This window comes from Malus sylvestris, chromosome 16, assembly GCF_916048215.2.
Source record: "Malus sylvestris chromosome 16, drMalSylv7.2, whole genome shotgun sequence".
NCBI lineage: Eukaryota > Viridiplantae > Streptophyta > Magnoliopsida > Rosales > Rosaceae > Malus > Malus sylvestris.
Window position 1 is genome coordinate 28,585,777 of NC_062275.1, and position 144,179 is coordinate 28,729,955.

The following is a 144,179-nucleotide window of genomic DNA, read 5'->3' on the forward strand; positions in this document are numbered from 1 at the left end:
TGAAGATGATGTTTCCTACTTGAACACGGTTTCCTAGTCGAAGTAGGAAAGTGCCTAAGTGAAGATGGAATCCTAGTTGAATTAGGATTCCTAGTCAAAATGGGTTTCCTAGTTGAATTAGGATTCCTTGAAAATGAAGATTCCTACTCAAACAAGGTTTCCTACTTGAAGTAGGAAAGTTAAATCCAAATGGCATCAAGTTTCAGCAACAAAGAAGTTTTCCAAGTCCAAGAAGAAAAAGGAATCCAAGATGAAGAAGGAGAAGAATTCCAAGTCAAGGGAGGATTGAGACATGTTTTCCTAATGCTAGAAGGACTCCTAAGTGTTGTAGGACACAAATGAGAAGTTTCTAGAAAGTTTACATCCTTGCCGTGGGTTTCATGCAATTCCTATCAGTTTTGGGGCTTTCTAGAAGCCCTATCCTTAAATCCCTACATTGGTGCCGCACCCTAGCTTCTAGATGCCTAGTTCCTTGCCTTGCAAGGCATCCTAGAAACCTTATCACCTTATCCTATCCCTGCTGCACCTAGGACCCCTTTTCCCTTGCAAAATCTGATTGTTTAGACCTATTTCCTTGTGGATTTGGGTTATCTAAGTCCATATCTGATTACCCTAGGGTTTTAAGTGCCTATATATACTCCTATTAACCTTCTCCACACTCTTGCCGCACCCACCAAACACCATTCCCCCTAGTTCTAAGTCTTGCCGCACCATCCCCATCCCCTAAACACTACTACATCCATCCATAACCATGCATCCATACACTTAAAGTCCCAACCTGTCCCTAGAGTCCTTTGCCGCACCAAGGAGGAGGAGAAGGAAGCTCGGAAGTTCATGCAATTCAAGTTGTTTCTTTTCCTTTGATTTCAATGTTTAAATTCAATTCTCTTTGTTTTGTGCGTATGAGGAACTAAACCCCCCTTGGCTAGGGGGGATTCGAAATACATGATTATGCTTGCAATATGATTTGATTACTTCTAATTGCGTTTCATAAGCACGCTTAATTATCATGCAGAAATTGAATGCTAGGATATAAGGAAATTTCACCTAATCGTTATGGAATTATATTCACAAGTAGTAAAGGTTGATGATCTCAATCGCGTTAAGTAAATTCTTGGCATAAGTTTCATGCAATCATAGTAACAAGTGCTTCGTCAATGCTTATGGTTTTCATAGAACTTAATGATTCTTGCTTGTATCTCTATTATGCAATCATGTAGGGGACTTGTGGGGAATGCTTTGGGTTGTCATATGCAATCATCCAATTCAATAACGTTAGGAAAATCTGAAGGTTAATTTAAGCGGACCTAATTAACTTGGGGCATTGAGAATTCATGGGTTATTGAAAAACAATTGGAAATCGTTTTGTATGCAAGTATAACATGTGTGGAGATGAACCCCTTAGCTAGCCTTCCATTCAACCATTTAAATCAAATTCGTTTTTACAATCTGTTCTAATTTACAAAGTTTGTTTTGTTTTTAAATTCGTCCAAAACCAATCCCGCTTTGTTTTAAAGTGTCAAATTAGTTAGTAAGTGTTTTACTTTGTGTTTTTAAGTGTTTTGATTCAAGTTAAAACCCAAATTCGTCCAATTTGGTGCTTAGTGTCCAAAACTGCCCAGATTGTGTTTTTAAGGCAGTTTTGAGTGTTTTGGTGCTGTTTTGAGTCTTTTGGTTTGTTTTGGTGTTTTAAAGTTTAGTTTTGCATTCTTTGAGTCTATTTTAGTGTTTTAAACTTGTTTTTACGTTTTTGAGTCAATTCTAAGTGATTTTGCAATCCCTCCTAATCCCCGGTCTAGAACGATCCCTACTTACATACATTGCTACAATTGATAAAAAGAGGGTTTAATTTGAGTGCTAGTTAATTTTCACATCAAATTTTGGCGCCGTTGCCGGGGATTAGCAACTTTGCTAATCCCTTGGATTAGCAACTTATGTTATTTTGTTTCTTGTTTTAGGTACTTGTTTATGACTCGGAGTTCTAATCCGGTTCAAGAACATATTTTAGACTTTGACGACGATTTTGAGTGTGAGTTGAGACGAAAGAGGAAGAACCCGGAACCTAGTGAATCAAGTGCAAGTTCCGAGTCCGTTTCTGAAGTTGAAGAGGAAGTGGAAGACATGGCAGCGGACAACCGAACGATCAAGGAGCTTTCCGCTTCGGGATTGGATAATGCCGCACCTCTATCTATCCAGTACCCTAGGGCGGCTCAAGACAAAACTGCCGAGTTCGAATTGAAGACAAGTTTGTTACATCACATTCCGAAGTACCATGGGCTGTCCATGGAAGATCCAAACAAGCACTTGAAGGAGTTTGAAGTCGTTTGCTCAAGCATGACTCCGGTAAACGTGGACGGGAGTATATTGAAGATGAAGGCTTTCCCCTTTTCTCTTATGGAAAAGGCGAAAGATTGGTTATATGAATTAGCTCCCGGAACAGTCACATCTTGGGAGAGCATGAAACGGGCTTTCTTAGAGAAGTTTTTTCCAACCTCTCGAGTCATTCTCCTACGAAAAAGGATAAGTGGAATTCAACAAGAAGAAGGTGAGTCTTTTCCTACATATTATGAACGTTTTAAATCTCTTGTTGCTTCTTGTCCACAACATCAAATGAAGGAGGAGCTTCTTCTACAATACTTCTACGAGGGACTTCTACCAATCGAACGACAAATGCTAGATGCCTCGGCGGGAGGAGCATTGGTGGACAAGACCCCCACGGCAGCAAAGACCTTGATTCCAAATCGAGCGTTGAACGCTCAACAATACGAAGGTGTTGGACAAAGAGGCACCACACGGCAACACCAAGTGAATGAGGTAAGTGCCATAACCGAACTTCAAAATCAAATGGCTAACCTTACTACTTTGCTTTCTCAGGTTGTGGAAGGGCCAAAAGTTCAAAATGTAAGTGCGTGTGGCGTATGTTCCATGCAAGGACACCCTACGGACAAGTGCCCACAACTGATTGAGAACGGAGGGTGGGAGACCCTAAATGCCGTGGGTTTTGGGCAGCAATACCAACAAAGGAATGATCCCTTTTCTAACACCTACAATCCCGGTTGGCGTGATCATCCAAATTTCAAATGGCGAGAACCCCAACAAAGCACATTTAGGCAACAACCCCCGGGTTTCTATCAAAAGCCATTTGCACCAACTCAACCCCAAGCACAATGATGTGAAAATTAACTAGCACTCAAATTAAACCCTCTTTTTATCAATTGTAGCACTGTATGTAAGTAGGGATCGTTCTAGACCGGGGATTAGGAGGGATTGTAAAATCACTTGGAATTGACTCAAAAACGTAAAAACAAGTTTAAAACACTAAAATAAACTCAAAGAATGCAAAACTAAACTTTAAAACACCAAAACAAACCAAAAGACTCAAAACAGCACCAAAACACTCAAAACTGCCTTAAAAACACAATCTGGGCAGTTTTGGACACTAAGCACCAAATTGGACGAATTTGGGTTTTAACTTGACCTAAGACACTTAAAAACACAAACTAAACACTTGCTAACTAATTTTGACACTTTAAAACAAAGGGGGATTGGTTTTGGACGAATTTAAAAACAAAACAAACTTTGTAAATTAGAACAGATTGTAAAAACGAATTTGATTTAAATGGGTGAATGGAAGGCTAGCTAAGGGGTTCATCTCCACACATGTTATACTTGCATACAAAACGATTTCCAATTGCTTTTCAATAAATCATGAATTCTCAATGCCCCAAGTTAATTAGGTCTGCTTAAATTAACCCTCAGATTTTCCTAACGTTATTGAATTGGATGATTGCATACGACAACCCAAACATTCCCCACAAGTCCCCTACATGATTGCATAATAGAGATACAAGCAAGAATCATTAAGTTCTATGAAAACCATAAGCATTGACGAAGCACTTGTTACTATGATTGCATGAAACTTATGCCAAGAATTTACTTAACGCGATTGAGATCATCAACCTTTACTACTTGCGAATATAAGTCCATAACGAGTAGGTGAAATTTCCTTATATCCTAGCATTCAATTTATGCATGATAATTAAGCGTGCACTCTCAACCAACACACACAAATCAATGTAATTCACATAGATAAGTAAATTGAATTCACGACTTATGAAACGCAATTAGAAGTAATCAAATCATATCGCAAGAATAAACATGTATTTCGAATCCCCCCCTAGCCAAGGGGGGGTTTAGTTCCTCATACGCACAAAACAAAGAGAATTGAATTTAAACATTGAAATCAAAGGAAAAGAAACACCTAGAAATTCCAGCGACGCGAACTTGAATTGCATGAATCTTCCGAGCTTCCTTCTCCCCCTCCTTGGTGCGGCAAGGACTTTGGACAGGTTCTTTGGGGTTATGGATGGTGTAGAATGGATGGAGGATGTGTGATGGTGTTTAGGGTTGATGGGTGGTGCGGCTAGGGTTGTTTTTGGGCAGAAATTATGGCATATGGTGGTGGAAGGGTGCGGCAAAGAGCAAGGAATGATTTCTGGCGTGAATTGTGAATTGTGGTGAATGGTGATCTGATTTAGGGGTTAATAGGAGTATATATAGGCACTTAAAACCCTAGGGTAATCAGATATGGACTTGGATAACCCAAATCCACAAGGAAATAGGTCTAAACAATCAGATTTTGCAAGGGAAAAGGGTCCTAGGTGCGGCAGGTTTGTAGGATATGGATAGGCCTTCTAGAATGCCTTGCAAGGCAAGGAACTAGGGCATCTAGAAGCTAGGGTGCGGCACCAATGTAGGGATTAGGGATAGGGCTTCTAGAAAGCCCCAAAACTGATAGGAAATGTAGAAACTCACGGCAAGGAGGGGAATTCTTCTAGAAACTTCTCATTTGTGTCCTACAACACTTAGGAGTCCTTCTAGCATTAGGAAAACATGTCTCAATCCTCCCTTGACTTGGAATTCTTCTCCTACTTCATCTTGGAAACCTTTCCTTCTTGGACTTGGAAATCTTCTTTGTTGCTGAAACTTGATGCCATTTGGATTTAACTTTCCTACTTCGAGTAGGAAACCTTGTTTGAGTAGGAATCTTCATCTTCAAGGAATCCTAATTCAACTAGGAAACCCATTTTGACTAGGAATCCTAATTCAACTAGGATTCCATCTTCACTTAGGCGCTTTCCTACTTCGACTAGGAAACCTTGTTCAAGTAGGAAACATCATCTTCAAATCTTCAATTTCGTCCATCCTCTTGGCTCCAAGCATATGACATCCATTCCAAGCTCAACTTTGCTCCAAAAGGCTCCAAAATGCATCCTTTTTCATATTTTGCCCTTATGATGCGAAATAGATAAGCACACAAATTAAACCCTCTTTTGTCAAATTGTAGTAGAGATGTAAGTAGGGATCGTTCTAGACCGGGGATTAGGAGGGATTGCTAAACACTTGGAAACTGACTTTACTCAAAAACAAAGTTTAAACCACTAAACTAGACTCAAAGAATGCAAAACTAAAGGTTAAAACACTTAAACAAACCTAAAACTCAAAACAGCAACCTAATGACTCAAAACTGCCTAAAAACCACCTTCTGGGCAGTTTTGAGAACCTAACAAGAACTTGGACGAATTTGAGTGAAAACTTGAATCAAAACACTTAGAAACACAAATCAAAACACTTTCTAACTAATCTAAGACTTCAAAATAAAGGGGGATTTGTTTTGGACGAAAATTGAAAACAAAACAGAAACTTAAAACTAAACAAATTGTAAAACGTTTTTGGATGAAAAGGATGGATAAAAGGCTAGTTAGGAGGTTCTTCTCCACACATGTCACACTTGCAAACAAAACGATTTTCAGTTGTTCTTCCAATAAATTATAAATACTCAACGCCCCAAATTAACCGTGAATTGCACTAATTAACCCTCAGTTTTTCCACAAGTTATTTAAGTTGGATGATTGCATGCGACAACCCAAAACATTCCCTACAAGTTCCCTACATGAATTGCATAATAGAGATACAAGCAAGAATCATTAAGTTTTATGAAAAACATAAGCATTGACGAAGCATTCGTTACTATGAATTGCATGAAACTTATGCTAAGAATTCATTCAACGCGATCGTTTTCAAGCGACCTTCACTACTTGTGATTATAAGATTGTAACTATTAGGTGAAACTCCCTCATAATCTAGCATCATATTCATGCATGAAAACTAAGCGTGCACTCTCAATCAACATACACAAATAAGTTATCAATCAAATAGATGAATGAGTTGAATCCACAACTTATGAAATAACAACTGAATGTAATCAAATCATATTGCAAGCATGAACATGGTTTCGAATTACCCCCCAACTAAGGGGGTTTAGTTCCTCATACTCACAACACAAAGTTTATTGAATTGAAACATCGAAGACATAAGAAAGATTACACCTAAAACGCCCAACAATTCCACTTTGAATTTCTGCACGTCAAGCTCCTCTTTTCTTCTTCTCCTTGCTGCGGCAGAGAGGGTTTAGGGGATTTTTGGATGTGATTTTGGTTTAGGAAGGGAGTTAGGATGGTATGGTGGTGCGGCAAGGGGTATGGGTGGTGTATGGAGGTGTAGAATGGTGGCTGGAGTTGTAGAATTGCTGCGGCACAGAGTGGGAAGTGGCTGGTTATGAATGAAAGCTGCGGCAAGGTGGGGAAGTAGGGTTGGACGAATTTCTGAATTATGGAGAGGGTCATATATGCGGCTAGGTGTAGAAATATATATATAAGCACTTAAAAACCCTAGCAAATCAGATTAGGGTTTCTAGAAACCCAAATCCACCAGAAAAATAGGTTAAACAATCAGAAATTTGGTGAGAAAAGGGCCTAGGGTGCGGCAATTAAGTGGGCTAGGGTTAGGGCTTCTAGAAAGCCTTGCAAGGCAAGGAAATATGTGTTCTAGAAGGGGAAAGGTGCGGCTGGTTAGTGGGAATGTGGATAGGGCTTCTAAAAAGCCCAAAACCAAGAGAAATTAAGCCCTAACCCACGGCAAGGATGAGAAAATATTCTAACACCTTTCTTTGTGTCTTCAAACGCTTCGGAACCTTCTAATGTTGCTCAAACGCAAGGCTATTCCGGTTTAGGAAAGATCAACCCAAAATGGAAACTTTTAGGCTTAGCTTTCCTACTCCAAGTAGGAAACCTCAAATCTTCAACTCTTCAATTTCATCCCAACCTTGTGTTCCAAGCATGTCCTTTTCATTCCAAGCTCACTTTTTGCTCCAAAAGCTCCAAATTGCATCATTTCATGTAATATGTCCTTTAAACCTGAAAACACATGAAAGTAGCTTAAAAGACTACTTTAACAAAGAAAACATAACGAAAATGCATAAGAACCAGCTAACTAAGGCGCATAAATATGCTCCTATCAAATTCCCCCACACTTAGCTTTTGCTAGTCCTCGAGCAAAACAAACAAAAGAAAGAAAACAAAACAAAACAAACTAACCAAAACAAAACCTAAACCTTCCAACGTTGCCTCAGGGATTTCCAATGAACATGACATATTAAAAATCATCATTCCCACAGATTTTAGCCATCTTTACACTTAAGCACATACTTAATTATAGTCACCACGTACTAGTTCGCATTTAACCAATTAAAACATGATTTTGAATATAGTAACATGCTTTAGAGAATTTGCTCAATTCCTCACTAGATATGCACTCAATTTTCACTCAGATTTTCTGACTACACACCCTATACTAGTTATATGTGAGAAGATTGATGTAAATATGAAAACGAATGCTCACATATGTTATAACAAGGAAAGCTTTTTCTGAATTTAATAAGCATGTATATGATCCCATGAAAGGAATGCTACTACTTAGACGCGAGAACCGGTGACACCATATGCTCATACCAATCCCAAACTCCACAAATTGAAATACACAACACTCAAGATAGAAGTTAAGGGTTGTAACGGGGCTTGGGGTATTGGCTAACAAAGAAAGGTGAAGGGTAAAGAAACGTTCTTAAAACAATAGTAAGCAAAGCAATGAAATTGACACTTAGAATTCACTTTTGAATGCAAAAATCAACTTTTAAACTCAAAGGGGAAATTCATGCAACACTTAGGGTCAAATTCACTGTTTTGGACCCCTTGTTCAACAACCAACACCTTAGAGCTCATTTTCATGCTCTTTCAACTCTTTTTCACACTTTTCACATTTTTTTCTTTTTGTTTTTTTCTTCTTTTTTCTACGAATTTTTTTCTTTTCTTTTTCTTTTCTACCCCATGCCCCATTTAAGACTTTGGCACACAATACACAAGGCTCACTTTCCCCCACACTTGTTTTCTGCACACCCTTGATCAAAAGGAATTCATTTTAAGTCATGCTTACTATGCTTTAAGAACAAGGGTATGGATGGTCCTAATCTAGGCTAGTGATAGGAGCATATTTATACGCCTTAGTTAGCTAGTTCTTATGCATTTTAGTTATGTTTTCTTAGTTTAAAGTAGTCTTTTAAGTTAGTTTCATGTGTTTTCAGGTTTTAAGAGCATATTACATAGAATGATGCCATTTGGAGCATTTGAGAGCAAAATTGAGCTGGAATGGAGTGTATGCTTATGGAGCACAAGGAATGGACGAGTTTGAAGGTTGAGGGAGCTTAAGAAATGAAGAAATGAAAGTAAAGAACAAAGAAGTCGGAATTGGCAACTAAAGTTTCTAAAGTTGGAAGTTTCTATTCTTGGAGGTTTCCATTTTCGAGAGTTTCTATTCTTGGCTTTGGGCTTTTGGATGACCCATCTTTGCCTCTTGGACCTATGCCGCACCTAACCCTAACCCTAGCCCACTTAATCAGCCGCACCTAGGCCTTGTTCACATGAAAAAAATCTGATTACTTACCCTAAGCCCATGCCGCACCTAATGTTCTAGAAACCCTAGTTTTTGGTGGATTTCTTAACCCTAGCCGCACCTAAACCCTAGCCCATTTGTCTAACCTGATTTCTTTAGGGTTTGGCTGCCTATATATATGTGTTTTACCTCCCTTGGCCGAATACAATCACCTCCCATATTCATTCTACACGCCAAAACCCTAGTTCTAGTTCTTGCCGCAGCCTTCCATCCCCAAACTCCCAACTTTCTGCCCAAATTCAACCTTGCCGCAACCCTAATCACCATTCTACATCACAAAACCCCATCCTACATCCATACACATCTCTGCCGCACCTTTTGGAGAAGAAGGAGAGCCTTGTCGTGCATTCCATTGATGAATGAGGGCCTTGTGCGCAAGTCATCTGCATCTAAGGGAGTTTTAAGAGCTTTTTCTTCTCTTGTTTCTGTTTTCATGTTTAATTTAAATTGTTGTTCAATTATGTTAGACATGTGGAACTAATTTCTTTTTAGTTAGAGGTGAATTTGAAGCCATGGACATATGTTTTATATGATTTGATTTCTTCCAATTATGATTTCAGAAATTGTGAATGTGATTTACTTATCTATTTGATTGATAACTTGTTTATGTATGTGGGTTGAGGGTCGACACTTAATTTGCATGCCTAAACTTGATGCTAGGATATAAGGGAATTTCACCTAATCGTTATTAACTTGTATTCATAAGTAGTGAAAGTCGCTAGTCACGATTGCGTTAAGTAAATCCTAGGCAAGAGTAACATGCGTATCCCATAGTTATGAATGCCTCGTCAATGCTTATGATGTCCATTGAACTTAATGATCTTTGATATGTGTCTCTATCATGCGTATTCCATAGTTAGGGTCCTTGATAAGAATAATTTGGTTGTAATGCGTATTCCATTCAATTCAATGAATCTAGGGAAATCTGAGAATTAATTGGTGCAATCTAGTTAATGTGGGGCATTGTCATTCATGGTTTGTTGAAAGAGTAATTGGAGATCGAGTTGTATGCATATGTTCATGTGTGGATAAGGAACCCTCTAACTAGCTTCTCACCATTCTATTTAATCACAATCTGTTTTGCTTTACATTTGTTTTTAAAGTTTTAATTTCGTCAAAATCATTCCCCCATCTATTTTAAAGTGTTAGATTAGTTAGAAATCCATTTAGTTGTGTTTCTAAGTGTTTTGAGTCAAGTCATAGTCCAAATTCGTCCAAAGTAGTGTAGGTGCTCAAAACTGCCCAGAAAGTGGTTTTTAGGCAGTTTTGAGCCTTCTAGTTGCTGTTTTGAGTTTTTAGTTTGTTTAGGTGTTTTAAACCCTAGTTTTGCATTAATTGAGTCTAGTTTAGTGTTCTACATTATATTTTTATGTTCTTGAGTCAGTTTTACATTGATTAGCATCCCTAGTTAATCCCCGGTTAGAACGATCCCTATTTGCTCATATACTACAATTGTCATCCATAGGGTTTAATTTGTGTGTCAAGTTAATTTTCACATCAGCTAGGTAAGGATAATGTGGGTTAACAAACAATATAGGCTAAATAAGGCTCAACGGGGTTAAACCTACAAAAACAAATGTATGGAATGAAGGCTTTTTGGATATGGTGGCAACTACTAAACAACTTCTTCTTGAATAAGTGTTATGAAATTCAATAACATGTTTTGAATGAAATTGGCATGAGTTCTAGCATTTGGAACTAAAGTGATAAAACGCATTCTAAGTAACAACCAAGCAAAGAATAATGAGATCATGCAACGACTTTAGACAACAAAGAATGCACAGATTTTAACTCTCCAAATAAACGTTTAGGCTCAAGTCTCACACGGTTGTAGCGTTAGTTTGAGTTCCTTCCTTCAAGCATGTTACAAAAACTGATTTTTTTTTTCTTTTATGATTGCATGTGAATTCATAAGTTATAACCACAACTAAGCATAACAAAGAGTAAATCAAACTTTCATCCATGTTAATCACTCTCTTTAACAGCCATGTAATTACAAACCGAATCCTCATCATTGTGTTGGAAGGTACCCTAAGACACAAACAAACACACAAAAACAACTCTTTTTGGGTTTTTAAAACAAATTTTTCAAATTTTTATGTGATTTTCGGATTTTTACTTCAAAACACACTAAAACACACCAAAACTGCTCAAAAACACTTAAAAACAGCAAGGAACAAGTCTCCAAGTTAAGGGTGATAAAATCCCACGAATTTGCATTTAAAACACTTAGTTACCCCCCCACACTTAAATCAAACATTGTCCTCAATGTTTCAAGCATAAAATCACACTAAACAAAAAGAAACACACAAACAGCAACTAAAACAACTAAATAGGCATATTCGAAATAAACAACAAAGTGAAGAGTTTAGGAACGCAAATCTGGAATTGGAGTAATTCCTTGGTCTTCCTTTGTTGAATTGCATGGGTTGCCTCCCAAGTAGAGCTTTCTTTTACGTCGTACAGCCGGACGAAAAGCCCATTCATTCTCCATTTGTGCCCACGGCACCCAAAGAAATATCATCCACGGTTTGTTCAACAAAGCTCTCATAATATGGCTTCAAACGGTGTCCGTTCACTTGGAATTCATGACCTGTTTTGAGACTTTGAATCTGGATGGCACCATAAGAAGATATGTTAGTAATAACAAACGGTCCAATCCACTTAGAACGTAACTTACCGGGAAACAAACGTAAACGGGAATTGAACAATAGCACTTTCTGCCCAATTGAGAATGATTTCCCACGGATCATGTTGTCATGGAAAGCTTTGGTCTTTTGCTTGTAAATGCTTGCATTATCGTACGCCTCGTGCCGTATCTCATCAAGCTCATTCAATTGCAATCACCTTTGACTTCCTGCTTCCTCGAGGTTCATGTTAAACTTCTTGATGGCCCAAAGTGCTTTGTGCTCCAATTCAACAGGAAGATGGCACGCCTTGCCATAGACAAGTCGGAAGGGGGACATCCCAATGGGTGTTTTGTACGCCGTACGATACGCCCAAAGTGCATCATCTAACCGTAAGCTCCAATCCTTCCTCGTTGGCCCAACGGTCTTCTCTAAGATTTGCTTGATCTCACGGTTGGAAACATCGGCTTACCCATTAGTTTGAGGATGGTAAGGTGTAGAAACCTTATGGGTGACACTGTATTTCCTCAATAATGCTTCAATGGTCCGATTGCAAAAGTGTGACCCTCCGTCACTAATGATCACTCGTGGCATTCCGAACCTTGCAAAAATGTTAGTTCTAATAAAATCTGCAACCCCTTTAGAATCATTAGTCCGGGTGGCCTTGGCTTCCACCCATTTCGACACATAATCAACCGCAAGCAAAATATATGTAAACCCATACGAAGAAGGAAAAGGACCCATAAAATCAATACCCCAAACATAAAAAATTTCAACATTTAGGATAGAAACCTGCGGCATTTGGTCCCTAGCACTAATACCAACCATTCGTTGGCATTTATCACATGTTAAGAAAAAAGTTTTAGCATCTTTGAAAATACTAGGCCAATAAAATCCACATTGTAACACCTTAAGGGCTGTGCGTTGTGTGCCAAAGTGCCCTCCACATGCATATGTGTGACAAAAACTCAAAATTGAATGATGATGCGAAATAGATTAAGCACACAAATTAAACCCTCTTTTTGTCAAATTGTAGCAAAGATGTAAGTAGGGATTGTTCTAGACCGGGGATTAGGAGGGATTGCTAAACGCTTGGAAACTGACTTAAACACTCAAAAACAAAGTTAAAAACACTAAACTAGACTCAAAGAATGCAAAACTAAAAGTTAAAACACTTAAACAAACCTAAAACTTAAAACAGCAACTAGAAGGCTCAAAACTGCCTAAAAACCACTTTCTGGGCAGTTTTGAGCACCTACACTAATTTGGACGAAATTTGATGAAAACTTGAATCAAAATACTTAGAAACACAAATCAAAACACTTTCTAACTAATCTAAGACTTCAAATTAAAGGGGGATTTGTTTTGGACGAAAATTTAACACAAAACAGAAACTTGAAACTAAACAGATTGTAAAAACGATTTTGGTGAAATAGATGGATAAAAGGCTAGTTAGGAGGTTCTTCTCCACACATGTCACACTTGCAAACAAAACGATTTTCAGTTGTTCTTCCAATAAACTATGAATACTCAACGCCCCAAGTTAACCGTGAATTGCACTAATTAACCCTCAGTTTTTCCAGAATTTATCAAGTTGGATGATTGCATACGACAACTCAAAACATTCCCTACAAGTTCCCTACATGAATTGCATAATAGAGATACAAGCAAGAATCATTACGTTCTATGAAAAACATAAGCATTGACGAAGCATTTGTTACTATGAATTGCATGAAACTTATGCTAAGAATTCATTCAACGCGATCGTTTTCAAGCGATCTTCACTACTTGTGATTATAAGATTGTAACTATTAGGTGAAACTCCCTCATAATCTAGCATCATATTCATGCATGAAAATTAAGCGTGCACTCTCAATCAACATACACAAATAAGTTATCAATCAAATAGATGAACGAATTGAATCCATAACTCATGAAATAACAACTGAATGTAATCGAATCAAATTGCAAGCATGTACATGGTTTCGAATCACCCCCCAACTAAGGGGGTTTAGTTCCTCATACTCACAACACAAAGTTTATTGAATTGAAACATCGAAGACATAAGAAAGATTACACCTAAAATGCCAAAGAAGTCCACTTTGAATTCTGCACAGAAAGCTCCTCTTTCTTCTTCTCCTTGCTGCGGCAGAGTTGGTTTAGGGGGTTTTTGGATGGTTTTGGATGACTTTGGATGAGGGAGAATGGTGGAAAACTATCTAGGATAGGTGTAGGGCACGGCTAGGAAGGTTTGGGGTCAGAGAATATGGATTTGGGTGTAGGTTGGGCTCGGCAAAGGTGAGGGACAGGTTCTGGCGTGAATGGAGTTTCTGGATGTGTTTTTGGTTTTTTAGAAGGGAGTTAGGATGGTAGGGTGGTGCGGCAAGGTGTGGGAAAGAGTTATGGAGGTGTGGAATGGTGTCTAAAGGTGGAGGATGGTGGCTGGAATGGATGAATGGCTGCGGCAAGGAAGGAATTTGGGTGATGGTGGCTGCGGCAAGGTGGGGAAAGGGATATGGTTTTCTGATTTTTATGGAGAGGGAAGAAGATGTGCGGCTAGGGTGGTAAAACACAAATATATAAGCACCTAAAACCCTAATGAAATCAGATTAGACCACAATGGGCTAGGGTTTGTGCGGCACTTAAGTGAACATGGGCTAGGGTTTAACATGGCAGATTTTAGATGATTAGGCCCTAGGGTTCGGCATGGGTTGAAGGTCCACAAGCAAATTTTGGGTTTAGGTCATCTAAAAGCCCAACGCCAAGAATAGAAACTCTCGAAAATAGAAACCTCCAAGAATAGAAACTTCCAACTTTTAGAAACTTTGGTTGCCAATTCCGATTTAGGAAAGATCGACCCAAAATGGAAACTTTTAGGCTTAGCTTTCCTACTTCAAGTAGGAAACCTCAAATCTTCAATTCTTCAATTCCATCCCAACCTTGCGTTCCAAGCATGTCCTTTTCAATTCAAGCTCACTTTTTGCTCCAAAAGCTCCCAATTGCATCATTTCATGTAATACGTCCGCTAAACCTGAAAACACAAGAAAGTAGCTTAAAAGACTATTTTAACAAAGAAAACATACAAAAGTGCATAAGAACTAGCTAACTAAGGCGCATAAATATGCTCCTATCAAATTCCCCCACACTTAGCTTTTGCTAGTCCTCGAGCAAAACAAACAAAAGAAAGGAAACAGAACGAAACCAACTAACCAAAACAAAACCTAAACCTTCCAACGTTTGCCTCAGGGATTTCCAATGCACATGACATGTTAAAGATTGTTATCCCCACAGATTTGAGTCATCTTTACACAAGCACATACTTAATTAAAGCCACCACTTACTAATTCACAAGTAATCAATCAAAACAATGCTTTGAATGTAGTAACATGCCTTAGAGAATTCCCTCAATTCCTTACAAGATATACACTCTATTTTCACTCAGATTTTCTAACTCCACACCCTACACTAGTCATATGTGAGAAGATTGATGTAGAAATGAAACGAATGCTCACATATATGTATCACAAAGAACGCAATTTCTAGAGTTAAGAAGCATGTTTAGATATGATCTCATGAATGGAATGCTACTACTTAGATGCGAGAACCAGTGACACCATATGCTCATACCAAATTCAAACTCCACAAATTGAAACACATAACATTCAAGATAGAAGTTAAGGGTTGTAATGGGGCTTGGGGTGTTGGTTAACAAGGAAAGGATAAGGAAAACAAACGTTCTTCAAGCAATAGTAAGCAAAGCAATGAAATTGAGACTTAGAATTCACTTAGAGTGCAGAAATTAACTTTAAAACACAAGGGGAAGATTTAAACAACTCCTTAGGGCCGAATTCATTGTTTTGGACCCTTACTTCAACAAACAATACTTTGGAACTCTTTTTCTCACTTTTCATATTTTTTTTTTTCTTCATTTTTTCTTTTTCCACGAATTTTTTTTCTTTTCTCTTTTTTTTTTTTCTTTTCTTTCCACACGTGCCTATGGCACACAAAATCACAAAAGAAATACTTCCCCCACACTAGTTTTCTGCCAACATAAATCAAAAGGAATTCAATTTGAATCATGCTTTACTATGCTTTAAGAACAAGGGTTTGGATGGTCCTAAACTAGGCTAGGTGAGGAAAACATGGGTTAACAAATAACGAAGGCTAACAAGGCTCAATGGGGTTAAAACCTACAAATCACAATGACATAGGGCACACGGCTTTTTGGCTAAGGTGGTGGTCACTACACAACTTCATCTTGAATATGTGTTATGCAAATCAATAACATGCTTTGAATGAAATGGGCATGAGTTCTAGCATTTGGAACTAAATGATGAAACGCCTTCTAAGTAGCAACCAAGCAAGGAATAATGAGATCATGCAACGACTTAGAAAACAAAGAATGCACAGATTTTAACTCTCCAAATAAGCGTTTAGGCTCAAGTCTCACAAGGTTGTAGCGTTAGTTTGAGTTCCTTCCTTCAAGCATGTTACAAAAACTGATTTTTTCTTTTATGATTGCATGTGAATTCATAAGTTATAACCACAACTAAACATAACAAAGAGTAAATCACACTTTCATCCATGTTAGTCACTTTCTTTAACAGTCATGCACTTAAAAACCAAATCCTCATCATTGTGTTGGAAGGTACCCTAAGACACAAACAAACACAAAAACAACTCTTTTTGGGTTTTTAAAACAAATTTTTCAAATTTTTATGTAATTTTCGGATTTTTACTTCAAAACACACTAAAACACATCAAAACTGCTCAAAAACACTTAAAAACAGCAAGGAACAAGTCTTCAAGTTTAGGGTGATAAAATCCCACGAATTTGTATCTAAAACACTTAGTTACCCCCCCCACACTTAAATCAAACATTGTCCTCAATGTTTCAAGCATAAAACCACACTAAACAAAAAGAAACATAAAACAGCAAGTAAAACAACTAAATAGGCAGATTCAAAATAAACAACAAAGAGAAGGGTTTAGGAACGCAAATCTGGAATTGAAGTAATTCCTTGGTCTTCCTTTGTTGAATTGCATGGGTTGCCTCCCAAGTAGCGCTTTCTTTTACGTCGTACAGCCGGACGAAAAGCCCTTTTATTCTCCATTTGTGCCCACGGCACCCAAAGAAATATCCTCCACAGTTTGTTCAACAAAGTTCTCATAATATGGCTTCAAACGGTGTCCGTTCACTTGGAATTCATGACCTGTTTTGAGACTTTGAATCTGGATGGCACCATAAGAAGATATGTTAGTAATAACAAACGGTCCAATCCACTTAGAACGTAACTTACCGGGAAACAAACGTAAACGGGAATTGAACAATAGCACTTTCTGCCCAATTGAGAATGATTTCCCACGGATCATGTTGTCATGGAAAGCTTTGGTCTTTTGCTTGTAAATGCTTGCATTATCGTACGCCTCAAGCCGTATCTCATCAAGCTCATTCAATTGCAATCTCCTTTGACTTCCTGCTTCCTCGAGGTTCATGTTAAACTTCTTAATGGCCCAAAGTGCTTTGTGCTCCAATTCAACAGGAAGATGGCACGCCTTGCCATAGACAAGTCGGAAGGGGGACATCCCAATGGGGGTTTTGTACGCCGTACGATACGCCCAAAGTGCATCATCTAACCGTAAGCTCCAATCCTTCCTTGTTGGCCCAACGGTCTTCTCTAGGATTTGCTTGATCTCACGGTTAGAAACCTCGGCTTGCCCATTAGTTTGAGGATGGTAAGGTGTAGAAACCTTATGGGTGACACTGTATTTCCTCAATAACGCTTCAATAGTCCGATTGCAAAAGTGTGACCCTCCGTCACTAATGATCACTCGTGGCATTCCGAACCTTGCAAAAATGTTAGTTCTAATAAAATCTGCAACCACTTTAGAATCATTAGTTCGGGTGGCCTTTGCTTCCACCCACTTCGACACATAATCAACCGCAAGCAAAATATATGTAAAACCATACGAAGAAGGAAAAGGACCCATAAAATCAATACCCCAAACATCAAAAATTTCAACATTTAGGATAGAAACCTGCGGCATTTGGTCCCTAGCACTAATACCACCCATTCGTTGGCATTTATCACATGTTAAGCAAAAAGTTTTAGCATCTTTAAAAATACTAGGCCAATAAAATCCACATTGTAACACCTTAAGGGCTGTGCGTTGTGTACCAAAGTGCCCTCCACATGCATATGTGTGACAAAAACTCAAAATTGAATGACATTCAGAATCGTGCACACAACGACGTATAATCTGATCGGGGCAAAATTTCCATAAGTACGGATCATCCCACACATAAAACCGTGCATCATGCCTAAGTTTATCACGTTGGTGCCTAGTGAACTCACTTGGAATACGTTTTGACACCAAAAAATTAACAATATCGGCATACCAAGGTGCACTAACCTTAATGGACAGCAATTGTTCATCGGGGAATGTCTCCAAAATCGGCACCAACTCCTCATTATGCACCATTCGGCTTAGGTGGTCAGCCACCACGTTCTCACTTCCCTTCTTGTCCCGAATCTCTATGTCGAACTCTTGAAGTAATAATATCCATCGAATTAGCCGTGGCTTGGCTTCCTTTTTGGTGAGCAAGTACTTCAGAGCTGCATGATCAGTGAAAACAATTACTTTAGTTCCAATTAAATATGATCGAAATTTATCTAAAGCAAAGACAACGGCAAGAAGTTCTTTTTCCGTAGTGGAGTAGTTCAATTGTGCATCGTTCAACGTTCGTGAGGCGTAGTAAATGACATGCGGCCTCTTGTCCTTTCTTTGTCCTAAAACAGCTCCTAGAGCATAGTCGGACGCATCACACATGAGCTCGAAAGGTAGACTCCAATCCGGTGGAACAATGATGGGTGCCGTGGTCAACAACTCCTTGAGTTGGTTGAATGATGCCATGCACTCCTTGGTGAATTCAAACGCCACTTCTTTTTGTAGGAGTCGGCAAAGAGGTTGTGCTATCTTCGAGAAATCTTTAATAAACCTACGATAAAATCCTGCATGGCCAAGAAACGAACGAACCTCTCTAACCGAAGTCGGAGAGGGTAAGTGACGTACAAGATCTATTTTCGCCTTATCAACCTCAATACCCTTTTCAGAGATTATATGACCTAAAACGATACCTTGTTTAACCATAAAATGACACTTTTCCCAATTAAGTACAAGGTTAGTTTCCACACAACGTTTTAGGATCACACTTAGATTATGCAAACAACTATCAAACGAATCACCAAATACGCTAAAATCATCCATAAACACTTCAATTATCTTTTCTACATGATCAGAAAATATGCTCATCATACATCTTTGAAATGTAGCAGGTGCATTACATAAACCAAAAGGCATGCGACGATATGCAAACGTACCAAACGGGCATGTAAAAGTGGTTTTTTCTTGGTCCTCGGGTGAAATGACAATTTGATTATAACCAGAATAACCATCAAGAAAACAATAAAAAGCATAACCCGCTAACCTCTCGAGCATTTGGTCAATGAACGGCAATGGGAAGTGGTCCTTCCTCGTTGTGGTGTTTAGCTTCCTATAGTCAATGCACACCCTCCAACCGGTTTGAATCCGTTGAGGGACAAGCTCATTCTCAGCATTAGCTACCACCGTCACTCCTGATTTCTTTGGTACGCATTGAACCGGCGAAACCCACCTACTATCCGAGATTGGATAGATAACCCCACAATCTAGAAGCTTTATGATCTCCTTTTTCACTACTTCCATCATCGGAGGGTTGAGACGGCGTTGAGCCTCTCTAGTTGGTTTGGCCCCCTCCTCAAGAAATATGTGATGCATACAAGTCGTAGGGCTTATACCTTTGATGTCGGCCAATGTCCAACCTAGAGCAGATTTGAACTCCTTCAAAACGCGAAGCAACTTCTCCTCCTCTTGTGCCGTGAGGGAAGAGGAAATGATGGCAGGTAGTGTTTCCTTTTCTCCCAAGAAAATGTACTTCAGATGGCTTGGCAAAGGCTTGAGTTCAAGGATAGGTGCCTGAATTATAGATGGAAGCAATTTGTTAGTCGAAATGGGAATGGACTCACGGTTAGTATACTTACCATCAAGCTTAGGTAAGGACTCAAGGGCAGCCACAACTTCAAGTAATTCCTCACTAGGGGGCACGGCATGGGATGAACCATGTATGCCGTGAGCATGCATGCAATCAGCCCCCTTTGTTTTGAGTTCCATGCCTCGTGTAATGACTTTTTCAAGCGCATCGTCATTTAAATCGTCGAGATATCCCTGCGCCAAAGAGTCAATTATATCAATAGAAAAGCATGAATGGTCCTCACTAGGGTATTTAATGGAATCAGAAAGATTAAAATTAACAACTTCCCCATCGAATTCCATAGACAAAGTTCCACTATACACGTCAATCTTCGTCCTGGCCGTCTTCATGAATGGTCTTCCAAGTAAAATGGGCAGTGAAGGAGCATGGTCCGATTCATCCATTTCGAGGACATAGAAATCCGCTGGGAAAACTAAATGATTAACCTGCACAAGTACATCTTCCAAAACTCCCTTTGGATAGGCGTTAGATCTATCGGCCAATTGTATTATTACCATATCATTTTTCAATGCTCCTATGTTCATAGATGCATAAATGGAATATGGCATAACATTTATAGAAGCACCTAAGTCAAGCATGGCAGACTCAAATCTAGTATTCCCAATAACACAAGGAATGGTAAAGCTACCTGGATCTTTACATTTGGGAGGTAATTTGCGTTGCAAGATGGCGGACACATTCTCACCTACCTTGACCACTTCCTTGGTCGCCATCCTCTTCCTCGTGGTACACAACTCCTTCAAGAACTTAGCATACCTCGGAACTTGCTTGATTGCATCTAACAAAGGTATGTTAACTTGAACTTTCCTAAAGGTTTCAAGGATATCCTTTTCGGCCTCTTCTTTCTTCGTTTGCATGAACCTACTAGGAAAAGGCACATTTGAAGGGAAAACATTAGTATGAACTGAATTGGACACATTCTTACCTTTGTGGGACGAATTGGGCAGATTTAGGACATTAGGGACTTGCGGCAAAGGTGGAACCACCTTTGCCGTGGGCTGCTTTGATGCCTCCTCTTCCATTTCCAAAAGTTCATCCTCATTATGACCTGTTTTTGGTGTAGGACCTGCCCCAACTTCCTTACCACTTCTTAAGGTGATAGCTTTGGCACTTTCGAAACCTCCCTTCGGATTTGGAATGGTGGAACTAGGGAGTTGTCCGGGATCTCGAAACTTACCTACAAACTCGGCAATCTGCCCAATTTGTTTCTCAAGTTGATCCACCCTTTTATCTTGGTTTTGCATAGCCTTTGCTTGATCTTCCTGCCCATTAGACAACTTAGTTAGTATCTTAAGAAGTGCATCATTGTCAAGAGACGTACCTGAGGCACTTGGGCCGGATTGGGCTTGATTTTGGGGTGGGCCGTAGGTTTTGGGAAAGAATCCCGGGGATTGTTGCCTAAAGCCTCCTTGGTTCTGAGGTTGCTGAGGCTCCCTCCACTTGAAATTTGGGTGATCTCTCCAACCGGGATTATATGTGTTTGAATATGGATCGTTCCTTGGTTGGTTTTGCCCTTGAAACCCAATTGCATGAGCGCTTTCCCATCCACCATTTTCAATCAACTGTGGACATTTTTCAGAGACATGTCCTTGGATGGAACATACGCCACATACAATTGGTCCTTGCATTTTCATGCCCTCGGCCATCTGAGACACAGGAGAAGTAAGATTAGCCAATTGTGAATGAAGATCAGGAGTCAAACTTACCTCATGTACTTGGTGCCGTGGGGGTCCTCTTTGGCCTACACCTTCGTACTGTTGAGCGTTCAACGCTCTATTAGCAATCAAGACCTTGGCAGCCATGGGTGTCTTGTCCACCAATGCTCCCCCCGCCGAAGCATCAAGCATTTGACGTTCTAGAGGTAGGAGACCCTCGTAGAAGTATTGCAACAGTAACTCCTCCTTCATCTGATGCTGTGGACAAGAAGCAACAAGTGATTTAAATCGTTCATAATATGTAGGAAAAGACTCACCTTCTTCTTGCTGAATTCCGCTTATCTTTTTGCGGAGGAGGATGATGCGAGAAGTTGGAAAGAACTTCTCCAAGAACGCTCTCTTCATACTTTCCCACGATGTGACAGTTCCGGGAGCTAACTCATATAACCAATCCTTGGCTTTATCCATCAAAGAGAATGGAAAAGCCTTCATCTTCAAGATATTTCCGTCAACATTGACGGGAGTCATACTAGAGCAAACTACTTCAAATTCTTTCAAATGTTTGTTAGGATCTTTGATAGGAGCATATTTATGCTACTTAGTTAGCTTGTTTTCTTGCATTTAATTAGCTAAAACTATGTTAATTATAGTGTTTAAAGTTATTTTCGTGCAATTTCAGGTTTTAGTGTCAAAGTATGCAAAAAGAAGCAATTTGGAGCATTCTAGAGCATTTTTGGGCCAAGATTGGATAGTGCAAGCATGGAGGCATGAAGATGGACGAATTTGAAAGGCTTGAATTCAGTTAGAGAGCTGCAAGGAGGGCTAAAAATCTGATTTCTAGAAGGCTACATTAATCCCACATGTTTTTAGACTTTGTTCTTCTAGAAGCCAGTCATTTAAGACCCACATGTTTCACACATGGTGCCTAATTTCTACCTAATTTCTGGTACAAAACCTCTTGTTTTCAACTAAGTTCTAAACCCTTCCTAGCCCTATAAATAAGGCAGCTGCAAGCATCACAAAGGCATTCAGAAATTTCACAAACCCTTCACATCACTCATTCATCATCAAAATTCGTCCATTCTATTCCAGCCGCATCCATTGATCCCAAAACACCATTCTTCAACCTAGAGACACAATCAGCCATTCCACCACTTCCCAATCATCAAACACTCATCCACACCCATCCTACATCCCTTGCCGTGTCTCTAAACATCCCACAAACCGTTCTACATCATCAAAACGTCCCAGAATTCATCCCCATCCAATCTGCCGCAAGCAAGAGGAAGGAGACAGATGCGCAAAATTGTTTGGCTCTTCATTCTGAGTTGTTGAACGATTTTAGGTGTATTCTCTCTTATATTTCAATGTCTAATTCATGTAATCTTTGTTTTGCTCTGAGTATGATTGGCTAAATTCGTTTTTGGCTAAGGGTGTATTCGAAACCATGGATATATATGTGAAATAAGTTGATTACTCCAGTTATCGTTGCATAAGTCATGAATACAATCTGTTTAACTATGTGATTTAGAACTTATTCTTGTATGTTGATTGAGAGTGCACACTTAATTTGCATGCTTGAATCTGGTGCTAGGATATGAATTTGTTTCACCTAATCGTTATGAGTTTATATCCACAAGTAGTGAAGGTCACTAGTCATGATCGTGTTGAGTAGATTCCTGGCGAAAGTATCATGCTTTTCATAGTTACAATTGCCTTGTCGATGCTTATGATTTCTAATGAATGTAATGATTCTAACTTGTATCTTTATCATGCTGTTCATATAGAGAACTTGTTAGGAATAATTTGGTTGCAATGCATATTCATTCAATTCAATGATCTTAGGGAAATCTGAAGGTTAATTTAAGCGGACCTAATTAACTTGGAGTGTCGAGGTTCATAATTTGTCGAATTGATAACTGGAAGTTGATTTAAGTTGCATATATTTCATGTGTGGAGAAGAATCCCTTAGCCATTCCATTATCCATTGGTTTACATCAATTTGCTTTACAATCTGTTTTCTTTACAATCTGTCCATTTAATTGAATTTCGTCCAAACACAAATCCCCCCATATTTTGTTAAGTCTTAGGCTTAGAATCTGTCTTATCTTGTGTTTGAAGCATTTTGAGTCATAAGAAAGTCCAATTTCGCCCAAATCTGCCTAGTTTAGTTTCTGTTTGTTTTTAGTCTAAATTCGTCCAAACCAAAACCCCTCTTTTACTTTCTTGTCTTAGAGTGTTTTAAATCTGTTTAGTTTGTATTTTTAAGTGTTTTGAGTCAAACCCAAACCTAATTTTCGTCCAAAGTTGAGTTTAGTGTCAAAACTGCCCAGTTTGTGTTTTTAGGCAGTTTTGAGAGTTTTTAGCTTGTTTTGAGTCTTGTGAATCTGTTTTGAGTCCCTTGAGTCTTTTCAAACGTTTTTAAGTTTATTTTTGTGTTTCTAAGTCAGTTTAGAGGTTTTAGCACCCCTAGTTAATCCCCGGTTAGAACGATCCCTACTTACTTCATTACTACAATTGTCACAAATAGGGTTTAATTTGTGTGTCAAGTAAAATTCTCACACCAATCTTCCATGGACAAGCCATGGTATTTAGGAATATGATGAAGTAAACTTGACTTTAATTCAAACTCATCTGTCTTACCTTGGGCAGCCATGGGGTATTGAATGCACAAGGGCGCGGCATTATCCAAACCCGAGGCGGAAAGCTCCTTGAGTGTACGATTGTCCATGGCCATGCCGGGGATTAGGAGGGATTGCTAAACGCTTGGAAACTGACTTAAACACTCAAAAACAAAGTTAAAAACACTAAACTAGACTCAAAGAATGCAAAACTAAAAGTTAAAACACTTAAACAAACCTAAAACTTAAAACAGCAACTAGAAGGCTCAAAACTGCCTAAAAACCACTTTCTGGGCAGTTTTGAGCACCTACACTAATTTGGACGAAATTTGATGAAAACTTGAATCAAAATACTTAGAAACACAAATCAAAACACTTTCTAACTAATCTAAGACTTCAAATTAAAGGGGGATTTGTTTTGGACGAAAATTTAACACAAAACAGAAACTTGAAACTAAACAGATTGTAAAAACGATTTTGGTGAAATAGATGGATAAAAGGCTAGTTAGGAGGTTCTTCTCCACACATGTCACACTTGCAAACAAAACGATTTTCAGTTGTTCTTCCAATAAACTATGAATACTCAACGCCCCAAGTTAACCGTGAATTGCACTAATTAACCCTCAGTTTTTCCAGAATTTATCAAGTTGGATGATTGCATACGACAACTCAAAACATTCCCTACAAGTTCCCTACATGAATTGCATAATAGAGATACAAGCAAGAATCATTACGTTCTATGAAAAACATAAGCATTGACGAAGCATTTGTTACTATGAATTGCATGAAACTTATGCTAAGAATTCATTCAACGCGATCGTTTTCAAGCGATCTTCACTACTTGTGATTATAAGATTGTAACTATTAGGTGAAACTCCCTCATAATCTAGCATCATATTCATGCATGAAAATTAAGCGTGCACTCTCAATCAACATACACAAATAAGTTATCAATCAAATAGATGAACGAATTGAATCCATAACTCATGAAATAACAACTGAATGTAATCGAATCAAATTGCAAGCATGTACATGGTTTCGAATCACCCCCCAACTAAGGGGGTTTAGTTCCTCATACTCACAACACAAAGTTTATTGAATTGAAACATCGAAGACATAAGAAAGATTACACCTAAAATGCCAAAGAAGTCCACTTTGAATTCTGCACAGAAAGCTCCTCTTTCTTCTTCTCCTTGCTGCGGCAGAGTTGGTTTAGGGGGTTTTTGGATGGTTTTGGATGACTTTGGATGAGGGAGAATGGTGGAAAACTATCTAGGATAGGTGTAGGGCACGGCTAGGAAGGTTTGGGGTCAGAGAATATGGATTTGGGTGTAGGTTGGGCTCGGCAAAGGTGAGGGACAGGTTCTGGCGTGAATGGAGTTTCTGGATGTGTTTTTGGTTTTTTAGAAGGGAGTTAGGATGGTAGGGTGGTGCGGCAAGGTGTGGGAAAGAGTTATGGAGGTGTGGAATGGTGTCTAAAGGTGGAGGATGGTGGCTGGAATGGATGAATGGCTGCGGCAAGGAAGGAATTTGGGTGATGGTGGCTGCGGCAAGGTGGGGAAAGGGATATGGTTTTCTGATTTTTATGGAGAGGGAAGAAGATGTGCGGCTAGGGTGGTAAAACACAAATATATAAGCACCTAAAACCCTAATGAAATCAGATTAGACCACAATGGGCTAGGGTTTGTGCGGCACTTAAGTGAACATGGGCTAGGGTTTAACATGGCAGATTTTAGATGATTAGGCCCTAGGGTTCGGCATGGGTTGAAGGTCCACAAGCAAATTTTGGGTTTAGGTCATCTAAAAGCCCAACGCCAAGAATAGAAACTCTCGAAAATAGAAACCTCCAAGAATAGAAACTTCCAACTTTTAGAAACTTTGGTTGCCAATTCCGATTTAGGAAAGATCGACCCAAAATGGAAACTTTTAGGCTTAGCTTTCCTACTTCAAGTAGGAAACCTCAAATCTTCAATTCTTCAATTCCATCCCAACCTTGCGTTCCAAGCATGTCCTTTTCAATTCAAGCTCACTTTTTGCTCCAAAAGCTCCCAATTGCATCATTTCATGTAATACGTCCGCTAAACCTGCAAACACAAGAAAGTAGCTTAAAAGACTATTTTAACAAAGAAAACATACAAAAGTGCATAAGAACTAGCTAACTAAGGCGCATAAATATGCTCCTATCAAATGACATTCAGAATCGTGCACACAACGACGTATAATCTGATCGGGGCAAAATTTGCATAAGTACGGATCATCCCACACATAAAACCATGCATCATGCCTAAGTTTATCACGTTGGTGCCTAGTGAACTCACTTGGAATACGTTTTGACACCAAAAAGTTAACAATATCGGCATACCAAGGTGCACTAACCTTAATGGACAGCAATTGTTCATCGGGGAATGTCTCCAAAATCGGCAAAGACTCCTCATTATGCACCATTCGGCTTAGGTGGTCAGCCACCACGTTTTCACTTCCCTTCTTGTCCCGAATCTCTATGTCGAACTCTTGAAGTAGCAATATCCATCGAATAAGCCGTGGCTTGGCCTCCTTTTTGGTGAGCAAGTACTTCAGAGCTGCATGATCAGTGAAAACAATTACTTTAGTTCCAATTAGATATGATCGAAATTTATCTAAAGCAAAGACAACGGCAAGGAGTTCTTTTTCCGTAGTGGAGTAGTTCAATTGTGCATCGTTCAACGTCCGGGAGGCGTAGTAAATGACATGCGGCCTCTTGTCCTTTCTTTGTCCTAAAACAGCTCCTAAAGCATAGTCGGACGCATCACACATGAGCTCGAAAGGTAGACTCCAATCCGGTGGAACAATGATGGGTGCCGTGGTCAACAACTCCTTGAGTTGGTTGAATGATGCTGTGCACTCCTTGGTGAATTCAAACGCCACTTCTTTTTGTAGGAGTCGGCAAAGAGGTTGTGCTATCTTCGAGAAATCTTTGATAAACCTACGATAAAATCCTGCATGGCCAAGAAACGAACGAACCTCTCTAACCGAAGTCGGAGAGGGTAAGTGACGTACAAGATCTATTTTCGACTTATCAACCTCAATACCCTTTTCAGAGATTATATGACCTAAAACGATGCCTTGTTTAACCATAAAATGACACTTTTCCCAATTAAGAACAAGGTTAGTTTCAACGCAACGTTTTAAGATCAAACTTAGATTATGCAAGCAGCTATCAAACGAATCACCAAATACGCTAAAATCATCCATAAACACTTCAATTATCTTTTCTACGTGATCAGAAAATATGCTCATCATGCATCTTTGAAATGTAGCAGGTGCATTACATAAACCAAAAGGCATGCGACGATATGCAAATGTACCAAACGGGCATGTAAAAGTGGTTTTTTCTTGGTCCTCGGGTGAAATGACAATTTGATTATAACCAGAATAACCGTCAACAAAACAATAGAAAGCATAACCCGCTAACCTCTCAAGCATTTGGTCAATGAACGGCAATGGGAAGTGGTCCTTCCTCGTGGTGGTGTTTAGCTTCCTATAGTCAATGCACACCCTCCAACCGGTTTGAATACGTTGAGGGACAAGCTCATTCTCGGCATTAGCTACCACCGTCACTCCGGATTTCTTTGGTACGCATTGAACGGGCGAAACCCACCTACTATCCGAGATTGGATAGATAACCCCACAATCTAGAAGCTTTATGATCTCTTTTTTCACAACTTCCATCATAGGAGGGTTGAGACGGCGTTGAGCCTCTCGAGTTGGTTTGGCCCCCTCCTCAAGAAATATGTGATGCATACAAGTCGTAGGGCTTATACCTTTGATGTCGGCCAATGTCCAACCTAAGGCAGATTTGAACTCCTTCAAAACTCGAAGCAATTTCTCCTCCTCTTGTGCCGTGAGGGAGGAGGAAATGATGGCAGGTAGTGTTTCATTTTCTCCCAAGAAAATGTACTTCAAATGGCTTGGCAAAGGCTTGAGTTCAAGGATAGGTGCCTGAATTATGGATGGAAGTAATTTGTAAGTCGAAATGGGAATGGACTCACGGGTAGTATACTTACCATCAAGCTTAGGTGAGGACTCAAGGGCAGCCACAACTTCAATTAGATCCTCACTAGGGGGCACGGCATGGCCTAGTCCATGTATGCCGTGGGTTACACTATAATCTGCCCCCTTGGTTTTGAATTCCATGCCTCGTGTAATGACTTTTTCAAGCGCATCGTCATTCAAATCGTCGAGATATACCTGCGCCAAAGAGTTAATTATATCAATAGAAAAGCATGAATGGTCCTCACCGGGGTATTTAATGGAATCAGAAAGATTAAAATTAACAACTTCCCCATCGAATTCCATGGACAAAGTTCCACTATACACGTCGATCTTCGTCTGGGCCGTCTTCATGAATGGCCTTCCAAGTAGAATGGGCAGTGAAGAAACATGGTCCGATTCATCCATTTCGAGGACATAGAAATCCGCTGGGAAGACTAAATGATTAACCTGCACAAGCACATCTTCCAAAACTCCCTTTGGATAGGCGTTAGATCTATCGGCCAATTGTATTATTACCCCATCATTTTTCAATGCTCCTAAGTTCATAGATGCATAAATGGAATATGGCATAACATTTATAGAAGCACCTAAATCAAGCATGGCAGATTCAAATCTAGTATTCCCAATGACACAAGGAATGGTAAAGCTACCTGGATCTTTGCATTTGGGAGGTAGTTTGCGTTGCAAGATGGCGGACACATTCTCACCTACCTTTACCACTTCCTTAGTTGACATCCTCTTCCTAGTGGTACACAACTCCTTCAAGAACTTAGCATACCTCGGAACTTGCTTGATTGCATCTAACAAAGGTATGTTCACTTGAACTTTCCTAAAGGTTTTAAGGATATCCTTTTCTGCCTCTTCTTTCTTCGTTTGCATGAACCTACTAGGAAAAGGCACATTTGAAGGGAAAACATTAGTATGAACCGAATTTGACACATTCTTACCTTTGTGGGACAAATTGGGCAGATTTGGGGCCTTAGGGACTTGCGGCAAAGGTGGAACCACCTTTGCCGTGGGCAACCTTGATTCCTCCTCTTCCATTTGCAAAATTTCATCCTCGTTATGACCTGTTTTTGATGAAGAACCTGCCCCAACCTCCTTACCACTTCTTAGGGTGATTGCTTTTGCACTTTCGAAACCTCCCTTCGGATTTGGAATGGTGGAACTAGGAAGTTGTCCGGGATCTCGAAACTTACCTACAAACTCGGCAATCAGCCCAATTTGTTTCTCAAGTTGATCCACCCTTTTATCTTGGTTTTGCATAGCCTTAGCTTGATCTTCCTGCCCATTAGACAACTTAGTTAGTATCTTAAGAAGTGCATCATTGTCAAGAGACGTACCTGAGGCACTTGGGCAGGATTGGGCTTGATTTTGGGCTGGGCCGTAGGTTTTGGGAAAGAACCCCGGGGGTTGTTGCCTAAAGCCTCCTTGGTTTTGAGGTTGTTGGGGATCCCTCCACTTGAAATTTGGGTGGTCTCGCCACCCCGGATTATACGTGTTGGAGTATGGATCATGTCTTGACTGATTTTGGCTTTGAAACCCAATGGCATTCGCACTCTCCTATCCGCCATTCTCGATGAGTTGAGGACATTTTTCGGAGACATGTCCTTGGATAGAACATACGCCACATACCACAGGTCCTTGCATCTTCATTCCCTCGGCCATCTGTGAAACAATAGAAGTAAGATTAGTCAATTGTGAATGAATATCGGAAGTTGAACTTACCTCATGTACTTGGTGCCGTGAGGGTCCTCTTTGGCCTACACCCTCGTACTGTTGAGCGTTCAACGCTCTATTAGCAATCAAGACCTTGGCAGCCATGGGTGTTTTGTCCACCAATGCTCCCCCCGCCGAAGCATCAAGCATTTGACGTTCTAGAGGTAGGAGGCCCTCGTAGAAATATTGCAAGAGCAATTCCTCCTTCATCTGATGCTGTGGACAAGAAGCAACAAGTGATTTAAATCGTTCATAATATGTAGGAAAAGACTCACCTTCTTCTTGCTGAATTCCGCTTATCTTTTTGCGTAGGAGGATGATGCGAGAAGTTGGAAAGAACTTCTCGAAGTACGCTCTCTTCATACTCTCCCAAGAAGTGACAGTGCCGGGAGCTAACTCGTATAACCAATCCTTGGCTTTATCCATCAAAGAGAATGGAAAAGCCTTCATCTTCAAGATATTTCCGTCAACATTGACGGGAGTCATACTAGAGCAAACTACTTCAAATTCTTTCAAATGTTTGTTAGGATCTTCCATGGACAAGCCATGGTATTTAGGAATATGATGAAGCAAACTTGACTTTAATTCAAACTCGTCCGTCTTACCTTGGGCAGCCATGGGGTATTGGATGCACAAGGGTGCGACATTATCCAAACCTGAGGCGGAAATTGATGCGAAATAGATAAGCACACAAATTAAACCCTCTTTTTGTCAAATCGTAGTAAAGATGTAAGTAGGGATCGTTCTAGACCGGGGATTAGGAGGGATTGCTAAACACTTGAAAACTGACTTCAAAACATAAACACAAAGTTTAAAACACTAAGCTAGACTCAAAGAATGCAAAACTAAAGTTTAAAACGCTTAAACAAACCTAAAACTCAAAACAGCAACTAGAAGGCTCAAAACTGCCTAAAAACCACTTTCTGGGCAGTTTTGAGCACCTACACTAATTTGGACGAAATTTGATGAAATCTTGAATCAAAATACTTAGAAACACAAATCAAAACACTTTCTAACTAATCTAAGACTTCAAATTAAAGGGGGATTTGTTTTGGACGAAAATTTAACACAAAACAGAAACTTTAACTAGCACAGATTGTAAAAACGATTTTGGTGAAATAGATGGATAAAAGGCTAGTTAGGAGGTTCTTCTCCACACATGTCACACTTGCAAACAAAACGATTTTCAGTTGTTCTTCCTATAAATTATAAATACTCAACGCCCCAGATTAACCGTGAATTGCACTAATTAACCCTCAGTTTTTCCACAAGTTATTAAGTTGGATGATTGCATACGACAACCCAAAACATTCCCTACAAGTTCCCAACATGAATTGCATAATAGAGATACAAGCAAGAATCATTACGTTCTATGAAAAACATAAGCATTGACGAAGCATTTGTTACTATGAATTGCATGAAACTTATGCTAAGAATTCATTCAACGCGATCGTTTTCAAGCGATCTTCACTACTTGTGATTATAAGATTGTAACTATTAGGTGAAACTCCCTCATAATCTAGCATCATATTCATGCATGAAAACTAAGCGTGCACTCTCAATCAACATACACAAATAAATTATCAATCAAATAGATGAACGAATTGAATCCACAACTTATGAAATAACAACTGAATGTAATCGAATCAAATTGCAAGCATGTACATGGTTTCGAATTACCCCCCAACTATGGGGGTTTAGTTCCTCATACTCACAACATAAAGTTTATTGAATTGAAACATCGAAGACATAAGAAAGATTACACCTAAAACGCCCAAGAATTCTACTTTGAATTTCTGACTTCAAGCTCCTCTTTCTTCTTCTCCTTGCTGCGGCAGAGATGGTTTTGGGGGTTTTTGGATGTGATTTTGGTTTTAGAAGGGAGTTAGGATGGTATGGTGGTGCGGCAAGGGGTATGGGTGGTGTATGGAAGTGTAGAATGGTGTATGGAGGTGGATGGTGGCTGCGGCAAGGATGGGGAGTGGCTGGTTTGTATGGAGGAGTGGCGGCTAGGGGTTCTCAGGGTGATGGTGGCTGCGGCAAGGTGGGGAAATAAGGTTGGATGAATTTCTGATTTTTTTAGAATGGGAGAGGGTGATATTCGGCCAAAGGATGTAAAACACATATATATAGGCACCTAAAACCCTAAAGAAATCAGGTTAGACAATGGGCTAGGGTTTAGGTGCGGCTAGGGTTAGAAAATCCACAAGGAATTAGGGTTTACAATCAGATTTTTGCATGGGAAAAGGCCTAGGGTGCGGCTTGGGCTTAGGGTAGATAGATTAGGGTTTAACTTGGCAGAATTTAAATGATTAGGCCCTAGGGTGTGGCTGATTAAATGGGCTAGGATTAGGGTTAAGGTGCGGCATAGGTCCAAGAAGTGAGGATGGGTCATCCAAAAGCCCAAAGCCGAGAATAGAAACTCACGAAAATGGAAACCTCCAAGAATAGAAACTTCCAACTTTAGAAACTTTGGTTGCCAATTCCGATTTAGGAAAGATCAACCCAAAATGGAAACTTTTAGGCTTAGCTTTCCTACTTCAAGTAGGAAACCTCAAATCTCGAACTCTTCAATTTCATCCCAACCTTGTGTTCCAAGCATGTCCTTTTCATTCCAAGCTCACTTTTTGCTCCAAAAGCTCCAACTTGCATCATTTCATGTAATATGTCCTTTAAACCTGAAAACACATGAAAGTAGCTTAAAAGACTACTTTAACGAAGAAAACATAACAAAGATGCATAAGAACTAGCTAACTAAGGCGCATAAATATGCTCCTATCAAATTCCCCCACACTTAGCTTTTGCTAGTCCTCGAGCAAAACAAACAAAAGAAAGTAAACAAAACGAAACCTACTAACCAAAACAAAACCTAAACCCTCCAACGTTTGCCTCAGGGATTTCCAATGCACATGACATGTTAAAGATTGTTATCCCCACAGATTTGAGTCATCTTTACACAAGCACATACTTAATTAAAGCCACTACTTCCTAATTCACAAGTAATCAATTAAAACAATGCTTTGAATGTAGTAACATGCCTTAGAGAATTCCCTCAATTCCTTACAAGATATACACTCTATTTTCACTCAGATTTTCTAACTCCACACCCTACACTAGTCATATGTGAGAAGATTGATGTAGATATGACAACGAATGCTCACATATATGTATCGCAAAGAACGCAATTTCTAGAGTTAAGAAGCATGTTTAGATATGATCTCATGAATGGAATGCTACTACTTAGATGCGAGAACCAGTGACACCATATGCTCATACCAAATTCAAACTCCACAAATTGAAACACATAACACTCAAGGTAGAAGTTAAGGGTTGTAATGGGGCTTAGGTTGTTGGTTAACAAGGAAAGGATAGGGAAAACAAACGTTCTTCAAGCAATAGTAAGCAAAGCAATGAAATTGAGACTTAGAATTCACTTAGATTGCAGAAATTAACTTTAAAACACAAGGGGAAGACTTAAACAACTCCTTAGGGCCGAATTCATTGTTTTGGACCCTTACTACAACAAACAATACTTTGGAACTCTTTTTTTTTTTTTTTTTTTCAAACTGTTTTTTTTTTTCATACTTTTCACACTTTTTTCTTCATTTTTTCTTTTTCCACGAATTTTTTTTTTCTTTTCTTTGCCGTGCCTATGGCACACAATTCCTCATGAAAAATACTTCCCCCACACTTGGTTTCTGCCAACATAGATCAAAAGGAATTCAATTTGAATCATGCTTTACTATGCTTTAAGAACAAGGTATGGATGGTCCTAATCTAGGCTAGGTGAGGAGAATATGGGTTAACAACAACATAGGCTAAACAAGGCTCAACGGGGTTAAAACCTACAAAACATAATGACATAGGGGATTCATGGCTTTTTGGCTAAGGTGGTGGTCACTACACAACTTCATCTTGAATATGTGTTATGCCAATCAATAACATGCTTTGAATGAAATGGGCATGAGTTCTAGCATTTGGAACTAAATGATGAAACGCCTTCTAAGTAGCAACCAAGCAAGGAATAATGAGATCATGCAACGAATTAGAAAACAAAGAATGCACAGATTTTAACTCTCCAAATAAGCGTTTAGGCTCAAGTCTCACAAAGTTGTAGCGTTAGTTTGAGTTCCTTCCTTCAAGCATGTTACAAAAACTGATTTTTTTCTTTTATGATTGCATGTGAATTCATAAGTTATAACCACAACTAAGCATAACAAAGAGTAAATCAAACTTTCATCCATGTTAGTCACTTTCTTTAACAGTCATGCACTTAAAAACCAAATCCTCATCATTGTGTTGGAAGGTACCCTAAGACACAAACAAACACACAAAAACAACTCTTTTTGGGTTTTTAAAACAAATTTTTCAAATTTTTATGTAATTTTCGGATTTTTACTTCAAAACACACTAAAACAAATCAAAACTGCTCAAAAACACTTAAAAACAGCAAGGAACAAGTCTTCAAGTTTAGGGTGATAAAATCCCACGAATTTGCATCTAAAACACTTAGTTACCCCCCCACACTTAAATCAAACATTGTCCTCAATGTTTCAAGCATAAAATCACACTAAACAAAAAGAAACACACATACAGCAACTAAAACAACTAAATAGGCAGATTCGAAATAAACAACAAAGTGAAGAGTTTAGGAACGCAAATCTGGAATTGGAGTGATTCCTTGGTCTTCCTTTGTTGAATTGCATGGGTTGCCTCCCAAGTAGCGCTTTCTTTAACGTCGTACAGCCGGACGAAAAGCCCAATCATTCTCCATTTGTGCCCACGCCTCCCAAAGAAATATCATCCACGGTTTGTTCAACAAAGTTCTCATAATACGGCTTCAAACGGTGTCCGTTCACTTGGAATTCATGACCTGTTTTGAGACTTTGAATCTAGATGGCACCATAAGAAGATATGTTAGTAATAACAAACGGTCCAATCCACTTAGAACGTAACTTACCGGGAAACAAACGTAAACGGGAATTGAACAATAGCACTTTCTGCCCAATTGAGAATGATTTCCCACGGATCATGTTGTCATGGAAAGCTTTGGTCTTTTGCTTGTAAATGCTTGCATTATCGTACGCCTCGTGCCGTATCTCATCAAGCTCATTCAATTGCAATCTCCTTTGACTTCCTGCTTCCTCGAGGTTCATGTTAAACTTCTTGATGGCCCAAAGTGCTTTGTGCTCCAATTCAACAGGAAGATGGCACGCCTTGCCATAGACAAGTCGGAAGGGGGACATCCCAATGGGGGTTTTGTACGCCGTACGATACGCCCAAAGTGCATCATCTAACCGTAAGCTCCAATCCTTCCTTGTTGGCCCAACGGTCTTCTCTAGGATTTGCTTGATCTCACGGTTGGAAACCTCGGCTTGCCCATTAGTTTGAGGATGGGAAGGTGTAGAAACCTTATGGGTGACACTGTATTTCCTCAATAACGCTTCAATAGTCCGATTGCAAAAGTGTGACCCTCCGTCACTAATGATCACTCGTGGCATTCCGAACCTTGCAAAAATGTTAGTTCTAATAAAATTTGCAACCACTTTAGAATCATTAGTTCGGGTGGCCTTTGCTTCCACCCACTTCGACACATAATCAACCGCAAGCAAAATATATGTAAAACCATATGAAGAAGGAAAAGGACCCATAAAATCAATACCCCAAACATCAAAAATTTCAACATTTAGGATAGAAACCTGCGGCATTTGGTCCCTAGCACTAATACCACCCATTCGTTGGCATTTATCACATGTTAAGCAAAAAGTTTTAGCATCTTTAAAAATACTAGGCCAATAAAATCCACATTGTAACACCTTAAGGGCTGTGCGTTGTGTACCAAAGTGCCCTCCACATGCATATGTGTGACAAAAACTCAAAATTGAATGACATTCAAAATCGTGCACACAACGACGTATAATCTGATCAGGGCAAAATTTCCATAAGTACGGATCATCCCACACATAAAACCGTGCATCATGCCTAAGTTTATCACGTTGGTGCCTAGTGAACTCACTTGGAATACGTTTTGACACCACAAAATTAACAATATCGGCATACCAAGGTGCACTAACCTTAATGGACAGCAATTGTTCATCGGGGAATGTCTCCAAAATCGGCACCAACTCCTCATTATGCACCATTCGGCTTAGGTGGTCAGCCACCACGTTCTCTGATGTGAAAATTAACTTGACACACAAATTAAACCCTCTTGTTGACAATTGTAGTATGGATAAGTAGGGATCGTTCTTAAACCGGGGATTAGGAGGGATTGCTAAAACACTCTAAACTGACTCAAATATGTAAAACTAGGTTTAAAACACTCAACTAGACTCAAAGAAACTAAACTCTAAAACACTAAAACAAATCAAAAGACTCAAAGCAGCACCAAAAACACTCAAAACTGCCTTAAAACACTTTCTGGGCAGTTTTGGGACTCTAATGCGAACTTGGACGAATTTTGGTTTTCTAATGACCTAAAACACTTAAAAACATAATCTAAGACAAGTTCTAACTAATATAACTCAAAGAAATAAAGTGGGGTTGATTTTTGACGAATTTAAATTAAATGGCAGATTGTAAAGAAAACAGTAGACAAAATTGTGATGAATTAATGAATGACGGAAGAGCTAAGGGGTTCTTCTCCACACATGAAATATATGCAACGTAAATCAATTTCCAGTTATCAATTCAATAAGTTGTGAACCTCGACACTCCAAGTTAATTAGGTCCGCTTAAATTAACCTTCAGATTTCCCTAGAATCATTGAATTGGATGAATATGCATCGCAAACAAATTATTCCTAACAAGTTCTCTATATGAACAGCATGATAAAGATACAAGTTAGAATCATTACGTTCTTTGGAAATCATAAGCATCGACAAGGCATTCGTAACTATGAAAAGCATGATACTCTTGCCAGGAATCTACTTAACACGATCGTGACTAGCGACCTTCACTACTTGCGAATATAAATTCATAACGATTAGGTGAAATAAACTTATATCCTAGCACCAAATTCAAGCATGCAAATTAAGCGTGCACTCTCAATCAACATACAAGAATAAGTTTTGAATTAAACGGTTAAGCAAATTGTATTCACGACTTATGCAACGATAACTGGAAGTAATCAACTTATTTCACATAAATAAACATGGTTTCGAATACACCCTTAGCCAAAACGAATTTAGCCAATCATACTCAATGAAAAACAAAGATTACAAGAAGTAGACATTGAAATATAAGATAGAATACACCTAAAATTGTTCAACAACTCAGATTGAAGAGCCAAACAATTTTCATGAACTGTCTCCTTCTCTTCTCCTTGCGGCAGATTGGGTGAGGATGATTTCTGGGGGGTTTGTGTGATGTAGAATGGATTATGGATGGTGTAGGGGCACGGCAAGGCTTGGGGTAGTGTATGGGTGTTGTGTGGAAGGTGTGGAGATGAAGAATGGTGGTGGAAATCGGCAGAGATGGAGGAGGAATGGTTTCTGAGGTTGTGGATGGGGTTTGACGAATTTGGGAGAGTGTGTGGCTGAATGGTCATGTTTGTGGCTGCACAAACCTGTTTATTTAAAGGGATTAGGAAATTAAAAACCCTAGGCTAATTAGCTAATCAGGAATTAAGTTTAAAGCTTCTAGAATTAAGGAAACAAATCAGCAAATTAAAAGGAAAGGTCAAGGAAATTCGGCCAGGGTTTAAAGCATAAAAAGGAAGGTGTTTTAATGCTCCAAAACAGGAAAGAGCCCTCTCCCTTGCACGGCAAGGAAGAGGAAAGGGCAAGGGAGTGTGGCAAGGGGTCCATAAGGGTTCTAGGCTTTTGTTTTGTGTCCTAGAATGCTTAGAAAATCTTCATAATTGCTGGAACTTTTAGGGACAATTAGGAAAAATCAAACCAAAGTAGGAAACCTTGGCTTAACTTTCCTACTTCAAGTAGGAATCCTCATGTGATTAGGAATCCATCTTCAATTAGGAATCCTTCGTCAATTAGGAATCCTTCGTTGATTAGGAATCCCCCTTCATGTAAGCACTTTCCTACTTCAACTAGGAAACCTTGTTCAAGTAGGAATCATCATCTTCAAGCCTTCAAATTCGTCCAAACCTTGGCTCCAAATATGTGACATGCATTCCAAACTCCATTTTGCTTCTTTTTGCACACTTTAACCTTAGAACCTGAAAACACACAAAAGTGACTTTAAACACTAAAATAGCTAAGTAAACACAACCTAAATGCATGAGAACAAGCCAATTAAGTAGCATAAATATGCTCCTATCATTCTCACTTCCCTTCTTGTCCCGAATCTCTATGTCGAACTCTTGAAGTAACAATATCCATCGAATTAGCCGTGGCTTGGCCTCCTTTTTGGTGAGTAAGTACTTCAGAGCTGCATGATCAGTGAAAACAATTACTTTAGTTACAATAAGATATGATCGAAATTTATCTAAAGCAAAGACAACGGCAAGAAGTTCTTTTTCCGTAGTGGAGTAGTTCAATTGTGCGTCGTTCAACGTCCGGGAGGCGTAGTAAATGACATGCGGCCTCTTGTCCTTTCTTTGTCCTAAAACAGCTCCTAAAGCATAGTCCGACGCATCACACATGAGCTCGAAAGGTAGACTCCAATCCGGTGGAACAATGATGGGTGCCGTGGTCAACAACTCCTTGAGTTGGTTGAATGATTCCGTGCACTCCTTAGTGAATTCAAACGCCACTTCTTTTTGTAGGAGTCGGCAAAGAGGTTGTGCTGTCTTCGAGAAATCTTTGATAAACCTACGATAAAATCCTGCATGGCCAAGAAACGAACGAACCTCTCTAACCGAAGTCGGAGAGGCTAAGTGACGTACAAGATCTATTTTCAACTTATCAACCTCAATACCCTTTTCAGAGATTATATGACCTAAAACGATGCCTTGTTTAACCATAAAATGACACTTTTCCCAATTAAGCACAAGGTTAGTTTGAACACAACGTTTTAGGATCACACTTAGATTATGCAAGCAACTATCAAACGAATCACCAAATACGCTAAAATCATCCATAAACACTTCAATTATCTTCTCTACATAATCAGAAAATATACTCATCATGCATCTTTGAAATGTAGCAGGTGCATTACATAAACCAAAAGGCATGCGACGATATGCAAACGTACCAAACGGGCATGTAAAAGTGGTTTTTTCTTGGTCCTCGGGTGAAATGACAATTTGATTATAACCAGAATAACCATCAAGAAAACAATAAAAAGCATAACCCGCTAACCTCTCAAGCATTTGGTCAATGAACGGCAATGGGAAGTGGTCCTTCCTCGTGGTGGTGTTTAGCTTCCTATAGTCAATGCACACCCTCCAACCTGTTTGAATACGTTGAGGGACAAGCTCATTCTCGGCATTAGCTACCACCGTCACTCCGGATTTCTTTGGCACGCATTGAACGGGCGAAACCCACTTACTATCCGAGATTGGATAGATAACCCCACAATCTAGAAGCTTTATGATCTCCTTTTTCACTACTTCCATCATAGGAGGGTTAAGACGGCGTTGAGCCTCTCTAGTTGGTTTGGCCCCCTCCTCAAGAAATATGTGATGCATACAAGTTGTAGGGCTTATACCTTTAATATCGGCCAATGTCCAACCTAGGGCAGATTTGAACTCCTTCAAAACTCGAAGCAACTTCTCCTCCTCTTGTGCCGTGAGGGCGGAGGAAATGATGGCAGGTAGTGTTTCATTTTCTCCCAAGAAAATGTACTTCAGATGGCTTGGCAAAGGCTTGAGTTCAAGGATAGGTGCCTGAATTATAGATGGAAGCAATTTGTTAGTCGAAATGGGAATGGACTCACGGTTAGTATACTTACCATCAAGCTTAGGTGAGGACTCAAGGGCAGCCACAATTTCAAGTAATTCCTTTCTAGGGGGCACGGCATGGGATAACTCATGTATGCCGTGGGCATGCATGCAATCAGCCCCCTTTGTTTTGAGTTCCATGCCTTGTGTAATGACTTTTTCAAGCGCATCTTCATTTAAATCGTCGAGATATCCCTGCGCCAAAGAGTCAATTATATCAATAGAAAAGCATGAATGGTCCTCACTAGGGTATTTAATGGAATCAGAAAGATTAAAATTAACAACTTCCCCATCGAATTCCATAGACAAAGTTCCACTATACACGTCAATCTTCGTCCGGGCCGTCTTCATGAATGGCCTTCCAAGTAGAATGGGCAGCGAAGGAGCATGGTCCGATTCATCCATTTCGAGGACATAGAAATCCGCTGGGAAGACTAAATGATTAACCTGCACAAGAACATCTTCCAGAACTCCCTTTGGGTAGGCGTTAGATCTATCGGCCAATTGTATTATTACCCCATCATTTTTCAATGCTCCTAAGTTCATAGATGCATAAATGGAATATGGCATAACATTTATAGAAGCACCTAAATCAAGCATGGCAGATTCAAATCTAGTATTCCCAATGACACAAGGAATGGTAAAGCTACCTGGATCTTTGCATTTGGGAGGTAGTTTGCGTTGCAAGATGGCGGACACATTCTCACCTACCTTTACCACTTCCTTGGTCGCCATCCTCTTCCTCGTGGTACACAACTCCTTCAAGAACTTAGCATACCTCGGAACTTGCTTGATTGCATCTAATAGAGGTATGTTAACTTGAACTTTCCTAAAGGTTTCAAGGATATCCTTTTCTGCCTCTTCTTTCTTCGTTTGCATGAACCTACTAGGAAAAGGCACATTTGAAGGGAAAACATTAGTATGAACTGAATTGGACACATTCTTACCTTTGTGGGACGAATTGGGCAGATTTGGGATGCTAGAAGCTTGCGGCAAAGGTGGAACCACCTTTGCCGTAGGCAACCTTGATTCCTCCTCTTCCATTTGCAAAATTTCATCCTCGTTGTGACCTGTTTTTGATGAAGGACTTGCCCCAACTTCCTTACCACTTCTTAGGGTGATTGCTTTTGCACTTTCGAAACCTCCCTTCGGATTTGGAATGGTGGAACTAGGAAGTTGTCCGGGATCTCGAAATTTACCTACAAACTCGGCAATCTGCCCAATTTGTTTCTCAAGTTGATCCACCCTCTTATCTTGGTTTTGCATAGCCTTCGCTTGATCTTCCTGCCCATTAGACAACTTAGTTAGTATCTTAAGAAGTGCATCATTGTCAAGAGACGTACCTGAGGCACTTGGGCCGGATTGGGCTTGATTTTGGGGTGGGCCGTAGGTTTTGGGAAAGAACCCCGGGGGTTGTTGCCTAAAGCCTCCTTGGTTTTGAGGTTGTTGGGGATCCCTCCACTTGAAATTTGGGTGGTCTCGCCACCCCGGATTATACGTGTTGGAGTATGGATCGTGCCTTGACTGATTTTGGCCTTGAAACCCAATGGCATTCGCACTCTCCCAACCGCCATTCTCGATGAGTTGAGGACATTTTTCAGAGACATGTCCTTGGATAGAACATACGCCACATACCACAGGTCCTTGCATCTTCATTCCCTCGGCCATCTGTGAAACAATAGAAGTAATATTAGCCAATTGTGAATGAAGATCGGAAGTCGCACTTACCTCATGTACTTGGTGCCGTGAGGGTCCTCTTTGGCCTACACCTTCGTACTGTTGAGCGTTCAACGCTCTATTAGCAATCAAGACCTTGGCAGCCATGGGTGTTTTATCCACCAATGCTCCCCCCGCCGAAGCATCAAGCATTTGACGTTCTAGAGGTAGGAGACCCTCGTAGAAGTATTGCAATAGTAACTCCTCCTTCATCTGATGCTGTGGACAAGAAGCAACAAGTGATTTAAATCGTTCATAATATGTAGGAAAAGACTCACCTTCTTCTTGCTGAATTCCGCTTATCTTTTTGCGGAGGAGGATGATGCGAGAAGTTGGAAAGAACTTCTCCAAGAACGCTCTCTTCATACTTTCCCACGATGTGACAGTTCCGGGAGCTAACTCATATAACCAATCCTTGGCTTTATCCATCAAAGAGAATGGAAAAGCCTTCATCTTCAAAATATTTCCGTCAACATTGACGGGAGTCATACTAGAGCAAACTACTTCAAATTCTTTCAAATGTTTGTTAGGATCTTCCATGGACAAGCCATGGTATTTAGGAATATGATGAAGCAAACTTGACTTTAATTCAAACTCATCCGTCTTACCTTGGGCAGCCCTGGGATATTGAATGCACAAGGGTGTGGCATTATCCAAACCTGTGGCGGAAAGCTCCTTGAGTGTACGGTTGTCCACCGCCATGCCTTGGACTTCTTCAAATATCCCTGCCGTGGCCTCCTCCTCCTCTTCTTGTACGTTTTCTTCAAGGTCAGATTCGGAGTTGGGTGGATGGTGTTCTTGTTGGTTCCTAGCTCTTCTCAACTTCCTCTCAAAATCGTCGTCAAACTCCAAGATGTTCGCACGAATCGTTTGAGAGCTTCTAGTCATACATTAGTACCTAAGAAACAAGAAACAAAATTAGGTCAGAACTTAAACAAAATCAGAAACAAAGTGAAATAAAAGAAACAAAAACAATCCAAGGAATTAACAAAATTGCTAATCCCCGGCAACGGCGCCAAAAATTTGATGCGAAATATATTAAGCACACAAATTAAACCCTCTTTTTGTCAAATTGTAGCAAAGATGTAAGTAGGGATTGTTCTAAACCGGGGATTAGGAGGGATTGCTAAACACTTGGAAACTGACTTAAAAACTCAAAAAGAAAGTTTAAAACACTAAACTAGACTCAAAGAATGCAAAAGTAAAGTTAAAACACTTAAACAAACCTAAAACTCAAAACAGCAACTAGAAGGCTCAAAACTGCCTAAAAACCACTTTCTGGGCAGTTTTGAGCACCTACACTAATTTGGACGAAATTTGATGAAAACTTGAATGAAAATACTTAGAAACACAAATCAAAACACTTTCTAACTAATCTAAGACTTCAAATTAAAGGGGGATTTGTTTTGGACGAAAATTTAACACCAAACAGAAACTTGAAACTAAACAGATTGTAAAAACGATTTTGGTGAAATAGATGGATAAAAGGCTAGTTAGGAGGTTCTTCTCCACACATGTCACACTTGCAAACAAAACGATTGTCAGTTGTTCTTCCAATAAATTATAAAGACTCAATGCCCCGAATTAACCGTGAATTGCACTAATTAACCCTCAGTTTTTCCAGAATTTATCAAGTTGGATGATTGCATACGACAACCCAAAACATTCCCTACAAGTTCCCTACATGAATTGCATAATAGAGATACAAGCAAGAATCATTACGTTCTATGAAAAACATAAGCATTGACGAAGCATTTGTTACTATGAATTGCATGAAACTTATGCTAAGAATTCATTCAACGCGATCGATTTCAAGCGATCTTCACTACTTGTGATTATAAGGTTGTAACTAGTAGGTGAAACTCCCTCATAATCTAGCATCATATTCATGCATGAAAACTAAGCGTGCACTCTCAATCAACATACATAAATAAGTATCAATCAAATAGATGAACGAATCGAATCCACAACTTATGAAATAACAACTGAATGTAATCGAATCAAATTGCAAACATGTACATGGTTTCGAATTACCCCCCAACTAAGGGGGTTTAGTTCCTCATACTCACAACACAAAGTTTATTGAATTGAAACATCAAAGACATAAGAAAGATTACACCTAAAATGCCAAAGAAGTCCACTTTGAAATCTGCACAGAAAGCTCCTCTTTCTTCTTCTCCTTGCTGCGGCAGTGAGGGTTTAGGGGCTGTTTGGATGTGATTTCGGTTTAGGGATGGATTTGGGATGATATGGTGGTTCGGCAAAGGGTAAGGGAGGTGTATGGTGGTGCGGCACAGTGGGGTAGGTTGCTGGAATGGATGAGTGGTGGCTGGAATGGATGGATTTTGGGTGATGGTGGCTGCGCCAAAAGGTGGGGAGAAGGAGAGATGATTTTCTGATTTTGTGGAGAGGGCCAGATGTATGCGGCTAGGGTGTAAGGGTAGTATATATAGGCACTTAGAAACCCTAATGAAATCAGATTTTTAACAATGGGCTAGGGTTAGGTGCGGCTTGGGTTTAGGAGAAATGGACTAGGGTTTAACATGGCAGATTTTAGATGATTAGGCCCTAGGGTTCGGCATGGGTTGAAGGTCCACAAGGAAATTTGGGTTTAGGTCATCTAAAAGCCCAACGCCAAGAATAGAAACTCTCGAAAATGGAAACCTCCAAGAATAGAAACTTCCAACTTTTAGAAACTTTGGTTGCCAATTCCGATTTAGGAAAGATCGACCCAAAATGGAAACTTTTAGGCTTAGCTTTCCTACTTCAAGTAGGAAACCTCAAATCATCAACTCTTCAATTCCATCCCAACCTTGCGTTCCAAGCATGTCCTTTTCAATTCAAGCTCACTTTTTGCTCCAAAAGCTCCAAATTGCATCATTTCATGTAATACGTCCGCTAAACCTGAAAACACAAGAAAGTAGCTTAAAAGACTACTTTAACGAAGAAAACATAACAAAGATGCATAAGAGCTAGCTAACTAAGGCGCATAAATATGCTCCTATCAAATTCCCCCACACTTAGCTTTTGCTAGTCCTTTAGTGAGTACTAGTGAATGATTTAGTACAAATGACATTAGGAAATATTGTGAGAGAATGATCTCTATTTATAGAAGAGAGTTTCTAGTTTCATTCTGACATTGACACGTGTCTTGTTATGATTGGCTTTTGATGTTGACACGTGTCACACTATGATTGGGTTCTGATGTCGACACGTGTCGCGCTGTGATTGGCCTCGTGGTTAGAGGGAAACTCTTCTGGATCCTTGACGGTATAACGTTGACCAGTGCACAGTAGTTTTGGGATTGGTCAAGTATGGTACAAACAGATTACATCCAGTTATTCTTTCTAAAGTCTTGAATGTGGTTTGCTTATCTGAGTTATTAAAACTTGTTTATGTGTGTTAATTGAGGGTCGACAATTAATTTGCATGCATGAAATTGATGCTAGAGAATAAGGGAGTTTCACCTAATCGTTATGAACTTATATTCACAAGTAGTGGAGATTGCTAGTCATGATCTTGTTAAGTAAATCCTTGGCAAGAGTATCATGCTTTTCATAGTTATGAATGCCTCGTCAATGCTTATGATTTTCAAAGAATTTAATGACCTTTGATATGTTTTCTATCATGCTTTTCACAATTAGGGGACTTGAGAAGGATAATTTGATGCGAAATAGATAAGCACACAAATTAAACCCTCTTTTTGTCAAATTGTAGCAAAGATGTAAGTAGGGATCGTTCTAAACCGGGGATTAGGAGGGATTGCTAAACACTTGGAAACTGACTTAAAAACTCAAAAACAAAGTTTAAAACACTAAACTAGACTCAAAGAATGCAAAAGTAGAGGTTAAAACACTTAAACAAACCTAAAACTCAAAACAGCAACTAGAAGGCTCAAAACTGCCTAAAAACCACTTTCTGGGCAGTTTTGAGCACCTGCACTAATTTGGACGAAATTTGATGAAAACTTGAATCAAAATACTTAGAAACACAAATCAAAACACTTTCTAACTAATCTAAGACTTCAAATTAAAGGGGGAATAGTTTTGGACAGAATTTGAAAACAAAACAGAAACTTTAATTAACACAGATTGTAAAAACGATTTTGGTGAAAAGGATGGATAAAAGGCTAGTTAGGAGGTTCTTCTCCACACATGTCACACTTGCAAACAAAACGATTTTCAGTTGTTCTTCCGATAAACTATGAATACTCAACGCCCCAAGTTAACCGTGAATTGCACTAATTAACCCTCAGTTTTTCCACAAGTTATTAAGTTGGATGATTGCATACGACAACCCAAAACATTCCCTACAAGTTCCCTACATGAATTGCATAATAGAGATACAAGCAAGAATCATTACGTTCTATGAAAAACATAAGCATTGACGAAGCATTTGTTACTATGAATTGCATGAAACTTATGCTAAGAATTCATTCAACGCGATCGTTTTCAAGCGATCTTCACTACTTGTGATTATAAGATTGTAACTATTAGGTGAAACTCCCTCATAATCTAGCATCATATTCATGCATGAAAACTAAGCGTGCACTCTCAATCAACATACATAAATAAGTATCAATCAAATAGATAAACGAATTGAATCCACAACTTATGAAATAACAACTGAATGTAATCGAATCAAATTGCAAGCATGTACATGGTTTCGAATCACCCCCCAACTAAGGGGGTTTAGTTCCTCATACTCACAACACAAAGTTTATTAAATTGAAACATCGAAGACATAAGAAAGATTACACCTAAAAAGCCAAAGAATTCCACTTTGAATTCTGCACAGCGGCTCCTCTTTCTTCTTCTCCTTGCTGCGGCAGAGAGGGTTTAGGGGATTTTTGGGTAGTTTTGGATGATTTTGGACGAGGAAGAATGGTGGAAAAATGTCTAGGCTGAGTGTAGGGCACGGCTAGGAAGGTTTGGGGTCAGAAAATATGGAGTTGGGTGAAGGTTGGGCTCGGCAAAGGTGAGGGACAGGTTCTGGCGTGAATGGAGTTTTCTGGATGTGTTTTTGGGTTTTTGAAAGCTAGATAGGATAGTATGGTGGTGCGGCAAGGTGTGGGAATGGTTTATGGAGGTGGAGAATGATGTATGGATGTGTGGAATGGTGCTGGAATCGATGGAAGCTGCGGCAAAAGGTGGGAAAGGTTGCTGGAATGGGTGGTGGCTGCGGCAAGGAGGGGATTAGGGTGATGGTGAATTTCTGATTTGTGTAGAGGGGATCTCCCTTGCGGCTAGGGTGTAGAAACATATATATAGGCACTTAAAAACCCTAGCAAATCAGATTAGGGCCTTTAAAACACAAATCCATCAGAAAAATAGGTTAAGCAATAAGAATTTTAATGAGCAAAGGCCTAGGGTTCGGCAATTAAGTGGGCTAGGGCTAGGGTTTGTAAAATAGGCCTTCTAGAATGGAAAGGTGCGGCATAGGCTTAGGGTCCACAAGGAGTTCGGGTTTAGGTCGTCTAAAAGCCCAAAGCCAAGAATAGAAACTCTCGAAATTGGAAACCTCCAAGAATAGAAACTTCCAACTTTAGAAACTTTGGTTGCCAATTCCGATTTAGGAAAGATCAACCCAAAATGGAAACTTTTAGGCTTAGCTTTCCTACATCAAGTAGGAAACCTCAAATCTTCAACTCTTCAATTCCATCCCAACCTTGTGTTCCAAGCATGTCCTTTTCAATCCAAGCTCACTTTTTGCTCCAAAAGCTCCAACTTGCATCATTTCATGTAATACGTCCTTTAACCTGAAAACACATGAAAGTAGCTTAAAAGACTACTTTAACGAAGAAAGCATAACAAAAATGCATAAGAACTAGCTAACTAAGGCGCATAATTATGCTCCTATCAGTATCATGCTTTTCATAGTTATGAATGCCTCGTCAATGCTTATGATTTTCAAAGAATTTAATGACCTTTGATATGTTTTCTATCATGCTTTTCACAATTAGGGGACTTGAGAAGGATAATTTGATTGTGATGCGTATCCCGTCCAATTCAATGAAATAAGGAAAATTTGATGGTTAATTTGTGTTGTCACGGTTAACTTGGGGTGTTGTCATTCATGGTAAAGGAACAATACTGGAAATTGGTTTATGTTTGCATATGTCATGTGTGGAAAAGGACCCTTTAACTAACCTTTCACCCTTTTAAATTCACCAAATTCATTTTCTTAAAGTTTTTTATGCAAAGTTTCTGTTTTAAGTTTTAAATTTGTCAAAACCAATTGATAGGAGCATATTTATGCACCTTAGTTAGCTAGTTCTTATGCATTTTCGTTATGTTTTCTTAGTATAAATAGACGTTTAAGCTACTTTCATGTGTTCTCAGGTTTAAGGGGCATATTACCTAAAATGATGCAATTTGGAGCTTTTGGAGCAAAAGTGAGCATGGATTGGAAAGTACATGCTTGGAACACAAGGTTTGGACAAAATTGAAGATTTGAAGACAAGAAGGATTCCTAGTCCGAGGAGGAGTCCTAATTGAAGAAGGATTCCTAATCAACAAGGGATTCCTACTTGAAGAAGGATTCCTAATCAACGAGGGATTCCTAGTTGAAGATGGATTCCTAGAAGAATGAAGATTCCTACTCAAACAAGGTTTCCTACTTGAAGTAGGAAAGTTAAGCCTAAAGTTTCCTATTTTGGGTTGATCTTTCCTAAACCTAAATGGCCTTAAGTTCTAGATATTTTGAAGGTTTCCTAAGCATTTTTGGACACAAAAGAAGGTTCTAGAACACTCTCCATAGGTGCCGCACCTAAGCCTTTCTAGAAACCCTTTTCCTTGCCTTGCAAGGCATTCTAGAAGGCCAATCCTTTTCCCACCTAATCTGCCGCACCTTGAGGCCTTTTCCCTTGCAAATTCTGATTGTTTAAACCTATTTCCTAATGGATTTGGCTTTCTAGAAGCCCTAATCTGATTACCCTAGGGTTTTAAGTGCCTATATATACTCTTATTCACCCGTTGGCTGAGATACCACCTCTCATAATTCACAATTCATGCCAGAAATCTGCCTTGCCCTTTGCCGCAGCCTTCCACCACCATTCTCCCAAATTTCTGCCAAAAACAACCCCTTACCGCACCACCCATCAACCCTAAACATTTCCATACCATTCCCCATCCATTCTAAACCATAAATACCACCCAAAACCTGTTCTAAACTTCTCTGCCGCAGCAAGGAAGAAGGAGAAATCGTTGATGCGCTTGCTGCCAAGTTGGAGCGTTCTAGGTGTTTTCTTTCTTTGGATTTTAATTTCTAAATTTATGTATCGTTGCTTTGCGAGTATGAGGAACTAAACCCCCCTTGGCTAGGGGGGATTCAAAACCATGTTTATGCTTGCTATATGATTTGATTACTTCTAATTGCGTTTCATAAGTTGTGAATTCAATTTACTTATCTATATGAATTAAAACTAGTTTGTGTATGTTGGTTAAGAGGGCCCGCTTAGTTTGCATGAATGAATTTGATGCTAGGATATAAGGGAATTTCAATTAATTGTTATGAACTTATATTCACAAGTAGTAAAGGTTGTTGATCACAATCGCGTTAAGTAAATTCTTGGCATAAGTATCATGCGCTTTCATAGTTACGAGTGCCTCGTCAATGCTTATGATTTTCATAGAACTTAATGATCCTTGCTTGAATCTCTATTATGCGCTTTCATGTAGGGAACTTGTGGGGAATGCTTTGGGTTGTCGTATGCAATTCATCCAATTCAATAACTTAAGGAAAATCTAAGGGTTAATTTAAGCGGACCTAATTAACTTGGGGCGTTGAGAATTCATGGTTTATTGTGAAGCAATTGGAAACCGTTTTGTATGCAAGTGTGACTTGTGTGGAGAAGAACCCCGTAGCTAGCCTTCCATCCATTCACTTTAACCAATTTCGTTTTAAAATCTGTTTAGTTTAGTTTACTTGTTTTGTTTTTAAATTCGTCCAAAATCAATCCCCCTTTACTTTGTTGAGTCATATTAGTTAGAAATCAATTTAGTTTGTGTTTTTAAGTGTCTTGAGTCAAGTTATAACCAATTTTCGTCCAAATTCTTCCTTTGGGTCAAAAACTGCCCAGAAAGTGTTTTTAAGGCAGTTTTGAGTGTTTGTTTGCTGTTTTGAGTCTTTTGGTTTGTTTTGGTGTTTTAAAGTTTAGTTTTGCATTCTTTGAGTCTAGTTTAGTGTTTTAAACTTGTTTTTACGTATTTGAGTCAGTTTTCAAGTGATTTAGCAATCCCTCCTAATCCCCGGCCTAGAACGATCCCTACTTACATACTTTGCTACAATTGATAAAAAGAGGGTTAATTTGAGTGCTAGTTAATATCATATCAAATTTTGGCGCCGTTGCCGGGGATTAGCAACTTCGCTAATCCCTTGGATTGTTTTATTTCTGTTTTAATTCGTTCCAGATTCTTACATTGTTCTTGTTTCTTGTTTTAGGTACTAGTTTATGACTCGGAGTTCTCATCCGGTTCATGAACACATCTTGGACTTTGACGATGATTTTGAGCGAGAGTTGAGACGCAAGAGGAAAAATCCCGAACCTAGTGAATCAAGTTCACATTCAGAAGCCGAAGTTGAGTTTGAAGAAGAGGATCCCACGACAAGAGTGGGTGAAGTAGAGGCAGTCATGGCACAAGACAATCGTGCAATCAAGGAGCTTTCGGCTTCGGGATTGGACAATGCCGCACCCCTATGCATCCAATACCCGCGGCTGCCCAAGGAAAGACCGAAGAATTCGAGTTGAAGTCAAGTTTGCTACACCACATTTCGAAGTACCATGGGTTGTCCATGGAGGATCCTAACAAGCACTTGAAAGAATTCGAAGTGGTGTGTTCAAGCATGACCCCCATCAATGTTGATGGAAGTATTTTGAAGATGAAGGCCTTTCCCTTTTCTCTCTTAGAAAAGGCGAAAGATTGGTTGTATGAATTAGCTCCCGGAACTGTCACATCTTGGGAGAGCATGAAGCGGGCCTTTTTGGAGAAGTTCTTCCCAACTTCTCGAGTCATCCTCCTACGAAAAAGGATAAGTGGAATTCAACAAGATGAAGGTGAATCTTTTCCTACTTATTATGAACGTTTTAAATCTCTTGTTGCTTCTTGTCCACAGCATCAAATGAAGGAAGAGCTTCTTCTACAATACTTCTACGAGGGGCTTCTACCAATCGAATGTTAAATGCTAGACGCCTCAGCAGGACTGCCTTGGTGGACAAGACCCCCACGGCAGCAAAGACTTTGATTGCCAATCGAGCGTTGAACACTCAACAATATGAAGGTGTTGGGCAAAGGACAAACCCACGGCAACACGAAGTGAATGAGGTAAGTGCCATCTCCGAACTTCAAAATCAAATGGCTAACCTTACTACTTTTCTTTCTCAGGTTGTGGAAGGACCAAAAGTACAAAATGTAAGTGTTTGTGGCGTGTTCTCCATGCAAGGACACCTTACGGACAAGTGCCCACAATTGATAGAGAATGGAGGGTGGGAAACCGTCAATGCCGTGGGTCTTGGGCAGCCATATCAACAAAGAAGTGATCCCTTCTCTAATACCTACAATCCCGGTTGGAGAGATGATGTGAAAATTATGTTGACACACAAATTAACCCTCTTTTTATCAATTGTAGCAAAGTATGTAAGTAGGGATCGTTCTAAACCGGGGATTAGGAGGGATTGCAAAATCACTTGAAAACTGACTCAAATACGTAAAAACAAGTTTAAAACACTAAACTAGACTCAAAGAAAGCAAAACTAAACTTTAAAACACCAAAACAAACCAAGAGACTCAAAACAGCCCAAAAACACTCAAAACTGCCTTAAAACCACAATCTGGGCAGTTTTGAACACTAGACACAAACTTGGACGAAAATTGGTTTTAACTTGACCTAAGACACTTAAAAACACAAACTAAAGTGATTTCTAACTACTATGACTCAACTAAGTAAAGGGGGATTGATTTTGGACGAATTTAACTTTGAAAACAGAAACTTTGAAAACAAACTTTGACAAAAACGTTTTGATGAAAACTAAGATGGTGAAAGGCTAGTTAGAAGGTTCCTTCTCCACACATGAAACATATGCATACGACTCAATTTCCAATTACTCTTTCAATAAACCATGAATGACAATGCCCCAAATTAACTAGATTGACCAATTAATTCTCAGATTTCCCTAGATTCGTTGAATTGAATGGGATACGCATTACAACCAAATTATTCTTATCAAGGACCCTAACTATGGAATACGCATGATAGAGACACATATCAAAGATCATTAAGTTCAATGGAAATCATAAGCATTGACGAGGCATTCATAACTATGGAATACGCATGTTACTCTTGCCAAGGATTTACTTAACACAATCGTGACTAGCGACTTTTACTACTCATGAATATAAGTTTATAACGATTAGGTGAAATTCCCTTATACTCTAGCATCAAATTCATTCATGCAAACTAAGTGTCGACCCTCAATCAACATACATAAACATGTTATCAATCAAATAGATAAGTAAACCACATTCACGATTTATGAAATCATAATTGGAAGAAATCAAGTTATATAAAACATATGATCATGGCTTTGAATTCCCCTCTAACTATAAAGAAATTAGTTCCTCATGTTCGCAAATAAACAAAGATAAATAAATTTAATCATTGACATAAAGATAGAAAACACCTAGAAACGCTCCACAATCCAAGCTCCTTGAATGGCATGCACGGCTCCAAGTTGTCTTCCTTCTTCTCCTTGCAAACTCACGGCACACAAGGTATGTTTGGGTGAATGGTGTAGTGAAAATATGGTAGAGGATGGTATTTATAGGCTGAAATTCGCAGCCCCTATGTAGCAAAGGAAAAGGATTTAAAAGCCTAATTTGTATAGGATAATAACACACAATCCTTGAAGGAAAAGGCTAAGGCTTTTAGAAACCAAGGGGGACAGGAATAATCAGGTTTCTAGAAGTTCTAGAAAGGTTTGTGGCGTCACTTTTGTAGGACAAGGGATAAGGCCTTCTAGAAAGGTTGTTTTGTGGCTGATTTCTAGAAAAAACAAGGGATAAGGTGTGGCACCTTTGTAGGAGTGGATAAGGGCTTCTAGAAACCAATTTTAATGTGTCCTAATCTGAAAATAAATCCCCCATGCAGCTGGAATTAAATTAGGATAGGATAAGATAAGATAGGATTGGATAGGATAGGGTTTGGATAATGTTTTGGATAAGGTTTCTTCACTTGAGCTGATTCTTTGGCTTCAACTTCCCTTCTTCAAGTAGGAAACCTTGTTTGAGTAGGAAACTTCAATCTTCTAGGAATCCAACTTCAACTAGGAATCCATCTTCAACTAGGATTTCATCTTCAATTAAGCACTTTCCCTTCTTCTCCTTGCAAACTCACGGAACAATGAGGGATGGTTGGGGGTGAATGGTGTAGTGAAAATCTGGTAGAGGGTGGTGAATGAAAGGGTGCGGCAAGGCCTTGTATTTATAGGCTGAAAATCCCATCTCCTAGGTAGCCAAGGACAAGGTTTTAAAAGCCTAAGTTGCATAGGATAATAACATACAATCCTATAAGGAAAACAAGTCAAAAACCCAAAGGGATTGGGAGATAAGGTGCGGCACAAAGAGTGTGAAAAGATAAGGCTTCTAGAAATCTGAAATTCCAAGGGAATTAAGGTATAGGGTGCGGCACTTATCTAGGAAGGGATAGGGCTTCTAGAAATCCCATTTTAAGCATCGTAATCTAATTAGAAACCCTCCTAAGTGGCTGAAATGTGGATAGTTTAGGATAAGGATAGGATAAGATAGGATAAGGTTTGATTGGATAAGATAAGATAAGCTAAGATAAGGTTATGGATGAGGTTTTGGATAAGATCCTTCTCTTGAGCTGATTCTTTGACTTTACTCTTCTTCTTCACATAGGAAACCTTGCTTGAGTCGGAAACTTCATTCGTCTAGGAATCCATTTTCAATTAGGACTCCTACATTGATTAGGAATCCTTCTTCATTTAGGAATCCTTCATGTAAGCTCTTTCCTACTTCAACTAGGAAATTTGGTATCTTCAATTCTTCAACTTTGAAACGCCTTCCAAGCTTCATCAATTCCTCAAATTCGTCCATCCCTTGTGCTTCATGTGCATGAACTCCATTCTAGCCCAATTTTGCTCCAAAATCCTCCAAATTGCATCCTTTTGCTCACTTTGTCTCTAAAACTTGAAAACACATGAAAATAGCTTAAAAGACTAACTTAACTAAGAAAACATAACATAAATGCATAAGAACTAGCTAACTAAGGCGCATAAATATGCTCCTATCAAATTCCCCCACACTTAGCTTTTGCTAGTCCTCGAGCAAAACAAAGAAACAAAACTAAACGAAACAAAATAATCAAAACATAACCTAAACCTTCCAACGATCGCCTCAGGGATTTCCAATGGTACACGACACGCCAAAGATTACTACTCACATAGATTTTAGCCATCTTTACACTTAAGCACATACTTAATCATAGTCATCACTTACTAGCTCACATTTAATCAATTAAAACAATGTTTTGAATGTAGTAACATGCCTTAGAGAATCCCTCAATTCCTCACTAGATATACACTCAATTTTCACACTTCGATTTTCTGACTACACACCCTACACTAGTTATATGTGAGAAGATTGATGTAAATATGAAAACTAATGCTCACATATGTTATGACAATAAAAGCATTTTCTGGAATTATGAATGTATGTATACAATCTCATGAATGGAATGCTACTACTTAGACGCGAGAACCAGGGATATCATATGCTCATACCAATTCCAAACTCCACATATTGAAACACATAACAATCAAGATAGAAGCAAAGGGTTGTAACGGGGCTAAGGTATTGGCTAACAAAGAAAGGTAAGGATAAACAAACATTCTTAAAGAATAATAAGCAAAGTAATGAAATTGACACTTAGAATTCACTTTTGTATGCAAAAATCAATGTTTAAACTCAAGGGGAAGACTCATGCAACACTTAGGGTCTAATTCAACTTTTTGGACCCTTGCTTCAACAACCAACAACTTAGAGCTCATGTTATGCTATTTCAACTCATTTTCATACTTTTCACACTTTTTTCTTTCTTTTTCTACGAATTTTCTTTTTTTTTTTATTTTCTTTTTCTTTGTCTAACCCGTGCCCTCCTTACTTCTTTTGGCACACAAACTTTCCCTTCCCCCACACTTAGTTTTCTGCACACATTGATCAAAAGGAATTCCCTCTAAGTCATGCTTTATTATCCTTTACAAACAAGGGTATGGATAGTCCTACTCTAGGCTAGGTACGGATAATGTGGCTAACAACAAAAATAGGCTATATAAGGCTCAAAGGGCTAATCCTACACATGCATGGGTTGAAGGCTTTTTGGCTCTGGTGATAACTACTAAACAACTTCATCTTGTTATATGTTATGCACTCAATTTTAAGCTTTGAATGAAATGGGTATGAGTTCTAATATTTGGATCTATAATGATGAAACGCCTTCTAAGTAGCAACCAAGCAAAGAATGATGAGATCATGCAACGACTTTAGAAAACAACAAATTCACAGATTATTAACTCTCCAAAGAATGTTTAGGCTCAAGTCTCACAAGGTTGTAGCGTTAGTTTGAGTTACTTCCTTCAAGCATGTTACAAAAACTGATTTTTTTTTCTTTGTGATTATATGTGAATTCGTAAACAACAACGATGACCAAGCATAAACAAAAGAGCATATCAAACTTCCATCCATGTTTGTAACTTTCTTTAACGGTCATGCAATTAAAAACCAAATCCTCATCATTGTGTTGGAAGGTACTCTACGACACAAACAAACAAAAACAACTTTAAAACGACTCTTTTTTTTTTGGGTTTTTTCAAAACTTTTTCTATTTTTTTCTTGAATTTTCGGATTTTCTGGTAAAGCCACATAAAAACACATCAAAACTTTCTAAAAACACTTAAAAACAATGAAAAACAACCTTTGAAATGTTAGGTGGTAAAATCCTACGAATTTTGACACAAAAACACTTTGTTTACCCCCCCTACACTTAAACCAAACATTGTCCTCAATGTTTCAAACATAGAATCACACAAAAACAAGCAAATAACACAACTAGCAAACATGACAAATATGGCAAAGTAAAAGCAATAAAGAGTAGGGTTTAGAAACGCAAATCTGATTATGATGCCGGAGCTTCCGAGGTGTCTTTATTTGCATGGGTTGCCTCCCAAGAAGCGCTTGCTTTAACGTCTTCCAGCCGGACGATGCTTCCAATCAAGCTGGAATAGGGCCCACGGGTTGGAGATTGACTTCCTCCACGGTCTCCTCCGCAAAAGGTGTGAAATATGGCTTCAAACGCTGTCCATTGACTTTGAATTCTTGTTGCGTCTTCAAACTTTGAATTTGAACTGCACCATGTGGAAAAACATTAGTAACAATAAAAGGTCCAATCCACTTAGAACGCAACTTACCTGGAAACAACCGAAGGCGAGAATTGAAAAGTAACACTTTCTGCCCGATAGAGAACGTCTTGCTCCGAATCATCTTGTCATGGAATGCCTTCATTTTCTCCTTGTAAATACGAGAGTTCTCGTACTCTTCATTCCTAACTTCCTCAAGCTCGTTCAATTGAAGTTTCCTATGAAGGCCTGCGGCATCAATGTCCATATGAAAGGTTTTGATGGCCCAATGTGCTTTATGCTCTAATTCAACCGGAAGATGGCATGGTTTCCCATAAATGAGCCGAAATGGGGACATTCCGATTGGTGTTTTGTAGGCCGTACGATATGCCCATAATGCATCATTTAAGCGCAAGCTCCAATCTTTCCGGTTTGGCCCTACGGTCTTCTCCAAAATCTGCTTGATTTCTCTATTGGACACCTCCGCTTGCCCACTTGTTTGAGGATGATAAGGTGTTGCCACCTTATGCGTGACACCATATTTCTTGAGTAATGCTTCAATTGTGCGATTGCAGAAATGGGAGCCCCCATCACTTATAAGTACCCGCGGCATTCCAAACCTTGCAAAAATGTTAGTCTTAACAAAATCTGCAATCACCTTAGAATCATTAGTACGGGTGGCTCTTGCTTCCACCCATTTCGAAACATAATCAACCGCAAGTAGAATATAAACAAAACCATGAGATGAAGGAAAAGGACCCATGAAATCTATGCCCCAAACATCAAAAATTTCAACATTAAATATGGGGTTTTGCGGCATTTGGTCCTTTGGTCCTATATTTCCAGTTCGTTGACAACGGTCACATGCAATGCAAAAAGTTCTAGCATCCTTAAAAATAGTAGGCCAATAAAAACCACATTCAAGTACTTTACGTGCAGTCCTTTGAGTGCCAAAGTGACCTCCGCATGCATAAGTGTGACAAAAGTTTAAAATAGACTGAATTTCAGAATCATGCACACACCTACGAATGATTTGATCAGAGCAATATTTCCATAAATAAGGATCATCCCACACATAATTTCGTGCATCATACTTAAGTTTATCACGTTGGTTTTTATTGAACTCACTTGGAATGACTTTAGATGCTAAATAATTAACTAAATCCGCATACCATGGCATACTAACCTCAATGGACATCAATTGCTCGTCCGGGAATGTCTCTAGGATCGGCACAACCTCTTTTTCATGCACCAAACGGCTCAGGTGATCAGCCACAACGTTCTCACTTCCTTTCTTGTCTCGGATTTCGATATCGAACTCTTGGAGGAGAAGCATCCATCGAATAAGCCGTGGTTTAGCCTCCTTCTTCGTGAGCAAGTACTTCAACGCTGCATGATCAGTGTAAATTATTACTTCAGTTTTGCTCTAAAATGCACCAAAATGCACTTTCTTGCTTCAATTGCCATATGAACCTACAAACACACGAAACTAGCTTAAATCACTATAATAAACAATAACTAACAACGTAAATGCAAGAAAACAAGATAACAAAGTCGCATAAATATGCTCCTATCAAATTCCCTCACACTTAGCTTTTGCTAGTCCTCGACCAAAACAAAGAAACAAAACAAATCCTAAACCTTCCAACATTTGCCTCAGGGATTTCCAATGAACATGACATATTAAAAATCATCATTCCCACAGATTTTAGCCATCTTTACACTTAAGCACATACTTAATTATAGTCACCACGTACTAGTTCGCATTTAACCAATTAAAACATGATTTTGAATATAGTAACATGCTTTAGAGAATTTGCTCAATTCCTCACTAGATATGCACTCAATTTTCACTCAGATTTTCTGACTACACACCCTATACTAGTTATATGTGAGAAGATTGATGTAAATATGAAAACGAATGCTCACATATGTTATAACAAGGAAAGCTTTTTCTGAATTTAATAAGCATGTATATGATCTCATGAAAGGAATCCTACTACTTAGACGCGAGAACCAGTGACACCATATGCTCATACCAATCCCAAACTCCACAAATTGAAATACACAACACTCAAGATAGAAGTTAAGGGTTGTAACGGGGCTTGGGGTATTGGCTAACAAAGAAAGGTGAAGGGTAAACAACCGTTCTTAAAACAATAGTAAGCAAAGCAATGAAATTGACACTTAGAATTCACTTTTGAATGCAAAAATCAACTTTTAAACTCAAAGGGGAAATTCATGCAACACTTAGGGTCAAATTCACTGTTTTGGACCCCTTGTTCAACAACCAACACCTTAGAGCTCATTTTCATGCTCTTTCAACTCTTTTTCACACTTTTCACATTTTTTTTCTTTTTTTTTTCTTCTTTTTTGTACGAATTTTTTTTCTTTTCTTTTTCTTTTCTACCCCATGCCTCATTTAAGACTTTGGCACACAATACACAAGGCTCACTTTCCCCCACACTTGTTTTCTGCACACCCTTGATCAAAAGAAATTCATTTTAAGTCATGCTTACTATGCTTTAAGAACAAGGATATGGATGGTCCTAATCTAGGCTAGGTAAGGATAATGTGGGTTAACAAACAATATAGGCTAAATAAGGCTCAACGGGGTTAAACCTACAAAAACAAATGTATGGAATGAAGGCTTTTTGGATATGGTGTGATAGGAGCATATTTATGCGCCTTAGTAAGCTAGTTCTTATGCATTTTAGTTATGTTTTCTTAGTTTAAAGTAGTCTTTTAAGTTAGTTTCATGTGTTTTCAGGTTTTAAGAGCATATTACATAAAATGATGCAATTTGGAGCATTTGAGAGCAAAATTGAGCTGGAATGGAGTGTATGCTTATGGAGCACAAGGAATGGACGAGTTTGAAGGTCAAAGGAGCTTAAGAAATAAAGAAATGAAAGTGAAGAACAAAGAAGTCGGAATTGGCAACCAAAGTTTCTAAAGTTGGAAGTTTCTATTCTTAGAGGTTTCCATTTTCGAGAGTTTCTATTCTTGGTTTTGGGCTTTCTAGAAGCCCTATCTACAAACCCTAACCCTAGCCCACTAATCAGCCACACCTAGCCTTCTAGAACACCTATTTCCTTGCCTTGCAAGGCATTCTAGAAGGCCCATCTCTAACCCTAGCCGTACCCCCATCAACCCTAAACCTTTCCCTACCATTCCCCATCCATTCTACACCCTAAATACCAGCCAAAACCTGTTCTAAACTTCTCTGCCGCAGCAAGGAGGAAAGGGAAATCATTGATGATCTTGCTGCCAAGTTGGAGCCTTCTAGGTGTTTTCTTTCTTTGGGTTTTAATTTCTAAATTTATGTATCTTTGCTTTGCGAGTATGAGGAACTAAACCCCCCTTGGCTAGGGGGGATTCGAAACCATGTTTATGCTTGCTATATGATTTGATTACTTCTAATTGCGTTTCATAAGTTGTGATTTCAATTTGCTTATCTATGTGAATTAAAACTTATTCTTGTATGTTGATTGAGGGTCGACACTTAGTTTGCATGCATGAATTTGATGCTAGGATATAAGGGAATTTCACCTAATCGTTATGAACTTATTTTCACAAGTAGTAAAGGTTGTTGATCACAATCGTGTTAAGTAAATTCTTGGCATAAGTTTCATGCAATTCATAGTTACGAGTGCCTCGTCAATGCTTATGGTTTTCATATAACTTAATGATTCTTGCTTGTATCTCTATTATGCAATCATGTAGGGGACTTGTGGGGAATGCTTTGGGTTGTCGTATGCAATCATCCAATTCAATAACGTTAGAAAAATCTGAAGGTTAATTTAAGCGGACCTAATTAACTTGGGGCGTTGAGAATTCATGGGTTATTGAAAAGCAATTGGAAATCGTTTTGAATGCAAGTATAACATGTGTGGAGATGAACCCCTTAGCTAGCTTTCTATCCATTCAATTCAATCAAATTCGTTTTAAAATCTGTTTTGATTTACAAGTTTATGTTTTGTTTTCAATTTCGTAAAAACCAAATCCCCCTTTGTTTTCAAGTCTTAGATTAGTTAGAATATGTTTTGATTTGTGTTTCTAAATGTTTTGATTCAAGTCTTCACCCAATTTCGTCCAAGTTCTTGTTAGGTTCTCAAAACTGCCCAGAAAGTGGTTTTAGGCAGTTTTGAGTCATTAGGTTGCTGTTTTGAGTTTTGTGTTTGTTCAAGTGTTTTAAACTTTAGTTTTGCATTCTTTGAGTCTAGTTTAGTGTTTTAAACTTTGTTTTTATGTTTTTAAGTCAGTTTTCAAGTGTTTAGCAATCCCTCCTAATCCCCGTTCTAGAACGATCCCTACTTACATCTTTACTACAATTTGACAAAAAGAGGGTTTAATTTGTGTGCTTATCTATTTCGCATCAAAATTTTGGCGCCGTTGCCGGGTATTAGCAAAATTGCTAATCCCTTGTGTTTTTGCCGTGTGTTTTAGTATAATTTACTTAGTTTTCTGATTTTGCTTTGTTTTCTTGGTTTAGGTACTAGTGCATGACGCGGAGTTCTCAAACTGTGCATGCAAATATCTTGGACTTTAACGACGATTTTGAACGTGATTTGAGAAGAAAGAGGAGGCATCCCGAACCTAGTGAACCTAGTTCAAGTTCAGAGGCCGAATCTAAGTTTGAAGAAGTGGAAGAAGAAGTTATGGCAGCAGACAATCGGACCATTAAAGAGCTTTCGGCCTCGGGGTTGACAAATGCCGCACCATTATGCATTCAATACCCCGCGGCTGCCCAAGGCAAGACCGACGAATTCGAGCTGAAGTCAAGCTTGTTGCACCACATTCCGAAATACCATGGGCTTTCCATGGAAGATCCCAACAAGCATCTCAAGGAGTTCGAGGTTGTTTGTTCGAGCATGACACCCATCAATGTTGACGGGAGTATTCTGATGATGAAGGCCTTTCCATTCTCACTTTTGGAAAAGGCGAAGGATTGGCTTTACGAGTTAGCACCCGGAACGGTTACATCCTGGGATAGTATGAAAAGAGCTTTCTTGGAGAAGTTTTTCCCAACTTCAAGAGTCATTCTCTTGAGGAAACGGATTAGTGGCATCCAACAAAACCCAGGTGAATCATTTCCTTCTTATTATGAACGTTTTAAATCACTTGTTGCTTCTTGTCCACAGCATCAAATGAAGGAGGAGCTACTCATTCAATACTTCTACGAAGGACTCCTTCCCATGGAACGCCAAATGCTTGATGCCTCGGCGGGAGGTGCATTGGTGGATAAAACTCCGGGGGCTGCAAAAGTTCTAATTGCCAACCGAGCACATAATGCACAACAATACGAAGGTGTTGGACAAAGAGACCCCCCACGGCCACAAGTGAATGAGGTAAGTTCTATGCCCGAAATTCAATCCCAATTAGCTAACCTTACATCTATTGTTTCTCAGTTGGCCGAGGGAATGAAGATTCATGGACCAAGTGTGTGTGGCGTGTGTTCTATGCAAGGACATGCCAACGATCAATGCCCTCAATTGATTGAGAATGGGGGTTGGGAATCTGCCAATGCCATGGGTTTTGGGAACCAAAATCAACCATGCCATGATCCATACTCTAATTCCTACAATCCGGGGTGGAGAGACCATCCAAATTTCAAATGGCGGGATCCTCAACAACCCCAACAACAAGGAGGATTTAGGCAGCAACCACCGGGCTTTTATACAAAGCCATTCGTCCCCAATCAAAACCAAGTGCAATCTGCCCCAACAAACTCAGGTATGTCTTTGGATAATGATCAAGTTGTTAAGTTACTTACTACTTTGACGCAGGAAGTACAAACTCAAAATAAGGAGAGACAAATCCAAGACAAACGGGTGGATAATTTGGAGAAGCAAATGGGTCAAATTGCCGAGTTTATGGGGCAAATTAGAGAGCAAGGCAGATTGCCTAGTTCAACCGTTGTGAACCCGAAGGGAGGATTTGAAACCGCTAAGGCCATCATGTTGAGAAATGGTAAACAGGTTGGAGCGGATTCAAATATATCCAAATAAAGTCAAGACGAGGAGGACAAGTTGCTGAAAGAGGAAGCACAGGGAGCAAAGCCCACGGTCAAGGATGACCAAACCTTGCCGCCACCACCTAGTCCTCCTAAACCGTCCCCAACCACCAAGGTAAGTCCCAATTCGACTTTTTCTAGTTCTATTCCACTAAATGTGCCCTTCCCTGGCAGGTTTAGGCAATCAAAGAAGGAAGAAGACGAGAAGGACATTCTAGAGACCTTTCGGAAAGTTCAAGTCAATATCCCGCTCCTTGATGCGATTAAGCAAGTCCCGAGGTATGCTAAGTTCTTAAAAGAACTTTGTACAACAAGGAGAAGGATTTCGAACAAAGAGGTGGTCCAGGTAAGTGAAAATGTCTCTGCTGTGTTACAAAGGAAATTACCCCCTAAATGCAAAGATCCGGGTAGTTTTACAATTCCGCGCGTTATTGGCAAGACTAAGTTTGACCAATGCATGTTAGACTTAGGGGCTTCGATTAATGTTATGCCATACTCTATTTATGCATCTATGAACTTAGGTGAGCTTAAAAATGATGGTGTGATTATTCAATTAGCCGATCGTTCTAATGCATATCCAAAGGGTGTTTTGGAAGATGTTTTGGTGCAAGTGGGCAATTTGATTTTTCCAGCGGACTTTTACGTGCTTGACATGGAGGATTCACCCTATTCTACCTCATTGCCGATACTATTAGGGAGGCCCTTCATGAAGACAGCCCAAACCAAGATTGATGTGGCTAAGGGAGAGTTAACAATGGAGTTTGGTGATGAATTGATTAAATTCAAAGTTCCTGAATATGTTAAGAATCCTAATGATGTTCGTTCTTGTTTTGCAATAGATGTGATTAAAAATGTGGGGAAGGAACATTCATGTGCACCAATCAAGAAGGATGTCCCTAGATGCATCATCGAAGAGGGTATTGGAGTGGAGCATACGAAACATGTCATTACACCCAAAATACCAAATCTGGCCGAGAGCACCACCTTTGCTGCCCCTTTTGAGTCTTCATCTACATGCATTGGTAAGCCTCCTCCTCTAATTCCAATTCCCATTTCCACTAATAGGTTATTGCCTTCTGTGGTGCAGGTACCAAATCGAATCCATGATTATGGGAGTTTTTACTTTGACCTTGGGAAGCTCAATGCCACAATCTGGGACCATCATTATCCACTGCCATACATAGACCTAATGCATGAGTATTTCAAGGAGCATGTCATGGAGGATGTACCCCTCCATGCCATGGAACCTAGTCAAGCTTAAACGGAGGTACCGTCCGGCTGGAAGACGTTAAAGCAAGCGCTTCGTGGGAGGCAACCCATGCATTTGACAAAGGAAGACCTAGAGAGCACTCCAATTCCAGATTTGCGTTTCTAAACCCTTCTCTTTGTTGTTTCTTTCGTTTCTGCCATGTTTAGTTTGTTAGTGTTGGTTTGTTTGTTTATGTGTTTTTGTGTGAGTCTATGCTTGAAACATTGAGGACAATGTTTGGTTTAAGTGTGGGGGGGTAACCAAAGTGTTTTGATGCAAATTCGTAGGGTTTTCTCACTCATAATTTCCAATGTTGTTTCTTGCTGTTTTTAGGTGTGTTTAGGCTGTTTTGGTGTGTTTTAATGTGTTTTGATTCAAAAATCCGAAAATCCCATAAAAATTTGAAAATTTGTTTTAAAAAACCCAAAAAGAGTCGTTTTTAAGTTGTTTTTGTGTGTTTGTTTGTGTCTTAGGGTACCTTCCAACACAATGATGAGGATTCGGTTTTTAATTGCATGACTATTGAAGAGAGTTATAAACATGGATGGAAGTTTGATTTACTCTTGGTTTATGCTTAGTTGTAGTTATAACTTATGAATTCACATGTAATCAAAAAGGAAAAAATCAGTTTTTGTGACATGCTTGAAGGAAGAAACTCAAACTAAAGCTACAACCCTGAGAGACTTGAGCCTAAAACTTTATTTGGAGAGTTAAAATCTGTGCATTCTTGTTTTCTAAAGTCGTTGCATGATCTCATTATTCTTTGCTTGGTTACTACTTAGAAGGCGTTTCATCATTTAGTTCCAAATGCTAGAACTCATGCCAATTTCATTCAAAACATGTTATTGAATTGCATAACACATATTCAAGATAAAGTTGTTTAGTAGTTACCACCATAGCCAAAAAGCCTTCATTCCATACATTTGTTTTTGTAGGTTTAAACCCGTTGAGCCTTGTTTAGCCTATATTGTTTGTTAACCCACATTATCCTTACCTAGCCTAGATTAGGACCATCCATACCCTTGTTCTTGAAGCATAGTAAGCATGACTTAAAATGAATTCCTTTTGATTGAGGGTGTGCAGAAAACAAGTGTGGGGGAAGGATTTTTGATAGGTGGATGTGCCAAAGTCTATTTTGAGGCACGAAAAAAAAAAAAAAAAAAAAGAAAGAAAACTCGTACAAAAAAGAAGAAAAAAAAGAAAAATGTTGAGAAAAGTGTGAAAAAGAGTTGAAAGAGCATGGAAATGAGCTCTAAGGTGTTGGTTGTTGAAGAAGGGGTCCAAAACATTGAATTTGACCCCAAGTGTTGCATGAATTTCCCCTTTGAGTTTAAAAGTTGATTTTTGCATTCAAAAGTGAATTCGAAGAGTCAATTTCATTGCTTTGCTTACTATTGTTTTAAGAACGTTTGTTTACCCTTCACCTTTCTTTGTTAGCCAATACCCCAAGCCTCGTCACAACCCTTAACTTCTATCTTGAGTGTTGTGTATTTCAATTTGTGGAGTTTGGGATTGGTATGAGCATATGGTGTCACTGGTTCTCGCGTCTAAGTAGTAGCATTCCTTTCATGAGATCATATACATGCTTATTAAATTCAGAAAAAGCTTTCCTTGTTATAACATATGTGAGCATTCGTTTTTATATTTACATCACTCTTCTCACATATAACTAGTATAGGGTGTGTAGTCAGAAAATCTGTGTGAACATGGAGTGCATATCTAGTAAGGAATTGAGCAAATTCTCTAAGGCATGTTACTACGTTCAAAATCATGTTTTAATTGGTTAAATGTGAACTAGTACGTGGTGACTATGATTAAGTGTGTGCTTAAGTGTAAAGATGACTAAAATCTGTGGGAATGATGATTTTTAACATGTCATGTGTATTGGAAATCCCTGAGGTATATGTTGGAAGGTTTACTGTTTTGTTTGTTTTGTTCGTTTTGTTTTTCTTTAATTCTTTATTTTGCTCGAGGACTAGCAAAAGCTAAGTGTGGGGGAATTTGATAGGAGCATATTTATGCGCCTTAGTTAGCTAGTTCTTATGCATTTTAGTTATGTTTTCTTAGTTTAAAGTAGTCTTTTAAGTTAGTTTCATGTGTTTTCAGGTTTTAAGAGCATATTACATAAAATGATGCAATTTGGAGCATTTGAGAGCAAAATTGAGCTGGAATGGAGTGTATGCTTATGGAGCACAAGGAATGGACGAGTTTGAAGGTCAAAGGAGCTTAAGAAATGAAGAAATGAAAGTGAAGAACAAAGAAGTCGGAATTGGCAACCAAAGTTTCTAAAGTTGGAAGTTTCTATTCTCAGAGGTTTCCATTTTCGAGAGTTTCTATTCTTGGTTTTGGGCTTTCTAGAAGCCCTATCTACAAACCCTAACCCTAGCCCACTAATCAGCCACACCTAGCCTTCTAAAACACCTATTTCCTTGCCTTGCAAGGCATTCTAGAAGGCCCATCTCTAGCCCTAGCCGTACCCCCATCAACCCTAAACCTTTCCCTACCATTCCCCATCCATTCTACACCCTAAATACCACCCAAAACCTGTTCTAAACTTCTCTGCCGCAGCAAGGAGGAAAGGGAAATCATTGATGATCTTGCTGCCAAGTTGGAGCCTTCTAGGTGTTTTCTTTCTTTGGGTTTTAATTTCTAAATTTATGTATCTTTGCTTTGCGAGTATGAGGAACTAAACCCCCCTTGGCTAGGGGGGATTCGAAACCATGTTTATGCTTGCTATATGATTTGATTACTTCTAATTGCGTTTCATAAGTTGTGATTTCAATTTGCTTATCTATGTGAATTAAAACTTATTCTTGTATGTTGATTGAGGGTCGACACTTAGTTTGCATGCATGAATTTGATGCTAGGATATAAGGGAATTTCACCTAATCGTTATGAACTTATTTTCACAAGTAGTAAAGGTTGTTGATCACAATCGTGTTAAGTAAATTCTTGGCATAAGTTTCATGCAATTCATAGTTACGAGTGCCTCGTCAATGCTTATGGTTTTCATAGAACTTAATGATTCTTGCTTGTATCTCTATTATGCAATCATGTAGGGGACTTGTGGGGAATGCTTTGGGTTGTCGTATGCAATCATCCAATTCAATAACGTTAGGAAAATCTGAAGGTTAATTTAAGCGGACCTAATTAACTTGGGGCGTTGAGAATTCATGGGTTATTGAAAAGCAATTGGAAATCGTTTTGAATGCAAGTATAACATGTGTGGAGATGAACCCCTTAGCTAGCTTTCTATCCATTCAATTCAATCAAATTCGTTTTAAAATCTGTTTTGATTTACAAGTTTATGTTTTGTTTTCAATTTCGTAAAAACCAAATCCCCCTTTGTTTTCAAGTCTTAGATTAGTTAGAATATGTTTTGATTTGTGTTTCTAAATGTTTTGATTCAAGTCTTCACCCAATTTCGTCCAAGTTCTTGTTAGGTTCTCAAAACTGCCCAGAAAGTGGTTTTAGGCAGTTTTGAGTCATTAGGTTGCTGTTTTGAGTTTTGTGTTTGTTCAAGTGTTTTAAACTTTAGTTTTGCATTCTTTGAGTCTAGTTTAGTGTTTTAAACTTTGTTTTTATGTTTTTAAGTCAGTTTTCAAGTGTTTAGCAATCCCTCCTAATCCCCGGTCTAGAACGATCCCTACTTACATCTTTACTACAATTTGACAAAAAGAGGGTTTAATTTGTGTGCTCATCTATTTCGCATCATGGTGGCAACTACTAAACAACTTCTTCTTGAATATGTGTTATGAAATTCAATAACATGTTTTGAATGAAATTGGCATGAGTTCTAGCATTTGGAACTAAAGTGATAAAACGCATTCTAAGTAACAACCAAGAAAAGAATAATGAGATCATGCAACGACTTTAGACAACAAGACTGCACAGATTAATAACTCTCCAAATAAAGTTTAGGCTCAAGTCTCTCAGGGATGTAGCATTAGTTTCCTTCCTTCAAGCATGTTACAAAAACTGATTTTTTTCCTTTTTGATTACATGTTGATGCGTTATAAACTAACACACAAATTAAACCATCTTGTTGTCAAATTGTAGTAAAGATGCAAGTAGGGATCGTTCTAGACCGGGCATTAGGAGGGCTTGCTAAAACCTCTAAACTGACTTAGAAACACAAAAATAAACTTAAAACACTTAACAAGACTCACAAGACTCAAATCAAACTTAAAAGACTCAAAACAGCACAAAACAATGAAATTGACTCAACTCTGCCACCTAGAGTAAATTTGGACGAAAATTGGTTTTAACTTGACTCAAGACACTTAAAAACACAAACCAAAACAGATTTTAACTAAACTAACACTTCAAAGTAAAGGGGATTGGGTTTTTGGACGAAAATAAGCAAAACAAAACAGAAACTTAAAACTAAACAGATTTTGGACGAAATTAAGATGAATGGATGGATGATGGATTAGCTAGAAGGTCCTTCCCCACACGTGACACACTTGCACATAAACCAATTTTCAGTTGTTCTTTCGATAAATCATGAAACTCAACACCCCAGGTTAATTAGGTCCTTTTAAATTAACCTTCAAGTTCTCCTTAAGTTAATGAATTGGATGGGAAAGCGCATACAACAATTCAAAGCATTCTTCAAAAGTCCTTTACGTGAAAAGCACAATAAAGATACAATCAAAGATCATTAAGCATCATGAAAACTATAAGTATTGACGAGGCATTCGTTACTATGATGAGCATGAAACTAGTGCCAAGAATTCATTTAACGCGATCGTTTATAAGCGACCTCCACTACTTGTGAATATAAGTTTGTAACTATTAGGTGAAACTCTCTTATACTCTAGCATCATATTCATGCATGCAAATATAATCATGGTTTCGAAATTCCCCCTAGCCAAGAGGGGTTTAGTTCCTCATACTCGCAAAACAAAGATACATAAATTTAGGTATTGAAAACAAAGAATGAAAACACCTAGAAACGCTCCAACAATCCAATGTCTTGAATGGCAAGCACGTCCAAGGGTCTCCTTCCTTCTTCTTTTCTGCGGCACAAAGGATGGGTGATGGTTTTTGTGGTGATTTGTGGTGGTGGATGGATATAGGTTAGTTATGGTGAAGGGTGGAATCCCCAAAAGCTGCTGCAAGGGTCTTTATTTACAGGGCAAGGAAGGGCTACGAATTTTAAGTAGTTTTAGGGAAGGATTTAGCTTTCCAAATCCCCAAGAAAACCTAACAGAAATTAATGAATTTAGGAGAGGAAAATATATGGCAGATTTGAAGGAAAAGAGGTAAATAATTGTGGCAGAGAAAAGGAAAGTGAATAGAGGTCAGAAATTTGAAGGAAAAAGGGAAGGTAAGTGCAGGAATTAAAGAGAAAAAGAAGGGAAATTCGGCAAAGATTTTAGGGCAGATTTTAGGAATGTGTTTTGGGTCACAAAATAGGTAAGAACCTCTCCCCTTGTGTGGCAAGGCTTTAGAACAAAGGGGAATGTAATTTTGGGTCAGAAAATAGGTAAGGAGATGAGGTAGGGTGCAGCAAGGATGGAAGAAACAAAAGGGGAATGTGAATTAAAATCAGAAAATAGGAAAGGAGAGGATCCCATGTGCGGCAAGGATTAGGGATAGGTCTAGGTCTCCTAAAATCATATAATTAAGTGTCCTAAATGATTTAGGAACCCCTTTTGTGGCTGGAACATATGTGACTTAGGATTAGGAACGTGTAGAGCCAAAGATGGAAACCTTCACAAATGGAAACCTCCAAGAATAGAAACTTCCAACTTTAGAAACTTTGGCTTCCAATTTTGAACTCTTCATTCTTCATTTGTCTTGAATCCAATTCTTCACATCTTCATTCAATCCTAGGCTCATTTGATCTTCAATTTCGTCCATCTTCTTAGCTCCAAGCATGTGAAATCCTTTTGATGCCCAAAACTGCTCCAAAAGGCTCCAATATACACTTCTTTGCCACTTTAAACCATTGGACCTACAAACACACGAAAATATCTTAAAATACTAAAATAACTACGAACTAACAACGTAAATGCACAAGAACAAGCTAACTAAGTGGCATAAATATGCTCCTATCAAATACCCCCACACTTAGCTTTTGCTAGTCCTCGAGCAAAACAAAACAAACAAAAGAAACAAAACACACTCTAGACCTTCCAACAATTGTCTTAGGGATTTCCAATGCACATGACATGTTAAAAATTGTTATCCCCATATATTTTAGTCATCTTTACACATGAGCACATACTTAATCATAGTCACCACTTACTAGTTCACAATTAACCAATTAAAACGATGTTTTGAATGTAGTAACATGCCTTAGAGAATTCGCTCAATTCCTTACAAGATATGCACTCTATTTTCACTCAGATTTTCTAACTACACACCCTATACTAGTTATATGTGAGAGGATTGATGTAGATATGAAAACGAATGCTCACATATATGTATCACAAAGAACGCAATTTCTAGAGTTAAGAAGCATGTTTAGATATGATCTCATGAATGGAATGCTACTACTTAGATGCGAGAACCAGTGACACCATATGCTCATACCAAATTCAAACTTCACAAATTGAAATACACAACACTCAAGATAGAAGTTAAGGGTTGTAACGGGGCTTGGGGTATTGGTTAACAAAGAAAGGATAGGGAAAACAAACGTTCTTCAAGCATTAGTAAGCAAAGTAGTGAAATTTAGACTTAGAATTCACTTAGATTGCAGAAATTAACTTTAAAACACAAGGGAAAGATTTAGACAACTCCTTAGGGCCGAATTCATTGTTTTGGACCCTGACTTCAACAAACAATACTTTGGAACTCTTTTTCACATCTTTTCAACTCTTTTTTCATACTTTTCACACTTTTTTCTTCATTTTTTTCTTTTCTTTTCTTTCCACACGTGCCTATGGCACACAAAATCACAAAAGAAATACTTCCCCCACATTTGTTTTCTGCCAACATAAATCAAAAGGAATTCAATTTGAATCATGCTTTACTATGCTTTAAGAACAAGGGTATGGATGGTCCTAATCTAGGCTAGGTGAGGAAAACATGGGTTAACAAAGAATAGGCTAAACAAGGCTTAACGGGGTTAAAAACCTACAAAACATAATAACAGAGGGGATTTACGGCTTTTTGGCTATGGTGGTGGTCACTACACAACTTTATCTTGAATATGTGTTATGCAATTCAATGACATGCTTTGAATGAAATGGGCATGAGTTCTAGCATTTGGAACTAAATGATGAAACGCCTTCTAAGTAGCAACCAAGCAAGGAATAATGAGATCATGGAACTAAATGATAAACGTTTAGGCTCAAGTCTCACAAGGTTGTAGCGATAATTCGAGTTCCTTCCTTCAAGCATGTTACAAAAACTGATTTTTCCTTTATGATTGCATGTGAATTCATAAGTTATAACCACAACCAAGCATAAAGAAAGAGTAAATCAAACTTTCATCCATCTTAATCACTCTCTTTAACAGTCATGCAATTAAAAACCAAATCCTCATCATTGTGTTGGAAGGTACCCTAAGACACAAACAAACACACAAAAACAACTCTTTTTGGGTTTTTAAAACAAATTTTTCAAATTTTTATGTGATTTTCGGATTTTTACTTCAAAACACCCTAAAACACACCAAAACAGCTTAGAAACACTTAAAAACAGCAAGGAACAAGTCTATAAGTAAAGGGTGATAAAATCCCACGAATTTGCATCAAAAACACTTATTTACCCCCCCCCCCCCCCCCCGCACTTAAATCAAACATTGTCCTCAATGTTTCAAGCATAAACTCACACAAAACACAAAGAAATACACAAACAGCAAGTTAAAAACAAAACTGGCAGATTAGAAACAAGCAACAAAGTGAAGGGTTTTAGAAACTCAAATCTGGTTGTTATAGCAATTCCTAGGTCCCACGGCATTGATTTGATCTTTGAATGGACGATGATACTTGAAATGAACCGGCATTGGTTTAGATTCTAGTGTAGGTACTATGATGGTTGTGACTTGTCCAATGTCATCAAATTCAACTTCTTTGGGCTTTGTTGTTTCAAATTTGTCCTCTTTGATAAAGTTTTGACATTCTTTAGCCACTACTTTCTCTTGAATCATTCTTCTTGGGAAACAAAGGCCTTTGAAATATTCAACATGATCTAGAACTTGCTTTGTTGCACCAAGAATTGGAATATCCTTTTGCACCTTTGGAAGAGCTGCCACAATGTCTTTTTCACTCTCTTCTTGCTTGGGAATCAAAAACCTGCTAGGAAAAGGGACATTGGGAGGAATAACATTAGAATGAAATGAAATTGGGACGTCCTTACTTGTGGTGGGTGGGTTAGAAGGCTTAGGGGGTTGCGGCAAGGGTTGTTCTACCCTTGCCGTGTGTATGTCTTCTTCCTCCTCCTCAATCAGCAGCTCCTCATCCACTTCTAGGCAATGTTTGGACGTTTTTAGGTCAGCTCCAACCTCCATAGCACTTCCCAAAGTGATAGCATCATGGATTTCAAAATCTTCCTTCGAATTTTCAATAGTTGAGTTGGAAACTTCACTTTGCTCTTGAATTTGTGCCATGAACTCCATAATCTGCCCAATATGCTTCTCCAATTCACCCGTCTTCTTGGTTTGAATTGGCATCTCTTTGTTTCGATTTTCTACTTCCTGGTACAAAGAGGTGAGTAACTTATTAAACATATCATTATCCAAAGACATACCTGAATTGAATTGGGCAAATTGTTGTGATGGATGTGATAGTTCATATGGCCAATGATAGAACTCCTCTTCTTGCTGCCAATATCCACCTTGTTGATCCTCCTTGGCTTGATTTTGTGAGCCCTGCAACAAAGAATTTAATTCATTAAGAATTTGATTATAATCTATTGACGAACCTAAATTTGATTGAGCATATTGTATATGAGGTTGTGGTGGCTGCATAGGTCTTGAATAGAACTCTTCATATGGTTGCCAATATGCTTTGTGTTGAACTTGTTGAGCTTCCCACCACATAGAGTTTGAATGATCACTCCAATCGCTTTGTGGATATAGATTGGCTCAGTATCTTTGCCTATAAGACGCACCAAATGTAGGGACACTTTGCATTGTGGTCCTTTCGGCAATCTGTGACAATTGAGAAGTAAGATTTGCTAATTGAGCTTGAATGCTAGCAAAATCCATGTCTTACTTCTCTAGTACCTAAAATCAAAGAAAGAGAACTAAATCAAATATCAAAAATAACACAAAACAAGGAAAACAAAACTAAGTCAGAAACTAAAACAGAAACAAACTAAACAAAAAGAAAAGAACCAAGGGATTAGCAAAGTTGCTAATCCCCGGCAACGGCGCCAAAAATTTGATGCGTTATAAACTAACACACAAATTAAACCCTCTTGTTGTCAAATTGTAGTAAAGATGCAAGTAGGGATCGTTCTGGACCGGGGATTAGGAGGGCTTGCTAAAACCTCTAAACTGACTTAGAAACACAAAAATAAACTTAAAAACACTTAACAAGACTCACAAGACTCAAATCAAACTTAAAAGACTCAAAACAGCACAAAACAATGAAATTGACTCAAATCTGCCACCTAGAGTAAATTTGGACGAAAATTGGTTTTAACTTGACTCAAGACACTTAAAAACACAAACCAAAACAGATTTTAACTAAACTAACACTTCAAAGTAAAGGGGATTGGGTTTTTGGACGAAAATAAGCAAAACAAAACAGAAACTTAAAACTAAACAGATTTTGGACGAAATTAAGATGAATGGATGGATGATGGATTAGCTAGAAGGTCCTTCCCCACACGTGACACACTTGCACATAAACCAATTTTCAGTTGTTCTTTCGATAAATCATGAAACTCAACACCCTAGGTTAATTAGGTCCACTTAAATTAACCTTCAAGTTCTCCTTAAGTTAATGAATTGGATGGGAAAGCGCATACAACAATTCAAAGCATTCTTCAAAAGTCCTTTACGTGAAAAGCACAATAAAGATACAATTAAAGATCATTAAGCATCATGAAAACTATAAGTATTGACGAGGCATTCGTTACTATGATGAGCATGAAACTAGTGCCAAGAATTCATTTAACGCGATCGTTTATAAGCGACCTCCACTACTTGTGAATATAAGTTTGTAACTATTAGGTGAAACTCCCTTATACTCTAGCATCATATTCATGCATGAAAACTAAGCGTGCACTCTTAAAAAACATACACGAATACATTATCAATCAAGCAGTTAAACGAATTGAATTCACAACTTATGAAATCACAACCAAAAGTAATCAATTCATATTGCAAGCATGAACATGGTTTCGAATTACCCCCTAACTAAGAAGGGCTTAGTTCCTCATAAACGCAAAACAAAGATACATAAATTTAGACATTGAAAACAAAGAATGAAAACACCTAGAAACGCTCCCACAATCCAACGTCTTGAATGGCAAGCACGTCCAAGGGTCTCCTTCTTTCTTCTTTGATGCGACACAAGGGTGTTTGGTGATGATTTGTGGTGAATTATGGTGGTGGATGGATGTAGGTAGGTTATGGTGAAGGGTGGAGTGCTTAGAATGGTCAGAAAGGGGTCTTATTTATAGGGAAAGGAAGGGCTACAAATTTTTTAAATTTGGAATCAGAAATCAATGGAAAATAGGCAAGAAAGGTGGAGGAATTAAAGAGAATAGGAAAGGAAATTCGGAAGAGAGTGTAGGGTAGATTTTAGGAATGTGTTTTGGGTCAAAAAATAGACAAGAAAGGATATAAGGTGTGGCATAGGTTAAGGGAGAAAGGGAAAGGAAATTTGGGACACAAAATAGGGAAGAAAACAATCCCCTTGCACGGCAAGGCATTCGACAAAAATAGGAATGTGTTTAATTGCAGGAACTAGGAAAACAAGAAAGGGAAACAAGGAAGGTAAAGTAGGAAAATAGGAAGGTGGGTGCGGCAAAGATATTTAGGTCATCTAAGAGCATTTATTTAGTGTCCTAAGATGTTTAGGAAACTCCTTTGTAGCTGAAATATAGGTGAATTAGGATTAGGAAAGTTTAGAGCCAAAGATGGAAACCTTCACAAATGGAAACCTCCAAGAATAGAAACTTCCAATTTTAGAAACTTTGGCTTCCAATTCTGAACTTTTTGTTCTTCATTTTCATTTCTTCATTTCATTTTTCATTCCTAGCCTCCTTTGATCTTCAATTTCGTCCATCCACCTTGCTCCAAGCATAAGCTATCCATTCCATGCCCAAAACTTCTCCAAAAGGCTCCAAAATGTTTGTTTTGAGTCTAGTTAAGTGTTAGTTTTATCTATTTGAGTCAGTTTAGAGTGTTTAGCAATCCCTCCTAATCCCCGGTTTAAGAACGATCCCTACTTATACATATACTACAATTATCAACAAGAGGGTTTAATTTGTGTGTTAAGTTATTTTACGCACCAGTCATGTGTGGAGAAAGACCCTCTAGCTAGCCCATCATCCATCTAATTTCACCAAATTCGTGCAAATCTGCCTAGTTTAGTTTTTGCTTTGTTTTACTTTATTTTCGTCCAAAACCAAATCCCCATTTACTTTAGAGTGTCTAACTAGTTAAAATCTGTTTTAGATTGTGTTTTTAAGTGTTTTGAGTCAAGGAAAACCCAAAATTCGTCCAAAGTTGTGCTTAGAGTCAGAAACTGCCCAGATTGTGTTTTTAGGCAGTTTTGAGTGATTTTAGCTTATTTTGATTCTTGTGAACTTGTTTTAAGTCTAGTTAAGTGTTTTAAAGCTTAGTTTTATCTATTTTAGTCCATTTAAAGTGTTTAGCAATCCCTCCTAATCCCTGGTCCAGAACGATCCCTACTTATACATATACTACAATTGTCGAAAGAGGGTTTAATTTGTGTGTTAAGTTAACTTTCGCATCAATAAGATAAGGTTGGATAAAATTTTTGATAAGATAAGGCAGTTTGGATAATGTTTTGGATAATGTTCCATGTTTCTTACTCTTTCCTTATCTTCTTTGTCTTGGATTTATTTTCTTCATTTTTTCAGCACATTCCTAGCCTCTTGAACTTCAAATTCATAAGCTATCCATTTGATGCCCAAAACTGCTTCAAAATGCTCCAAATTGCACTTTCTTGCCAACTTTGTCAATTGGACCTAAAAACACACGAAAATTGCTTAAAACACTATAATAAACACAAACTAACTATGAAAATGCAAGAAAACAAGCTAACTAAGTCGTATAAATATGCTCCAATCAATTAGCAATCACTAATGATAGGAGCATATTTATGCGACTTAGTTAGCTTGTTTCTTGGCATTTATGTTGTTAGTTCGTAGTTATTTTAGTATTTTAAGCTATTTTCGTGTGTTTGTAGGTCAAAAGGGCTAAAGTAGAAAGAAAGTGCATTTTGGAGCCTTTTTGAGCATTTTAGGGCATGGAATGGATAGCATATGCTTGGAGCTAAGTAGATGGACGAAATTGAAGGTTAAAGGAGGCTAGGAATGAATAATGAGATGAAAGAAATGAAGAAATGAAAATGAAGAACAAAGAGTTCAGAATTGGAAGCCAAAGTTTCTAGAGTTTGAAGTTTCTATTCTTGGAGGTTTTAAGGACAAAGTATGCAAACATGTGCATTTTGGAGCCTTTTGGAGCAGTTTTGGGCATGGAATGGATAGCTTATACTTGGAGCAAGGTGGATGGATGAAATTGAAGATCAAAGGAGGCTAGGAATGAATAATGAAATGAAGAAATGAAAATGAAGAACAAAGAGTTCAGAATTGGAAACCAAAGTTTCTATTCTTGGAGGTTTACATTCTTGAAAGTTTCTATTCTTGGCTTGGAAGTTTCCTAATCCTTCCTCACCTATGTTCCAGCCACAAAAGGGTTTCAAAACATGTTAGGTTGCCTAATTACATATTTCTAGAAGTCCTAGAACTTGCCCTACATATTGCCGCACCACCCTAGGCTTTTTCATTTCCTTGCCGCACAAGGGATCCTCTCATTTCCTATTTTCTGATTTTAATTCACATTCCCCTTTAGTTCTAGGCATAGCCGCATCTTTCTCTCCTTTCTTACCTATTTTCTGACCCAAAATTGCATTCCTTTTTGTTTCAATTCTTGCTGCACAAGGGGAGAGGATTCTTACCTATTTTGTGCCTCAAAACACATTCCTAAATCTGTCCTACACTCTCTTCCGAATTTCCTTTCCTATTCTCTTTAATTCCTGCATCTTTCTTGCCTATTTTCCATTGATTTCTGATTCCAAATTTAATAAATTTGTAGCCCTTCCTTTCCCTATAAATAAGACCCTTTCTGACCATTCTAAGGATTTCATCCTTCACCATAACCTACCTACATCCATCCACCACCACAAATCATCACCAAACACCCTTGTACCGCAGCAAAGAAGAAAGAAGGAGACCCTTGGACGTGCTTGCCATTCAAGACGTTGGATTGTTGGAACGTTTCTTGGTGTAATCTTTCTTTTGTTTTCAATATTTAAGTTTAATAATCTTTGTGTTGCGATTATGAGGAACTAAACCCTATTGGTTAGGGGTGATTTCAAAGCCATGATTATGTGTGCAATTTGATTTGATAAATTCTAGTTATGAATTCTTGAATCGTGAATGCAATTGGCTTAACTATTTGATTAATAACTTATTTGTGTTTGTTAATTAGGGGTCGACACTTAATTGGCATGCATAAATCTGATGCTAGAGTATAAGGATGTTTCACATAATCGTTACAAACTTATATTCATATGTACTGAAGGTTGCTAGTCACAATCGCATTAAGTTCAATTCCTAGCATGAGTGACATGATGTCATAGTTGCAAGTGCTTTGTCATTGCTTATGGTTTTCATTGAACGTAATGATCTTTGATCGTATCTCTATTATGATGTCATGTAGGGGACCTTTGAAGGATGCTTTGGGTTGTCGAATGATGTCATCCAATCCAATAATACAAGGGAAATCTGAGAGTTAGCTAGTGATGTCACGGTTAATTTGGGGCAATGTCGTTCATAGTTCTATGAAGGAATAACTGGAAATCGAGTCGTTTGCATATGTGTCATGTGTGGAGAAAGAGCCTCTAACTAATCCATCATCCATTTAAACTCCTAATTCGTTTTACAATCTGTTTTAATTACAAAGTTTTTGTTTTGTTTTCAATTTCGTCAAAACCAATCTCCCTTTTATTTTGAAGTCCTAGATTAGTTAGAAAGTGTTTTGGTTTGTGTTTTTAAGTGTTTTGATACAAGTTATAACCCAATTTCGTTCAGATTTGTGTTAGAGTTCAAAACTGCTCAGAAAGTGTTTTTAAGGAAGTTTTGAGTCTTTTGGTTGCTGTTTTGAGTCTTTTGGTTTGTTTTAGTGTTTTAAATTTTAGTTTTGCATTCTTTGAGTCTAGTTTAGTGTTTTAACTTTGTTTTTACGTTTTTAAGTCAGTTTTCAAGTGTTTAGCAATCCCTCCTAATCCCCGGTTTAGAACGATCCCTACTTATCCATACTACAATTGTCAACAAGAGGGTTTAATTTGTGTGTTTAGTTATTTTACGCATCAACTAATCTTCCTTAAAATGGAGAATTGAAAGTAAGTTTCAATTCACAATCTATTAGTAAGAGTTCTAATCACCAACTACCTTGCCAATTAGAACCTAATGGAATGTACACCATGTAAGGTAGAGATTGAAGAAACAACGGGGTTGAGTAAGCACAATTAAACGGTTTAATTGTTTATGGCTAGGTGATGTGGTAGAAACTAACACACAAATTAAACCCTATAAATTATGTAATCGTAGTACGAGTAAGTAGGGATCGTTCTATTCCGGGGATTAGAAGGGATGCTAATCAACACAAATTAAACTTATAAAACTGAAAACTAATTAAACTAACAACAAAACAATGATTGGGGGGATTTTGGAAGAATTTAATAAAAACAAGTAAATTAAGTTGTGAATGAAATATGGATGAAAGGATAGCTAGAAGATTCTTCTCCACACATGAATCATATGCATACAAATCAATTTCCAGTTATTCTTCCTATAAACCATGAATGACAATGGCCCAAATTAACTGTGAACAACACTAATTAACTCTCAGATTTTCGTAACTTCATTGAATTGGACTCAGTGACGCAACTAAATTATTCTTATCAAGTTCCCTAACTATGAAAAGCATAATAGAGATACATCTCGAATATCATTAATTTTTGTGAAAATCATAAGCATTGACAAAGTATTTGTAACTATGAAAAGCATGATACTTATGCCAAGAATTTACTTAACTCAATCATGACTTGTGACTTTTTATACTTATAAATATAAGTTCATAACGATTAGGTGAAATTCACTTATATTCTAGCATCAAATCCCTATATGCAAACTAAGTATGCATCCCTAATAAACATACATGAATAAGTTTTCTATAAAGCAGATAAGTAAATCACATTCATGTTTTATGAAACAATAACTAGTTGTAATCAATTTATATAAAACATATGATCATGGCTTCGAATTCACTTCTAGCTAAAAAGAAACTTAGTTACACATGTTCATCATAACTAAAAAGCGATCTAAAATAAACATTGAAACTTAAAACAAAGAGAGAAAAAACTCTGAAAATTCCAGCAACTTCAATGGATGAATGGTAGGCACAACACCCTTATCAATGTTGCAGAACATTTCATATATATATATATATATATATATAGGGCACAACTAGGGTTTTCTTTAGGGTGTAATGATGTGAAATAATCTAACACTTAAATTAAAACCCTATGATTGTAGTATATGTAAGTAGGGATCGTTCTAGGCCGGGGATTAGAAGGGCTGCTAATCTACACAAATTAAACACAAAACTAGACACTTAAGACTTAAAATTGACTCAAATTACTCAAAATAGCACAAATAAGTGAAATTGACTCAAAATTGACTCTAGGGAGTTAATTGAACGAATTTAAGACTACTAAGACTCAAAACACTAAATTGGACAGATTTGAACACTTTCCTAACTAATCTAACACACTTAATTAAAGGGGGATTGATTTGGACGAAATTAATCAAACTAGATAGATTACAAAACAAAGTAAACTAGATATGAAAGTAGGTGAATTGAATGGTGAAATAGGCTAGTTAGAGGGTGGTCCTTCTCCACACCTAAGAACTGCATGATACTCCAGCCAAGAATCTACTTAACACGATTATGACTAGCAATCTCCACTACTTTAAATTATAAGTTCTTAACGATTAGGTAAAAGTCCCTTATAAATTAGCATCAGATTCATGTATGCAAACTAAGTGTGCACCCTTAATCAACACACAAGAATAAGTTCTCAATCAAACAGATAAGTAAATCACATTCATGTTTTATGAAACAATAACTGAAGGTAATCCATTCATATTAAACATATGTCCATGGCTTCGAATTCACCTCTAACTAATAAAAACTTAGTTACGCATGTTCATAACAATTGAACAGCAACAGAAAATAAACATGGAAACGAAACGAGGGAAGAAAGAACTCTTAGAACTCCAATGGTTGCAGGTGGCTTGCGCACAAGGTCCTTGCTCAATGGAAGGCACATCAACACTCATTCTTCTCTAAAGTTGCAGCAAAAGGTTGTAGAATGGTGTGAATTGCGGCTGAGATGGTTTTAAGGTTTTAGAATGATCTGGGGGGTGGTGGACGAATTTTGGCTGAAATACATATATATAGGCACGGCAAACCCTAGGGGGAATCAGACTAGGGCTAGAAATCAACATAAATAGATAATTAGGCCCTAGGGTGCGGTACACATGTATAAGTCCACCAGGAAAAAGGTTTGGCCTAATTAATTGCTGAAAAGGATTTGCATAACCCAAATCCACAAGGAAAAGGCTAATTAAATCAGAAACCAAAGGGAATTGGGTGAGGAAAGGTGTGGTACAAATAGGGGAGAAAGGGAGTTGAGTGCAAGGCAAGGCAAAAGCCTTCTAGAAGGGAATAGGCGCCACTTTTGTAGGGTTTCTAGAAACAATGTGTTTTGTGGCAGAAATTAAGACTTCTAGAAGGGAATGCTTCTAGAATTGGATTCTAGAAATAGATATTTAGGTCCCATTGCAACTAGATTTAAGGTATGATGAGATTAGGATAGGATAAGATAAGAGAAAGTCGGTTTGGATAAGATAAGGTTGAATAAGGTTTTGGATAATGTTCCTTCTTTTGAGCTGATTCCTTATCTTCCAAAACTTGAATTTATTTTCTTCATCTCCTTAGCATATTCCTAGCCTTTTGAACGTCAAAAACGTCCATCCAAAGTGCTCCCCACCTATGCTATCCATTTGATGCTCAAAACTGCTCCGAAATGCTTCAAAATACACTTTCTTGCCAACTTTGCCAATTAGACCTACACACACACGAAAATAGCTCAAAACACTATAATAAATAAGAACTAACAACATAAATGCAAGAAAACAAGCTAACTAAGTCACATAAATATGCTCCTATCATGTAATTCCTTGCCTTCCAAGCCTCAACTTTAATTTCTCCAGATTTTAGCGCATGTTCAACACCTTTTAAACACCAAAACGTCCAGCCCATATGCTACCACGCCTGCTATCCAATCCAAGTCCAAAACTGCTCCAAATTGCTCCATTTGACTATTTATTGTCCTCTTTACCAACTGGACCTACAATAATACGAAAATAACTTAAATTACTATAATAAATGGAAATTAACTAAGTAAATGCAAAGAAATAGGATAACAAAGTCGTATAAATATGCTCCTATCACTAGGATGATTTAATATGTCAATTACGAATAGGTCCATTTTAGACCTCAGGTTAGTTTTAGGCCTTAAGACTCAATGAGCTTCGAATAGTCAAACCCAATAACTGAAGTGTTGCCAAAATTAGATTAACGAAAACCAACCCAATTAAGTCCAAACTTGAATGCTTGCAAGCATACGAATTGCAGTATAATATAGTTGGCAAGCACAAGATCGTTCCAACTGAGATTGATATAATTCTAACTATCTAACTTAATTTGAATTGCACTTGAAATAAAAGTAACGTTGTTTATAAGAAATATTTGTAAAGGTTTATTTCTTAATTTCAAAACAACGAACTATAACAAGACAATTAAAAGTAAAGGTATAGAGATGCAATGGAGTAGAAACAAATTGTAAATGAAATGAGTGAGTCACTAGAGCATTTGATTTCACCATATCCAATCCAATTTATTTCCAGAATTAAATTACTAATGAACAACCATCCAAATTGACGGACTAGTTTTTCTAATTCATATAATATCCATGGCATCTAGATTACTATGTATATCTTATGTGCTAACAATTTATAGTGGAGCAAGTACAAGTATTAGTAACATAGCAAAAATACAATCCTTGTCATTAATATGTTTGCCTGCGGTAATTGTGGCCTCTCAGGTGAATCAATATGGCATCTAGATTACTAAACATAAAAAGATTCATTAAGATTGGGAACTAACTAGAGACCGCATGAAACCTCATATATGTCATTTCTACCAAGGAGTTCATGGCTTCAATTGCAAGAAGCTTGAATTCAAATTTAGCATATACTTAAATTTGTATCAGATAAACTTGACCAAACAAAGTTGGTAGCTAATCAACAAGATAAAAATCAGGCGTATAATACACAGCAAAAGAAGCTCAAGACGAATGAAAATAGAAATAACAAAATTTAGGAATTAAACAATCATGGTTAGACTACATCGTAGCTCTAGCAAAATGAGATTAGTTTCAAAACATAATCGAAATTGTTACTGAAATTGAACTCTTCACCAGCCACTTTGTACATTAAAACACCCATTAATTTCTTCATCTATCAACATCACTTCTGCCTCAGATCTCTTTGCTGCAGCCAGCCCCATGTTGCCTTTTCACTCTCCCAATTCGACTTCCAACAAATTTGGAAAAACAAAACCTCCACTGCAATCCAACGGAAGAAGCAGCCCAAATAAACCAAATTTGGCCATATCATGCTTTCAATGAAGACCCACAAACTAGTGATTGAAATGAGAATTTGGGTTTCGTCCCTCTCCAATTTTGGTCAACTGGAGTTCTTTTTTACTCATTGCAATTGTCCGGCGACTTGCTCCTGGAGGTTAGGAGAGAAAATCCCCTTTTTGTTGGTGGCACAAATGTGTGGATAAGGCTTTAGGCCTTCCTAGTGAATAACTTGAAATGTCACGTGCTGATGAAAGGACAAGGAAAAAGCATTTGCCACTTTTCTTTTTATCTCCTGCATAACATTTACATTATGGAAATGTATCACTAATTCAATGGCACATAGACAATATGCCAAACCACAAATTGTTGCTAATTTAATTAAGTGGTTTATACCAAATATAGCTCCATCACACACATTTGACTAAACATTAAAGAAAATAATAGGAACTTTTTCATCTCACCAAGTTGGCCATCAAAACAAAAAACCATGTAATTTCTTTCATTTAAGTGCAACAAAACATCATAAGAAAATGTAGTCCTCGGTATAATATAAACAGTACAATTTATGCTAATCATTAAGTTGTATGACAACTTAAATTACCAAGGGCCCAATTGCCAAATAAAAACCCCAAGGCTGGCCATAGAGATTGTGAGGGAGAGGTAGATTTAATTTCAATAGTCCCACTCAATGTAAGTGGCTATATAAAGGAAATTATGGCAATTCCCTCATTAGGGTTTTTTATGAGGCAAAGAGAGCAAAACACATGCTTCTCTTTCTCTCTAGGAGGCCGACCCTTAGGGGGGATTTAGTAGCATCAAATCCTTCCCAAGTCACTCATCTTCTTCTTCAAGTCTCTCCTTGGTGTGGAAAGTTAGAAGTTTCCTTTCTTGGGAACTAGGAGAATCCATTCTTCCATCCTCCTCTAAGAAATCCATGGAGCAAAGAAGTTAGGAATGAAGGCCCTCTCTCATGGGTGATTAGCATTTGCTTATGAAAAGAGGTTTCAACATAGGTATAAGAAATCTCTACTCCTTTCTTTAAGATTTGAGTTGAGTCTTGGTTCACCACAACTACTAGGCTTTGAATTTAATGGGTAAAGTTTAGTTTTGAGTGCATACAAGCATGATTATGCCTTTAATTGTTAATTACATGTATTGATTATTAAGGTGGCGGGCACTACCATTTTAGATGCAAATTTCACACACGACTGAATTGACAAAATTCCACGTTCAAGAGAACAAGCATTGTTAGCCTAATTGACGAATACCCTAAAAAACGAAGAGGATGCGAAGTCAGAAAAGTAGTAGAGAGAAAAATAAAACTTGAGAGAATTCTGTATAGTAAGTGGCATTTCCGATTTTCTCTATTTGACTTGACTATTTATAGAGACTAAACCCTAGCAAGCAGTTGGGAGGGGAGGCTTAATACTATAATAGGCAGTCCTCGATGGTGTAAGCTAGTCTTCGCAAACTTGTCAGCAAGCCTTTCTGAAGATCCCTATTAGAAAGAATGGAGTCATGCTAGACATCCAAAGGGAGAGAGACTCTAAGGAATTGGTGCCATCATTGGTCGGGTATAGCTTAATGATAAGGCTTATTCCCTTGAGGTAATTTGTGGTCTACTCAAGACTGATATGAAAATTAACTAGCACTCAAATTAAACCCTCTTTTTATCAATTGTAGCAATGTATGTAAGTAGGGATCGTTCTAGACCGGGGATTAGGAGGGATTGCAAAATCACTTGGAATTGACTCAAATATGTAAAAACAAGTTTAAAATACTAAACTAGACTCAAAGAATGCAAAACTAAACTTTAAAACACCAAAACAAACCAAAAGACTCAAAACAGCACCAAAACACTCAAAACTGCCTTAAAAACACAATCTGGGCAGTTTTGAACACTAGACACAAACTTGAACGAAAATTGGTTTTAACTTGACCTAAGACACTTAAAAAACACAAACTAAACACTTACTAACTAATTTTGACACTTTAAAACAAAGGGGGATTGGTTTTGGACGAATTTAAAAACAAAACAAACTTTGTAAATTAGAACAGATCGTAAAAGCGAATTTGATTTAAATGATTGAATGGAAGGCTAGCTAAGGGGTTCATCTCCACACATGTTATACTTGTATACAAAAAGATTTCCAATTGCTTTTCAATAAACCATGAATTCTCAATGCCCCAAGTTAATTAGGTCCGCTTAAATTAACCTTCAGATTTTCCTAACATTATTGAATTGGATGATTGCATACGACAACCCAAAACATTCCCCACAAGTCCCCTACATGATTGCATAATAGAGATACAAGCAAGAATCATTAAGTTCTATGAAAACCATAAGCATTGACGAAGCACTTGTTATTATGATTGCATGAAACTTATGCCAAGAATTTACTTAACGCAATTGAGATCATCAACCTTTACTACTTGTGAATATAATTCCATAACGATTAGGTGAAATTTCCTTATATCCTAGCATTCAATTTATGCATGATAATTAAGCATGCACTCTCAACCAACACACACAAATCAATGTAATTCACGTAGATAAGTAAATTGAATTCATAACTTATGAAACGCAATTAGAAGTAATCAAATCATATCACAAGCATAAACATGTATTTCGAATCCCCCCCTAGCCAAGGGGGGGTTTAGTTCCTCATACGCACAAAACAAAGAGAATTGAATTAAAACATTGAAATCAAAGGAAAAGAAACACCTAGAAATTCCAGCGACACGAACTTGAATTGCATGAACTTCCAAGCTTCCTTCTCCTCCTCCTTGGTGCGGCAAAGGGTCTAGGGACAGGTTTAGGGCCTTAGGTGTATGGATGCATGGTTATGGAGGAATGTAGTAGTGTTTAGGGGATGGGAATGGTGCGGCAAGAACTTAGAACTAGGGGGAATGGTGTTTGGTGGGTGCGGCAGAAAGCAAAAATGAATGTATGATGTGAATTGTGAATTATGGTGAGTGGTGTGAATGAATGGGTGCGGCATCATGTATTTATAGGGTCCTAAAAGTCTAGCAAATCAGATTAGGACTTGGAGGATTAAATCCCATCAGGAAAGGGCTTAGAAATCTGAAATAAAAAGGGATAATGCTTCCTAGGTGCAGCAGGTAAGGAGATGAGGTGATAAGGCTTCTAGAATGCCTTGCAAGGCAAGGAAAATCAGCTTTCTAGAAGGGAGAGGTGCGGCATTATAGGATAGGGCAGATTAGGGCTTCTAGAAACCCTCAAATGCAAGGAAAACTCACGGCAAGGATGGATAAGGTTTCTAGAACAAGGATAAGGTATCCTAAATGGATAAGGATTCATCATTGCACTTGGAAACTTTGCCTATTTGGATTAGGAAACCTTGTCTTTGTCATTCCTTCTTCATCTTGGACTCCTTTTCCTTCTTGGACTTGGAAAACTTCTTTGTTGCTTCACTTGAGACCATTTGGATTTTGACTTTCCTACATCAAATAGGAAACCTTGTTTGAGTAGGAATCTTCATTCTTCTAGGAATCCATCTTCAACTAGGAATCCTTTGTTGATTAGGATTTCATCTTTTAATTAGGCGCTTTCCTACTTCGACTAGGAAACCTTTTTTCAAGTAGGAAACATCATCTTCAAATCTTCAATTTCGTCCATCCTCTTGGCTCCAAGCATAATGTCCATTCCAAGCTCTAAATTGCTCCAAAAGGCTCCAAAATGCATCCTTTTGCATACTTTGCCCTTAGAACCTGAAAACACATAAAACTAGCTTAAAAGACTACTTTACTAAGGAAAAACACTAGAAATGCACAAGAACAAGCTAAACTAAGGTGCATAAATATGCTCCTATCAAATTCCCCCACACTTAGCTTTTGCTAGTCCTCGAGCAAAACAAAACGAAACAAAGTAAATAAACGAAACAAAACGAGTAAAACACAACCTAAACCTTCCAACAATCGCCTCAGGGATTTCCAATGCACATGACATGTTAAAAATCATCATTCCCACAGATTTTAGCCATCTTTACACTTAAGCACATACTTAATCGTAGTCACTACTTACTAGTTCACATTTAACCAATTAAAACAATGTTTTGAATGTAGTAACATGCCTTAGAGAATCCCTCAATTCCTTACTAGATATGCACTCTGTTTTCACTCAGATTTTCTAACTACACACCCTACACTAGTTATATGTGAGAAGATTGATGTAAAAATAAAAACGAATGCTCACATATATGTATGACAAAGGGAGCAATTTCCGGAGTTAATAACATGTTTATAAATATGATCTCATGAATGGAATGCTACTACTTAGATGCGAGAACCAATGACACCATATGCTCAAACCAATTTTAAACTCCACAAATTGAAATACACAACACTCAAGATTAAAGTCAAGGGTTGTAACGGGGCTTAAGGTATTGGCTAACAAAAACGGATATGGAAAACAAACGTTCTTTAAAACAATAGTAAGCAAAGTATGGAAATCGAAACTTAGAATTCACTTTAGCATGCCGAAATCAATTTCAAAACAGAAGGGAAGACTCAAACAATCAATTAGGGCCGAATGTAACTCTTTGGACCCTTCCTTCAACAAACAATACTTAAGAACTCTTTTTCACATCTTTTCAACTCCTTGATAGGAGCATATTTATGCGCCTTAGTTTAGCTTGTTCTTGTGCATTTATAGTGTTTTTGCTTAGTAAAGTAGTCTTTTAAGCTAGTTTTATGTGTTTTCAGGTTCTAAGGGCAAAATATGAAAAAGGATGCATTTTGGAGCCTTTTGGAGCAAAGTTGAGCTTGGAATGGATGTCATATGATTGGAGCCAAGAGGATGGACGAAATTGAAGATTTGAAGATGATGTTTCCTACTTGAACAAGGTTTCCTAGTCGAAGTAGGAAAGTGCCTAAGTGAAGATGGAATCCTAGTTGAATTAGGATTCCTAGTCAAAATGGGTTTCCTAGTTGAATTAGGATTCCTTGAAGATGAAGATTCCTACTCAAACAAGGTTTCCTACTTGAAGTAGGAAAGTTAAATCCAAATGGCATCAAGTTTCAGCAACAAAGAAGTTTTCCAAGTCCAAGAAGGAAAAGGAATCCAAGATGAAGAAGGAGAAGAATTCCAAGTCAAGAGAGGATTGAGACATGTTTTCCTAATGCTAGAAGGACTCCTAAGTGTTGTAGGACACAAATGAGAAGTTTCTAGAAAGTTTACATCCTTGCCGTGGGTTTCATGCAATTCCTATCAGTTTTGGGGCTTTCTAGAAGCCCTATCCTTAAATCCCTACATTGGTGCCGCACCCTAGCTTCTAGATGCCTAGTTCCTTGCCTTGCAAGGCATTCTAGAAACCTTATCACCTTATCCTATCCCTGCCGTACCTAGGACCTCTTTTCCCTTGCAAAATCTGATTGTTTAGACCTATTTCCTTGTGGATTTGGGTTATCCAAGTCCATATCTGATTACCCTAGGGTTTTAAGTGCCTATATATACTCCTATTAACCCCTAAATCAGATCACCACTCACCACAATTCACAATTCACTCCAGAAATTCGTCCAACCCTCTCCTCACTCTTGCCGCACCCACCAAACACCATTCCCCCTAGTTCTAAGTCTTGCCGCACCATCCCCACCCCCTAAACACTACTACATCCATCCATAACCATGCATCCATACACCTAAAGTCCCAACCTGTCCCTAAAAGTCCTTTGCCGCACCAAGGAGGAGGAGGAAGCTCGGAAGTTCATGCAATTCAAGTTCGCGTCGCTGGAATTTCTAGGTGTTTCTTTTCCTTTGATTTCAATGTTTAAATTCAATTCTCTTTGTTTTGTGCGTATGAGGAACTAAACCCCCCTTGGCTAGGGGGGGATTCGAAATACATGTTTATGCTTGTGTTATGATTTGATTACTTCTAATTGCGTTTCACAAGTTGTGAATTCAATTTACTTATCTATGAGAATTACATTGATTTGTGTGTGTTGGTTGAGAGTGCACGCTTAATTATCATGCATAAATTGAATGCTAGGATATAAGGAAATTTCACCTAATCGTTATGGAATTATATTCACAAGTAGTAAAGGTTGATGATCTCAATCGCGTTAAGTAAATTCTTGGCATAAGTTTCATGCAATCATAGTAACAAGTGCTTCGTCGATGCTTATGGTTTTCATAGAACTTAATGATTCTTGCTTGTATCTCTATTATGCAATCATGTAGGGGACTTGTGGGGAATGTTTTGGGTTGTCGTATGCAATCATCCAATTCAATAACGTTAGGAAAATCTGAAGGTTAATTTAAGCGGACCTAATTAACTTGGGGCATTGAGAATTCATGGTTTATTGAAAAGCAATTGGAAATCGTTTTGTATGTGATAGGAGCATATTTATGCGCCTTAGTTAGCTAGTTCTTATGCATTTTTGTTATGTTTTCTTTGTTAAAGTAGTCTTTTAAGCTACTTTCTTGTGTTTTCAGGTTTAGCGGACGTATTACATGAAATGATGCAATTTGGAGCTTTTTGGAGCAAAATGTGAGCTTGGATTGAAAAGGACATGCTTGGAACACAAGGTTGGGATGAAATTGAAGAGTTGAAGATTTGAGGTTTCCTACTTGAAGTAGGAAAGCTAAGCCTAAATCGGAATTGGCAACCAAAGTTTCTAAAGTTGGAAGTTTCTATTCTTGGAGGTTTCTAATTTCGAGAGTTTCTATTCTCGGCGTTGGGCTTTTAGATGACCTAAACCCAAATTTCCTTGTGGACCTTCAACCCATGCCGAACCCTAGGGCCTAATCATCTAAAATCTGCCATGTTAAACCCTAGTCCATTCCTCCTAAACCCAAGCCGCACCTTTCCACCTAGAAGCCCTATTTTACAAACCCTAAGCCCTAGTCCACTTAAGTGCCGCACCTAACCCTAGCCCATTATTAAAAATCTGATTTCATTAGGGTTTCTAAGTGCCTATATATACCACCCTTACACCCTAGCCGCACACTCTCTCCCTCTCCATATTCAGAAATTCGTCAAAACCCTATTCCCCACTTTGCCGCAGCCTTCATCCATTCCAGCCACCATTCTCCACCTCTATACACCATCCTACACCTCCATACACCACCCACACACCTTGCCGCACCCCCATACCATCCTAATTCCCTTCCTACATCAAAAATCACATCCAAAAACCCCCAAAACCATCTCTGCCGCAGCAAGGAGAAGAAGAAAGAGGAGCTTTCTGTGCAGATTTCAAAGTGGACTTCTTTGGCATTTTAGGTGTAATCTTTCTTATGTCTTCGATGTTTCAATTCAATAAACTTTGTGTTGTGAGTATGAGGAACTAAACCCCCTTAGTTGGGGGGTGATTCGAAACCATGTACATGCTTGCAATTTGATTCGATTACATTCAGTTGTTATTTCATGAGTTATGGATTCAATTCGTTCATCTATTTGATTGATAACTTATTTGTGTATGTTGATTGAGAGTGCACGCTTAGTTTTCATGCATGAATATGATGCTAGATTATGAGGGAGTTTCACCTAATAGTTACAATCTTATAATCACAAGTAGAGAAGATCGCTTGAAAACGATCGCGTTGAATGAATTCTTAGCATAAGTTTCATGCAATTCATAGTAACAAATGCTTCGTCAATGCTTATGTTTTTCATAGAACGTAATGATTCTTGCTTGTATCTCTATTATGCAATTCATGTAGGGAACTTGTAGGGAATGTTTTGGGTTGTCGTATGCAATCATCCAACTTAATAACTTGTGGAAAAACTGAGGGTTAATTAGTGCAATTCACGGTTAACTTGGGGCGTTGAGTATTCATAGTTTATCGGAAGAACAACTGAAAATCGTTTTGTTTGCAAGTGTGACATGTGTGGAGAAGAACCTCCTAACTAGCTTTTTAACCATCTATTTCACCAAAATCGTTTTTACAATCTGTTTAGTTTCAAGTTTCTGTTTTGTTTTCAATTTTAGTCCAAAACAATTCCCCCTTTAATTTGAAGTCTTAGATTAGTTAGAAAGTGTTTTGATTTGTGTTTCTAAGTATTTTGATTCAAGTTTTCATCAAATTTCGTCCAAATTAGTGTAGGTGCTCAAAACTGCCCAGAAAGTGGTTTTTAGGCAGTTTTGAGCCTTCTAGTTGCTGTTTTAAGTTTTAGGTTTGTTTAAGTGTTTTAACTTTTAGTTTTGCATTCTTTGAGTCTAGTTTAGTGTTTTTAACTTTGTTTTTGAGTGTTTAAGTCAGTTTCCAAGCGTTTAGCAATCCCTCCTAATCCCCGGTCTAGAACGATCCCTACTTACATCTTCGCTACAATTTGACAAAAAGAGGGTTTAATTTGTGTGCTTATCTAATTTGCATCAGTATGCAAGTATAACATGTGTGGAGATGAACCCCTTAGCTAGCCTTCCATTCACTCATTTAAATCAAATTCGTTTTTACAATCTGTTCTAATTTACAAAGTTTGTTTTGTTTTTAAATTCGTCCAAAACCAATCCCCCTTTGTTTTAAAGTGTCAAATTAGTTAGTAAGTGTTTTACTTTGTGTTTTTAAGTGTTTTGATTCAAGTTAAAACCCAAATTCGTCCAATTTGGTGCTTAGTGTCCAAAACTGCCCAGATTGTGTTTTTAAGGCAGTTTTGAGTGTTTTGGTGCTGTTTTGAGTCTTTTGGTTTGTTTTGGTGTTTTAAAGTTTAGTTTTGCATTTTTTGAGTCTATTTTAGTGTTTAAAACTTGTTTTTACGTTTTTGAGTCATGTCCAAGTGATTTTGCAATCCCTCCTAATCCCCGGTCTAGAACGATCCCTACTTACATACATTGCTACAATTGATAAAAAGAGGGTTTAATTTGAGTGTCAACATAATTTTCACATCAAATTTTGGCGCCGTTGCCGGGGATTAGCATCTTTGCTAATCCCTTGGATTGTTATTTTCGTTTTTCTTATTAGATCAAATTCTTATGTTATTTTGTTTCTTGTTTTAGGTACTTGTTTATGACTCGGAGCTCTAATCCGGTTCAAGAACATATTTTAGACTTTGACGACGATTTTGAGCGTGAGTTGAGACGAAAGAGGAAGAACCCGGAACCGAGTGAATCAAGTGCAAGTTCCGAGTCCGTTTCTGAAGTTGAAGAGGAAGTGGAAGACATGGCAGCGGACAACCGAACGATCAAGGAGCTTTCTGCTTCGGGATTGGATAATGCCGCACCTCTATGTATCCAGTACCCTAGGGCGGCTCAGGACAAAACTGCTGAGTTCGAATTAAAGTCAAGCTTGTTACATCACATTCCGAAGTACCATGGGCTGTCCATGGAAGATCCAAACAAGCACTTGAAGGAGTTTGAAGTCGTTTGCTCAAGCATGACTCCGGTAAACGTGGACGGAAGTATATTGAAGATGAAGGCTTTCCCCTTTTCTCTTATGGAAAAGGCAAAAGATTGGTTATATGAATTAGCTCCCGGAACAGTCACATCTTGGGAGAGCATGAAACGGGCTTTCTTAGAGAAGTTTTTTCCAACCTCTCGAGTCATTCTCCTACGAAAAAGGATAAGTGGAATTCAACAAGAAGAAGGTGAGTCTTTTCCTACATATTATGAACGTTTTAAATCTCTTGTTGCTTCTTGTCCACAGCATCAAATGAAGGAGGAGCTTCTTCTACAATACTTCTATGAGGGACTTCTACCAATCGAACGACAAATGCTAGATGCCTCGGCGGGAGGAGCATTGGTGGACAAGACCCCCACGGCAGTAAAGACCTTGATTGCAAATCGAGCGTTGAACGCTCAACAATACGAAGGTGTTGGACAAAGAGGCACTCCACGGCAACACCAAGTGAATGAGGTAAGTGCCATAACCGAACTCCAAAATCAAATGGCTAACCTTACTACTTTGCTTTCTCAGGTTGTGGAAGGGCCAAAAGTTCAAAATGTAAGTGCGTTGGCGTATGTTCCATGCAAGGACACCCTACGGACAAATGCCCACAATTGATCGAGAACGGAGGGTGGGAGACCCTCAATGCCGTGGGTTTTGGGCAGCAATACCAACAAAGGAATGATCCCTTCTGTAACACCTACAATCCCAGTTGGCGTGATCATCCAAATTTCAAATGGCGAGAACCCCAACAAAGCACATTTATGCGCCTTAGTTAGCTAGTTCTTATGCATTTTCGTTATGTTTTCTTTGTTAAAGTAGTCTTTTAAGCTACTTTCATGTGTTTTCAGGTTTAAAGGACATATTACATGAAATGATGCAATTTGGAGCTTTTGGAGCAAAAAGTGAGCTTGGATTGAAAAAGGACATGCTTGGAACACAAGGTTGGGATGAAATTGACGAGTTGAAGATTTGAGGTTTCCTACTTGAAGTAGGAAAGCTAAGCCTAAAAGTTTCCATTTTGGGTTGATCTTTCGTAAACCGGAATGGCCTTGCGTTTGAGCAACATTAGAAGGTTCCGAAGCGTTGGAAGACACAAAGAAAGGTGTTAGAATATTTTCTCATCGTTGCCATGGGTTAGGGCTTAGTTTCTCTTGGTTTTGGGCTTTTTAGAAGCCTATCCACACTCCCACTAATCAGCCGCACCTTTCCCCTTCTAGAACACCTATTTCCTTGCCTTGCAAGGCTTTCTAGAAGCCCTAACCCTAGCCCACTTAATTGCCGCACCCTAGGCCCTTTTCTCACCTAATTTCTGATTGTTTAACCTATTTTTCTGGTGGATTTGGGTTTCTAGAAGCCCTAATCTGATTTGCTAGGGTTTTTAAGTGCCTATATATATATTTCTACACCTAGCCGCACATATCATCTCTCCACAATTCAGAAATTCATCCAACCTTATTTCCCCACCTTGCCGCAGCCATCATCACCCTAATACCTCTTAGCCGCCACTTCTCCATAAAACCAGCCACTTCCCACCCTTTGCCGCAACCATTCTACACTTCCAGCCACCATTCTACACCTCCATACACTGATGCGAAATAGATAAGCACACAAATTAAACCCTCTTTTGTCAAATTGTAGTAGAGATGTAAGTAGGGATCGTTCTAGACCGGGGATTAGGAGGGATTGCTAAACACTTGGAAACTGACTTAAAAACTCAAAAACAAAGTTTAAAACACTAAACTAGACTTAAAGAATGCAAAACTAAAGTTTAAAACACGTAAACAACCCTAAAACTCAAAACAGCAACTAGAAGGCTCAAAACTGCCTAAAAACCACTTTCTGGGCAGTTTTGAGCACCTACACTAATTTGGACGAAATTTGATGAAAACTTGAATCAAAATACCTAGAAACACAAATCAAAACATATTCTAACTAATCTAAGACTTCAAAGTAAAAGGGGATTTAGTTTTGGACAGAAATTGAAAACAAAACAGAAACTTTAATTAACACAGATTGTAAAAACGATTTTGGTGAAAGGGATGGATAAAAGACTAGTTAGGAGGTTCTTCTCCACACATGTCACACTTGCAAACAAAACGATTTTCAGTTGTTCTTCCAATAAATTATAAATACTCAACGCCCCAGATTAACCGTGAATTGCACTAATTAACCCTCAGTTTTTCCACAAGTTATTAAGTTGGATGATTGCATACGACAACCCAAAACATTCCCTACAAGTTCCCTACATGAATTGCATAATAGAGATACAAGCAAGAATCATTACGTTCTATGAAAAACATAAGCATTGACGAAGCATTTGTTACTATGAATTGCATGAAACTTATGCTAAGAGTTCATTCAACGCGATCGTTTTCAAGCGATCTTCACTACTTGTGATTATAAGATTGTAACTATTAGGTGAAACTCCCTCATAATCTAGCATCATATTCATGCATGAAAGTTAAGCGTGCACTCTCAATCAACATACATAAATAAGTATCAATCAAATAGATGAACGAATTGAATCCATAACTCAAGAAATAACAACTGAATGTAATCGAATCAAATTGCAAGCATATACATGGTTTCGAATCACCCCCCAACTAAGGGGGTTTAGTTCCTCATACTCACAACACAAAGTTTATTGAATTGAAACATCGAAGACATAAGAAAGATTACACCTAAAATGCCAAAGAAGTCCACTTTGAAATCTGCACAGAAAGCTCCTCTTTCTTCTTCTCCTTGCTGCGGCAGTGAGGGTTTAGGGCTGTTTGGGTAGTTTTGGATGATTTTGAATGAGGAAGAATGGTGGAAAAATGTCTAGGCTGGGTGTAGGGCACGGCTAGGAAGGTTTGGGGTCAGAAAATATGGAGTTGGGTGAAGGTTGGGCTCGGCAAAGGTGAGGGACAGGTTCTGGCGTGAATGGAGTTTTCTGGATGTGTTTTTGGGTTTTTGAAAGGTAGATAGGATAGTATGGTGGTGCGGCAAGGTGTGGGAATGGTTTATGGAGGTGGAGAATGATGTATGGATGTGTGGAATGGTGCTGGAATCGATGGAAGCTGCGGCAAAAGGTGGGAAAGGTTGCTGGAATGGGTGGTGGCTGCGGCAAGGAAGGGATTAGGGTGATGGTGAATTTCTGATTTTTTGTAGAGGGGAAGAGTGGTGCGGCTAGGTCTAGAAACTAAGTATATATGCACTTAAAAACCCTAACAAATCAGATTAGGGTTTCTCTAAACCCAAATCCACCAGAAAAATAAGTTAAACAATCAGAAATTTGGTGAGAAAAAGGGCCTAGGGTGCGGCATAGGCTTAGGGTCCACAAGGAATTAGGGTTTAAGTCATCTAAAAGCCCAAAGCCAAGAATAGAAACTCACGAAAATAGAAACCTCCAAGAATAGAAACTTCCAACTTTTAGAAACTTTGGTTGCCAATTCCGATTTAGGAAAGATCAACCCAAAATGGAAACTTTTAGGCTTAGCTTTCCTACTTCAAGTAGGAAACCTCAAATCTTCAACTCTTCAATTTCATCCCAACCTTGTGTTCCAAGCATGTCCTTTTCATTCCAAACTTTTGTGCTCCAAAAGCTCCAAATTGCATCATTTCATGTAATATGTCCTTTAAACCTGAAAACACATGAAAGTAGCTTAAAAGACTACTTTAACGAAGAAAACATAACAAAGATGCATAAGAACTAGCTAACTAAGGCGCATAAATATGCTCCTATCAAATTCCCCCACACTTAGCTTTTGCTAGTCCTCGAGCAAAACAAACAAAAGAAAGAAAACGAAACGAAACAAACTAACTAAAGCAAACCTAAACCTTCCAACGTTGCCTCAGGGATTTCCAATGCACATGACATGTTAAAGATTGCTATCCCCACAGATTTGAGTTATCTTTACACAAGCACATACTTAATTAAAGCCACCACTTACTAGTTCACAAGTAATCAATTAAAACAATGCTTTGAATGTAGTAACATGCCTTAGAGAATTCCCTCATTTCCTTGCAAGATATACACTCTATTTTCACTCAGATTTTCTAACTCCACACCCTACACTAGTCATATGTGAGAAGATTGATGTAGATATGAAAACGAATGCTCACATATATGTTTCACAAAGAACGCAATTTCTAGAGTTAAGAAGCATGTTTAGATATGATCTCATGAATGGAATGCTACTACTTAGATGCGAGAACCAGTGACACCATATGCTCATACCAAATTCAAACTCCACAAATTGAAACACATAACACTCAAGGTAGAAGTTAAGGGTTGTAATGGGGCTTAGGTTGTTGGTTAACAAGGAAAGGATAGGGAAAACAAACGTTCTTCAAGCAATAGTAAGCAAAGCAATGAAATTGAGACTTAGAATTCACTTAGATTGCAGAAACTAACTTTAAAACACAAGGGGAAGACTTAAACAACTCCTTAGGGCCGAATTCATTGTTTTGGGCCCTTACTTCAACAAACATACTTTGGAACTCTTTCTCTCAATTTTTCAACTCTTTTTCATACTTTTCATATTTTTTTTTTTCTTTTCTTTGCCGTGCCTATGGCACACAATTCCTCATGAAAAATACTTCCCCCACACTTGTTTTCTGCCAACATAAATAAAAAGGGAATTCAATTTGAATCATGCATTACTATGCTTTAAGAACAAGGTATGGATGGTCCTAAACTAGGCTAGGTGAGGTTAATGTGGGTTAACAAAGAAAAGGCTAAACAAGGCTCAATGGGGTTAAAACCTACAAAACATAATGACATCGGGGATTCATGGCTTTTTGGCTAAGGTGGTGGTCACTACACAACTTCATCTTGAATATGTGTTATGCAAATCAATAACATGCTTTGAATGAAATGGGCATGAGTTCTAGCATTTGGAACTAAATGATGAAACGCCTTCTAAGTAGCAACCAAGCAAAGAATAATGAGATCATGCAACGACTTAGAAAACAAAGAATGCACAGATTTTAACTCTCCAAATAAACGTTTAGGCTCAAGTCTCACAAGGTTGTAGCGTTAGTTTGAGTTCCTTCCTTCAAGCATGTTACAAAAACTGATTTTTTTCTTTTATGATTGCATGTGAATTCATAAGTTATAACCACAACCAAGCATAAAGAGTAAATCAAACTTTCATCCATGTTAATCACTCTCTTTAACAGCCATGTAATTACAAACCGAATCCTCATCATTGTGTTGGAAGGTACCCTAAAACACAAACAACACACAAAAACAACTCTTTTTGGGTTTTTAAAACAAATTTTTCAAATTTTTATGTAATTTTCGGATTTTTACTTCAAAACACACTAAAACACACCAAAACTGCTCAAAAACACTTAAAAACAGCAAGGAACAAGTCTTCAAGTTTAGGGTGATAAAATCCCACGAATTTGCATCTAAAACACTTAGTTACCCCCCCACACTTAAATCAAACATTGTCCTCAATGTTTCAAGCATAAAATCACACTAAACAAAAAGAAACACACAAACAGCAACTAAAACAACTAAATAGGCAGATTCGAAATAAATAACAAAGGGAAGAGTTTAGGAACGCAAATTTGGAATTGGAGTGATTCCGTGGTCTTCCTTTGTTGCATTGCATGGGTTGCCTCCCAAGTAGCGCTTTCTTTAACGTCGTACAGCCGGACGAAAAGCCCATTCACTCTCCATTTGTGCCCACGGCACTCAAAGAAATATCCTCCACGGTTTGTTCAACAAAGTTCTCATAATATGGCTTCAAACGGTGTCCGTTCACTTGGAATTCGTGACCTGTTTTGAGACTTTGAATCTGGATGGCACCATAAGAAGATATGTTAGTAATAACAAACGGTCCAATCCACTTAGAACGTAACTTACCGGGAAACAAACGTAAACGGGAATTGAACAATAGCACTTTCTGCCCAATTGAGAATGATTTCCCACGGATCATGTTGTCATGGAAAGCTTTGGTCTTTTGCTTGTAAATTCTTGCATTATCGTACGCCTCAAGCCGTATCTCATCAAGCTCATTCAATTGCAATCTCCTTTGACTTCCTGCTTCCTCGAGGTTCATGTTAAACTTCTTAATGGCCCAAAATGCTTTGTGCTCCAATTCAACAGGAAGATGGCACGCCTTGCCATAGACAAGTCGGAAGGGGGACATCCCAATGGGTGTTTTGTACGCCGTACGATACGCCCAAAGTGCGTCATCAAGTCGTAGACTCCAATCCTTCCTTGTTGGCCCAACGGTCTTCTCTAGGATTTGCTTGATCTCACGGTTAGAAACCTCGGCTTGCCCATTAGTTTGAGGATGGTAAGGTGTAGAAACCTTATGGGTGACACTGTATTTCCTCAATAACGCTTCAATAGTCCGATTGCAAAAGTGTGACCCTCCGTCACTAATGATCACTCGTGGCATTCCGAACCTTGCAAAAATGTTAGTTCTAATAAAATCTGCAACCACCTTAGAATCATTAGTCCGGGTGGCCTTGGCTTCCACCCACTTTGACACATAATCAACCGCAAGCAAAATATATGTAAAACCATACGAAGAAGGAAAAGGACCCATAAAATCAATACCCCAAACATCAAAAATTTCAACATTTAGGATAGAAACCTGCGGCATTTGGTCCCTAGCACTAATACCACCCATTCGTTGGCATTTATCACATGTTAAGCAAAAAGTTTTAGCATCTTTAAAAATACTAGGCCAATAAAATCCACATTGTAACACCTTAAGGGCTGTGCGTTGTGTACCAAAGTGCCCTCCACATGCATATGTGTGACAAAAACTCAAAATTGAATGACATTCAGAATCGTGCACACAACGACGTACAATCTGATCGGGGCAAAATTTCCATAAGTACGGATCATCCCACACATAAAACCGTGCATCATGCCTAAGTTTATCACGTTGGTGCCTAGTGAACTCACTTGGAATACGTTTTGACACTAAAAAATTAACAATATCGGCATACCAAGGCGCACTAACCTTAATGGACAGCAATTGTTCATCGGGGAATGTCTCCAAAATCGGCAAAGGCTCCTCATTATGCACCATTCGGCTTAGGTGGTCAGCCACCACGTTTTCACTTCCCTTCTTGTCCCGAATCTCAATGTCGAACTCTTGAAGTAACAATATCCATCGAATAAGCCGTGGCTTGGCCTCCTTTTTGGTGAGCAAGTACTTCAGAGCTGCATGATCAGTGAAAACAATTACTTTAGTTCCAATTAGATATGATCGAAATTTATCTAAAGCAAAAACAACGGCAAGGAGTTCTTTTTCCGTAGTGGAGTAGTTCAATTGTGCATCGTTCAACGTCCGTGAGGCGTAGTAAATGACATGCGGCCTCTTGTCCTTTCTTTGTCCTAAAACAGCTCCTAAAGCATAGTCGGACGCATCACACATGAGCTCGAACGGTAGACTCCAATCCGGTGGGACAATGATGGGTGCCGTGGTCAACAACTCCTTGAGTTGTTTGAATGATGCTGTGCACTCCTTGGTGAATTCAAACGCCACTTCTTTTTGTAGGAGTCGGCAAAGAGGTTGTGCTATCTTCGAGAAATCTTTGATAAACCTACGATAAAATCCTGCATGGCCAAGAAACGAACGAACCTCTCTAACCGAAGTCGGAGAGGGTAAGTGACGTACAAGATCTATTTTCGACTTATCAACCTCAATACCCTTTTCAGAGATTATATGACCTAAAACGATACCTTGTTTAACCATAAAATGACACTTTTCCCAATTAAGCACAAGGTTAGTTTCAACACAACGTTTTAGGATCACACTTAGATTATGTAAGCAACTATCAAATGAATCACCAAAGACGCTAAAATCATCCATAAACACTTCAATTATCTTCTCTACATAATCAGAAAATATACTCATCATGCATCTTTGAAATGTAGCAGGTGCGTTACATAAACCAAAAGGCATGCGACGATATGCAAATGTACCAAACGGGCATGTAAAAGTGGTTTTTTCTTGGTCCTCAGGTGAAATGACAATTTGATTATAACCAGAATAACCATCAAGAAAACAATAGAAAGCATAACCCGCTAACCTCTCAAGCATTTGGTCAATGAACGGCAATGGGAAGTGGTCCTTCCTCGTGGTGGTGTTTAGCTTCCTATAGTCAATGCACACCCTCCAACCGGTTTGAATCCGTTGAGGGACAAGCTCATTCTCGGCATTAGCTACCACCGTCACTCCTGATTTCTTTGGCACGCATTGAACGGGCGAAACCCACTTACTATCCGAGATTGGATAGATAACCCCACAATCTAGAAGCTTTATGATCTCCTTTTTCACTACTTCCATCATCGGAGGGTTGAGACGGCGTTGAGCCTCTCTAGTTGGTTTGGCCCCCTCCTCAAGAAATATGTGATGCATACAAGTCGTAGGGCTTATACCTTTAATATCGGCCAATGTCCAACCTAAGGCAGATTTGAACTCCTTCAAAACTCGAAGCAATTTCTCCTCCTCTTGTGCCGTGAGGGAGGAGGAGATGATGGCAGGTAGTGTTTCATTTTCTCCCAAGAAAATGTACTTCAGATGGCTTGGCAAAGGCTTGAGTTCAAGGATAGGTGCCTGAATTATAGATGGAAGCAATTTGTTAGTCGAAATGGGAATGGACTCACGGTTAGTATACTTACCATCAAGCTTAGGTGAGGACTCAAGGGCAGCCACAACTTCAAGTAATTCCTCACTAGGGGGCACGGCATGGGATAACTCATGTATGCCGTGGGCATGCATGCAATCAGCCCCCTTTGTTTTGAGTTCCATGCCTTGTGTAATGACTTTTTCAAGCGCATCTTCATTTAAATCGTCGAGATATCCCTGCGCCAAAGAGTCAATTATATCAATAGAAAAGCATGAATGGTCCTCACTAGGGTATTTAATGGAATTAGAAAGATTAAAATTAACAACTTCCCCATCGAATTCCATGGACAAAGTTCCACTATACACGTCAATCTTCGTCCGGGCCGTCTTCATGAATGGCCTTCCAAGTAGAATGGGCAGCGAAGGAGCATGGTCCGATTCATCCATTTCAAGGACATAGAAATCCGCCGGGAAAACTAAATGATTAACCTGCACAAGAACATCTTCCAACACTCCCTTTGGATAGGCGTTAGATCTATCGGCCAATTGTATTATTACCCCATCATTTTTCAACGCTCCTAAGTTCATAGATGCATAAATGGAATATGGCATAACATTTATAGAAGCACCTAAATCAAGCATGGCAGATTCAAATCTAGTATTCCCAATAACACAAGGAATGGTAAAGCTACCTGGATCTTTACATTTGGGAGGTAATTTGCGTTGCAAGATGGCGGACACATTCTCACCTACCTTGACCACTTCCTTGGTCGCCATCCTCTTCCTCGTGGTACACAACTCCTTCAAGAACTTAGCATACCTCGGAACTTGCTTGATTGCATCTAACAAAGGTATGTTAACTTGAACTTTCCTAAAGGTTTCAAGGATATCCTTTTCTGCCTCTTCTTTCTTCGTTTGCTTGAACCTACTAGGAAAAGGCACATTTGAAGGGAAAACATTAGTAGGAACTGAATTGGACACATTCTTACCTTTGTGGGACGAATTGGGCAGATTTGGGACACTAAGAGCTTGCGGCAAAGGTGGAACCACCTTTGCCGTGGGCTGCTTTGATGCCTCCTCTTCCAATTCCAAAAGTTCATCCTCATTATGACCTGTTTTTGGTGTAGAACCTGCCCCAACTTCCTTACCACTTCTTAGGGTGATTGCTTTGGCACTTTCGAAACCTCCCTTCGGATTTGGAATGGTAGAACTAGGGAGTTGTCCGGGATCTCGAAACTTACCTACAAACTCGGCAATCTGCCCAATTTGTTTCTCGAGTTGATCCACCCTCTTATCTTGGTTTTGCATAGCCTTCGCTTGATCTTCCTGCCCATTAGACAACTTAGTTAATATCTTAAGAAGTGCATCATTGTCAAGAGACGTACCTGAGGCACTTGGGCCGGATTGGGCTTGATTTTGGGGTGGGCCGTAGGTTTTGGGAAAGAACCCCGGGGGTTGTTGCCTAAAGCCTCCTTGGTTCTGAGGTTGCTGGGGCTCCCTCCATTTGAAGTTTGGATGGTCTCGCCACCCCGGATTATACGTGTTGGAGTATGGATCATGCCTTGACTGATTTTGGCCTTGAAACCCAATGGCATTCGCACTCTCCCATCCGCCATTCTCAATCAACTGTGGACATTTTTCAGAGACATGTCCTTGGATGGAACATACGCCACATACCACAGGTCCTTGCATCTTCATTCCCTCGGCCATCTGTGAAACAATAGAAGTAAGATTAGCCAATTGTGAATGAAGATCGGAAGTCGCACTTACCTCATGTACTTGGTGCCGTGAGGGTCCTCTTTGGCCTACACCCTCGTACTGTTGAACGTTCAACGCTCTATTAGCAATCAAGACCTTGGCAGCCATGGGTGTTTTATCCACCAATGCTCCTCCCGCCGAAGCATCAAGCATTTGACGTTCTAGAGGTAGGAGACCCTCGTAGAAGTATTGCAACAGTAACTCCTCCTTCATCTGATGCTGTGGACAAGAAGCAACAAGTGATTTAAATCGTTCATAATATGTAGGAAAAGACTCACCTTCTTCTTGCTGAATTCCGCTTATCTTTTTGCGGAGGAGGATGATGCGAGAAGTTGGAAAGAACTTCTCCAAGAACGCTCTCTTCATACTCTCCCATGATGTGACAGTGCCGGGAGCTAACTCATATAACCAATCCTTGGCTTTGTCCATCAAAGAGAATGGAAAAGCCTTCATCTTCAATATATTTCCGTCAACATTGACGGGAGTCATACTAGAGCAAACTACTTCAAATTCTTTCAAATGTTTGTTAGGATCTTCCATGGACAAGCCATGGTATTTAGGAATATGATGAAGCAAACTTGACTTTAATTCAAACTCATCCGTCTTACCTTGGGCAGCCCTGGGATATTGAATGCACAAGGGTGTGGCATTATCCAAACCTGAGGCGGAAAGCTCCTTGAGTGTACGATTGTCCATGGCCATGCCTTGGACTTCTTCAAATATCCCTGCCGTGGCTTCTTCCTCCTCTTCTTATACGTTTTCTTCAAGGTCAGATTCGGAGTTGGGTGGATGGTGTTCTTGTTGGTTCCTAACTCTTCTCAACTTCCTCTCAAAATCGTCGTCAAACTCCAAGATGTTCGCACGAATCGTTTGAGAGCTTCTAGTCATACATTAGTACCTAAGAAACAAGAAACAAAATTAGGTCAGAACTTAAACAAAATCAGAAACAAAATGAAATAAAAGAAACAAAAACAATCCAAGGGATTAGCAACTTTGCTAATCCCCGGCAACGGCGCCAAAAATTTGATGCGAAATAGATAAGCACACAAATTAAACCCTCTTTTGTCAAATTGTAGTAGAGATGTAAGTAGGGATCGTTCTAGACCGGGGATTAGGAGGGATTGCTAAACACTTGGAAACTGACTTAAAAACTCAAAAACAAAGTTTAAAACACTAAACTAGACTTAAAGAATGCAAAACTAAAGTTAAAACACGTAAACAACCCTAAAACTCAAAACAGCAACTAGAAGGCTCAAAACTGCCTAAAAACCACTTTCTGGGCAGTTTTGAGCACCTACACTAATTTGGACGAAATTTGATGAAAACTTGAATCAAAATACCTAGAAACACAAATCAAAACATATTCTAACTAATCTAAGACTTCAAAGTAAAAGGGGATTTAGTTTTGGACAGAAATTGAAAACAAAACAGAAACTTTAATTAACACAGATTGTAAAAACGATTTTGGTGAAAGGGATGGATAAAAGGCTAGTTAGGAGGTTCTTCTCCACACATGTCACACTTGCAAACAAAACGATTTTCAGTTGTTCTTCCAATAAATTATAAATACTCAACGCCCCAGATTAACCGTGAATTGCACTAATTAACCCTCAGTTTTTCCACAAGTTATTAAGTTGGATGATTGCATACGACAACCCAAAACATTCCCTACAAGTTCCCTACATGAATTGCATAATAGAGATACAAGCAAGAATCATTACGTTCTATGAAAAACATAAGCATTGACGAAGCATTTGTTACTATGAATTGCATGAAACTTATGCTAAGAGTTCATTCAACGCGATCGTTTTCAAGCGATCTTCACTACTTGTGATTATAAGATTGTAACTATTAGGTGAAACTCCCTCATAATCTAGCATCATATTCATGCATGAAAGTTAAGCGTGCACTCTCAATCAACATACATAAATAAGTATCAATCAAATAGATGAACGAATTGAATCCATAACTCAAGAAATAACAACTGAATGTAATCGAATCAAATTGCAAGCATATACATGGTTTCGAATCACCATCCAACTAAGGGGGTTTAGTTCCTCATACTCACAACACAAAGTTTATTGAATTGAAACATCGAAGACATAAGAAAGATTACACCTAAAATGCCAAAGAAGTCCACTTTGAAATCTGCACAGAAAGCTCCTCTTTCTTCTTCTCCTTGCTGCGGCAGTGAGGGTTTAGGGCTGTTTGGGTAGTTTTGGATGATTTTGAATGAGGAAGAATGGTGGAAAAATGTCTAGGCTGGGTGTAGGGCACGGCTAGGAAGGTTTGGGGTCAGAAAATATGGAGTTGGGTGAAGGTTGGGCTCGGCAAAGGTGAGGGACAGGTTCTGGCGTGAATGGAGTTTTCTGGATGTGTTTTTGGGTTTTTGAAAGGTAGATAGGATAGTATGGTGGTGCGGCAAGGTGTGGGAATGGTTTATGGAGGTGGAGAATGATGTATGGATGTGTGGAATGGTGCTGGAATCGATGGAAGCTGCGGCAAAAGGTGGGAAAGGTTGCTGGAATGGGTGGTGGCTGCGGCAAGGAAGGGATTAGGGTGATGGTGAATTTCTGATTTTTTGTAGAGGGGAAGAGTGGTGCGGCTAGGTCTAGAAACTAAGTATATATGCACTTAAAAACCCTAACAAATCAGATTAGGGTTTCTCTAAACCCAAATCCACCAGAAAAATAAGTTAAACAATCAGAAATTTGGTGAGAAAAAGGGCCTAGGGTGCGGCATAGGCTTAGGGTCCACAAGGAATTAGGGTTTAAGTCATCTAAAAGCCCAAAGCCAAGAATAGAAACTCACGAAAATAGAAACCTCCAAGAATAGAAACTTCCAACTTTTAGAAACTTTGGTTGCCAATTCCGATTTAGGAAAGATCAACCCAAAATGGAAACTTTTAGGCTTAGCTTTCCTACTTCAAGTAGGAAACCTCAAATCTTCAACTCTTCAATTTCATCCCAACCTTGTGTTCCAAGCATGTCCTTTTCATTCCAAACTTTTGTGCTCCAAAAGCTCCAAATTGCATCATTTCATGTAATATGTCCTTTAAACCTGAAAACACATGAAAGTAGCTTAAAAGACTACTTTAACGAAGAAAACATAACAAAGATGCATAAGAACTAGCTAACTAAGGCGCATAAATATGCTCCTATCATACACCACCCATACCCCTTGCCGCACCACCATACCATCCTAACTCCCTTCCTAAACCAAAATCACATCCAAAAATCCCCTAAACCCTCTCTGCCGCAGCAAGGAGAAGAAGAAAGAGGAGCTTGACGTGCAGAATTCAAAGTGGAATTGTTGGGCCTTTTAGGTGTAATCTTTCTTATGTCTTCGATATTTCAATTCAATAAACTTTGTGTTGTGAGTATGAGGAACTAAACCCCCTTAGTTGGGGGGTAATTCGAAACCATGTACATGCTTGCAAAATGATTTGATTACATTCAGTTGTTATTTCATAAGTTGTGGATTCAATTCGTTCATCTATTTGATTGATAACTTATTTGTGTATGTTGATTGAGAGTGCACGCTTAGTTTTCATGCATGAATACGATGCTAGATTATGAGGGAGTTTCACCTAATAGTTACAATCTTATGATCACAAGTAGTGAAGGTCGCTTGAAAACGATCGCGTTGAATGAGTTCTTAGCATAAGTTTCATGCAATTCATAGTAACAAATGCTTCGTCAATGCTTATGTTTTTCATAGAACGTAATGATTCTTGCTTGTATCTCTATTATGCAATTCATGTAGGGAACTTGTAGGGAATGTTTTAGGTTGTCGTATGCAATCATCCAACTTAATAACTTGTGGAAAAACTGAGGGTTAACTAGTGCAATTCACTGTTAATTTGGGGCGTTGAGTATTCATAATTCATTGGAAGAACAACTGATAATCGTTTTGTTTGCAAGTGTGACATGTGTGGAGAAGAACCTCCTAACTAGCCTTTTATCCATCCTTTTATTCAAAACGTTCTACAATCTGTTTAGTTTAAAGTTTCTGTTTTGTTTTCAATTTTCGTCCAAAACCAATCCCCCTTTGTTTTGAAATCTTAGATTAGTTAGAAAGTGTTTTGATTTTTGTTTTTAAGTGTTTTGATTCAAGTTTTCACTCAAATTCGTCCAAGTTCTTGTTAGGTTCTCAAAACTGCCCAGAAAGTGGTTTTTAGGCAGTTTTGAGTCATTAGGTTGCTGTTTTGAGTCTTAGGTTTGCTTAAGTGTTTTAACCTTTAGTTTTGCATTCTTTGAGTCTAGTTTAGTGGTTTAAACTTTGTTTTTGAGTTTTTAAGTCAGTTTCCAAGTGTTTAGCAATCCCTCCTAATCCCCGGTCTAGAACGATCCCTACTTACATCTCTACTACAATTTGACAAAAGAGGGTTTAATTTGTGTGCTTATCTATTTCGCATCACATGCATCACATACTTCTAGAGGAGGGGGCTAAACCAACTCGAGAGGCTCAGTGCCGTCTCAACCCTCCAATGATGGAAGTTGTGAAAAAGGAGATTATCAAACTTCTTGATTGTGGAGTGATTTATCCGATCTCTGATAGTCGTTGGGTGTCACCGGTGCAATGTGTTCCAAAGAAGTCCGGAGTGACCGTGGTGAAGAATGCCGAGAATGAGCTTGTGCCAACCCGCATCCAAACAGGTTGGCGAGTGTGCATTGATTATAGGAGGCTCAACGCCACCACAAGGAAGGACCACTTCCCTTTGCCGTTCATTGATCAAATGCTTGAAAGGTTAGCCGGTCATTCTTTTTATTGTTTCCTTGATGGTTATTCTGGATATAATCAGATTGTCATAGCGCCGGATGACCAAGAAAAGACAACTTTCACATGCCCCTTTGGTACCTTTGCTTATCGTCGCATGCCTTTTGGGTTATGCAATGCTCCGGCCACATTTCAAAGGTGTATGGTAAGTATCTTTTCAGATTTTGTGGAAAAGATTATTGAGGTATTTATGGATGATTTCAGTGTGTTTGGTGATTCATTTGATGGATGTTTAGAAAATCTCACAATAATTCTGAAACGATGTGTAGAAACTAACCTTGTGCTTAATTGGGAAAAATGTCACTTTATGGTTAGACAAGGCATAGTTCTATGGCATATTGTTTCAGAAAAAGGAATTGAAGTGGATAATGATAGGAGCATATTTATGCGCCTTAGTTAGCTAGTTCTTATGCATCTTTGTTATGTTTTCTTCGTTAAAGTAGTCTTTTAAGCTACTTTCATGTGTTTTCAGGTTTAAAGGACATATTACATGAAATGATGCAATTTGGAGCTTTTGGAGCAAAATGTGAGATTGGATTAAAAAGGACATGCTTGGAACACAAGGTTGGGATGGAATTGAAGAGTTGAAGATTTGAGGTTTCCTACTTGAAGTAGGAAAGCTAAGCCTAAAAGTTTCCATTTTGGGTCGATCTTTCCTAAATCGGAATTGGCAACCAAAGTTTCTAAAAGTTGGAAGTTTCTATTCTTGGAGGTTTCCATTTTCGAGAGTTTCTATTCTTGGCGTTGGGCTTTTAGATGACCTAAACCCAAATTTCCTTGTGGACCTTCAACCCATGCCGAACCCTAGGGCCTAATCATCTAAAATCTGCCATGTTAAACCCTAGTCCATTCCTCCTAAACCCAAGCCGCACCTTTCCACCTAGAAGCCCTATTTTACAAACCCTAAACCCTAGTCCACTTAAGTGCCGCACCTAACCCTAGCCCATTATTAAAAATCTGATTTCATTAGGGTTTCTAAGTGCCTATATATACCACCCTTACACCCTAGCCGCACTCTCTCTCCCTCTCCATATTCAGAAATTCGTCAAAACCCTATTCCCCACTTTGCCGCAGCCTTCATCCATTCCAGCCACCATTCTCCACCTCTATACACCATCCTACACCTCCATACACCACCCACACACCTTGCCGCACCCCCATACCATCCTAATTCCCTTCCTACATCAAAAATCACATCCAAAAACCCCCAAAACCATCTCTGCCGCAGCAAGGAGAAGAAGAAAGAGGAGCTTTCTGTGCAGATTTCAAAGTGGACTTCTTTGGCATTTTTGGTGTCTAAACATGTTCCTAGTGAATTACTTAAACACCAATGTGATAAATTGAAGAAAGAGGCACGGTTTTATGTGTGGGATGACCCGTATTTATGGAAATATTGCCCTGACCAAGTTATACGTAGGTGTGTGCACGATTCTGAGTTTAATGCTATTCTAACCTTTTGTCACACTTATGCTTGTGGGGGACACTTTGGCACTCAAAGAACAGCACTTAAGGTGTTAGAATGTGGTTTCTATTGGCCTACCATCTTTAGGGATGCTAGAACATTTTGCTTGTCTTGTGATAGATGCCAAAGAACGGGCAATATTGGTCCTAAGCAACAAATGCCGCAAACCCCCATTTTTAGTGTTGAAATCTTTGATGTTTGGGGTATCGATTTTATGGGTCCCTTTCCTTCGTCACATGGGTTTCTTTATATATTGCTTGCTGTGGATTATGTGTCGAAATGGGTGGAAGCAAAAGCCACCCGAACTAATGATTCTCGAGTGGTTGCAGATTTTGTGAAAACTAACATTTTTGCAAGGTTCGGAATGCCACGAGTGCTAATCAGTGATGGCGGTTCCCATTTTTGTAATCGAACCATCGAGGCGTTGCTCAAGAAATACAATGTCACGCATAAGGTGGCCACACCTTATCATCCTCAAACGAGCGGGCAAGCCGAAGTTTCAAATAGGGAAATCAAGCAGATTCTTGAGAAGACTGTGGGGCCTACAAGGAAGGATTGGAGTTTGCGCTTAAACGATGCATTGTGGGCGTACCGCACTGCCTACAAAACCCCCATTGGGATGTCACCTTTTCGGCTCATCTATGGGAAGCCATGCCATCTTCCCGTCGAGTTAGAGCATCGTGCACATTGGGCCGTCAAAACGTTTAATATGGACCTTGATGCCGCAGGTTTACATAGGAAGCTCCAATTGTGTGAGCTTGAGGAAATCCGACATGAAGCTTATGAGAATGCCCGGATTTACAAGGAGAAGACGAAGGCATTCCATGACAAGATGATTCGTGCCAAGACGTTCTATATTGGGCAGAAAGTGTTGTTGTTCAATTCTCGCCTTCGGTTGTTTCTGGGTAAGTTGCGTTCCAAATGGGTTGGTCCTTTTATTGTCACTAATGTTTTCCCTCATGGTGCAGTGCAAATCAAGAGTGCAAGGACGCAGCAAGAATTCAAGGTGAATGGGCATCGATTGAAGCCCTATTACAAGATGTTTGAGGAACATGTCGTGGAGGAGGTACCCCTCCATGCCATGGCACCTAGTCAAGCTTAAACGGAGGTACCGTCCGGCTGGAAGACGTTAAAGCAAGCGCTTCGTGGGAGGCAACCCATGCATTCAACAAAGGAAGACCTAGAGAGCAGTCCAATTCCAGATTTGCGTTCCTAAACCCTTCTCTTTGTTGCTTATTTAGTTTCTGCCATGTTTAGTTTGTTAGTGTTTGTTTGTTTGTTTATGTGTTTTTGTGTTAGTTTATGCTTTGAAACATTGAGGACAATGTTTGCTTTAAGTGTGGGGGGGTAACCAAAGTGTTTTGATGCAAATTCGTAGGGTTTTCTCACTCATACTTCCCAATGTTGTTTCTTGCTGTTTTTAGGTGTTTTTAAGCTGTTTTGGTGTGTTTTAAAGTGTTTTGATTCAAAAATCCGAAAATACCATAAAAATTTGAAAAATTGTTTTAAAAAACCCAAAAAGAGTTGTTTTTGTGTGTTTGTTTGTGTCTTAGGGTACCTTCCAACACAATGATGAGGATTCGGTTTTTAATTGCATGACTGTTAAAGAGAGTTATAAACATGGATGAAAGTTTGATTTACTCTTCGTTTATGCTTGGTTGTGGTTATAACTTATGAATTCACATGTAATCATAAAGAAAAAAAAATTAGTTTTTGTAACATGCTTGAAGGAAGGAACTCAAACTAACGCTACATCCCTGAGAGACTTGAGCCTAAACTTTATTTGGAGAGTTATTAATCTGTGCATTCTTGTTTTCTAAAGTCGTTGTATAATCTCATTATTCTTTGCTTGGTTGTTACTTAGAATGCGTTTCATCACTTTAGTTCCAAATGCTAGAACTCATGCCAATTTCATTCAAAACATGTTATTGATTTGCATAACACATATTCAAGATGAAGTTGTGTAGTAATTACCACCATAGCCAAAAAAAAGCCTTCATTCCATACATTTGTTTTGTAGGTTTAACTCCGTTGAGCCTTATTTAGCCTATATTGTTTGTTAACCCACGTTATTGATGCGAAATATATTAAGCACACAAATTAAACCCTCTTTTTGTCAAATTGTAGCAAAGATGTAAGTAGGGATCGTTCTAAACCGGGGATTAGGAGGGATTGCTAAACACTTGGAAACTGACTTAAAAACTCAAAAACAAAGTTTAAAACACTAAACTAGACTTAAAGAATGCGAAAGTAAAGGTTAAAACACTTAAACAAACCTAAAACTCAAAACAGCAACTAGAAGGCTCAAAACTGCCTAAAAACCACTTTCTGGGCAGTTTTGAGCACCTACACTAATTTGGACGAAATTTGATGAAAACTTGAATCAAAATACTTAGAAACACAAATCAAAACACTTTCTAACTAATCTAAGACTTCAAATGAAAGGGGGATTTGTTTTGGACGAAAATTTAACACAAAACAGAAACTTGAAACTAAACAGATTGTCAAAACGATTTTGGTGAAATAGATGGATAAAAGGCTAGTTAGGAGGTTCTTCTCCACACATGTCACACTTGCAAACAAAACAATTTTCAGTTGTTCTTCCAATAAATTATAAATACTCAACGCCCCAGATTAACCGTGAATTGCACTAATTAACCCTCAGTTTTTCCACAAGTTATTAAGTTGGATGATTGCATACGACAACCCAAAACATTCCCTACAAGTTCCCTACATGAATTGCATAATAGAGATACAAGCAAGAATCATTACGTTCTATGAAAAACATAAGCATTGACGAAGCATTTGTTACTATGAATTGCATGAAACTTATGCTAAGAATTCATTCAACGCGATCGTTTTCAAGCGATCTTCACTACTTGTGATTATAAGATTGTAACTATTAGGTGAAACTCCCTCATAATCTAGCATCATATTCATGCATGAAAACTAAGCGTGCACTCTCAATCAACATACACAAATAAGTTATCAATCAAATAGATGAACGAATTGAATCCATAACTCATGAAATAACAACTGAATGTAATCGAATCAAATTGCAAGCATGTACATGGTTTCGAATCACCCCCCAACTAAGGGGGTTTAGTTCCTCATACTCACAACACAAAGTTTATTGAATTGAAACATTTAAAACATAAGAAAGATCACACCTAAAAATTCCAGCAATCTAAATTGCACAGCAGGAACATCTAAGAACCTTCCTCCTCTTCCTTGGTTGCGGCACAGGGGTTTGTGATGGTTTTTGGGGGTTATGGATGGTGTAGAATGGTGGAAAAGTGTGTAGGATAGGTGTATGGGACGGCTAGGGTGGTTTTGGGTCAGAAAATATGGTGAATGATGAAGGATAGGTGCTGTTGAAGATGGGGAATGGTTTCTGGCGTGAAGGATTAATTTCTGGATTATGGAGAGGGTTGTGTTCGGCCAAGGGAGGTAAAACACATATATATAGGCAGCCAAACCCTAAAGAAATCAGGTTAGACAAATGGGCTAGGGTTTAGGTGCGGCTAGGGTTAGGAAATCCACCAAAAACTAGGGTTTCTAGAACATTAGGTGCGGCATGGGCTTAGGGTAAGTAATCAGATTTTTTTCATGTGAACAAGGCCTAGGTGCGGCTGATTAAGTGGGCTAGGGTTAGGGTTAGGTGCGGCATAGGTCCAAGAGGCAAAGATGGGTCATCCAAAAGCCCAAAGCCGAGAATAGAAACTCTCGAAATTGGAAACCTCCAAGAATAGAAACTTCTAACTTTAGAAACTTTGGTTGCCAATTCCGATTTAGGAAAGATCAACCCAAAATGGAAACTTTTAGGCTTAGCTTTCCTACTTCAAGTAGGAAACCTCAAATCTCGAACTCTTCAATTTCATCCCAACCTTGTGTTCCAAGCATGTCCTTTTCATTCCAAGCTCACTTTTTGCTCCAAAAGCTCCAAATTGCATCATTTCATGTAATATGTCCTTTAAACCTGAAAACACATGAAAGTAGCTTAAAAGACTACTTTAACGAAGAAAACATAACAAAGATGCATAAGAACTAGCTAACTAAGGCGCATTAATATGCTCCTATCAGTTATCCTTACCTAGCCTAGATTAGGACCATCCATACCCTTGTTCTTAAAGCATAGTAAGCATGACTTAAAATGAATTCCTTTTGATCAAGGGTGTGCAGAAAACAAGTGTGGGGGAAAGTGAGCCTTGTGTATTGTGTGCCAAAGTCTTAAATGAGGCATGGGTTAGAAAAGAAAAAGAAAATTCGTAGAAAAAAAAGAAGAAAAAAAGAAAAAAAGTTGTGAAAAGTGTGAAAAAGAGTTGAAAGAACATGAAAAGGAGATCTAAGGTGTTGGTTGTTGAAGATAGGGTCCAAAACATTGAATTTGACCCTAAGTGTTGCATGAATTTCCCCTTTGATTTTAAAAGTTGATTTTTGCATTCAAAAGTGAACTCTAAGTGTCAATTTCATTGCTTTGCTTACTATTGTTTTAAGAACGTTTGTTTACCCTTCACCTTTCTTTGTTAGCCAATACCCCAAGCCCCATTACAACCCTTAACTTCTATCTTGAGTGTTGTGTATTTCAATTTGTGGAGTTTGGGATTGGTATGAGTATATGGTGTCACTGGTTCTCGCGTCTAAGTAGTAGCATTCCTTTCATGAGATCATATACATGCTTATTAAATTCAGAAAAAGCTTTCCTTGTTATAACATATGTGAGCATTCGTTTTTATATTTACATCAATCTTCTCACATATAACTAGTATAGGGTGTTAGTCAGAAAATCTGTGTGAAAATTGAGTGCATATCTAGTGAGGAATTGAGCAAATTCTCTAAGGCATGTTACTAAGTTCAAAATCATGTTTTAATTGGTTAAACGTGAACTAGTACGTGGTGACTATAATTAAGTATGTGCTTAAGTGTAAAGATGGCTAAAATCTGTGGGAATGATGATTTTTAATTTGTCATGTTCATTGGAAGTCCCTAAGGCGATCGTTGGAAGGTTTAGGTTATGTTTCGTTTGTTTTGTTTCGTTTTGTTTTGTTTTTCTTTTGTTTCTTTGTTTTGCTCGAGGACTAGCAAAAGCTAAGTGTGGGGGAATTTGATAGGAGCATATTTATGCGCCTTAGTTAGCTAGTTCTTATGCATTTTCGTTATATTTTCTTCGTTAAAGTAGTCTGTTGAGCTACTTTCATGTGTTTTCAGGCTTAAAGGGCATATGACATAAAAGGATGCAAATTGGAGCCTTTTGGAGCAAAATGGAGCTTAGATTGGAAAGTACATGCTTGGAGCACAAGGAATGGACGAGTTTGAAGGTCAAAGGAGCTTAAGAAATGAATAAATGAATGTGAAGAACAAAGAATTCAGAATTAGAAACCAAAGTTTCTATTCATGGAGGTTTCCATTTGTGAGAGTTTCTATTCTTGGCTTTGGGCTTCTAGATGACCCATCCTTACCTTCTTGGACAATGCCGCACCATAGGCCCAATCCCTTTCAGTTTTGGACCCTTTGCCGCACCTAAACCCTAGCCCATTGCCTAATCTGATCTCCCTAATCTTTGCCGCACCTAGGGTTCTAGAATACTTGATTTCCTTGCCTTGCAAGGCATTCTAGAAGCCTTAACCCTAGCCCACTAAACCAGCCGAACCCTAGGCCTTTTCCCATACAAAATCTGATTGTTTTAACCTATTTTCTGTTGGATTTGGGTTTCTAGAAACCCTAATCTGATTGCTAGGGTTTTTAAGTGCCTATATATACTCCTTTAAAGCTTTTGGCCGAAACTACCACCTCCCATATCATCCATTCACTCCAGAAAATCATTCTAAACCCTTGCCGCAACCACCAATCCCATTCTCCCTAGTTCTAAGTCCTTGCCGTGCCTCCCTAGTCCTTTTAACCCTTCTACCCTCTTCCATAACCATCCATCCACCACAGCCGTGCCTTCCCACCACCATCACCACCTTGTGCAGCCACCAAAGGAGGAGAAAGAAGGAGTGCCGTGCAGTCCAAAGGAGGAAGACACCTTGCACATGCAATCTGCCATTAGTGGAGTGTTTGGAGTTCTTTCTTTCTTTGTTTCTGTTTTCATGTTTAATTTAAATTGTTGTTCAATTATGTTAGACATGTGGAACTAATTTCTTTTTAGTTAGAGGTGAATTTGAAGCCATGGACATATGTTTTATATGATTTGATTTCTTCCAATTATGATTTCAGAAATTGTGAATGTGATTTACTTATCTATTTGATTGATAACTTGTTTATGTATGTGGGTTGAGGGTCGACACTTAATTTGCATGCTTAAACTTGATGCTAGGGTATAAGGGAATTTCACCTAATCGTTATTAACTTATATTCATAAGTAGTGAAAGTCGCTAGTCACGATTGTGTTAAAGTAAATCCTAGGCAAGAGTAACATGCGTATCCCATAGTTATGAATGCCTTGTCAATGCTTATGATTTCCATTGAACTTAATGATCTTTGATATGTGTCTCTATCATGCGTATTCCATAGTTAGGGTCCTTGATAAGAATAATTTGGTTGTAATGCGTATTCCATTCAATTCAATGAATCTAGGGAAATCTGAGAATTAATTGGTGCGATCTAGTTAATTTGGGGCATTGTCATTCATGGTTTGTTGAAAGAGTAATTGGAGATTGAGTTGTATGCATATGTTCATGTGTGGATAAGGAACCCTCTAACTAGTTTCTCATCATTCTATTTTATCACAATCTGTTTTGCTTTACATTTGTTTTCAAAGTTAAATTTTAAAGTTTTAATTTCGTCAAAATCAATCCCCCATTTATTTTAAAGTGTTAGATTAGTTAGAAATCAATTTAGTTTGTGTTTTTAAGTGTCTTAAGTCAAGTTTTAGTCCAATTTCGTCCAAATTAGTGTAGGTACTCAAAACTGCCAAGAAAGTGGTTTTGAGGCAGTTTTGAGTCTTTTAGTTGCTGTTTTGAGTTTTTGGTTAGTGTAGGTGTTTTAAACTCTAGTTTTGCATTAATTGAGTCTAGTTTAGTGTTCTACATTATGTTTTTATGTTCTTGAGTCAGTTTCACATTGATTAGCATCCCTAGTTAATCTCCGGTTTAGAACGATCCCTATTTGCTCATATACTACAATTGTCATCCATAGGGTTTAATTTGTGTGTCAAGTTAATTCTGACATCAATGCTTGAAACATTCAGGACAATGTTTGATTTAAGTGTGGGGGGGTAACCAAAGTGTTTTGATGCAAATTCGTAGGGTTTTGTCACCCATAAGTTCAAATGTTGTTTCTTGCTGTTTTTAAGCCTTTTTAAGCTGTTTTGGTGTGTTTTAATGTGTTTTGAGTCAAAAATCCGAAAATCCCATAAAAATTTGAAAAATTTGTTTTAAAAACCCAAAAAGAGTCGTTTTTGTGTGTTTTTTTGTGTCTTAGGGTACCTTCCAACACAATGATGAGGATTCGGTTTGTAATTGCATGACGGTTAAAGAGAGTTATAAACATGGATATAAGTTTGATTTACTCTTTGGTTTATGCTTGGTTGTGGTTATAACTTATGAATTCACATGTAATCATAAAGTAAAAATCCGTTTTTGTAACATGCTTGAAGGAAGTAACTCAAACTAACGCTACAACCTTGTGAGACTTGAGCCTAAACGTTTATTTGGAGAGTTAAAATCTGTGCATTCTTTGTTTTCTAAAGTCGTTGCATGATCTCATTGTTCTTTGCTTGGTTGCTACTTAGAAGGCGTTTCATCACTTAGAATCAAACACTAGAACTCATGCCCATTTCATTCAAAACATGTCATTGATTTACATAACACATATTCAAGATTAAGTTGTGTAGTGTCCACCATAGCCCAGAAGCCGTATATCCCTATTCCATTATGTTTTGTAGGTGTTAACCCCGTTGAGCCTCGTTTAGCCTATTTTCCTTGTTAACCAAATTAGCCTCACCTAGCCTAGATTAGGACCATCCACACCCTTGTTCTTAAAACGTAGTAAAGCATAACGCAAGATGAATTCCTTTTGATCAATGTGTTCGGGAAACAAGTGTGGGGGAAGGATTAGTGATATAGGGATGTGCCAAAGTCTTGAATGAGGCACGGCAAAGAAGAGAAAGAAAAAAAATGAGAAAAGAAAGAAAAAAATTCGTGAAAAATAGAAAGAAAAAAAAAAAGAAAAATTGTGAAAAACATGCAAAATAGTTGAAATGCATGTGAAAAGGAGTTCCAAAGTGTTGATTGTTGAAGAAAGGGTCCAAAGAGTTGCATTCGGCCCTAATTGATTGTTCGAGTCTTCCCTTCTGTTTTGAAATTGATTTCGGCATGCTAAAGTGAATTCTAAGTTTCGATTTCCATACTTTGCTTACTATTGTTTTAAAGAACGTTTGTTTTCCATATCCGTTTTTGTTAGCCAATACCTTAAGCCCCGTTACAACCCTTGACTTTAATCTTGAGTGTTGTGTATTTCAATTTGTGGAGTTTGAAATTTGTTTGAGCATATGGTGTCATTGGTTCTCGCATCTAAGTAGTAGCATTCCATTCATGAGATTATATTTATAAACATGTTATTAACTCCGGAAATTGCTTTCTTTGTTATACATATATGTGAGCATTCGTTTTTATTTTTACATTAATCTTCTCACATATAACTAGTATAGGGTGTGTAGTCAGAAAATCTGTGTGAAAATTGAGTGCATATCTAGTAAGGAATTGAGGAATTCTCTAAGGCATGTTACTACATTCAAAGCATTGTTTTAATTGGTTATTTGTGAACTAATGAGTAGTGACTATGATTAAGTATGGGCTTAAGTGTAAAGATGGCTAAAATCTGTGGGAATGATGATTTTTAACATGTCATGTGCATTGGAAATCCCTGAGGCGATTGTTGGAAGGTTTAGGTTGTTTTACTTGTTTTATTTCGTTTTGTTCTTTTGTTTCGTTTTGTTTTGCTCGAGGACTAGCAAAAGCTAAGTGTGGGGGAATTTGATAGGAGCATATTTATGCGCCTTAGTTTAGCTTGTTCTTGTGCATTTATAGTGTTTTTGCTTAGTAAAGTAGTCTTTTAAGCTAGTTTTATGTGTTTTCAGGTTCTAAGGGCAAAATATGAAAAAGGATGCATTTTGGAGCCTTTTGGAGCAAAGTTGAGCTTGGAATGGATGTCATATGATTGGAGCCAAGAGGATGGACGAAATTGAAGATTTGAAGATGATGTTTCCTACTTGAACAAGGTTTCCTAGTCGAAGTAGGAAAGTGCCTAAGTGAAGATGGAATCCTAGTTGAATTAGGATTCCTAGTCAAAATGTGTTTCCTAGTTGAATTAGGATTCCTTGAAGATGAAGATTCCTACTCAAACAAGGTTTCCTACTTGAAGTAGGAAAGTTAAATCCAAATGGCATCAAGTTTCAGCAACAAAGAAGTTTTCCAAGTCCAAGAAGGAAAAGGAATCCAAGATGAAGAAGGAGAAGAATTCCAAGTCAAGAGAGGATTGAGACATGTTTTCCTAATGCTAGAAGGACTCCTAAGTGTTGTAGGACACAAATGAGAAGTTTCTAGAAAGTTTACATCCTTGTCGTGGGTTTCATGCAATTCCTATCAGTTTTGGGGCTTTCTAGAAGCCCTATCCTTAAATCCCTACATTGGTGCCGCACCCTAGCTTCTAGATGCCTAGTTCCTTGCCTTGCAAGGCATTCTAGAAACCTTATCACCTTATCCTATCCCTGCCGCACCTAGGACCTCTTTTCCCTTACAAAATCTGATTGTTTAGACCTATTTCCTTGTGGATTTGGGTTATCCAAGTCCATATCTGATTACCCTAGGGTTTTAAGTGCCTATATATACTCCTATTAACCCCTAAATCAGATCACCACTCACCACAATTCACAATTCACTCCAGAAATTCGTCCAACCCTCTCCTCACTCTTGCCGCACCCACCAAACACCATTCCCCCTAGTTCTAAGTCTTGCCGCACCATCCCCACCCCCTAAACACTACTACATCCATCCATAACCATGCATCCATACACCTAAAGTCCCAACCTGTCCCTAAAAGTCCTTTGCCGCACCAAGGAGGAGGAGGAAGCTCGGAAGTTCATGCAATTCAAGTTCGCGTCGCTGGAATTTCTAGGTGTTTCTTTTCCTTTGATTTCAATGTTTAAATTCAATTCTCTTTGTTTTGTGCGTATGAGGAACTAAACCCCCCTTGGCTAGGGGGGATTCGAAATACATGTTTATGCTTGTGTTATGATTTGATTACTTCTAATTGCGTTTCATAAGTTGTGAATTCAATTTACTTATCTATGAGAATTACATTGATTTGTGTGTGTTGGTTGAGAGTGCACGCTTAATTATCATGCATAAATTGAATGCTAGGATATAAGGAAATTTCACCTAATCGTTATGGAATTATATTCACAAGTAGTAAAGGTTGATGATCTCAATCGCGTTAAGTAAATTCTTGGCATAAGTTTCATGCAATCATAGTAACAAGTGCTTCGTCAATGCTTATGGTTTTCATAGAACTTAATGATTCTTGCTTGTATCTCTATTATGCAATCATGTAGGGGACTTGTGGGGAATGTTTTGGGTTGTCGTATGCAATCATCCAATTCAATAACGTTAGGAAAATCTGAAGGTTAATTTAAGCGGACCTAATTAACTTGGGGCATTGAGAATTCATGGTTTATTGAAAAGCAATTGGAAATCGTTTTGTATGCAAGTATAACATGTGTGGAGATGAACCCCTTAGCTAGCCTTCCATTCACCCATTTAAATCAAATTCGTTTTACAATCTGTTCTAATTTACAAAGTTTGTTTTGTTTTTAAATTCGTCCAAAACCAATCCCCCTTTGTTTTAAAGTGTCAAATTAGTTAGTAAGTGTTTTACTTTGTGTTTTTAAGTGTTTTGATTCAAGTTAAAACCCAAATTCGTCCAATTTGGTGCTTAGTGTCCAAAACTGCCCAGATTGTGTTTTTAAGGCAGTTTTGAGTGTTTTGGTGCTGTTTTGAGTCTTTTGGTTTGTTTTGGTGTTTTAAAGTTTAGTTTTGCATTCTTTGAGTCTATTTTAGTGTTTAAAACTTGTTTTTACGTTTTTGAGTCATGTCCAAGTGATTTTGCAATCCCTCCTAATCCCCGGTCTAGAACGATCCCTACTTACATACATTGCTACAATTGATAAAAAGAGGGTTTAATTTGAGTGTCAACATAATTTTCACATCACTCCTTTTCATTCTTTTCACAACTTTCTCTTTTTTTTCTTTTTCTTTTCCACGAAATTTTTTCTCTTTTCTTTTTCGTGCCTCATTCAAGACTTTGGCACACCCACAACAAAAATCACTTCCCCCACACTTGTTTTCCGCACACATTGATCAAAAGGAATTCTTCTTGCGTTATGCTTTACTACGTTCTAAGAACAAGGGTGTGGATGGTCCTAATCTAGGCTAGGTAAGGCTAATGTGGTTAACAAGGAAAATAGGCTAAACGAGGCTCAACGGGGTTAACACCTACAAAACATACTGGAATAGGGATATACGGCTTTTGGGCTATGGTGGACACTACACAACTTAATCTTGAATATGTGTTATGCAAATCAATGACATGTTTTGAATGAAATGGGCATGAGTTCTAGTGTTTGGTTCTAAGTGATGAAACGCCTTCTAAGTAGCAACCAAGCAAAGAATAATGAGATCATGCAACGACTTTAGAAAACAAAGGATGCACAGATTTTAACTCTCCAAATAAACGTTTAGGCTCAAGTCTCACAAGGTTGTAGCGTTAGTTTGAGTTACTTCCTTCAAGCATGTTACAAAAACGGATTTTTGCTTTATGATTACATGTGAATTCATAAGTTATAACCACAACCAAGCATAAACCAAAGAGTAAATCAAACTTTTATCCATGTTTATAACTCACTTTAACCGTCATGCAATTACAAACCGAATCCTCATCATTGTGTTGGAAGGTACCCTAAGACACAAACAAACACACAAAAACAACTCTTTTTGGGTTTTTAAAACAAATTTTTCAAATTTTTATGGGATTTTCGGATTTTTGACTCAAAACACATTAAAACACACCAAAACAGCTTAAAAAGGCTTAAAAACAGCAAGAAACAACATTTGAAATTATGGGTGACAAAACCCTACGAATTTGCATCAAAACACTTTGGTTACCCCCCCCCCACACTTAAATCAAACATTGTCCTCAATGTTTCAAGCCTAGACTCACACAAATAACAAACAAACAAACAAAACAACATCTAAACAACCTAACATAGCAGAAACGAATTTAACAACAAAGAGAAGAGTTTAGGAACGCAAATCTGGAACTGGAGTGCTCTCTATGTCCTCCTTTGTTGAATGCATGGGTTGCCTCCCAAGTAGCGCTTGCTTTAACGTCGTACAGCCGGACGAAGACCTCATTCACTCCTTACTAGGGCCCACGGCATCCAAGGGCATGTCATCCACGGCATGCTCCACAAAGGTGTCATAATAGGGCTTCAAACGATGCCCGTTCACCTTGAATTCTTGTCCCGTTTTCAAGCTTTGGATTTGGACTGCACCATGAACAAAAACATTAGTAATAACAAACGGTCCAATCCATTTAGAACGTAACTTACCGGGAAACAAACGTAAACGGGAATTGAACAATAGCACTTTCTGCCCAATTGATAATGATTTCCCACGGATCATGTTGTCATGGAAAGCTTTGGTCTTTTGCTTGTAAATGCTTGCATTATCGTACGCCTCGTGCCGTATCTCATCAAGCTCATTCAATTGCAATCTCCTTTGACTTCCCGCTTCATCGAGGTTCATGTTAAACTTCTTGATGGCCCAAAGTGCTTTGTGTTCCAATTCAACGGGAAGATGGCACGCCTTGCCATAGAAAAGTCGGAAGGGGGACATCCCAATGGGGGTTTTGTACGCCGTACGATACGCCCAAAGTGCATCATCTAACCGTAGGCTCCAATCCTTCCGTGTTGGCCCAACGGTCTTCTCAAGTATTTGCTTGATCTCTCGGTTGGAAACCTCGGCTTGGCCATTCGTTTGAGGATGGTATGGTGTAGAAACCTTCTGGGTGACACTGTATTTCCTCAGTAACGCTTCAATGGTCCGATTGCAAAAGTGTGACCCTCCATCACTAATGATCACTCGTGGCATTCCGAACCTTGCAAAAATGTTAGTTGTAATAAAATCTGCAACCACTTTAGAATCATTAGTCCGGGTGGCCTTGGCTTCCACCCATTTCGACACATAATCAACCGCAAGCAAAATATACATGAAACCATACGATGAAGGGAAGGGACCCATAAAATCAATACCCCAAACATCAAAAATTTCAACATTTAGGATAGAAACCTACGGCATTTGGTCCCTTGCACTAATACCACCCATTCGTTGGCATTTATCACATGTTAAGCAAAAAGTTCTAGCATCTTTAAAAATACTCGGCCAATAGAAACCACATTGTAACACCTTGAGGGCTGTGCGTTGTGTGCCAAAGTGCCCTCCACATGCATATGTATGACAAAAACTCAAAATTGAATGACATTCAGAATCGTGCACACAACGACGTGTAATCTGATCGGGGCAAAATTTCCATAAGTATGGATCATCCCACACATAAAACCGTGCATCATGCCTAAGTTTATCACGTTGGTGCCTAGTGAACTCACTTGGAAAATGTTTTGACACTAAAAAGTTCACTAAATCGGCATACCAAGGCTCACTAACCTTTATGGACATCAATTGCTCATCCGGGAATGTTTCTGGAATCGGGACGACATCTTTTTCATGCACCAAACGGCTCAAGTGATCAGCCACAACGTTCTCACTGCCTTTCTTGTCTCGGATTTCGATATCGAACTCTTGGAGAATAAGCATCCATCGAATAAGCCTTGGTTTAGCCTCCTTCTTCATGAGCAAGTACTTCAACGCTGCATGATCAGTGTAAATTATTACTTTAGTACCAAGTAAATAAGAACGAAACTTATCTAAAGCAAAAACAACGGCAAGGAGTTCTTTTTCCGTTGTGGAGTAGTTCAATTGAGCATCGTTCAAGGTTCGAGAGGCATAATATATGACGTGTGGCTGTTTGTCCTTCCTTTGTCCCAAAACAGCGCCTAGAGCATAATCGGATGCATCGCACATAAGCTCGAAGGGAATGCTCCAATCTGGTGGCCGAATGATGGGGGCCGAAGTTAGCATCTCTTTAAGGTGTTTGAACACCTTTTCACACTCCTCGTTGAACTCGAAGGGCACCTCCTTTTGGAGAAGTCGGCAAAGGGGTGTGGAAATCCTTGAAAAATCCTTGATGAATCGCCTATAAAATCCTGCATGTCCCAGAAACGAACGAACCTCTCTAACCGAAGTCGGAGAGGGTAAGTAGCGTACAAGATCTATTTTCGATTTATCAACCTCAATTCCCCTTGCAGAAACAATATGCCCTAAAACTATGCCTTGTTTTACCATAAAGTGACACTTTTCCCAATTTAAAACAAGGTTAGTTTCCATGCATCGTTTTAAGATTAATGTGAGATTTTCCAAGCAACCATCAAACGAATCGCCAAAGACACTAAAATCATCCATGAATACCTCAATAATCTTCTCAATAAAATCTGAAAAAATACTTACCATGCATCGTTGGAACGTGGCCGGTGCATTGCATAAACCGAATGGCATGCGGCGGTAAGCAAAAGTACCAAATGGGCACGTGAAGGTGGTCTTTTCTTGGTCTTCCGGAGCTATGACAATTTGATTATATGCCGAATAACCGTCAAGAAAACAATAAAAAGAATGACCGGCTAACCTTTCAAGCATTTGGTCAATGAATGGCAATGGAAAGTGGTCCTTCCTTGTGGTGTTGTTGAGCTTCCTATAGTCAATGCATACTCTCCAACCTGTTTGAATACGGGTTGGCACAAGCTCATCCTCGGCATTCTTCACCACAGTGACTCCGGACTTCTTTGGGACAACTTGAACCGGTGAGACCCAACGGCTATCCGAGATTGGATAGATCACTCCACAATCGAGAAGCTTTATAATCTCCTTTTTCACAACTTCCATCATTGGAGGGTTGAGTCGGCGTTGAGCCTCTCGAGTTGGTTTGGCCCCCTCCTCAAGAAATATGCGATGCATGCATGTTGTTGATGTGAAATAGATAAGCACACAAATTAAACCCTCTTTTTGTCAAATTGTAGCAAAGATGTAAGTAGGGATCGTTCTAAACCGGGGATTAGGAGGGATTGCTAAACGCTTGGAAACTGAGTTAAAAACTCAAAAACAAAGTTTAAAACACTAAACTAGACTCAAAGAATGCAAAAGTAAAGGTTAAAACACTTAAACAAACCTAAAACTCAAAACAGCAACTAGAAGGCTCAAAACTGCCTAAAAACCACTTTCTGGGCAGTTTTGAGCACCTACACTAATTTGGACGAAATTTGATGAAAACTTGAATCAAAACACTTAGAAACACAAATCAAAACATATTCTAACTAATCTAAGACTTCAAAGTAAGAGGGGATTTGTTTTGGACGAAAATTGAAAACAAAACAGAAACTTATACTAACACAGATTGTAAAAACGATTTTGGTGAAAAAGGATGGATAAAAGGCTAGTTAGGAGGTTCTTCTCCACACATGTCACACTTGCAAATAAAATGATTTTCAGTTGTTCTTCCAATGAATTATGAATACTCAACGCCCCAAATTAACCGTGAATTGCACTAATTAACTCTCAGTTTTTCCACAAGTTATTAAGTTGGATGATTGCATACGACAACCTAAAACATTCCCTACGAGTTCCCTACATGAACTGCATAATAGAGATACAAGCAAGAATCATTACGTTCTATGAAAAACATAAGCATTGACGAAGCATTTGTTACTATGAATTGCATGAAACTTATGCTAAGAATTCATTCAACGCGATCGTTTTCAAGCGATCATCACTACTTGTGATTATAAGATTGTAACTATTAGGTGAAACTCCCTCATAATCTAGCATCATATTCATGCATGAAAACTAAGCGTGCACTCTCAATCAACATACACAAATAAGTTATCAATCAAATAGATGAACGAATTGAATCCACAACTTATGAAATAACAACTGAATGTAATCGAATCAAATTGCAAGCATGTACATGGTTTCGAATTACCCCCCAACTAAGGGGGTTTAGTTCCTCATACTCACAACACAAAGTTTATTGAATTGAAACATCGAAGACATAAGAAAGATTACACCTAAAACGCCCAAGAATTCCACTTTGAATTTCTGACTTCAAGCTCCTCTTTCTTCTTCTCCTTGCTGCGGCAGAGAGGGTTTAGGGTGTTTTTGGATGTGATTTTGGTTTTAGAAGGGAATTAGGATGATATGGTGGTGCGGCAAGAGGTATGGGTGGTGTATGGAGGTGTAGAATGGTGTATGGAGGTGTAGAATGGTGGCTGGAGTTGTAGAATGGTTGCGGCAAGGAGTGGGAAGTGGCTGAACGAATTTTCTGAATTATGGAGAGGGTGATATTCGGCCAAAGGATGTAAAACACATATATATAGGCACCTAAAACCCTAAAGAAATCAGGTTAGACAATGGGCTAGGGTTTAGGTGCGGCTAGGGTTAGAAAATCCACAAGGAATTAGGTTAAACAATCAGATTTTTGCATGGGAAAAGGCCTAGGGTGCGGCTTGGGCTGGAAATCCACCAGAAAATAGGGTTTCTAGAACATTAGGTGCGGCATAGGCTTAGGGTCCACAAGGAGTTTAGGGTTTATGTCATCTAAAAGCCCAAAGCCAAGAATAGAAACTCACGAAAATGGAAACCTCCAAGAATAGAAACTTCCAACTTTTAGAAACTTTGGTTGCCAATTCCGATTTAGGAAAGATCAACCCAAAATGGAAACTTTTAGGCTTAGCTTTCCTACTTCAAGTAGGAAATCTCAAATCTTCAACTCTTCAATTCCATCCCAACCTTGTGTTCCAAGCATGTCCTTTTCAATCCAAGCTCATATTTTGCTCCAAAAGCTCCAACTTGCATCATTTCATGTAATATGTCCTTTAAACCTGAAAACACATGAAAGTAGCTTAAAAGACTACTTTAACGAAGAAAACATAACAAAGATGCATAAGAACTAGCTAACTAAGGCGCATAAATATGCTCCTATCAGTTGTAGGGCTAATCCCCTTAATATCGGCCAATGTCCATCCAATGGCTGTTTTGTGTTCTTTCAACACCCGAATCAATTTTTCCTCCTCTAATGCCGTGAGTGATGAAGAGACAATGACGGGCAACGTCTCTTCATCTCCCAGAAATACATACTTTAAATGACCCGGCAATGGTTTAAGCTCAAGAACGGGGGCCTGAATCACAGAAGGTAACAACGTATTAGTGGAAACGGGAATTGGAATTGGGTTAGAAGGCGTACCATGATGTTTTGGCAATGATTCCAAGGCAGCCACAAGCTCGGCATGTTCATCCTTTGGTACGGCCATATTGGGTTTTGTGCCAAGTCCTTGTGCAATTGTCGTTTCGAGTGGATCGTCTTCCAACATATCAAGATAATCCTGCGCCAATTCATCCAATATATCAATAGAAAAACAAGAATGATCATCTTTAGGAAATTTCATAGCTTCAGAAATGTTAAAGTTAATAATCTCCCCATCAAATTCCATTGTCAACGTCCCTTTGAACACATCGATCTTGGTGCGTGCTGTTTTCATGAATGGCCTCCCAAGTAGAATCGGCAATGGGGTGACATTTGGTGAGTCCTCCATCTCTAAAACGTAGAAATCCGCTGGAAATATCAAGTTATCCACCTGCACCAACACATCTTCCAAAACTCCTTTCGGATATGCATTAGAACGATCGGCTAATTGAATTATAACACCATCGTTTTTAAGCTCTCCTAAGTTCATGGATGCATATATTGAGTATGGCATGACATTAATTGAAGCTTCTAGATCTAACATAGCATGCTCAAATTTAGTATTGCCTATAACACATGGAATTGTAAAACTTCCCGGATCTTTGCATTTAGGAGGTAATTTTCTTTGCAAAACAGCGGAAACATACTCACTTACCTGGACAACCTCTTTGTTTGAAATTCTCTTTCTTGTTATACATAGTTCCTTCAAAAACTTGGCGTACCTTGGCACTTGCTTAATTGCGTCAAGGAGAGGTATATTGACTTGCACTTTCCGAAACGTCTCTAGAATGTCCTTTTCAGCTTCTTCTTTATTTGTTTGCTTGAACCTACTAGGAAAGGGGACATTCAAAGGGAAATCATTAGTAGGAATGGAATTGGACACGGTTGTACCTTTATTTGGCAGATTGGATGGCTTAGGAGCCATGGAGACTTGTGGCAAAGGAACCTCTTTCCTTGCCGTGGCCAACCCCTGTTCCTCCTCTTCAATTATTACTTCTTCCACCTTGTTTGGGGCTGATTTGGATGGTGGTGGGGCTGTTCCTACTTGTTTCCCACTTCTTAACATGATTGCCTTGGCAGATTCAAAGCCTCCTTTCGGATTTGCAATGGTTGAGCTAGGTGATAGGAGCATATTTATGCGACTTAATTGGCTTGTTCTCGTGCATTTATGTTATGTTTCGTTAGCTATTTTAGTGTTTAAAGTTACTTTTGTGTGTTTTCAGATTCCAAAGCTGAAGTGTGCAAAATGATGTAATTTGGAGCGTTTTGGAGCAAAAGGAATGGATGAATTGAAGACTTGAAGAAATTAGGATTCCTAATCAACGAAGGATTCCTAATTGACGAAGGATTCCTAATTGAAGAAGGATTCCTAATTGAAGAAGGATTCCTAATTGACGAAGGATTCCTACTCCAAGAAGGATTCCTAATGGAAGATGGATTCCTAATCACATGAGGATTCCTAGAAGAACAAGGATTCCTACTCCAACAAGGATTCCTACTTGAAATAGGAAAGTTAAGCCAAAGTTTCCTACTTTGGTTTGATTTTTCCTAAATGTCCCTAAAAGTTCCAGCAATTATGAAGACTTCCTAAGCATTCTAGGACATGAAATACACATCTCTTGCACCTTTTAAACCCTAGCCGAATTTCCCTTGCCCTTTCCTTTAATTTTCTGATTTTGTTTCCTATTTCTAGAAGCTTTTGACTTAAATTTCTGTTTACCTAATTAGCCTAGGGTTTTTAATTTCCTAATCCCTTTAAATAAACATGTTTGTGCAGCCACAAACATACCCATTCACGCCAGAAACTGAACACCACCTTCAACAGCCCCATTCCTTCACCATTCACCATATTTTCTGACCCAAAACCACCCTAGCCGCACCACCCATCAACCCTAAACACTTCCATACGTCTTCCATCCATTCTACATCATTCAATTACCCAAGAAACCACCAACATCCAATCTGCCGCAAGCAAGGAAAGGGGACAGATTCACTCAATTGTTTGGCTCTTCATTCTGAGTTGTTGAGCAATTTTAGGTGTATTCTATCTTATATTTCAATGTCTAATTCATGTAATCTTTGTTTTGCTTTGAGTATGATTGGCTAAATTCGTTTTGGCTAAGGGTGTATTCAAAACCATGATTATATATGTGAAATAAGTTGATTACTTTCAGTTATCGTTGCATAAGTCGTGAATACAATTTGCTTAACCGTTTGATTTAGAACTTATTCTTGTATGTTGATTGAGAGTGCACGCTTAATTTGCATGCTTGAATTTGGTGCTAGGATATAAGTTTGTTTCACCTAATCGTTATGAATTTATATTCGCAAGTAGTGAAGGTCGCTAGTCACGATCGTGTTAAGTAGATTCCTGGCAAGAGTATCATGCTTTTCATAGTTACAAATGCCTTGTCGATGCTTATGATTTCCAAAGAACGTAATGATTCTAACTTGTGTCTTTATCATGCTGTTCATATAGAGAACTTGTTAGGAATAATTTGTTTGCGATGCATATTCATCCAATTCAATGATTCTAGGGAAATCTGAAGGTTAATTTAAGCGGACCTAATTAACTTGGAGTGTCGAGGTTCACAACTTATTGAATTGATAACTGGAAATTGATTTACGTTGCATATATTTCATGTGTGGAGAAGAACCCCTTAGCTCTTCCATCATTCATTAATTCATCACAATTTTGTCTACTGTTTTCTTTACAATCTGCCATTTAATTTAAATTCGTCCAAAATCAACCCCACTTTATTTCTTTGAGTTATATTAGTTAGAACTTGTCTTAGATTATGTTTTTAAGTGTTTTAGGTCATTAGAAAACCAAAATTCGTCCAAGTTTGCATTAGAGTCCCAAAACTGCCCAGAAAGTGTTTTAAGGCAGTTTTGAGTGTTTTTGGTGCTGTTTTGAGTCTTTTGATTTGTTTTAGTGTTTTAGAGTTTAGTTTTGCATTCTTTGAGTCTAGTTGAGTGTTTTAAACCTAGTTTTACATATTTGAGTCAGTTTAGAGTGTTTTAGCAATCCCTCCTAATCCCCGGTTTAAGAACGATCCCTACTTATCCATACTACAATTGTCAACAAGAGGGTTTAATTTGTGTGTTTAGTTATTTTACGCATCACTAGGCAACCTGCCTTGCTCTCGAAACTGCCCCATGAACTCGGCAATTTGCCCTACTTGTTTCTCCAACTCGTCCACCTTTTTGTCCCTATTTTGCATTCCCTGCGCCATAAAAGTTAGTAAATTAAAAATTTGATCATTATCAATAGACGAACCTGATTTTTGGGTGGGTTGTGCTTGGGGTTGAGTTGGTGCAAATGGCTTTTGATAGAAACCCGGGGGTTGTTGCCTAAATGTGCTTTGTTGTTGGCCTTGTTGGGGTTCTCGCCATTTGAAATTTGGATGATCACGCCAACTGGGATTGTAGGTGTTAGAAAAGGGATCATTCCTTTGTTGGTATTGCTGCCCAAAACCCACGGCATTGAGGGTCTCCCACCCTCCGTTCTCGATCAATTGTGGGCATTTGTCCGTAGGGTGTCCTTGCCTGGAACATACGCCACACGCACTTACATTTTGAACTTTTGGCCCTTCCACAACCTGAGAAAGCAAAGTAGTAAGGTTAGCCATTTGATTTTGAAGTTCGGTTATGGCACTTACCTCATTCACTTGGTGTTGCCGTGGAGTGCCTCTTTGTCCAACACCTTCGTATTGTTGAGCGTTCAATGCTCGATTTGCAATCAAGGTCTTTGCTGCCGTGGGGGTCTTGTCCACCAATGCTCCTCCCGCCGAGGCATCTAGCATTTGTCATTCGATTGGTAGAAGTCCCTCGTAGAAGTATTGTAGAAGAAGCTCCTCCTTCATTTGATGCTGTGGACAAGAAGCAACAAGAGATTTAAAACGTTCATAATATGTAGGAAAAGGCTCACCTTCTTCTTGTTGAATTCCACTTATCCTTTTTCGTAGGAGAATGACTCGAGAGGTTGGAAAAAACTTCTCTAAGAAAGCCCGTTTCATGCTCTCCCAAGATGTGACTGTTCACGGGAGCTAATTCATATAACCAATCTTTCGCCTTTTCCATAAGAGAAAAGGGGAAAGCCTTCATCTTCAATATACTCCCGTCCACGTTTACCGGAGTCATGCTTGAGCAAACGACTTCAAACTCCTTCAAGTGCTTGTTTGGATCTTCCATGGACAGCCCATGGTACTTCGGAATGTGATGTAACAAGCTTGACTTCAATTCGAACTCGGCAGTTTTGTCCTGAGCCGCCCTAGGGTATTGGATACATAGAGGTGCGGCATTATCCAATCCCGAAGCGGAAAGCTCCTTGATCGTTCGGTTGTCCGCTGCCATGTCTTCGACTTCCTCTTCAATTTCAGAAACGGACTCGGAACTTGCACTTGATTCACTAGGTTCCGGGTTCTTCCTCTTTCGTCTCAACTCACGCTCAAAATCGTCGTCAAAGTCTAAAATATGTTCTTGAACCGGATTAGAACTCCGAGTCATAAACAAGTACCTAAAACAAGAAACAAAATAACATAAGAATATGATCTAATAAGAAAAACGAAAATAACAATCCAAGGGATTAGCAAAGTTGCTAATCCCCGGCAACGGCGCCAAAATTTGATATGAAAATTAACTAGCACTCAAATTAAACCCTCTTTTTATCAATTGTAGCAATGTATGTAAGTAGGGATCGTTCTAGACCGGGGATTAGGAGGGATTGCAAAATCACTTGGAATTGACTCAAATATGTAAAAACAAGTTTAAAATACTAAACTAGACTCAAAGAATGCAAAACTAAACTTTAAAACACCAAAACAAACCAAAAGACTCAAAACAGCACCAAAACACTCAAAACTGCCTTAAAAACACAATCTGGGCAGTTTTGAACACTAGACACAAACTTGAACGAAAATTGGTTTTAACTTGACCTAAGACACTTAAAAAACACAAACTAAACACTTACTAACTAATTTTGACACTTTAAAACAAAGGGGGATTGGTTTTGGACGAATTTAAAAACAAAACAAACTTTGTAAATTAGAACAGATTGTAAAAACGAATTTGATTTAAATGGAAGAATGGAAGGCTAGCTAAGGGGTTCATCTCCACACATGTTATACTTGCATACAAAACGATTTCCAATTGCTTTTCAATAAACCATGAATTTTCAATGCCCCAAGTTAATTAGGTCCGCTTAAATGAACCTTCAGATTTTCCTAACGTTATTGAATTGGATGATTGCATACGACAACCCAAAACATTCCCCACAAGTCCCCTACATGATTGCATAATAGAGATACAAGCAAGAATCATTAAGTTCTATGAAAACCATAAGCATTGACGAAGCACTTGTTATTATGATTGCATGAAACTTATGCCAAGAATTTACTTAACTCGATTGAGATCATCAACCTTTACTACTTGTGAATATAATTCCATAACGATTAGGTGAAATTTCCTTATATCCTAGCATTCAATTTATGCATGATAATTAAGCGTGCACTCTCAACCAACACACACAAATCAATGTAATTCACGTAGATAAGTAAATTGAATTCATAACTTATGAAACGCAATTAGAAGTAATCAAATCATATCACAAGCATAAACATGTATTTCGAATCCCCCCCTAGCCAAGGGGGGGTTTAGTTCCTCATACGCACAAAACAAAGAGAATTGAATTTAAACATTGAAATCAAAGGAAAAGAAACACCTAGAAATTCCAGCGACACGAACTTGAATTGCATGAACTTCCAAGCTTCCTTCTCCTCCTCCTTGGTGCGGCAAAGGGTCTAGGGACAGGTTTAGGGCCTTAGGTGTATGGATGCATGGTTATGGAGGAATGTAGTAGTGTTTAGGGGATGGGAATGGTGTGGCAAGAACTTAGAACTAGGGGGAATGGTGTTTGGTGGGTGCGGCAGAAAGCAAAGATGAATGTATGATGTGAATTGTGAATTATGGTGAGTGGTGTGAATGAATGGGTGCGGCATCATGTATTTATAGGGTCCTAAAAGTCTAGCAAATCAGATTAGGACTTGGAGGATTAAATCCCATCAGGAAAGGGCTTAGAAATCTGAAATAAAAAGGGATAATGCTTCCTAGGTGCGGCAGGTAAGGAGATGAGGTGATAAGGCTTCTAGAATGCCTTGCAAGGCAAGGAAAATCAGCTTTCTAGAAGGGAGAGGTGCGGCATTATAGGATAGGGCAGATTAGGGCTTCTAGAAACCCTCAAATGCAAGGAAAACTCACGGCAAGGATGGATAAGGTTTTTAGAACAAGGATAAGGTATCCTAAATGGATAAGGATTCATCATTGCACTTGGAAACTTTGCCTATTTGGAATAGGAAACCTTGTCTTTGTCATTCCTTCTTCATCTTGGACTCCTTTTCCTTCTTGGACTTGGAAAACTTCTTTGTTGCTTCACTTGAGACCATTTGGATTTTGACTTTCCTACATCAAGTAGGAAACCTTGTTTGAGTAGGAATCTTCATTCTTCTAGGAATCCATCTTCAACTAGGAATCCTTTGTTGATTAGGATTTCATCTTTTAATTAGGCGCTTTCCTACTTCGACTAGGAAACCTTTTTTCAAGTAGGAAACATCATCTTCAAATCTTCAATTTCGTCCATCCTCTTGGCTCCAAGCATATGATGTCCATTCCAAGCTCTAAATTGCTCCAAAAGGCTCCAAAATGCATCCTTTTGCATACTTTGCCCTTAGAACCTGAAAACACATAAAACTAGCTTAAAAGACTACTTTACTAAGGAAAAACACTAGAAATGCACAAGAACAAGCTAAACTAAGGCGCATAAATATACTCCTATCAAAGACGTCAATGGTAAAACCATCATATCAAATATATTGTCCATGTGTCAGATGTGAAAATTAACTTGACACACAAATTAAACCCTATTGATGACAATTGTAGTATTAAGCAAGTAGGGATCGTTTGATGCGAAATATATTAAGCACACAAATTAAACCCTCTTTTGTCAAATTGTAGTAGAGATGTAAGTAGGGATCGTTCTAGACCGGGGATTAGGAGGGATTGCTAAACACTTGGAAACTGACTTAAAAACTCAAAAACAAAGTTTAAAACACTAAATTAGACTCAAAGAATACAAAACTAAAGGTTAAAACGCTTAAACAAACCTAAAACTCAAAACAGCAACTAGAAGGCTCAAAACTGCCTAAAAACCACTTTCTGGGCAGTTTTGAGCACCTACACTAATTTGGACGAAATTTGATGAAAACTTGAATCAAAATACTTAGAAACACAAATCAAAATACTTTCTAACTAATCTAAGACTTCAAATGAGAGGGGGATTTGTTTTGGACGAAATTTAACACAAAACAGAAACTTTAATTAACACAGATTGTAAAAACGATTTTGGTGAAAAGGATGGATAAAAGGCTAGTTAGGAGGTTCTTCTCCACACATGTCACACTCGCAAACAAAACGATTTTCAGTTGTTCTTCCGATAAACTATGAATACTCAACGCCCCAAGTTAACCGTGAATTGCACTAATTAACCCTCAGTTTTTCCACAAGTTATTAAGTTGGATGATTGCATACGACAACCCAAAACATTCCCTACAAGTTCCCTACATGAATTGCATAATAGAGATACAAGCAAGAATCATTACGTTCTATGAAAAACATAAGCATTGACGAAGCATTTGTTACTATGAATTGCATGAAACTTATGCTAAGAATTCATTCAACGCGATCGTTTTCAAGCGATCTTCACTACTTGTGATTATAAGATTGTAACTATTAGGTGAAACTCCCTCATAATCTAGCATCATATTCATGCATGAAAACTAAGCGTGCACTCTCAATCAACATACATAAATAAGTATCAATCAAATAGATGAACGAATTGAATCCACAACTTATGAAATAACAACTGAATGTAATCGAATCAAATTGCAAGCATGTACATGGTTTCGAATCACCCCCCAACTAAGGGGGTTTAGTTCCTCATACTCACAACACAAAGTTTATTGAATTGAAACATCAAAGACATAAGAAAGATTACACCTAAAATGCCAAAGAAGTCCACTTTGAAATCTGCACAGGAAGCTCCTCTTTCTTCTTCTCCTTGCTGCGGCAGAGAGGGTTTAGGGGGTTTTTGGATGGTTTTGGATGACTTTGGATGAGGGAGAATGGTGGAAAACTATCTAGGATAGGTGTAGGGCACGGCTAGGAAGGTTTGGGGTCAGAGAATATGGATTTGGGTGTAGGTTGGGCTCGGCAAAGGTGAGGGACAGGTTCTGGCGTGAATGGAGTTTGCTGGATGTGTTTTTGGTTTTTAGAAGGGAGTTAGGATGGTAGGGTGGTGCGGCAAGGTGTGGGAAAGAGTTATGGAGGTGTGGAATGGTGTCTAAAGGTGGAGGATGGTGGCTGGAATGGACTAAAGGCTGCGGCAAGAGATGGTTTTGGTGATGGTGGCTGCGGCAAGGTGGGGAAAGGGAGATGGTTTTCTGATTTTTAGTGAGAGGGAAGATGATGTTCGGCTAGGGTGGTAAAACACAAATATATAAGCACCTAAAACCCTAATGAAATCAGATGGGCTAGGGTTAGGTGCGGCACTTAAGTGAACATGGGCTAGGGTTTGTAAAATAGGCTTCTAGGATGGAAAGGTGCGGCTTGGGTTTAGGAGGAATGGACTAGGGTTTAACATGGCAGATTTTAGATGATTAGGCCCTAGGGTTCGGCATGGGTTGAAGGTCCACAAGGAAATTTGGGTTTAGGTCATCTAAAAGCCCAACGCCAAGAATAGAAACTCTCGAAAATGGAAACCTCCAAGAATAGAAACTTCCAACTTTTAGAAACTTTGGTTGCCAATTCCGATTTAGGAAAGATCGACCCAAAATGGAAACTTTTAGGCATAGCTTTCCTACTTCAAGTAGGAAACCTCAAATCTTCAACTCTTCAATTCCATCCCAACCTTGCGTTCCAAGCATGTCCTTTTCACTTCAAGCTCACTTTTTGCTCCAAAAGCTCCAAATTGCATCATTTCATGTAATACGTCCGCTAAACCTGAAAACACAAGAAAGTAGCTTAAAAGACTAGTTTAATAAAGAAACCATAACAAAAATGCATAAGAACCAGCTAACTAAGGCGCATAAATATGCTCCTATCATCGTTCTAGACCGGAGATTAACTAGGGATGCTAATCAACACAAATAAGACTTAAAAATACTAAACTAGACTCTATAGACTCCAAACTAACTTAAAACACTCAAAACAACAAAACTAGATGAAATTGACTCAATTCTAGACCTAACAAGTGATTTGGACGAAAATAAGACTTAACTTGACTCAAAAGACTAAAAGAAAATAGGTTTTGACTCTAAAAACAAGACTTAAGAAAAAGGTATTTTGTTTTGACGAAATTAAAACTTAAAAACAGAAACTTGTAAAACAAACTTAAGAAGACACGAAATTGATGAAATAGAATGGTGAAAGGCTAGTTAGAGGGTTCCGTCTCCACACATGACATATGCATACAAATCGATTTCCAATTATTCTTTCGATAAACCTTGAATGACAATGCCCCAAATTAATTGTATTGAACTAATTAATTCTCAGATTTCCCTAGATTCATTGAATTGAATGGAAAACGCATCACAACCAAATTATTCTTTATCAAGTTCCCTAACTATGGAATACGCATGATATAAACACTTAACAAAGATCATTAATTTCAATGGAAACCATAAGCATTGACGAGGCATTCATAACTATGGAAAGCATGTTACTCTTGCCTAGGATTTACTTAACACAATCGTGACTAGCGACTTTTACTACTCATGAATATAAGTTCATAACGATTAGGTGAAATTTCCTTATACTCTAGCATCAAATTCATGCATGCAAACTAAGTTGGCCACCTTAATTAACATACAAGAACAAGTTCTTAATAAAACAGATAAGCAAACCACATTCACGATTCATGAAACAATAATTGGAGGAAATCAATTCATATAAAACATATGATCATTAGCTTCGAATTCACCTCTAACTATAAAGAAATTAGTTCCTCATGTTCGCAAATAAACAAAGATATTGAATTAAACATTGAAAATAAAAGATGGAAAACACCTAGAAACGCTCCAACGATCCCAAAGGCGTAGGCATAGGCACGGCACCAGGTAGCTACTTCTCCTTCCTTCCTTGCAATACTCACGACACAATGAGGGGTGAATGTGTTTGAGGGATGTATGAGTGTAGAATTATATGGTAGAGGGTGGTGAATGATTTAAGCGGCAAGGGTTGGTATTTATAGGGTTAAAAACCCACGGCACAAGGTAGCAAAGGAAAAGGATTTTGAAGGCCTAATTTGTATAGGAAATTAATACACAATCCTTGAAGGAAAAGGGTCTTCTAGAAGTCAGAAATCCAAAGGAAATAGGGAGAATAGAATCAGGTTTCTAGAACTTCTAGAAAGGTTTGGGGCGCCAGATTTGTAGGACAAGGAATAAGGCCTTCTAGAAAGGTTGTTTTGTGGCTGATTTCCTAGAAAAACAAGGGATAAGGTGCGGCACCTTTGTAGGAGTGGATAAGGGCTTCTAGAAACCAATTTTAATGTGTTTTATTTGTATAATTATCCCTTAGAAATAGCTAGAGTTCAGGCACAAACTGATTTCGAAAGAATAAGATAAGATAAGGCTAGTTTGGATAAGATAAGGTTGGATAAGGTTTTGAATAATGTTCCTTATTTTGAGCTGATTCCTTATCTTCCTTGACTTGAATTATTTCTTCACTCTTTTTAGCACATTCCTAGCCTCTTGAACTTCAAATTCGTCCATCCCTCTTGCTCCATTCATAAGCTATCCATTTGATGCCCAAAACAGCCTCAAAATGCTCCAAATTGCACTTTCTTGCCAACTTTGTCATATGGACCTACAAACACACAAAAATAGCTTAAAACACTATAATAAGTAGAAACTAACTATGAAAATGCAAGAAAACAAGCTAACTAAGTCGCATAAATATGCTCCTATTAGTGTCCTCCTATTGGAAGTGGTTAATTTATAACTCCACAAATGCCCATGCATCCGGTTGTATTTAAGTAGGAAACAAAATGAGATGTACTTCCTGATTGTATATGATTTCGTAATTGAATATGACTTTTTTTCAAGACAAGTATGATTTCAACTCATGGAAGGAAAAAGTTTCCTTCATTTCTCCAAAAGAATTTAATATAAATAAGAGATAGCCCTTGCTTGAATTCTCACAAAATCCTCACTTCGAAAATTCAGAAATTGTGTAAAGAATTTACAGAGAAAAAATCAAAGTAAGAAATTTCTTATTTTATCTTGCCTCCTCCTTTTCACATGTAATGGGCTAGCGAGTAGACAAGCGAGCAAGAATGGCCCAAGCCTTAGTCCGTGGGTGTTGGGGTCCATTGATCACCCTACTGGTTTTTTGGGTTGGAGTTGTTTTTGTTGGGTTTGGGGGTTTCAATCACCCAATACACAGGGCAATTGGTTGGGATGGAGTTGCTCATAGATTATCTCCAACCCTTAGGTTAAAACATAAAATTATTAACCTAAAAACAGTTTTTCTGCTCTAATAGTTTCGGTAACTTTTTGTAAAAATAAAATTTATGTTGAATATAATAACTTATTTTATGAACATTTTAACCTAAAATCTTTAGATTCCAATAAAAGTTGAAAATTTACTAAACCAACCCATGAAACATGTACTATAGAGTTTTTTGGTGAATTTTGATTTAAATAAGTTTTTAATTGTTTTAGCCGTTGAATTTAGTTTTGGGCCATTATATTTTTTTTTTACTATTAGATTTAATCATATTTGATCTCAACCGTTGAATTTAATGTATTTAAAAAATTAAATTTGAATCTAGACCTTTAGATCAACCAACAGTCCAATAATTAAAACTGTCAGATCGAAAAGAGCTGTTGAGCTCGTTTTGGTTAGCTAGACATTCTCATCAAGGGCGTGCCCCACTTCCTGTTAGCCCTCGCACGTATCGCGCGTTGGGCATGTCGCCTTATTGCGTCCTCTACTATTCTGCAGATGCCCATGCACGCATAAGGTAAACATTTTTTAACCCTGATTGGAATTCTAGGTTAAATTTGTCAGAATTTTAGGCTTTAACCCAAAACTCATTTTACGCCCAACAATTGAAGAAGAAATTAGTTAGTTAAAACTTAAATTTTAGATTTAACTCAAGGTCGGAGATGCCGTTATATAATCTCGCGGCCCACCGATTCCGTGGCACCATCCACGCCATTTTACCCGTTTACTCCTGTGTTTCTGGTGAAAAAATGCCTTCCACGCCGCAGTCAAATATCCCTCTCTCACAGCCCATTGACTAACCCACCTCCACTCACCACTCACACTCCGTAACGTGACACGTGTTCCTATCCTCCAATCAAATTTCAAACATGAGCCGTTTGGTCTGTACTCACCAGCAGGTAATTTATATCAGAAACCCGCGGTTGCTGTTCGCGACTTTGACCCTGGGCCTCTCACTCCCACAAAAACCCATAACACTCGATTTTCACTACTCTCTATCTCTCTCTCCTGAAGCGGTCATTTCAGGGGTTTGACGGCGGCGATCTGCTCTATCCCTGTAAGATTGATTCTCTCTCTCTCTGTTTCTCTCTCTAAATCTTGCTGTTGCTCTGCTAATTTTGTTCAGCTTCATGTCAAAACCTTTTAGAATCAAATCTAGCTGTTTGTTGCTTAATGTAATCTGGGTTCTCATCGGTTCAGTGGATAATACCAATGTGGATGTCTTTGATTTTGGAATCTGTGAGTTGGGTAATCTGTGTTTGTGAGCAAAAACTAAAGGGGAAGGGCTTTCTCCGATTTGATTGAGAGAATGTTGGATTCTGATTTACTTTTGTGTTTTTGGGAGATAGTGTGAGTTGGATTGGACCGAAATGACTTGCTTGACCTTTTCTTCAAAATTCCATGCTCATATATAAGTTAGCAGACAAACATTAGTACATATAATTTTCGGGTGCATTGTAGCAATTCATTGGTTTATTATTGATCGAGCCAAAGTTTTGCACTTTTTTCTGTATAGATTTCTCGTCAGTATCAGGATGATCTTAATTCACAGTTTATCTGTGTTATTCTTACTTTTTTCTTCAGGGATTGACACCTTTTTTCCAGTTCTTAGTAACTATGGGTAGCAGTCCAGCACCATTTTCAGATATTGGCAAGAGAGCAAAAGGTATCGAGTATAAGATTTGCTGCATTACTCTTAAAATTTTTTTTTCTTTCAAAGTTTTATTATTATTAAGGTGAGGGGGAGGATTCGAAACTGTTACAATAATTTAGGGAAGGGGAGAGTTTCAAACCCGGGATGCATGGGTGAAAACCCACCAACACTCTATCCTCTAGAATATTGTACCACATGCGCATTACAGTTAAAGATGGTTTTTGTTTGTTTGTTTGTTTTGTTTTGCGGCTTGAGTAACCATAATTTGTAAGAAAAATGTTTGAATATAACATTTTAAATGCCGAAAGTTGGAGCCACACAATTGCAGAGATGAAGTCTTTCCACATGGCTTTTTCTTCTCATAAATGTTATTCTTTCTTGTTTCATGTTTGTCTTTTCTCTTCTGAGCTACAGTATTTTTACTTCGAATGGAATTTCAGTTGTTTATAAAGTTCCTTTTGTCTTTGTGCAGATCTATTGACCAAAGATTACAACTTTGACCAGAAGTTTACCCTGTCGGTGGTTGGCTCTACTGGGCTGGTATTCTCCAATTCAATTTCTAAATTTGAGATTCTTTCTTCCAGTTCTTTATTTTAGCTTTTTGATTTAATGGAGAAACATTTAACATATAATATGTGTTTGATTGAACTCTTCTATAGCTTGGCAGAAATCTGTAGTTTTTTTTTCACCAACTTTCTCTATTTTTATTATAAAGTACAAATACTTGTTAATAGCCTTTGTGGAAAAGAAGAACGATGGTTGTGTAGTACGTTCACTTACTTTTCCCCCAATATTTGTTGTAAAAAAATCAATACGAATATTGGACACCATCAAAATAGTTAATAAGTTTAAGACTGTCTCTAAACAAACTCCCAATGATTATACATCCAAGCTTTCATACCCAACATGACACTTGTGTGTGTTTGCGTAGCATTGGCAAATCTACTTTATTCAGTTACATCTGATGTTAAGATAGGTTTGAGTGCATGCGTAGATCTGAGAATTGTATTAATGCCCAGAATCTGTTTGCTAAGATTCCTGTAATAATGTCTTAAATTGATGTGAAACGCGAAGCTTTAGATATGTTAGTGCCCACATCTTATTTTCTACCACTGATACTTACCTCATGCAAAAGGAGCCTAAATCAGCTAGGATATTGGTATCTCTCGTTCACAATATTTTTCTCTTGTGGTTGGGACTTCTTTAGGATATGTTTGGATGAGGGATTGAAGCTAAGTTAGCAAGGAATGGATCACAAAAACTTAGATAGAGGCAATTAGGAATGCCCTTCATGAGCATGACAAAGATATATGGGAGGGTTTGCAAATGACAGCATCCAAGTAGGGATTTACAAATCCATCTCACATGTCTTTATCTTGCTCATGGAGGGCATTCCAAATCCCCTCTAGTCTAACATTTTCCAGTCCATTTCTTAACAACTTGGTCTCACTCCCTTGGGACTTGGAAGTCCCTTACCCAAACATAGCGTTAAATTTTTTAATGCCAATGTGTGGCAATATAATTCACATTTTGTCATGAGCATACTGCCATGTCTCTCTCATCATTGTCTCAGTTCGAGGCTATGTGTCCTGGCAAACTTTTATGCTGATTTTCAGTCCTTTAGTAACTAGTAACCTATTATTACTCAAAATGAACATCACTCTTGTCTATGGGTTCAAGTTGGAGAACTAGAATGCTAATTATCCTTCTTATTTTTTGGAGTTTATGTATATGCAGTTCTTTCTTGTCATTTATCACATACGTTCGTGCTCTTTTCTCTTTTCCTTTTGATAGGTAGTGATGCCTAGTATTGCTGCCCGCTTTGTATTCTTCAAGTACTTTTTCCTTAAGTGGTTATGGAAAGATGTGTATTTGGGCATTTAAGAGATGTGAGAAACTAATGCCGACTTAGACTAAGAAACATTTGTGCTATGTGTTTTTTTATTTTAGAAATTAGTGATATATTTTTCAGCACTCAGTTTTTCGACTAATCTGGCTTGTAATCTTCAATTTGGCAGGGACTTACAGCTAATGGTTTGAAGAGGGATGAAATTTTCATTGGTGATGTAAACACTCTGTACAAGAGTGGAAACACTACTGTGGATGTGAAAGTTGATACTTATTCTAATGTAAGTATTTTATTTTGTAATAAATTTTTAGAGTTTCCATGCGTTTGTTGAGAGTAAAAGGCATATTCTCACTGTTATTGCGAGTATTTTCCTTATGCTCCACTTTTTGCATTTTCTACTGTGTCTTCCTTATCTGACCACAACTGTGTCTTCAATTTTACATTTTAAATTCTTTGCAGGTAGCTACAAAAGTGACTCTGAGTGATGTCTTGCCATGCACAAAAGTAGCATTGAGCTTCAGAATACCTGATCACAAATCTGGCAAGGTCAGTGAAATTCTGCTCGCAGTACAAAAACAAGAACCTTAAAACAAGAAACCTCATTTTCACAAGCTTATTCTCGTTGTCTGTTAAAAATATTTTTTTGTCGTAAATTGAGCTTTGAGAGATGTGTTTGTATGTGCGATTCTTGAATTGAAGTTCCTAATGGTATAATGTGATGATCAAAGTCAAATTCAGGCTTATGGGTACACTTCTTGACTCTATTTTTTCATGTAACTGTAGCTGGATGTGAAGTACCTTCATCCTCATGCGGCCTTTGATTCCAGCATAGGCCTGAACCCAACCCCTCTTTTAGAACTATCAGGGACAATTGGAAGTAAGGATCTTAGTTTGGGTGCTGAAATTGGATTTGACACAACATTCTCTTTGTTGACCAAATACAATGCTGGGATCAGCTATAACAAGCCAGATTTCTCTGCAGTGCTTTTGCTGTAAGTCTTGATGAAACCTCATTTTCCTTGTTTGGAGAAGTAATTATTCTTGTTATCTTTCTTCCAGTTCTAATAGCTTATGTCTGTATGATTCCGTGGCTTTCCTTGAAATCCTGGTGCACCCCTCATATACTTTCATGTGTGTTCTCAATTGTATAATGCTATAAGCATTTGACATGTGTTTTTCATGTGTCTGATATGGGTGTGGCAAATCATATTTCCCAAGTCATTATTATGCAATCTTTGTGCAAAGTAATTGGGAATTGATTGGATGGACCCCTCATTCTCTAGCGATTTTAGTGTAAGGTCGTACAAATACTCTTGTTTCAAGTTATGGCATAGATTGCAGTAAATGATTGAAGAATCTGTAGCCCAGGAAAATTACCGCCTGTAGTTTGTTGGAACTCGGATCTCGACTTCAAACATCCTAGTTGATGGTGAAGGTGATGTTGTGGTCTAAAAATATGTTTTAGTGGAAATGATAGCAAATCGGAAGTTCATGGCCAGGAGCTGACAATGATGCCTTCAAGATTGCAGGGAATTTTTGGTTTTTGGCTCTTACTGTTGAATCTTCATGAAGTCTGATTTGAGTTGGTTGATAGAATTTATAAACCTGATATTCTTCATTGTTGCAGTTGAGAGGAATACAATCGCTTTGATATTTGTGATTGGACGAACTTGGATGTGTTTTCAAACATGAAGTAGTGTTACGTAGTTTTATGTCTCTGTGCTTATTGCTTCGTGTGTTGGCATTGAAATTGAAAATAATTTTTTTCTTTTGACGCAGGATGGACAAAGGACAGACATTGAAGGCATCTTACATTCATGCTGTTGATTCCTTAAATGGAACTACAGTTGCTGCCGAACTGACCCACAGATTTTCCACCTACGAGAACAGTTTTACCCTTGGAAGCTCTCACGTAATTGATCCATTCAATGTAGTAAAAACACGGTTCTCCAACAATGGGAAAGCTGGCTTGCTATGGCAGCGTGAATGGAGACCAAAGTCACTAATAACAGTTTCAGCTGAGTACGACTCGAAGGCTCTTACTGCATCCCCAAAGGTAGGTCTTGCCCTTGCGCTCAAACCTTGATATGGGCAGTCGCTTTGATCATTTCTATGGAAAACCGGAATACAATCAATCTTGTTAAATTTTTCCCCTCTGAAGTTGAGGAGTATCACTTTCGAGCCACATTATATTGGAAAAGTAAGCATTTGGTGTACCGATAAATGTTTTACAGCATTGTTTGGGAGTTGGACGCAGTTTTTGAAAATCGTATAATGATCTTAATGCCGAAGCTAGTGCGAAATAACTTGTATTCTTATGAACTACTATTTCGTATCAGAAGGGTTTTCAAATAAGTGAAGACATTTTTTTGTATAAGAGAAACACTCGGAGAGTGATCTCGTGGATTTTTGCTCGTTCGTTGTGTATGCAAGAAGCATTCAGAATTTTAATGCAATTTCCTTTTTAGAAAGATGTTTCGTTATCAAATATAGCACTCAGTCATTCATTTTTCGTACCACTCAGTGCTATGTACCATTTGAAGAAAAATTGGGGTTATAGCAATATTTGGATGCTAATGAAAGTTTCATTTCATGAGTTCATCAATGGTTATTATAGTCTCACTGTTTACTGAAAAAGAACCAATAATAATGTTTCTGAAAAGTAATGTATTGGTTTCCAAGTGTTGACGAAATACTGTTTTTCCTCCATATCATTTTGGTGCGAAAATTACTTAACACACAAATTAAACCTTCTTGTATCAATTGTAGTAAAGAATGTAAGTAGGGATCGTTCTGGACTGGGGATTAGGAGGGCTTGCTAATAACCTCTAAACTGACTTAAAAACATATAAACAAAGTTATAAACACTAAACTAGACTCAAAGAATTCAAAACAAACTCAAAGAACTCAAAACAAGCTAAAAACACTCAAATCTGCCTAAAAACACAAACTGGGCAGATTTGGACTCTAAACACACTTTTGGACGAATTTTGGTTTAACTTGGTTCAAAATACTTAAAAGCACAAACTAAATCAGTTTCTAACTAATATGACTCAACAAGGTAAAGGGGGTTTTGGTTTTGATGAATTTGAAAACAAAACAAGTAAATTAAAGAACTAATGAAATCTGCACGAATTTGAGTAAATTGAATGGATGGAAGGCTAGCTAGGAGGTTCTTCTCCACACATGACACACTTGCAAACAAAACGATTTCCAGTTGCTTTTCAATAAACTACGAATTCTCAACGCCCCAGATTAACTGTGAATTGCACTAATTAACCCTCAAATTTTCCTAATTTCATTGAATTGGATGATTGCATACAACAACCCAAAGCATTCCCCATTGGTTCCCTACATGAATTGCATAATAGAGATACAAGCAAGAATCATTAAGTGCTATGAAAATCATAAGCATTGATGAAACACTTGTAACTATGAATTGCATGAAACTTATGCCAAGAATTTACTTAACACGGTTGTGACGAGCAACCTTCACTACTTGTGAATATAAGTTCATAACGATTAGGTGAAACTCCCTTATATCCTAGCATCAGATTTATGCATGAAAATTAAGCGTGCACTCTCAACCAACATACACAAATCAATTTTAATTCAAATGGATAAGTAAATTGAAATTACAACTTATGAATCACCACTGAAAGTAATCAAATCATATTGCAAGCATGAACATGGTTTCGAATCCCCCCTAGCTAAGGGGGGTTTAGTTCCTCATACTCACAAAGCAAAGATAAACAAATTTATACATTGAAAACAAAAGAATGAAAACACCTAAAAACGCTCCAACAATCCAACTTGAATGACAAGCACGTCCAAGGGTCCTCCTTCTTCTTTTTGTTGCGGCACAAGGTGTGGTTTGATGGATGCGTATGGATATATGGAAGGGAATGGCTAAATGTGTTTAGGTTGGATGGAGATCACGGCAAGGAAAGGGAAATGAAGGTGCATGGAATTGTGTTTTTGTTGTGGGAATGTGTAGAATGGTTAAGAAGAAAAGACT

General features: G+C 38.4%; 2 protein-coding genes across 2 annotated transcripts; one reads left to right on the plus strand and one right to left on the minus strand.

The window, feature by feature from the left end:
• Positions 1–22,458: 22,458 nt before the first annotated feature.
• LOC126609263 (uncharacterized) lies at positions 22,459–98,171 on the minus strand. The gene is made up of 6 exons (XM_050277226.1): positions 97,379–98,171; positions 56,563–56,926; positions 55,681–56,427; positions 38,116–38,824; positions 26,206–27,263; positions 22,459–22,490 (listed from the first exon to the last, which is right to left on the minus strand). Exons 1-6 carry the CDS (start codon positions 98,144–98,146, stop codon positions 22,459–22,461), a joined length of 3,678 nt encoding a protein of 1,225 aa, XP_050133183.1. The 5' UTR covers positions 98,147–98,171.
• Positions 98,172–137,557: 39,386 nt separating this feature from the next.
• LOC126607353 (mitochondrial outer membrane protein porin 4) lies at positions 137,558–142,632 on the plus strand. The gene is made up of 7 exons (XM_050274905.1): positions 137,558–137,715; positions 138,243–138,324; positions 138,785–138,852; positions 140,331–140,441; positions 140,621–140,707; positions 140,945–141,153; positions 141,941–142,632. Exons 2-7 carry the CDS (start codon positions 138,276–138,278, stop codon positions 142,245–142,247), a joined length of 831 nt encoding a protein of 276 aa, XP_050130862.1. The 5' UTR covers positions 137,558–137,715; positions 138,243–138,275; the 3' UTR covers positions 142,248–142,632.
• The last annotated feature ends 1,547 nt before the right edge of the window (positions 142,633–144,179 follow it).

What these genes read in the sequence shown, in the direction of transcription:
- LOC126609263 (XM_050277226.1), bottom strand. Translation starts at nt 98,146, where the DNA reads ATGGTGCATAATGAGGAGCCTTTGCCGATTTTGGAGACATTCCCCGAT. An exon ending in ATCCTCAAACTAATGGGCAA is followed by an intron (nt 56,927 to 97,378) that starts GCCGAGGTTTCT and finishes TTGCTCACGAAG; the next exon opens with AAGGAGGCTAAACCACGGCT. An exon ending in GTGTGTGCATGATTCTGAAA is followed by an intron (nt 56,428 to 56,562) that starts TTCAGTCTATTT and finishes CTTTTTGCATTG; the next exon opens with CATGTGACCGTTGTCAACGA.
- LOC126607353 (XM_050274905.1), top strand. Translation starts at nt 138,276, where the DNA reads ATGGGTAGCAGTCCAGCACCATTTTCAGATATTGGCAAGAGAGCAAAA. An exon ending in TATTGGCAAGAGAGCAAAAG is followed by an intron (nt 138,325 to 138,784) that starts GTATCGAGTATA and finishes GTCTTTGTGCAG; the next exon opens with ATCTATTGACCAAAGATTAC. An exon ending in TTCTCTGCAGTGCTTTTGCT is followed by an intron (nt 141,154 to 141,940) that starts GTAAGTCTTGAT and finishes CTTTTGACGCAG; the next exon opens with GATGGACAAAGGACAGACAT.